Source organism: Leptinotarsa decemlineata, unplaced genomic scaffold, assembly GCF_025532065.1.
Source record: "Leptinotarsa decemlineata unplaced genomic scaffold, Ldec_3_MD MMD2_tig00000251_RagTag_RagTag, whole genome shotgun sequence".
Taxonomy (NCBI): domain Eukaryota; kingdom Metazoa; phylum Arthropoda; class Insecta; order Coleoptera; family Chrysomelidae; genus Leptinotarsa; species Leptinotarsa decemlineata.
The window spans coordinates 8497661-8612788 of NW_027412547.1; the positions used below are offsets into that span (position 1 = coordinate 8497661).

Below are 115128 nucleotides of genomic sequence, written 5' to 3' on the forward strand. Positions count from 1 at the left end.
AATCCTCATTTTATTGGACTATATGGGAAACTTGACAAAATTAGTCATTTCCGACAGAAAAATTTCCAACCTCCATCCTCCGGGTATAGAAAAATTTCAGAGTTCTCATAAGACTGAATGCTCCATTCTACAACCTCAAAGGTCACATGTGTCGTGGCAACAATCGTCAGGACGACTCCTATAGTGGGGTATAGCCTATCCGATATTTCACGTCGAACATTTTCGAACACGGTAACCGTCAATATCTCTACAAATATTTATTCTTCTCTGCCTTATATCCAATATTGAAGCAGGTTCAGTTTCGTACACCTTTTGCTTCAAATAGCTCCATAAAAAAGTCCAAAGGTGTTGTCAAATCTGGCGAGCGGGCTGGCCATTCTGTAGGACCTCGACGGCCAATCCAACGACCGGGAAAAGTAGTATCCAAATAGTTTCTTACTTTTCTGGAGTAATGTGGTGGTGCTCCATCTTGTTGGAATACAATGTCCATATCGAATTCATTAGGATTCACTTCGACGATTTCAGTGATGAGAGGGTCGACAGTAGTTTCCAGCATATTCAAATAGAGTTCCCCTGTTAAATTTTGATCAATAAATAGAGTTCCTTTATTTTTTCTGGATATTGGGTGTGTTTCCCGGAAAACGTGAGGGTTGGTGTCACTCCAATAACGGCAAACAAAAAATAACTTGAATTTTCTGTTCTGTTTTAGTGTGATGCTTGAGAATTTTTCATGGATTTTATGAGCCACGCTCATTATTTCATTGTCATTGCAAGCTCGTGGCTCTGGGCTGTTGTTCGTCATCCCCTCGAGTCTACTTAATATCCTGGAGTTTATATACGAATGAATAAAAATAATACTTGCCAAGAAAGTCTACGCAAAAGACATTCGAGACATTTTTCCTATTGATAAGGTAGATAATCAAAATTATAGAGCTTCAATTTTGGACAACCAACGAAAAAAGTAGCTTCTTTTTGAGGAAACAAGATATTAAAATTGCATATAGAACAAGTGATACGTTGGGAAAGTTAGTTAAAAATAATAAAGATAAAACATCCAAATTCGAGAAATCAGGAGTATATAAATTGAAGTGTGTAACGTACTCTAAGGTATATATTGGTCAAACTGGCAAAACATTTAGGAATCAAATCCAGGAACATCATACAAGCTATTTAATAAGAAAACAAATTCAACATATTCAAATCATCTTCTAGAAGAAAATCATATCTTCAACGAAGAATTCGAAATTTTGCACATAGAATATAAAGGTTTGAAACCAAATCATTTGGAAGCAATGGAAATTGATAAACTTGAAAATTCAAACATTCTAATGAATGACCAACTGGATTCGAATAGATCAGCATTATTGAACTTGTTCTCTTAAAAACTGAGAACGAATTATTATTGATGTAGATGTGAGGTAATATGCTTCAGGCGATCATAATTGAACAGGTACCTTAGGTAGAGGTTTAGGTAATTTTTTGGAGGTAGTAAATCAGGGTTACCTGTAGTATACAAATATTAGTGTGAGAAACAACTACAACACAAATAAAATTTGTGGAGATCAAATCCTGAGGTATAGTTTTTGAAAAAAAAGTTTATACCTATTAACTGTTGCAACAACTTTTTTGGAATCAATCGATTGATCCAGCAGCAGCATGGTCATGCTGCTGGATGAACAAGAAACATCTGCAATATTAACCTCTGTGAGGTATTTTGCATAAATGTCTGGCGGATATAATTCAATTCAGCGTGGTATTAGTCGAGAAAGTAGTTGTTTTCCGGCAGGTATTTACCAGAAACTACAGTATAGGTACTTGGTAGAGATTAATATTTCGATACCTTATTTCGAAATATGTAATTTCTTATTAAACGTCATTTTTCCAATCGATGATTGAGCTAGAACTGGGTGTCTTGGTGCAACAAAATAATAAGACACATAAACATGGTTTGCAGATTTCACAAATAATATTCTTTACTTTCAAATATGGAAAAGGACTGACTCTGTGAATCTTTCATAGTTTCTAATGCAGTCGTTGTTTATATGGTCCTGACGATGTAACTGTAGTCGACTATCTAGATGGGTTATAAAGGTATAAATTGAATCAACGTTTGTTTTGGGGATTACATAAATTGAAACAAGTATAATCATACAATTCTTAATGTTTATTTTGTCATTTACAGTCATATGTACATATTCCAGATTTACTTCTTTATTACATTAAAATAAAAAGATATTAAAACATTATATTTGAAAAAACAATATTCTGAAAATGAATACTTTCATTATTATGAAACAGCTATTTTGAGAAATTTAATTATATTTTGAAACTTATGGTCAAAAAGTAGCCAGGTTAATCAATATCTTTTCCTAGAAACAAAAAGATTGGTTAACTACAGTAATATTTATTAAAATAATTCAGTCTTCATGGATTATATATATGTTGCTGACAAAAGATTGTGGAAAGAATCATGACTCAGAATAAGTCATAGTTTAAATTCATTGGACATAATACAAGGTGAACTGGAATTATTTCATAAAGTCAATATTACGTCAAAATTAACTTAGACTTTAGTTACTTCAAAGATTGTTAAATGGAGTACTCAAGTACTAACAAAACCTGTTTTGAATGTTTAATACCACACATTGCAATCCTTATTTTTTGCATATACAGTAAAGATACTCAAGTTGCAATTTCCAAATATCCGCGATTGTTAGACAAACATCGGTAATTTCACATTTATACATTTTTAGCCCTTATTTTCTATATTAATTATATGAGTACATCATAAAAATTAGGATTGATGCCATATAATTTCTTGAACTGGAACCAAATTCTATTAATTTGAAATAACGCAGAACATAATAAAAAGCTAGCTCCAGAATCAATAGAACATTTAATAGTTGATGTTCTCAGCTGGAGAGGATGTATATTTCCAGCTCTTCTTCAAAACGGACTGGAAATAATTTTACCTATTCTCATAAAATTGTATAGAGCTAGTCTGGCGTGAAACTATATACCATCCAGTTGGTTGGCGGCAAGGGTGGTATATATACCTAAATTGGGTCGGAAAGATCCACACCCTTAATCGGTACGACCAATCAGCCTTACATCCTTCCTGTTGAAAGGACTTGAGAGTATACTGGACGGACACATCAGGAGGATGGCATTATATGCATCCCCCCTGAATAACCACCAGTATGGTTATTAAACCGGCAAATCAACAGATTTAGCATTAAACAACCTTGTAAAGAAAATCTCCCAATCCCTTGACAACAAGGAGATTGCGGTCGCTGTATTTCTCGATATTGAAGGAGCATTTGACAATGCACTACCTAATCTATAGGATCATCTCTGGCTAGGAAAGGTATAGCATCGACCATAACTGACTGGATCTATGCCATGCTGGTAAATAGAACTGCAACTACGACTCTTCAAGGCGAGGCCATTAGTTTCAAGGTCACCAGAGGCTGCCCTCAAGGTGGGGTACTATCTCCCCTTCTGTGGTCGCTCCTGGTGGATAGTCTGCTTGATGCCCTCGGCAGAAGAAAAGTTGATCTGCAAGCTTATGCAGATAACCTTGTCATCCTGGCAAGGTACACGTCGGGAAGGGTAGCTTGTAATATTCTCCAAAGCATGATGGACGTTGATCACAGTTAGTGCCTGAGGGAGCAGATGGCCGTCAACCCCAGCAAAACTGTGATAATCCCCTTCACCAGGAGGAGGAAATTGGACGATCTAACGCCACTTTCCCTCAATGGAGAGGTCATTTCATTTGGAATGGAGGTGAAATACCTTGGCATTGTCCTTGCCACATGGAAAAAGTTTTACACAAAGCCAGACTGTTACTATGGACATGTCAAAAGATTTGTGGTAAATCTTGGGGTTTGAGTCCCAAACAAATCCATTGGATTCATGTGATGATTGTCAGACCAATGATCACTTATGGAGCAATTGCCGAAGGCTTTACAGAAAACGGCCCAGGCGAAGCTCTCTGGCAATGAGGCTGCTGACTCCCTTGCAAAGAAGGGTGCTGCAAGCAGCTTCATCGGACCAGAACCTGTCATTGGCATCGCTTTAGGCTTTGCCAAACAAACATTGAACACTTGGATGGCAAGAAGATTTATGGACTTCTGGTAGAATCTTTCTCTTGGCTCACTCCAAGGCGTTTATTCACCCTTCGGAGCTTAATACCAAACAGTTGTTGGACTACAGTAGGGATGAACTACGATGTCTAACAAGCCAGACTGTTGTAAGACAATATGTGTCACCTCTGTTTGGAACCTGATGAAACAGCAAAGCATATACTTTGTGCCTGCTCCGCTGGGGACCTAATCAGGTTTTTAGAGTTCGGCAGAGCCGTACAAACATACCATACAAACTAATCGGCTTCGTTAAGAAGCTGGGTTTATTTGGTCGTGTGTGAATTGGTGTGAGCCACAATAAACCCGTGCGGGTTGCGGTGAAGGGTCGAATAGACCCACTCACTTTGGACCTAACCTAAACTAACCTTCTCAGCTAAACTGTTGTTTCACCTAAGAAGACATAACGTGCTATTTACAATAAATTCGCTCTGCAAGCTGGAGTAGTTATGGAATGTGAACCAAGACATGGTTCTATATTGGCACAATCCCTTTATAACAGAGGCAGGTAGTTTATAACCACACAAATACGTGAGTAGAGTAACGTAAGTATGAAAACCGAGAGCTTTGAAAAACAAAAATACCTGAAGCATCTGGTTTTTCCAATTTTCCAAAACTTCTCCTTTTATCTAAAAATGTCATCACCATTATATCAATAACCGTCATACTCCAGGCAAAACACATTGTTACAGGCAGATCAAGAACTGAAATATCAAAAAACTAATTATAACCCTTTATCATATGAATGTAGGGTGAGGGGAACTGAAACATCCCAAAAGCATTTGCAAAACATGCCACCGTGGACTAGCCTACCCAAGCTAAAGTGTAAGGAATAGTGCCGACAGCTGAATGGCCACAGGGTGTTATGCGGTTCCAAACGATCCCCTTGGGGAACTAGGCGAAACCTCATTGTAATCAGCCTACCTCTGGTAATGCGGGGCTCTGCCAGAGGTGACCAACTCTTCCCTTGCTACTCGTGGGAGCACACATGAAAGAAAAAACACAAAAACAGAAACAACAAAAACCAATCCCGAGCCTGGACAGAAGTGCTCACCTCAATCTAAGGCGGTGGCTGGGGATGAACAGAAATGTCCATCCCAATCTATCGCTTGGAATGAGGCTGGACATAGCAGATCACCTTATGATGTAATACAAAGGCCAAGGCGTAAGCGCATTTGCGGCGTCGAGGCCAAAAGATGAAAGAGAGCGAAACAGTCAGGAGTGGCAGCAACTATAAATGCACCCTCCTCCACTTCCAACAGCAAGGGTACTTCTTGCGGCGGGCGCCAAGAGCTCCGCCTTGAATAAAGGCAAGGAACCGGCTGCCCCTGCAGGAAAGCTCCTCACTTGTGCACCTCCACAGAGGGAAACCCAAGAATGTTGAAGAAGCCGCGCAACTACAGTAATATCGCTGCACCTTCGCGGAGGCCACCGTGAGACACCTCAAAGTTGTGTGTGTTCGGCCTACACCTGCCAATATAAAAAAGATGTCTCCTAGTGACCTGTTCACCTTCCTGGAAAGGACAGGATGGACGATGACCTAGGAGGACAACTCCTCGGGAGGATGTACAATCATATGAATGTTGCGAATTATGCCTGATATCAATGGACTTGATTTCCCCAAGGGTGATGTGTGTAAGAAGTATGTAGCATACCACAGCTGTCCCTCTATTCAAGAATCAATCCAATTCACTTCGAACTACGTTTTTAAGTACTCTACCATTTGGAGGACAACGTCGTTGTGAAATGAACCGAGGACCTGCAGTGATTCAAATTCAACATGTAACGGCACTTTCGCTAACTCTCCACTCTCAGATTATCCAGAAGTACTTGTGCATCTCCATGAAGACACTGAACATATGTCTACAATTACCTATCGTGAACAAGTTTTGAGGTGTTTCCGTCACTTTTAAATTATGGACAAGTTCCTAGAGTAAAACAGTTGATTAGAGAAAACAGCGAGATCTTGTGAACCAATTGTAACACATTGAGAAGAGTAAGAGGAGTTGAAAACGAGTTGAGAAATTTCAACTAACAGATTGTAGAATAAGAGTTAACAAGAAATTGAACTAACAGGCTGTCAAACAGAAATGCCAATTCAAACATACTCACATTGTGAAAACTGAATATGCCCAAAATACTTGAAACAAGTATACCAGAGTTAACCTAGAAGCAACTAATATATGGGTAAATGTGCTTCGTGATCGGAGAAAAGAAAAATAAATTCTGATAACTCAAGGATAAGATCACATATGAAATGAATCACAATAAAAATTATTATCTGGCGTCTGTTTGAAGCTGCTTAAAAAATGAGAGTTTTCAAGATGGTGTAGTTGTTAGGGATAGCTTTCAGTAAAATGTAACAGCTCAGGCGAGCAGATGATCTTAAGCATCAACGGGACTCTGCTATGGATTCAACTATAATTGTGACATTGAAGATTTATATAAACAGTGAACCTCCAAGAGAGATCCTACTACCAGGTGTAATATCTTTCAGGAACCCTCTCCAACCAGTGGACATTCTTGGATCCTTTGCAGATGCTGACAATGGCACAAATATCTGATGAAGATAATGAACTATTTTTCCAAATGGCAACAGCTTGTTGAAATTCTGAATCAAGAATCTGGCACACAGAGGCAGGCATTTCTCGACAATATATTTGCCAGACATGCATATTCTTGAAACTGATTTCTGACTATCAACGGAATTTGGATCAGGAATCATTAAGAATCAACACTAATGAATTGATTATGAGCCAATATTTGTCTATTTCTTCGTTTATGTACGAGAGCTGTCGATGAAGTAACTGATTTATTTACAGTTGGATGGAAGAGCAATCTCTGCGATGATTTATCATACGCAGATATTGAATCCTGCCATTTGATTGGTTGTAATTGTACGGAACCATCAATAAGAGCCATTTATTATTATCATCTTCTTTTGTAACTGACAAAATTAGACGGATGGGAAAAGCACGTCCAGTTCGTTGAGAAAATCGAGAGCAACAGAATGAAATGAATGAATTCACGAGAAGAAGGGGACAGAAACTTTACAAACACAGGGTATTTTCGAGTAGATGCTGTGTAGTTAAACCAACGCAACAGATAAAGGAAGTTTTGCTCCAAGATTCACAAAAGATGAAATCATGAAAATAAATGGCTTGATCTATTGCATCCAACTAAGATTAAAGACCATTGTAGAGTGAAAAAAGCAACCAAAAAAGTGAGTTATCAAGCTGAATAAATGTATTGTGTTTTCAAAATTATATTTGTTGAGTCTAAAGCATAAACATTCTTAAGCATAACGGAGAAAATATTGGCATTATTGGAGAGGCTTTGACGTGGCTAATTGATTACCTTGATAATAGAAGACAGAGACTGAGATTGAACAAAGTATCATCTGGCGAAATCAGAAATGATGAAGGTGTACCACAAGAAACTGTACTTCCTATTATATATTGATATAATGGTGAATGCAGAAAGAATTCTCGATTTCTTTAATAATAGATAAGAATTAAAAAGTTTCAGTGAAATGGAAAAAGTCAACGAATATGAGAGGCTGACTTTTTGGGGGAAGAGGGGGAGAATAAAGCATCCACAGAGGTTTTTCCAGATATAAATAAACAGAAAAATAATCTGAAACAAGCATTTTTCTCAGAAGACTATTAATAACACAAAATCGCATTTTTTTTACAAGTTTCTACACCAAACATTTTCCCATTTGTTGAACTCATACTGTGCTACAGGATAATTCTACGTTTCAGTAGATTCAATATGATTCAATTCCCTTTATGAATATTTGGAGTAAAAACGGCCAAAGAAATGAGGATTCAAATATATTTCAATATCTGTAGGATAAATAGGTGTTTTGAATGGACTTTTTTGTTCTAATGTAAATGTCCTACATAGTTTTCACTGATATACTTTCAACTTTACAATAGTTTTTTCCAAACTCAAATTTCTTCCAGAAAAGATGAAGTTTTTGACGTGATATGGATTAATTTAAATACATAATTCCAATTCATTCGTTCACAATGTATTATAAGTTCAACTTGGCCAAATTTCTTAATTGTGAATAACGTTATCATTTGTGACTGAAGCCGCTCTTTTTTTTCTTCAGAATTTTATTGTTTGTACTGAATGAAGAGAAACAAATTGACATAGTCGAATGCTTTTCACAATGAAATTCTTCTAAACGATACATAATTGATCAGTTACTCTTCTACCAAATCATGATATTAGTTATAGTAATGCTTTCATTTGCAAAAATTTTCATTTGTCAGGAACAATTTGTTACTGAGAGATGATATTCGGAGACAAGATCATATGAAGATTTCTATAAAACTGTTGCATTTCCTTGCATTGCATTGATAGTATATAATATCACAAAATTTCCCCAGCTCTAATATCATTTCAGAGTGAACCATTACATATAAATTTTCGCCAGTAACTTCAGCAATTTAACTTCATTCGACCATAATTATATGCAACATATTCCACAATCGTTCAGCAAATTTCATTTGGTATCTCAACAAAACAATTGTTCTCTACAATATGTTCTCTACATATTGGCTTCAAGTATGTAAGGAAGTGAACATTTTTAATCAATCAACTTACTCTCTGCTGCTCTCTCCTCTGCTCTGGCTTTCATCCTGATTATGAATGCAGCACCTTTGTTTTTTCTAAAGTTTTCATATGGATCGTTCAGGTTGCATCCCACCCCTTTAAACTGGTCTTGTCTATCGCGAACGTCTCCCCCCGAAATCGGAGCGTCTATGCCTTGTTCGTTTGCCCCGAGGCCACTACCGCCCCAACCCATTTTCTTCAGCATCTGATGGCCCTTGTTGGAAGCATCCAGTTCTTGGATAGCATTTTGCATTAAATTAACGTTACTAGAATGATAAAAATATGTTGGAATATAAGTGTGATGCAGAAGATATTATATAATAAATTCAATTTCGACTCTTGAATTTAAAAAAAAATCATTTTAGAAACCATAATAAGAGTGATATCATCGAAAATAATTGTTCGAGCATAAATGATAGTGAAAAATGTACAATCAATTGAAAATTTCACTTGCTTTTACACTAAATAATTTCAATACTATTCTTGATAATAATTGTACAATTTTCACAATAAAGATTTTATTTAAGACGTGTTTCGCTACACAGTAGCTTTATCAGTTGGACTGGCGATGATAGTAATAAGGTTCTATTTATCGCTGGAGACTTTAATATAGAATTGGAAGAGGAGAATAAGATAAAATCAGATTTGCTAACACTGACTCAGTGTTTTGATATTCACAAAACAATAAATGACTATACACATATAACTCCAACCACAAAGAGTTGTATAGACAACATACTTACAAATTATACAGGAACTTATGGGGCAAAAGTTATAGACATTCACATTTGTGATCACAAAGCTCAAATATTAACGTGGGAAATGGCAAATAAAATAAAAAGATACACCATCATGCTTTTAGAAGAATTATCTCTAAAGATAAGATGATCGAATTTAGTAACAAACTTAATACATCAACTTGGGATGATAGATCAGAGGTTGATCAAAAATGGAATACTTTTATGAAAAATTTCATGATATTATTAGGTATGTTACTACTAGGAATAAGAATATTAAATATTTCAACAATAATGAAATTGCTGAATCGAATATGTGAATAATAAATTAAGTCGGCGCCAATATAATGAGGTGAAAATAGAATATGATAATCGCTTGAGAAAATTTAAAGAAGATGAATATTTGAACAGAATAAAGGCTTCTGATAATAAAAATAAATGTATGTGGACAATATGCTCGGAATTGAAAGGAAGAGAAAAAAAAATCCGAATGTAAACTACAAGGGTATCCAGAAAAAATTGTGAATGACTATAACAAATGCTTGATTAAAATTGTTCCAGAATTAATATCAAACCTCCCAAATTTCCTTTCGAATGTTCAATAAAATATAATTTTGAGTCAACGTTAGCGAAGCCGATATCTCCTCAAGAGGTAATAGAACTATCACACAAAGTTAAAAATAAACTCTCTAGTGGGTACGATGAAATTCCCACTTCTTTGATGAAAATAAGCATAAGTGGAATTATATCATATATCATAAATAACTACATGAAATTTGGCGTCTTCCCTTCAAGACTGAAACTATCCCAAGTGAAACCTATTTATGAAAAGGGGGATTCTCTACTTATGGAAAACCATCGATCTATAAATATTCCACCAAGTTTTGCAAAATTATTTGAGCTAACTATGGGTAATAACATTACAAATTTCCTATATAAATGTAATATAATTAGCAATAACCAACATGGATACTTACGAGAGAGATTAACAAACAGTGCAATATTTCAATTTACTCAAAATATAACAAACTTAATGGAAAGAAAATATTTAGCACTTGGTATGTCCTTAGATCTGTCAAAGGCATTTGACTGCTTGAATCACGAGATACTTGTGTCAATTACAGTCTTTGCTGATGATACTAATTTATTAATAGGCCGTGAAACATACCCTGAAGTAGTACAAACAGGTATGGAAATGTTCAATGATACAAAAGAATGGTTCACTAGGAATAGGTTAGTTTTGAATGAATCTAAAACTAATCTTATACTTTTTAGAACTAATCAATTACAGATAGAACGACCTCAAAATTTGAATATTGAAAACATTACTATATAATATTCAGAAGACACAAATTTCTGGAACAAACAGATTGATTATACAGCTAACAAATTGAACAAAATTTCGTATGGACTAAGGGTGGTTCACAAATATCTCAACAAAGAATCGGTAAAAATTTTATATTTTTCCAATTTTGAGTCTGTAGCTAGATATGGAATCATATTTTGGGGAAGCAATAGTAATATAAATAAAATATTTATAATTCAGAAAAGAACAATCAGAATGATGAGTAATTTGAAGTATAATCAATTGTGTAGATATGTCTTCAAGAATAACTGGATAATGACGATATATGCTCTTTATATTTATGAATGCTTAATGTTTGTATTAAAAAATAGGCATCTGTTCCTTAACAATATTAATCAACATTCCTATGAAACAAGAAATTATTTCGTGCTCCTTATACATAGGTTAACCATAACAGAAAAAACTCCTCATTACATGTCAATGAAGCTGTGCAATAAATTGCCTGGTCGAATCAAAGATTTGAGGAGCATAAAGAAATTTAAGAAAGAAATAAAAATATTTGATAGATTTAGAACCATATAGTGTTAGTGACTGTTTAGACCAAACCGAATTATAGAAACGTATATATTTATGAGTATATGTAGTCTTTTTCTTCTTTTTTTTTTTCTTTTTTTGACATTATTTCATTCTATGTTGTCTGTGTACACGTTGTATTAGTCGGTATATTTTTTAAATAAAGATTATTATTATTATTACATCAAATTATTCTACAATGTTTTTATATAACAGTAGCTGATTACGAAATGTAGTTAGATAAATGATTGATTCTGATAAAACAGACAGATTTTAAAAAACAATTATGATACAATATAACTTCTAGGAAAACAGATAATTACAAAACTTAATTATGAATACACTGACCGGTTACTTGATGAAAATAATTGTGAAAATATTATTTAATGTAAAAATTCTATAATTATTAACATGAATGATAAACCTCAATTAGATACATCAATTCTGATAAAACAGGTAGATTTTGAAAAAACAATTACAATACAATATTAGTTCTATGAAAATATGTAATTTATTAAAGTTTTGTTACTACCCATTTTTATATAAAAGACATTGTAGAATACTTTGATGTACCAGCCTAACTGATAAAGCTACCATGTAGCAAAACGTGTCTTAAATAAAATGTAATAGTGTGAAAATTGTATAATCACCATCATGGATAGTGTTATTAATATTTATCAAGTAATAGGACATTGTATTCATACATTTCAGTAAAATTATGAAATTCTTAATTCTCTATCCACCAATATACAGTGTGTAAAAGCCAAATGGAATAAATTCATCACTTCGGTTACTGTACATATTCAAAAGAATCCCGAAATACGTCAAATGTTAATTATAATTTGACATTCTTCAACGTAAAAATACTACCCCTACCTTCAACCCCTAATTTTTTAAGGGGAAAGTATAGGTTCCTGATATATCGTTTGAATGGTCTCTTCGTTCTCTATTCAAAAATGTTATTGCTTTCAATTTTATTGCAACAATTAAGATAAAATAAATTAAAATCATGTGGTTACCAAAATTCAAAATACACTCAAAAACTAAAATGTAATGCAAAGCGCAATGAAATGTAGAATACGAAAAATAACTATGGATGTTAATGAAGTAGATGTTCAAAATGTTCAACGCGAACGTCTTGGCAACATACTAATCTCAAATAAAACTGTCTTCTTACATTATTTAACATATCAGGCGTGACCGACCTAATCGCAAGCGTTATTAGTTTTTTTTATTAATTCAAATCTGAAGGTTTAGTTTTGTACACATTGCTCTTTACACATCCCCATGAAAAGAATTCTAATGATGAAAGATCAAGTGATCGCGCTGGCCATTCAATCGATCCTCGCTTCCCTATCCACCGATTGGGAAATGTTATATCGAAGAATTTCCGGACATTAACTTGGTAATGTGGTGGTGCTCCATCCTGCAGAAACCATATCGTATTCACTGGAACTTGGGGGTTTCCTGGATCAGGATATAAATTTACTAAACTTGGAATGACATCATTTTGAAGTAGTGCCAAATAATTATCGCCATTCAAGTTGCGCTCAATGAAAAAGGGACTAATAATATGGTTTCCTACAATCCCTGCCCAAACATTAACTTTTCGAGGGTATTGCGATTGTTCTTCTTTCATCCAGTGAAGATTTTCCGTTGACCAGTAGAGGCAATTTTGCCGATTAGTATGACCGTTAAGAGACAAAATATACTCATCAGAAAACATAAAGTCTTCTAATTGGAATATATTGTTATCCAACTTGAGGTATGGGCAGAAAATTAGGAAATTTCTCATGAAATAGACAAGCTACCAATCATTTGTAAAACTGTTATTTTATGCATTTCCGTTAATTTAACCATTTGTCAGACTTGAACTTAACGAACTTTAAACTTAAATTAAAATACTAATGTTGTAACATACAAAACAAGTTGACAAGGCGTTATAAACTAACGTTGCCAAGGAAATTATTAACAGTTTTTTTAAAGGATACCATATAAAAAGAACATTGATATGGTTTTTGCTTACTTTCTTATTATCAATACCTCAACATAAAATAAGTTTTGAGTATTTATTTTATCAATAATTGCAATAATAATAATTGTTGCAATAAACTTGAAAGCGATAACAGTTTTGAATAGAGAATGAAGAGATATTTCAGCTGAAAAACAGATTTTAAACAGATTTTTTTTAATATATCAGAAGCCTATACTTTCTATTTGAAAAATTGGGGGTTGTACCTGTCATTCGACGGGGGTTGAAGGTAGGGGTAGCATTTTTCCGTTGAAGTATGGTAAATTATAATTTAAATTTGACGGTTTCGGGATTTTGTTAAAATATGTACTGTAACCGAAATAATAAATTTATTCCATTTGGCTTTTACACACTGTATATATTTTTTAAATATCTACATTCTTCATCAAGATAATTAATTCAATTCTGAAATTTAAAAATATTTGAAATAAACATAACCAAAGGAATCCTGAACTATACCAAATATCTGTCAATTTTCTAATTGATTTTGTGTCTCTAACTATTCAATTTAAATTTATCAATGCAAAATACCCATAAAAAAGGGTTTCTTTTGTCATGTCCCTGCAAGTCATATATTGCAATTTCTTTATTTGCTACGTCTATGAAAATGTATTCTACTATTTATTACTGATTGTCAGGTAAATCATTATTCAACGAAATGAAGTTCTGATATTATTAGAAGATGGTGATCAAACAAGAACACAGAAGCAGGTATGAGTTACTTATGGTCTGCTCTGAATAATTACACAATTTCTGTATGAAATAGTTCTACTTAAAAAAAAACAAGTATGCACTCACCTAAAGCTAGTGTGCGGTGGTGAGATAGATCTCCTGACTGGTGACCTAGTCCTAGAAGTGGACCTACTTCTTCGTCTTCTGCTTTCTCGTCCATCCCTTCTCGAATCTCGATCCCTCTCATTTCTATGTCTCCTTCTAGGGCTCCTAGATCTAGATCTCGATCTACTCCTAGACCTTGACCTGCTTCTGGATCTTTTAGTGCTTCGATGGGAAGTGACAGGAGGAGGTGTAGGAGATTTACTTCGATACCTCCTTTTAGGTGGAGGAAGTTCTTTCTCACAAGGCAGCTCTATTGGGCTAGGGCTCCTTGATTTTTGTCTAAGGCCCGCCTCTATCATGTCTTCTTTTTCTTTTTTGGCTATGTTTTTAGCCTTGTAGTATTCATACAAACCTAGTTTTTCCCAACCTTCGCTGTATTTTTCAAACATGATACAACAATTTATAAGAAATTTCACATTGCAAATCAATCCAGTAATAAAATGTATGTACATAAAAAAGAAAATCAGGACTCTCAATTGGAATTTAGGTCAATAAAAGCTGATAATATTGAATGTATGTGTGCTCATCTTCAGTTTCATCCAATAATACTGTATATTGCCTAATTCAATTCAAGCATATTACCTAATTAAAGCAGTCAGATAGCAAAATATTACCTTGTCCATGTATTTCAAGGATAGTACATTTATTATTTATGGTAAAGCAAAGGGATGTGTGATGATGAATGAAAATCATAATTGTGAAGAGACTTTTCTGAGTACACGTTTAATCAACCATTTTGGCATTATAAAGAAGTGATCCAAGCTAATTTCTAGAAATGACAATATGGTTGACGAAATATAGGATAGTTGAAATGCTTTCACAGTTCTGGTGTGCGTTAAAAGTATTTTCATTAGTTTTGTTATATGACACGATGTTGCAAATCTACCTATTGATATTTAGAATTCCTCGTAGTGCTCCATCGTTAACTCTATGAACACCACTCTCTTCACTAGCATTTTAGGATTCCAAAATTACTATAAACAACAATATTTTACAAGTAAAAATTTCTCTGAAGATCATCTGATCCTCACGGTTAAAATGTTATGCTTGATTATATCTGTCACAAATAAAATACTGAAGATAGTATGAAACCTGGACTATTTGATTAATTAAATGAATATTTAATTTTTCTGGCAGAAGCACACAGTTCATCTTTGAAAATAGTTATATTTCAAAAACTATTACATATTCGACCACATTTTAGGACAAAATTTGGGAAAATTATGAAAAGTAATCTTGATGATTATTTACACTAATTTGGCAGTTATTTACAGTTTATAGTGGCAGTCTTCTATAGTTTTCCTATTTTTACACGAAATAATACCACAATTTTAATACATCATGGCACTTGGAATACTACTAACTTTTTATATTATCCATAAATAAACTTATTGATAATAACATTCATAAATAACAGTTTGAAAACTAAAAAAACACACTTTGATAGCAACACAAACTAAAAAATTAAAATAATTCGAAACTAATTTATGATTGCGTTCAACATCGATAATAAGTTATATGGCTTGATAATATAATAATAATAATAATAATGATTTAACTTTATTTGCTAAATATGCAAAATTCACAATAAATAATAATATAATAACTTAAGTGGCAAATAAAAAGAGAGAATCCCATTGAAGGAAGAACCTTGTACATGGGTTCTAGAGTTGAATAAAAAGAAAAATTTATAAATAACTTCTAGTGTATTCAACCAATAAATATTTGAAACCCATAAAAACTTCTACAGTTGCGCACGGGTAACAATTATGACATTATGACATTTGGTAATAAATTGAAGTTTTACAATGCAATTATAATCATTGAAGTAGATTACTATTAAAAATCACATTTTTCATGATATGTAGAGATTATATTCAAGAAAATGTGCGGTCTCTCTTTGCATATTGTACCTAAATGAAATTTTTAAAATATTTTTTAAATAGTTGTTCAGAGTTAAATATTCTTATATGTTTTATAATTATCAGGAAGATAATCAAATAATTTTGCACTCAAATAAATATGACTTTTCTGACCAAGAGATCTGAAGCAAAAAGTTGTTACAATTTTTTTTGTGTTGGATACTTCCTGTATTATATAGGTTTGTGATAGGTTGTAGCTTACTTGTTTTTATATAAATATTGGAGTATAATAAGTCTGAAATCAGAAGAAATATATTTATAAAAAAATTATTTTGTTGTAAAAAAGCATGGGATGCTTTAAATTATATTTTTATTATGGCTCCAATCTGACAAACAGCTTCTAACCAAGTATTTTTTTACAACAAAATTGATTTTTTTGTAAATAAATTCTGATTTCAGACTTATTAAAAGTCATTAGTTACATCAAGCCATAGGACTTATTATCGATGTTGAACACAAACTTAAATTAGTTTTGAATCATTTTTCATTTTGTATTGCTGTTAAAGCGTATTTTTTTTTAGTTTTTTTGAACTGTTATTTATTTTCCACTTTTTAGTTTGGCTTGCTATTTCAAGCCCATTTGTTTGAATATAAAATACACATGCATGTGCAGACAGTGTGGTTGTCTCAAGTTTAATAATATACATCTATCTGTTTAAAGTTAGTCAAAATCGAGTCCAAAGGAGTCGGTTACAAACAAACATACAATTGAAGCTAATGAAAGCGTGTTAAAAAATAACAGTGATAATTAAATGACATAAAACACACATTCAATAATAATTTCTTCACAATTTTAATGCAATGATTTCTTTTCAAAAATTGTTTCCCAAAATTCACCTCAAATGCCATAAATTATCCACTGAGAAAAACTAAATGGAACATTTGAGAGTCCTGCAAAGCCTATTTTTTACCTGTCTCTGGGCCGTTCGTGGCTTGGTAGAGAGTAGAAAGCCTCAACAGCTGCCAGCAGTCGTTCACTTGGAGGGGCTGGTGGGGGCAACCTAATATCTTTAGGATCTAACGGTTTATATGATGTTTCTTCCAACTAGAATAAGTGTGTCAAAATACCATTACGAATTCCAGAGTAAGAAATCATTCTACATTATAAGTTGCATCATAAAAGACATTGTATGAATTTTTTGTTCAGAATAGATGTGACTTCAATAAAAAAAAACACAACTTTCCATCCAGAATTATGGACGGAATGCTGACATCACACGTTTCTCAACAACTGTTTGTGGAACTTGATCCTGAATTTGTAACCGGGATCCTGAATTCAAAACTTTTTGGCTTTCAACTTCTCCATCTTTATCCAAAAAAGTGTGGGAATCTTCCAAAGAAAGGAAAAAAGCAATGAATTTCAACATATATTTACAAAGATGTATACTCAAGATGTAGTAATGGTGTAGTAATGAATATTACTGGGGTTTTATCCCAACATCAAAAGATTATTTTTAACACCTCGACACGTGTTTCGATAACCAAGTGATCATCTTCAAAAGGAATATTAAACTAAATATACATACAATGTTGCGTCTTACTTGTCTTAAATTAATTTTACAATGTTGCCTTATCTACTAGTCTTAAATCAACTTCACAATGTGGCCAGGTAAATCTGATGAATAAAATATTATTTCAAGAAGCTATATTAGGTATTGGTCCACCATCGTTATTCATAATATTATTATGTTTACTTATTTCTACACTCTCGTAGGCATCTAGATTATTCTAGATGCCTGTTGTTGTTAACTTATCTAACTAATTTTAATGAACTAAAGTCTATAGAATGGTTTTGTTGCAAAACATGATGGGCGACTGCTGATTTTTCTGGTCTTCCACATTGTAGGTATGCTAAGTGTTCCTTATATCTTATTTTGATAGATCTTTTAGTCTGTCCAAAATATTTTGCATCACAGTCCTTACCTATATTCAATTTCGTAAATTCCAGACTTTTCCGAATTCTCGACTTTGTCCTTTGGATTCCCTAAAAGGCTCTGTACTGTAAGACTTGTTTTAAATACTACCTTCATACCTAGTTCCTTGAAAATGTTTTACAAAGTTCTTCGTGTATTGGTGGTATGGAACTGAGATATATTTATTTTAGTTTTCGTCGTTTCCAAAAGCTGAGATTTCGTTCATTCTTAACCTGAACTTTTTCTTCCTCTTCCTACTATATAGCTTGTTGAAATAATATTTTAATAAAACAACGATAAAAATAAAAACAACAATAAAAATTTATTGGCGCTCCGGGGCGACTTCATTGATTCCAGTGGCGCATTTGCTTTTTCAGCTGCAGAAAAACCCGGAAAAACCTGCAGCACCACATCATCTGAAGATCTTGATCTGCCAATGTTCTCTCTCTCATAAAACAAAATGTAGGGTGTCTCCAGAGGCTCCAATACATCGCCAGAACACTTCGTGACACGACTATCGTGTAACTTAAACCAGTTTGTTTCGTCTTTGACCAAGGCGTAATAATGACAATGACTGCATGAATATTATAACAGTGGTCTGTTAGATTGAAATGTTCATCTATTTCGAACCTTCGAAAGAGTTTCTTGCTTCCGTCAGAGGTTGAATCTTGTTTGAAGATCATCAGTGTTATTATTAGATTGACTGGTGCCTCAGCTATACTTGTTTTCTTATAACAGTCAGGTAGTTTGGCGCATGTTTGGCAATACAGTCGATCATCACCTGTTAAAAATTCCATTTTCAGATGATTCAACAATAACCTTTGCACGTACTGGTTATTAGTCATATTAGGAAACGTTAGATGAAGTTCCTGAAATTCACATAAGTTTTCGCTACCTCTTGAACATTTACTACAAAGTAAACAAGTGAGGATTTTTCCAGCAAAAGATTTACAAAAACAAGACGAGATGGACTGAACGGAATCATTCAATCCAGAGCGGTCAGGAGTATTGATTTTGCTATTGTTTTGCTCACGAAGAGTATTCAACAAGAACCGCTAGAATTCGGAACAATCATTTTGTTGTCCTAAGGAGTATTTAGTGGACTTCAAAGACTCCAGAAAATCGGTTGGAGGGAAAGATGATACATTCCTACGAAACTGCAGCTGCATGAACAGGTGTTTGAATTTGATGAATAAGTAGGAAACATTCCCGTTCTCGTTCATCATTAAAACCTCGTTCTAGAAATTCTTCGTCATGAACAACACTTGTAAAATGTAAAATTATAAGATTTACCTGGCTACATGGTGAAATTAATTCAAGACTAGTAGATAAAACAACAATGTAAATTTAATTCAAGACAATCAAGACGCAGGAACCTAGCAGAGGTATCTATGGTATGAATAAGGATAACATTGTATGTATATTTATTTTAATCTTCCTCTTGAAGATGATCTCTTGATGATCGAAACACGTGTCGAGGTGTAAAAATTACGGTTTGATGTTGGGATAAAGATGTGTAGATCATGATATCTGATTCAATTTCATTACGGATGTTTGGAGTACAAACTAAATAGGAAAAATGTTTTTTGTGTAATTCAATATTTATATGAAAGTAGCTGTTCCAGCAGGGCTTTTCCTTCCAGTTTGTGTCTGAAAGTTACTTCTTTTCATGATCTATTACATATCTTTGTAAAGGGCTTATTTTAAAATGAATTGCTTTCTTCGTTTCTCAGATAGATTCTCGCACTTTTTTTGTATAAAGATTGAGAAGTAGAATGCCAAAACCTTTCTTACCCATACCATACAGAGAATGTTTAAAACTCGGAATTAACATGTTATTTTCATAACCTAATGTAACCTGATCGTTTAATTTCGACCTTCAACTCAGAATTCTGAGTTTGAAGTTGGAATTCCGAGTTTGAAGTCGGAATTCCGAGTTTGAAGCCGGAATTCCGAGTTTGAAGCCGGAATTCCGAGTTTGAAGCCGGAATTCCGAGTTTGATGCCGGAATTCCGAGTTTGAAGTCGGAATTCCGAGTTTGAAGCCGGAATTCCGGGTTTGAAGCCGGAATTCCGAGTTTGAAGCCGGAATTCCTAGGTTGAAGCCGGAATTTCGAGTTTGAAGCCGGAATTACGAGTTTGAAGCCGGAATTCCGAGTTTGAAGCCGGAATTCCGAGTTTGAAGCCGGAATTCCAAGTTTGAAGTCGGAATTCCAAGTTTGAAGTCGGAATTCCGAGTTTGAAGTTGGAATCCCAAGTTTCAAAGTTTGAATTCCGAGTTGAAAGTCAAAATTATAAAAAAATAAAGTTAGAGTGACCTGACCTTTCTAGGCTTTTGTAATTTTGGATGTACTATAATAATGTTTAGAAAATATCGACGTAACGTCGTCACATGATAACATGTTATAAGCTTTTTGAACAAGAGATAACAGCTTGAAGGATAATCAAGACAAAATAGTTCAGAATTCGACAGAACCGACAAGGTTAGAAACGATAGTAACACGATAAATAATTGTAAAGTGCAATTAAAGTATAAAGTGTTCTATTGTAATTTTGAATAATTGAATACCGAGAAAAGTATCAAATCAAGAAGAGTATTTTCATGCATAAATGCAATACTTTTTCGTATAATCAATGTATAAAAGGTTCAAGAGGAAGGAAAAATCAAGACTGCATATAATCCTGGTTTCAAATTTCAAAATCAATTCAAAACTTTTTACGTCTGATTGTAGTTACTCGATTAATGAAAAATTGGCATATCCAAAAGTACCAGCTTGTCAGGACGACTATTATAGTATTTGTTGTGGCGCTGAAGATAACCTCACTAAATTCCTTTTCAGCTGCAGAACATGGAATAATCAAGAAAAAAAATCAACATTATGAAGAAATCACAAAATGTTCACTCAATATAACTTTAATTCTGCTTACTGAAGATCATTTTTGTGCAGACTTTTCAGATCTCGAAAACATGAATAAAATAAACTCATTTGTTACAGTGGTAATGAGTTAAGTTGAACCTCTGTAGCATAGAATACCTAACAACTGTTAGAAGTTTTGAGATCTATCAATACAAATGGCTTCACATGAACTTCTCTACATTTCATCATACGATTGAAAATATTAACTATCCAAGATGGGAACTTGTAAACAATAACGTTGCTTGTCCACTAAATTTTCGTTTGACGAAACTGTAAAAAATGTTGATCAACAAAAATAGAAAGAACGGGAAACCATATATGTCTCAGCTGCAAAGTTTTTGAGCTTTTGAAATATTTTTCAAGGAATAAATGTTTCACTCCACCTTTTTTTCTTGATTATTAAATATAATAATCCACGTAAATGTTAAAACATGTTGTAAAAACAAAGCAATACTGTAAATCCATGAAATGTGTATGCATTTTCTCTCTCTACTTTGGATTTATTCAGTTATAGAATCAAGAAACCATGATGATCAGGAATAGCAGACCATGTTTGCACCCATCAACACAACATCGAGTGGTCCCAAGCTGAGATCTTGCACAGAGAGGAACATTGGTTTAGGAGAAAATTCAAGGAAGCCGCATACATGTTGTCCAACAACATATTCAGCCAAGCCAGCGTAGAAATACACAGCATATGGAAACCCATCATCAAGCGAAAAATGGCCATTTCCCGAAAAAACGGTCATCTCCCACGGAACCAGTGAAGCGGAAAATGGAAAGCGGGGATAAGTGAAAGTACTCGAACGACCTATAAATATTCATCTCTCGGAGGAATCAGTCCAGTCATCACCCGAAGACGATTGTAGATACTAACAATCGAAACGTCGTGAACTAACGTGACTTGGAATCTCTTCACTTTTTTATTTTTATTTTCTTTCTTTTTTCATTTCTTTGTTTTTATTTATTCAATTGTTCTATTTTTACTTGTATTTGATTTCACTATTATTTCATTTCAGGTTTATTTTGGTTAATATAATTATTATTTTCAGCTACTCATTTTTAATTCTTCTTTTTTTAGTTGTTTCAGGGATTTCAAATCATTTTATATAGTAGACAATGGAAGTCCGAACTAGTGAAATTCATCATGAAACATTGTCAATCACCTTCAAACAACCATGATGATTTCAATTATAATTCATATTCAAGTTTTTTAACAAGTCAACTTTTATAAACAAGAAAACAATTTTAATGTATTCTTTATACCTAAAATTTCCAAAGAAGAATAATCAACAACTATGTGGCAGAGATATGGGTCGCCCTGTGTTATTAATCCTCAGTACAAATAAATTTGACATTTTGGAAATCACTTTATGGAAACTTACCAGAATAGTCCAAAAATATTGTTGAGACGTAAAGATGATAATTCTGCTGTAGGAAGTTGATGGCCAAAGCGGTTTAACTTATTTTTCAATCCCTATCATCAAAATGACAAAATCCAAATTGGAATTACAAAAAAGGGGACACTAATTGTGTTTATCTTAAGAGAGATAAGTAGATATCCTACTGAAGAAGGATGAAACAAATATAGAAGCCATGGCACAATAAAAACTATAATTTATACACTTTCTCAGAATTCAGATTGCTTCCGTTAACTGACCTACATATAAATTATACTTTCCTTGGATAATAAGTGCAGTGTACATGAAATCCTCAGCTCCAAAATATTGAAATAACTTTTTGAGACTATCGGTCACGTTATATTGCACCTTATCAACACCTCTCTTGAATCTGGCCAAATACCTCAAAGACTGAAAAGTAGTACTATTGTTGCGATACCCAAAAGTCCTCATACTATTAAAGCTAAAGAATTCAGACCAATCAACACTTTACCTCCGATTGAGAAGGTACTAGAAACAGCAATTTATAATCAGTTGATTGAATATGTTGAAAAAAATGGCATTTTAAGCAACAATCAATCGGGATTTCGCCAAATGCACTCGTGTGAGTAATCAGTGCAACTATCTTTAAGTAAATTCAAAACTGAACTGGATAATAATAAGTTTGTTGTGGCCGTGTTTCTTGACCTCGAAAGAGCATTTGAGCCCATTGATAGGTCTATACTACTAGCTAAATTGAATATATATGGAATAGAGGGCATAGTGTACAATTGGTTATCTAATTATTTGACCAACAGAAAAGAACGGGTAAGAGTGAAAGACATATTCTCTTGTGATATTGACAATGATGTTGGAGTTCCCCAGGTTAGTGTTTTGGATCGCCTTCTTTTCATACTATATTTGAATAACATTGTTTGTTGATTGGCATGTAGCATAGTGAACCTCGAAATGGCTATACAAAAAATTAATAATACTCTAGAAAGTGTCAACAATTAGTTGAAAATGAATAAACTAAAGCTGAATGTATTGAAAACAAAAGCAATGATAATCACCACCAAATTTAAATACAGCCAAATAGACACAAAAATTATTAACCTTAGCATTGATGATGAAAGAATTAAAGTAGTGAATTCAACTAAATATTTGGGATTCCTGATGGATAACACTCCATCATTTAATGAACATTTTGAGTATATTCATAAAAAAATACAAAAAATTATTCTTTTTTTCTAGAATTGACAGTAATCTTTCAACCAAGTCAAGTATCACAGTTTACAAGTCAATTGTTCAGCCACACTATGACTACTGTTCGTCTATCCTATAACGATTCAATCAGAATAAATTGTCTTAACTCCAAAAACTTCAGAATCGTGGTATGAGGATAATTTTGAAGTGCCGTAGAGATAGCCCTATGACTATTATGCTTAATGTTTCAAATTGGCAATCCATTTCCCAAAGACTATTATATTTCACAAAGATTTGTGTATACAAAATATTGAACAATTTAGGACCATCTTATTTCAAACAGTAAATTGTCTTTCATCATGATATTAACCACCACTTCACTCCAAATAATAATAATTTATATATAAACAAAACAAAAAACAAAAACACCAATAATTCTTTTTTTTCAAGGGTTTTTATCGATGCAACAAATTACCAAATGTAATTAAAAATAGCCCATTTCTGGGGGTGAAAACGAGTGTATCACATTTAAAAAATAGTGTACCGAAAAAATTGATATTTTACAAAAAAGTTAATTTATAACAAAATTTAAGTAGTTTGGGACTCTACATCACAATAATTGCTAAGAGGTTTTGTGGAGTAATAGATAAACTCTGGGCTTGCAAATCAATGGTTGTGAGTTCAGATCACATCAACTGCACCTTTTTATTTTTTCAACCATTCAAATTTCAAACTATTTGAAATTGAATAAAACACGAAATATTTTTTAATGCTTTCTTAGGTCGCCTCTTGTTATAAAATTTAATGATATTAATATCATTCAGGATATCCTTCACGAATGAATCTTATTTCGAAATATTCCTCATATAATCCATAGAAAAACTTTAATAAGCATTACTCGCTCATTGAATGATATACTATTATTAAAATTATAAAGACTCTCACTTATTTTTTGTGTTTTCTTCAGCATTGCACAGTAATTTGTGAAACTGTACAGGAGAATGTTAGTAATGACACCTGTTAGGTTACGTTAGGTTAGGTTCATGATTTCCAGTACTTATTATTTGCCAACAATCACTAACAGGAGAATATGACTATTAGCGTTTGGTGTACAATGTTCAATTATTTCATAAAACTAGTTGAAATTGTTTAAACTTCGAGACATACTGTTCAAGGGATCTGTTTTAAAAAAAATCAGCTGAAATAAAATTTTCTTTGAAATGCTTGAAGTGCTTGATCAAAGATTGCTCTATAATTAAATTTACAAAAGTACTATCTGTTTTAGTAGTCACTAATTCCCTTGGATAAGTCAGAGTCTTTAGCTTTGTTGGAGTGTAGCTGTCGGAGAGATGTGTAGTTACAATAATTGCCTTCCTCCAATTTCCCACGAAGGGTTCAACACCCTCGGAATTGATACTCAACACTTGTATTTTAACAACATCAACTCTATTCTATATTAGAAAACTGAAATTATGTAATGTAAATTTAGAAATATCCATCCATGACTAATTTATGACAATATATACAGAGATAATCCACATTTTCAACCTTTTTGCATCAATTTGCTCTCATTCAACAAACATTCCTTGTAAAACATTTGCAACAACAAACAAAACCATTTTTTTTGGTTATGAGTATTGTCCGATTGTTGACGAAAATCCACAACTCGATGAAGCTATTATATAGCGAAACAAGTGTTTCAGTTTTGTAAACTGTCTAGTGAAAATCTCACAATAAAGTAATACTTGAATTCTTTTTTGTTTCAACTAGTTGGCTTGTAGCTGAAGCTGCAGAGACAGAGGACGAATCTTGTTCAGCTGCCAATATCAAGGCTTGACTTTGAAATGAGCTGCCTTCAACAGCCTTGTTTATCTTTAATACTCATGGTTTGAGTCTTTTGTCGACCCTACAAATGGCGTCATCATGAGGGGAGATGCCATGCTTACTTACACCCAAGCTTGTCCTTTAAGAACATTTGAGCCTAACAATGCATTCGCGATTCAGCCTAGCACCACCGACTTGAAGTAGGTCAACAAAGCGCTGTCTGGTATTAGATTATGAATGCTTCAGATTCAACTAGTTGCTGTGTAGTGAAAGCTAAAAAACGACCACTGCAAGGAGCCTCTTTTATCTTTGTCTTCTGTATTGTCTTCTGTGGATCCCACAAATAGAGTGTCTTCACACGGGAAGATGTCCCTACTCCAGCTTGTCCTTTAAAGTCAGTTAAGCTCAACAACGCATTTGTGGTTCAGTCTAGCAGAGACAGACAGATGACAAATCTTGTTAGGCAGTCAATGTTGAAGCTTGGTTCTGCAAGCCATATTTACCATTGAAATTCGTGGATTCACTATTCCGTTGACTCCTTAGCGTCAAGGGAAAATATACATGCTCGCTTAACCTATTCATAGGTTACTTGTAGACTGATATCTGACATAACTCATATTTAGCTCGGTAATAAATTTATCATATGAATGAATGACATTTAAAGAAGGAAATAAACGTTTGACAAATCTGGAAGCTCTGTTTCATATGCCTCTTGATTCACTAACTTCAATATGGTAGATTTTTTTCAATTTCAAGGTACCTAATATACCTTCTTGAAATATGACATCAGCTCTTAGGCTATAAAGACATTGTTAGAACATATTCTCAGAGAAATGGTCTGGCTTATGTCAGAAATTATAACTGATGAACTGAATGTGGAATATAGTGTAAACATACTTTTCCACTAAATGAAATATAAATTATTTTTTGAACAAAATCTTTTCAAAAAAAAAGATTGTTATCCTTCGAGTTTTGATGAATTTTCATCTCCAGCAAAAAAAATGTTTCCAGAAGGAAGTATTTTTTTTAAAATATCTATTCAAAATTGAGTAAAGGTTTTGTGGTTACAGTCAATGTTATTTGTCATTTACCGCGATTGTTATCCTTCTTGTTTTGATGAATTTTCGTCTCCAGAAAAAAAATACTTCCAGAAGGAAGTAGTCATGGATTCCAGAAGGACGTATTTTTTTTCCAGAAGGAAATATTTTTTTAAAATACTTCCAGAAGGAAGTATTTTTTAAATAATATCCAGTCAAAATTGAGTGAAGGTTTTGTGGTTACTGTCAATGTTATTGTCATTTACCGCGATTGTTATCCTTCGAGTTTTGATGAATTTTCATCTCCAACAAAAATACTTCCGGAAGGAAGTTTTTTTCTTAAATAATATCCAGTCAGAATTGTGTAAAGCTTTTGTGGTTACAGTCAATGTTATTGTCATTTAAGTACCGCGATTGTTATCCTTTGAATTTTGATACATTTTTATCTACAGTAAAAAAAATACTTCCAGCAGAAAGTAATATCCAGTCAGAATTGAGTAAAGGTTTTGTGGTTACAGTCAATGTTATTGTCATTTAAGTACCGCGATTGTTATCCTTTGAAATTTGATACATTTTTATCTACAGTAAAAAAAATACTTCCAGCAGAAAGTAATATCCAGTCAGAATTGAGTAAAGGTTTTGTGGTTACAGTCAATGTTATTGTCATTTACCGCGATTGTTATTCTTCGAGTTTTGATGAATTTTCGTCTCCAGCAAAAAAATACTTCCAGAAGGAAGTATTTTTTAAATAAAATCCAGTCAGAATTGAGTAAAGTTTTTGTGGTTACAGTCAATGTTATTTGTCATTTACCGTGATTTTTATCCTTCTTGTTTTGATGAATTTTCGTCTCCAGCAAAAAATACTTTCAGAAGGAAGTATTTTATAAATAATGTCCTGTCAAAATTGAGTAAAGCTTTTGTGGTTACAGTCAATGTTATTGTCATTTACACCTCGATTGTTATCCTTCGAGTTTTGAAGAATTTTCATCTCCAGCAAAATAAGTTTATATGCATGTGATGGAGAGTAATGAATTGCCTCAAGACTGGTTAACGCATAAGCTTGGACACAAATCTTTTAATGATGTGATTTCCTTATTGACTTAGGAAGCCCTAGCCTAAAAATCACTATCGAGAAGGGATAGGAGAATTTAAGAACTTGAACATAAACATAGAAAAAGTATTTGAATAGAATAGGTAAACCACACCACAAAGGGATAAACGGTGGAATGAGGACATACCATGAAAATAATATATGAAAGATTCTTTAAGGATTTTTACCGTTGATTGCAAGTACTCATAAGATTGTTTATCTATTTCATTTAACACAAGATATGAGAGACCCATTTCAAAAACCCTTTTTGAACTTTTGGGAAAGAAATGTTTTGACTTTCTACTTCTCCTTTTATATACAGAAAAATCTAGGAATAAAGATGAAGAAGTAGAAAGCCAAAACCTTTCTTTCCCAAAAATCAATCTCTTCTGAAAATATACCCCTTTCTTTTTTAACTGTTCTCAATTCAATAAGACAACTCAAGAAGTCTGAAACCACTGAAGTCACAGTGTATATTGTATAGTCCACACTTTTGAAAGTATGTATACTGAAACCATCAAAAGATAAATAAACAAAAAGGGAAAAATTATAATGCAGAGGAGTCGGCAGCGACTGAACACATTCTCTAAGATGTACGAAAAATTTGGGGGTCTCTAAAAATCATTAAAACCCATAGGCATAAAACAATTTCGATGAATTTCAGTAGGGCAATAGAGGGAAATTAAAAATTTTTTACGAAAAGACACCCACGGAAATATATAATATATAGTAACAGAGAGAAAAGTCAATAAAATCATACTCAATGTTGGAATAACATTTGATAAATACTTACTCAAAATTTTCAACTTCACAGTACTTTTCATTTTGTGAACAGAATCATCTCACGTATTCAACTTTTTTTACTAACATAAGAAAGTAAAGAAGTTTCTATACGTAAAATTTGGATGATTTAGATATAATAATGTATCAATGAAGGACCATACAATTGTCATATGAACAAAATGTATTGTTTCAATCTGTTTTTAAAATCATCTTTCTAAAATATGAAACTCAACTCTCACAATAACTCCTTAAAATAATCCTTTTTCCAGTCACCAATGTGTTTAGATGACAACTTTCAATATGAGCACTGAAGGTTATACATGTATCTAAATCAAATCATCTGCAACAGTTGAAGGGTTTGAAATAAATTAAATGGTCCTGTACCAATTTCTCACTTTTTTTATGTAATACGACAGTTTTAACAAATCTATGGTTAGAGTCCCTCGTTTTTAAGAGCAGCACAGACATAAATAGTTCTTTACCTACAAATAAATCAATATATACACAATAAAATGTCAGACATACCTTGACAAGAGGAACCATTAGTCCAGCAGGTAAGTCGTAATATGGAGCAGTTGGCATAAGGTCTTCTAGATAGGTATCCGGTTTTGAAATGAAGCCAGGAGGAGGCTTGGAGAAATCCGGAAACATCCCAGGAGGTGAAAAGTAACCCGGAGGTGGTTGTGTGAAGGGAATGTTAATGTTCTCTATCCCATTTGGAGGTTGGCCTATCGGCGGTGGTTGTTGACTCAGATCCGGTGTCACAGGAAAAACAGGAATGGTACTCATGTCAGAATAGTTGTTTTGAGGTTGATTCAAATTGTTCACGTTATTTGTGAGCATTTGGTTCATTTCTGGAGGTTGCTGATTCATGTTCGACTGATTCAAAGTTGGTGGAGGGACAGAAGGGTTCATCTGTAGATAAGTATCGTTAGGATTTGGAGGGTTCATGGTTGGAATAGAAAAGGTTTGTGAATTTGGAGTAGATGTTGTATTTATACTCTGGGAAAGACTTTGTATGGTCTGTTGTAGGCTAGCTTGAATTGTTTCGAGGGGAATGATTGAAGATGAATTAGTAGGGGGCAACTGAATTTGTTGATTTGGAACTGATGTGTGCTGTTCCAAATTTTGTTTTTGTTGTTGTAAGTCCATTATCTGTTGCATAGCATGACAAACAAATGCTTGGTGCTGGGCTTGGTAACCATCAAATGTTACTTTAGTTTGTGCTGCTAGAGCAGCAACTTCTGCAGAATACTTTGCTACCTGTTCAGCCTGATACTGCTGATAACTTTGCAGTGGGTTTCTCATTTTTTCTAAGGTATCAGCTTTCAAATAATTCGTTTTAGACTCCCACAATTTTAACAATTTCTCTAATTTTTGCCTTTGGTCATTATTAGCGGCTATACTGGCATTGCAAAACATAGGAACCACAACTCTTTCCAAAGCATCCTTTAAATCATTGGCATTTTTCCTGGCACTGTAAAAACACAAATTGATCAAAATATTTATTATTATTTGGGTTCACACAGAGTTTCAAAATTTTGATCTTGTATCTTATATAATTTTTGATCGCTGATAACAAATATGTGGTTGATGGGATCTACTTTCTGAGTAGTTAGTATTCATTAAGTATATCAAAATGGAAATTTTGAACAGTTTTGTATATATATATATATATATATATATATATATATATATATATATATATATATATATATATATATATATATATATGTATATATATATATATATATATATATATATATATATATATATATATATATATATATATCTATATATACACATACGTGCAAGCCCAATTCAGATATAATACAAGGCAATAATGCAATACAGTGGATTAAAAGTAAAATATAAGAATAATACAATTCCGAAGTAAGATAACAAGTAGATTATTTAAGAAAAAATTAAAATGTATAACAATATCAAGTAATATAATTCTTACAGACAAGTAACACTAGACACAATACAACAACACAAGCAGAGAGTATTAGATGGCTAAGTGAAGAATATGGTTTTTAAAGCGGGAAACTGATATATTAAAGATTTGAAAAATATTTAAAGAGTTAGCCAGTCGAAGTGTTCTGGGAGTAAAGCTGTTATATGAATAATTAAATCTGTGAAAAGAAACGTAAAATGTTTGCACCTGTCTAGTTGAACGACTGAGGACATGTGCAATTCAAAAAAATCAAGTGTTTTTTGTATATGACTTAAGCTTTATTCGTCGGACAGAGCAGAACAAGCACTGCTCCCAAACATCAGCATTGCAACACTCTTCTCGGTGCAGGCTTCACCAACCAAGTTGGAGTCTTCAGGAGATGAAGTAGACTACTGGTGAAGTCTCCCTATACAAAAGAATATTGAAAATTTGAAGGATTTTCTGAGGGTCTATGGTTTCTGTGGATAGGTTATCGAAGACTACATACAACTAACAAAGTTCTCCATGGAACAGAATTGCTCCCAGTTCAACAATTGTTTCTACAGACAGCACGAAGACGCGATGATGGAAAGCCCACTGTCTCCCTTTATAGCTAGCTCATGAACAGATTTGAATTAGAAGCAAAATAGGAGGAAGTTTACTTTTCACGGACTTGGATCCGGAAATATAGCTGATGTATTTGCGATTTTTCATACAAAGACTTTGACTCTGTTTTCCGTTAACCATCTGTCGGCCCTCTACGAACGACAACCCTCAGAATTCGAAACTTGTGCGAGCTAAGGATTAACGAGATTTCACCTTTTAACATGCGATTCCTAACACTTCGATGCCATTCTCAACAACAGATCCCTGAATATTGAGTTTACATATAAAATGTCTCAATGATTAGAGGTAACCAGGGTCTAGAATTTGATGTCTACAGGAAAAATAACTACTTCTAGATATATTCCTGATAGCTCACACCATTGTCCATAACACAAAATGGCAAGTCTGAACTTTCTGGTTCATAGGCTGGCTATGTTCCCATTGCTAAGGAAGGATATGATACTGAGAAAAATGTTATGAGGGGCATAGCCGAAAGCAACGGGTATATTCAAATATAGTAAATGAAATAATTAGAAAATGTAGATTTGGGAAGAATCTCGACTTTCCAAAAATACATCGTTTCGAAGTTCATTGTTTTTCTGTATGAACGAATTAGATCGCATTTTTTTGAAGTTGAATGTGAAAGTAGCCTTCCAAAATTTTTGCTCACTTCAACAAATTTAGGGTAACCCTAAAGATAAGATGTTTGAAAATGAAAAGTCGGGGATATATGAAATAAGCTTTAAGGACTGTGACAAAAAATACATCAATAAGATCAAGTGACCTATAAAAAGACGCCGCGCATATATCCGATTTCAGAGACCAGAAAAATGTAGCGTTGCTCAACATGCCATTAAGAACGGCCACAGAATAAACGAAAACTCTCTGACATTAACAGTGACAAAGGTTCTATTCCAAACAGCCGTTTGGTTACCTTTGTATGGATCGCTCTGTTTAAATTAGGGAGAACATTAACAAGGAAATTTTCCGCGAGTTTCTACCTGAAATCATTAATGTGTGTCTGAATATGTACCCTTTCCTGTTAGAAATAAATGGAGACCAGTATTAGAGTTAAAATTACTAGTATGTAAGTTGTATTACATTTTTATCGATATCATAAGTGGATCTTTGCAAGTTTAAGTTGGTTGCGCATTATATGTGTAAAGTTTGTCCTCATTTCTAATGATACATTTCAAAAATTTCAAACTGTGTTTATTTTTCGTATATCAGACTCAAGAGTATGTAGATAAATAATGATAGTTATGTTGCCGTCCTTCAAAAATATAGGATATAAGGATATATTATAATTCAGTATGTTCAAAATGGTATATGCTTGTAAGTATACGTTTTTTTATTTTATATAAATTCAATTCCCAGCACAAAACATATATAAAAATGTTTGTTTGAAGGTGATTGACAATGTTTCATGATAAATTTCATTAGTTCGGGGTTCCATTGTCTAATAATATATAAAATGATTTGAAATTCCTGAAAGAACCAATAAAAAAGAAAAATTAAAAATAGAGTAGCTGAAAAAAGCAAAAAAAAACCCTGAAATTAAATAACAGTGGAATAAAATATAAGTAAAAATAGAACAATTGAACAAAAAATTAAAAATCAAGAGATTCCAAGCCAAGTTACTTCACGACGTTTCGATTGTTAGTATCTACAATCGTCTTCGGGTGATGACTGTCATCACCCGAAGACAATTGTGGATACTAACAATCGAAACGTCGTGAAGTAACTTGGCTTGGAGTCTCTCAATTTTTTTTTGTTTAATATAATTGTAATTTTCAGCTATTCTTTTTATAATTTTTTTCAATAGTTCTTTCAGGGATTTCAGATCATTTTATATAATATTAGACAATGGAAGTCCGAAATGATGAAATTCATTTATAAAAATATAATTGCTACACCATTAGTATATTTTCAGAGAAGTGAACATTATTTTGGCTAGTTTTCAACTTGTAAAGTTGTATACTGAAAGCTTTATTAGCGAAATGCTCTAGTTCTAGGCGCAAAAAGTGTTTTCATTAGAATAATTTGATTCTAAATTCATTTATTATTGTTACTTAACAATTATACCAAGTTGAAATAAAATTATGGAAATTCAGTATAAATTACAGACCTCTCATTGAAAATTTATAATAAAACTATACGGGGTGTCAATTTGAAAACTTCCCACCCTTAATATCTTCCTTCCAGTAAAAAATACGAGGAATCGAAAAAACAGGTCGATTTTATTGTCAAGAAGAACACTTTCAAGGACTATTTGTAGCCCTCGTGGTTCAACCCACTAAGGGGGTAGATGTTATCCTTAGAATTTTAAATGGAGAGGGGTATTAAGTGGCACATCATTTTGATAAGAAGCAGAATTGAAAGCCAATCAAAATGATGTGCCACTTGACCCCCCTTCCCATTTGAAATTCTAACCTCTCAAGAGGTTGATGATAGTCCTTGAAAGTGTTCCCCTTGACAATAAAATTGACCTGTTTTTTCTATTCCTCATATTGTTTTCTGGAAGGAAGATATTAAGGGTGGAAAGTTTTCAAATTGACACCCTGTAAATTGATGTTGGACAAATAAAAAAAACTATTAGTTTGAAAATGGTTAACAATATTTCTTGGTGAGTATAACAAATTTGGACTTCCATTGTCTGAAATGGTGTTGACAGATTGAAAATCTATAAAAGAATTGAGCTAAATATTAAATTTGATGAAAATCCTAAGAGTAATTGTTGAGATAGCTCGGCCGAATATTTTGAACTGATTATTTTTTGGTATTTTTTATCAATTTCATTTCATGTATTCTTCCATAGATTTCGAAACTCTTAACACCATTTCAGACAATGGAAGACCAAATTAAAAACATTCACATTTCATTTGTTGAATCATATTGGGGTTTAAATGAATATACAATTTTCATTGCTCATTGCTTTGTTGAAAAAATATTTCTGGCATAAGAACTTAGGTGCAATATACAAAAATATAATAATAATAATTGCCTTTATTTCTTAGAATAATTCTACAATTCATATTTGTGACCATGAACAAATAAACAAGTTCGTTTCATTTGAAGATGAGACCTCCACTGAAATGTTCTTCCACTCAACATAAGTATTGAATAATTTTAAACTTTAGAAATTTACATCAAAAATTCAACACTCTTCTCGGCGAAAGTTTCACCAATAAAGTTAGCACCTTCAGGAGATGAAGTAGACTAATCCTAACATCAACACTGGTCTCTATTTATATCTAACAGAGTACCCTTTCACTTTCAAACACACATCAATGATTTGGGGTGGAAATTCTGGTAAAATTTCATTATGAAAGTTCCCTGGTACCAATTTTGCAAAAATATTATAACAAACATTTTCATATACTTCATTAAAATCACACATTTATGGAAATTTCAAGTCTTTTTGAGATATCCAATTAGAATTTTGTTATTTCTCAAATTCTACTTTATTATAGATACGTAATAAGTTTAAGGATCTCATTTGTTAAAATCTGTGATTTAAAAATTGTTATTCAACATCTGCTTGCCGATATTTTCAGAATTTTTCATTGAAAAAATCAACTGAAGTTTTTTTGTATAACTCAGTGATGAAGATATCCCAATACCGTGTTAGGAATGACACGTTGAAAGGTAAGACCTCGTTAGTCCTTGGCTCACCCAAGTTTCTCAACTTCTGAGAGTTGTCGTTCGTATGGGGGCGACAGCTGATTAATGAAAAAACAGATTTTTAAACTTGTTATGAAGTTTTCCCATTTTCTGAACTGTTAAAAATTTCCAAGTTGATAACTATTTATTCACAAAAGATATTTCATCCCAAAAAATTATACGTCAAACTGAATTGCCAAGAATTACCATGCAAGCCATTCAAATAGTATATAATGATTACCTATGGTGTAATAGGTCATTGACCAAATAGATCACATGTAATTTTTGGGAAAATACTCCAGACTGCAGCACCCTAAAACATAGATATAAGTAATTCATGCATAAAAAGGAGGAATTCCTACTAACTTATACAACAGGCACTCTACAATACAACAAGCTTTTTGTTTATTTGTTGCATGTTGAAGAAACCAGGACTTGCCATTACTTATACTGTCTTTTGTACAACTATCAATTATGGGTTGTAAAATACTATGAATTTCAGTGAGGGACACTTCACAGTCATCTGCTTCTTTTTGCAAGTCTACAGCTTCACACTTTTTCACTGTCTGTTCCACTTGTGCTTGCTGCTGTTGAAGAAGAACTGTGTGTTGTGCAGATAAATTTTGTTCACTTTGCTTTATTTGTTCACGTAAAGTGTCTTGTTGTTTTGATAATTGATCAATTTCTGCTGCGTTCTGCATTGGAGCAGGGGGCGGTGTATTCCAGTTACTGTTTTGGTCGTTCACTATATTGCCTTGCTGCTGCTGTTTGAATACTGAAATCTTTGTTAATTATTTTTTTCAAAAAATGAATGAGTTAACTTACTGCTTTCTTCTGTGCTAACCTTATACTGGTAATAATTGAAATATTCACCACCATACAAAAACTGGAACTTTGGATTTCCTTTTTGTTTGTTTTTGGTCATCTGTTCAAATTCTGGTCCATTTCTAGCAACAAATTGAGCTAATTTGTCGATTATATTTCTCAGTTCAATATCTTAAAAAACATAACCTTCTTTAGTCTGTCTTTTATGAAAAGGAAAGTTCATCGATACTAACCTTCTGGAGGCTGAGGTACGTCCATATTTATGTGGTTTTCATAACACACCAAACCATTGAAGAAAATGAAAAAAAATTCAAAAATGCTTCGAATCTCGAATGTCGCTCACTCGACACATTCACTCAATAACCAGCAAACCAGTTAGGAAAATGACAAATGACAGTATGACAGACTTCAGAATGACAACAGGACAAAGTAGTTGTGACAAAAAGCCTCACAGTAATAATAAGACATAGAGTTGACATGCCTATACCAATACATTACATGTATCTTGAAACGGGTATCAGACTATCCTTTTCTGTACAATTTAAGGGGGGTGGCGGGTAATGAGAGGTTATGGAGAATTTGTTTCCATATGAAGTAAGTTGGACCATAAAACAGTGGCGGTTGATTTACTTGATAATCGGAGGAATATTATATATTTGTAAAATAAATCATTTAAAGTGAAAATGTATTGTTCAAATAGTTCCTACAGGATATCTGATGTATTATTAATGATTATGGAAATGGAGCCAGTTTTTCTACCACCTACTAGATTTTTATTTATGCATGACTTTATAAAGCGCGTGGTTAACTGGGTTAAAATTAAATTATTTCGAATGAACTAATTCATAACAATGATAAATGTTAATTTCAAAAGTAATGAACTTTGCTTCATAAAATCAGATGAAGAAATTTGTGACTTATTCTCAGATTTGATAAACGAGCGGTACGGTTTGTGAGGTCCGATATAAAGAATTTTCGATTAGAAATCATAAATATCTATAATTACGATTGAGGTTTGATATTATTATTATGTGATTTCATTCCAAATTGATATCCAGGGGTCTTTGTAGACCAACATTATGTTTTTCTTTTCAATAATTCATGCTGATGAATTTTATAATTACGAAAAATCATTAATGTAAATAAAAAAAACTGTATTCAAACATGAAAAATATGTTTTTCATATGTATGCTATAGGTCATATTCATTCTGTGATCAACAGACTAAAAAGGTTTCTGCTCGATGTTCAGTTTGTATACTAAATAATTATTCTTGTGCAACCGTTGTTAACACTTAACAACTAACTTACGTCACACAAAGAATATGATTTCCGTTTTGGTTTGTCTTTCTTTGCACGAGGCTCTAGAGTTGCATATAGACAATATTCAATAAGAAATGACGGTTGTAATTTTTCTAACCTTTTTTTAGTTGGGATATGTCAAATAATGAAATAATATGAACCTAGTTTCAAAAACTTTATTTATGAGAATGAGATCCAAAAAATGATCATTAAAAACCTCTAAAATATCCCCTTTCATAATGTCGGTCCACAAAGACCCCTAGATACCAATTTTGAATGAAATCGCATAATAATAATATCAAACCTCAATCGTAATTATAGATATTCATGATTTCTAATCGAAAATTCTTTATATCGGACCTCACAAACCGTACCGCTCGTTTATCAAATCTGAGAATAAGTCACAAATTTCTTCATCTGATTTTATGAAGCAAAGTTCATTACTTTTGAAATTACCATTTATCATTGTTATGAATTAGTTCATTCGAAATAATTAAATTTTAACCCAGTAAATCACGCGCTTTATTATAAAGCCATACATAAATAAAAATCTAATAGGTTGGTAGAAAAATTGGCCCCATTTTCATAATCATTAATAATACATCAGATTTCCTATAGGAACTTTTTGAACAGAATACATTTCCACCCGAAATGATTTATCCCTCCGATTATCAACTAAACCAACCGCCACTGCAAAAAGCACTTGGGGACAGCGCCACACTGTAATGCTGAAACGAGCAACGAGCAGTAGTTACTCTTATCTGTGCTCTTTTTGGAACCTTTGATGTTTGTGTCTCAGTTTTATTTTTAGAACTACTGAGCATCCATAATTATTTTCCACGAGTGGATTTGTCAGCGTTCGACATTTAATTTTAATAAATATAAACTGCTCGATAGTAAAATAAATTTCATGAAAAATTAAATGGGTACCTATTTTGTAGTAATGTAGAGTTAGAGTTTCACTCGCTCCTTGTCTGTTTGGTTCAAATTTGGCAATCGATTTGAAAATAATTTACCGAGGAGCTGAAGGGACTTGAAACTTCAAACATAGCTCAAAACTGGATAAAATGCATTATTTTTGCATACTTTATAAATAATATAAAACGTATAAAATCGAACATAGATCGGAAAGCGTGTCGAAGAGTTTCGAACGAGTGAAGGAAGTAAATATACGAGTATAAATTGCTTTTTTAGGTGTGTATCACTTCGAAATTATTTTTTTAATGGCTGCAAAAATTCTATATGCTTTTTTTACTATCTAACTTGTTCATTTTTCCTAAGTTTCGGAAAGACACTGCTTATATTGCGTGTTACTCCCATCTTCTTCATGACATCCATTACAACAATCTTGTGCCCTTTACTAGTTTGTACAGGTTGTGTTCTCTGTTCTCAGAAAAAAATTCTGGTAATTTTTACTCAAGTTTATTGTTTTAAGGAAGTTCAATCTTCCTCTTGAAGATGATCACTTGGTGATCAGAAAATAACGGTTTAGTGTTGGAATTAGACTCCAGTAATATTAATTACTACACCAAAGGTTCGAAACAGTGCATCACAAGTCATAAAAATATGGTTACATAATAGAATTTAGAAAAGAAAACGATGTTCTCAACATGGAAAATATCTATTTCCATTTCAGAGCATATCCAAATTCTAACCAGGATGTATTTGGAAAATTACAGTGTTCCCATAAATGTTATTTTGTTGAGTTTATTGATTGGTTAGAGAATCATTCCAATCATCTCTTCCCATAACTTTCGTTGATGCAAAATGTTGGAAAAATTATAAGAGAGCAATATTCAACAATCACATTTCTTCATGCTTGTAAGGAATTTCCAATATGTAATCGTTGTTTGTGAGAGTTTGGATAGTTTATGGAAACAAAAGGTTTCGACTTTCTACTTCTCCATCCATATACTGAAAAACATGGGAAACTTCCGAATGAACGAAGGAAGCAATTAATTTCAAAATGTTCACTTTACAAAGATGTTATCTATGATATTAATTGATAGTAATTTTCACAAATATTTTCATTTCTAGAAATGTATAAATGAAAATGTTAATTTTCATCAAGTAATTGGTCAGTCCGTTCATAATTACATAGAAGTTACTTTCAGACACAGATTGGAAGAAAATGCCCTCTCCAAACAATTACTTTTATATAAACATATTAGACGAAAGAAAGAGTACTTTCGAAACAACTACTCTTATATAAACATTGAATTATACAAAACACACCTTTTCTTTCTCAGTTTGTATTCCAAACATTCGTTATGGCACAAGAGCATTGGTTTGAAGATGAGTTATTTCATAAAATGAGTTTAGGTTCCCAAGAGATAAAATGATGAGAAAAAAATGGGTGAAAGTATTGAAAAGAAAGGACTACAATCCTTCTACTCTTCCAAGACTTTATAGAAATCATTTAAAAAGTGACTATAAATGAAAGTATTCTCCACAGAAAGTATTATCTGGAGGTAATACTGTTGCTGAAAGTATAATACATTTTACTTCATCAAATTTTATCATATGATTGATGGTATTACCTCAGAAGCTTTTGTTGGATCAGTTCGAGTACAAACAATTCTGTCTATACATGACCTCATTCAACCTTCCTCTCAAGTTTTGGAAGATTCAACAGATTACCCATGCGAGCCTATAATGCTTGAATTTAGTAGCAATATTAGAAAGAGTTATGTTTGCAGGATTTTTTTATAATAAATTGCAGTTGTACAGATTGAGGATTGTAAAATAAATTGAATATTTGAAATGATTCTTTAATCCAGTTTGCTATATTTTTTATTTTCCTAACTAAATAATGCATAAAATCATAGTTTAGGTAAATATTTTGTTATCTTCCAACTTTGTGTACTGATTTTAGATATAGAACTTATTTCCAAACATGATTTTTCGTGTATATTCTATTCCATGTGGAAAATTTTTCATTAATTGTAACGTTAACGGGTTCATATACACTTCCGTAATTGAATTGATAAATATAGGCTTCGTAAATTTTACGATTTGGCAATGTTGATTAGTTATATTGTTCCTATTGGTCAATCGAACAAAAAGCGGCAATAGGGCCGTGACGTCAACGCCCTACCACATTCGATTTATAATAGTTAATTACGGGAAAATTACGGTACTTAGAAAGCTGAAACAAAGTGCACTGTTTTTCAATTTGAAATTTCTATCAAGTGAACTATAAACCAAAAATCATGAAACAAGCCCATTGAATCAGATATCATTCACAGGATTGCTACACAATACAGTATATGAAAAATAAAATTCCTCTTATATGGAACACTGTCATCTTCAATTGCGGACATTGATGTTTCGAAATAAGACACTTGCCTTATTGTCTCTTCAGCACCATTCTGGATAAGATTACAAGATGAAGCACTCAATTAATTTATAAAATTACGACTATGTCACGAATGAGTTACATCTACTCATGTCACTTCAGTTATGATTTTGTTTGGGTTGAAACTGAAACGGATTCAAATTCTGAACGAAATTTGTACAAAGTCGAAGAAATTCAATATCAATATCAAACTCTATTATATGCCAGTGAGAACTACAAAAATATGCGTTGTGTGATAAAGCTCCAGAAAAATTACAAATCACATGGATATGAGCAGGTGCTATATAGTATTTCAAAAGAAAAATGATAATAACGGTTATCCATAAGTATTTCAAAGTGCAATAGGTGATTGTTTTCAATTGAGAAAAGTCACCATATCCTGTTGACTAAAGAAGCCCGCTTGGCATGTTGCATCGATCACCAGCATTTGGTATCATCTGCGGTTACAAAGCAATTTCCAGGCAAAGATTGGCGATTGGCGAAAATACAACCACTTTACAAACAGCTGTAGGTTTTTTGTAATCGCTGATGATACCAAACGTCACTCATCGAGAACATCTATGAATCAGCAATGTAGTTCCTCACTTCAGACAATTCTTGTCATAATCTGAAAAATAGGTCATAAATGAAAATCTAATTTTAGTATGTTTTTTTCAAGATTTCATTTAAAATACAATGATATAATATCGATTACTAAAGATTAATAGGTTTTCATTGAATAGAGAAGTTCATTGTCCAGATACGACGACTAACGGAAATATGATAACTAAGACAAAATAGAACAAAAAACCTATTCTGTTTTTAATTCACAAATCTTTGTAGTTTCTCATTCTTGTCGTGAATGAAAATAATTTATTAATTTGTCTCCTGTCTATAATAATTGCACCAGAGAACATCATTATCACAAATTCACTGTTAAATAACTCAAAACATAACAAACTCCCAAAAAAAGTAAATAATGAAGTTTTACAACATTTCTGTAGGAATTCTCCTCTATATTACATTTTTGTGGAAAAATGTAATCAAATATATTTTGATTCTGGTAACATTGCCATTTTAGTGCCAAGCAAACGGCTGACAATTGACAATAAATTTGACATTTGAAATCCAATATATAGGATTTTGTGGATATATATGAAAGATACTTTTTCGGAATTTTTATGTGAGAAAGAGAATTAACGAAATTATTTTAATAGATCAGTTAAATCATATAGTTATCGGAAATGCCGCCTAAAGCTAAACCGGCTGCTCCAAGTAAAAAAACTGAACAAAAAAAGAAGGAAAAGGTTATTGAGGTATGTTCATGCAATATGTAATTTTTATATTAAAACTTCCTAGGGGGACGGTTATATTGAATCGTATCTGAAGCCAAGCAACAATGGTTCTGATCGGATTCTTAAGAAGTTTGTAGATACCTTAATTTATTGATGAGCTTGCATGGGTCCCATGTTGAAAAATTGAAATGGAACACTTGAATATTAGAAAAAAATTCAATTGATTGTTCCAAAGGACTTATCTTTCTTCTAGTGATAATTTAGATATTCAATATGTTTCTTGGTGATCATTAAACCTAATTTTTTTTAAGGACAAAACATTTGGACTAAAAAATAAGAAAGGTGCCAAACAACAAAAATTTATTCAACAAGTGGAAAAGCAAGTGAAGACTGGTGGTTTACATCCTCAAAAAGAAGATACAAAGAAATTAGAGAAAGAAAAGAAGTTGAAGGAACAAAAAGAATTGGCAGCACTCTTCAGGCCTGTTCAAACTCAAAAAATTGAGAAAGGTACATTTTTCTATCTTACCTATGAATTTGGAAACACTGAAACACCTAACCCTTTCCATCAACACTGCTGAGCATATTATTTATGTATAAACACGAGAGTGTAAGTTAGGCCAGTGAAATTATCCGCTGGGACTTTTATCACACTTTTGATTGATAAAATGGTTCATTCTTATTAACAAAATCATTTATAGGGTTGCAATTTATTTCTATATGTCTATATTGAAGATAACATTTCTTCTTGCATTTTGAAAAATTTTCCTATTGAAAATATAGAAAAGTAATACTATTTTTTCGAAAACAAATTGCCCGAAATAATAATAATGATGAAAAAAAACAATTGACATGACATAATAATGAGCATAAATTTCCAGTTGATATTTGTGTTTCTAGTATCATTATTGCATTTTTGAAAAAAAGATTAAAGAGTGATGAATAACATTTTTTCTAAATACTTCTATTTTGTAGGTCATAAACTGCTCGTTGGTATTTTTAAAACCATTTAAGAAAACTTCATGATAGAAAGTTGATTACTCTTCCTCTTGTTATTATTAAAAGTAGTCCTATATTTGTGAGTCAAAGATTGTCTGCTGAAATAATGGTAATCATGACCATAAACATTACGTTCATTATTTTCATGCTTTTTCTACCATTATTGCTCTTGATTCAAATTTCTCAGAGCACAGTGAATAACATCTCCAGTTTTTTTCTTCTACCGGTTCCCTCTACCGGTTTTCTCATATTATGTAGATCTTAAATCTTGAAATAATAATGATAAAAAATCAAAAATTCAATTATCATTTTATTTGCGTTTTTTGTACTCTCTACTCCGTTTCTGAAAACTTTTATGTTGAAAATGGTGAATATCAATCATCTTTTATTCGAAGAGTTGATGACAACTTTCTCACAAGGATGTCATCAAATGTATCGACTGAAAACCCTCTTCTTCTGACGTGATGGAATAGGCCGATATTTCCTGTACATAGTACCTATATCGAGAAAAAACATTGAATTTGATTTCAGAACACAGAAACGCAAAAATAATGACCTTTAGATTTATGATTAATATTATCATTATTTCAGCAAACAATTTGAGCTACAAAATATGGGACAAACTGTACTAAAAAAAAGAGGATCATAAAGTTTTTGAATGAACAACATGAAATACCACAAATGCAAGTGTAACTATAGTTAGATTTTTGTCTTAATTATTTTGACAAGTAGTTCAACAAGTTTTTTCGTTTACCAGGTGACACCCCCTCACGAACGACAACTGTCAGAAGTCGAAACTAGTGCGAGCTAAGGTTTAACGGGGTCTTATCTTTCAAAGCGCGATTCCTGGCACGGAAAATACTAGACAATTAGTATGAATATGAATTAAAAATGATTTCAAAAACACAAAAATTGAACCAGAAACACAAAAAATTATGAACGTAAGCTTAATGGTCATTATTATTATTACATTAGACAACTTGTGGGCTACAAAATATGAGGTAACCTGTAATCGATAAAAGATGATCAGTATCCACAATTTCCATTATGAAATTTTCAGAAAAGGAGTAAAAAATATCCGAAACGCAAATAAAATAATTATTAGTTTTTTTATATCTATTTTTGTTATTTTATCAAGTAGTTTACGACCTACAAAATATAGTACAATCGGTATTCAAGAGAAGGAGATTGTTATTTCATCATATAGATCAGGAACTTTTTCAAAAACTGAATAATAGTATAAGAAACACAAAAATAGTGATCGTTATATTTATGCTTACCTATTTGGGCAAACAATTTTTGACTTACCAAATATGGAACAACCTGTAATCGAAAAAGAGGATCATTCGCCATTTCCGTCGTAAGAGATTTCAGAAACGTAGCAAAAAATACCAAAAACTCAAATATAACGATCCTTAGATTTTTGAGCTTTATTATTAACATTTTTGGGAAAGAAAGTTTTTGGCTTTCTACTACTCCATCTGATACCCAAAAAAAGGGATGAGAGAATCTTCCAAAGAAAGGAAGGAAATAATCAATTTGAAAATAAGTAACTCTATACATGGATGTGTAGATCATGCAAAGAAGTAACTTTCAGACACAAACTGAAAGAAAGTCCTTTCTTTGGAAGATTCTCTCATCCCTTTTTTTGTATCAGATGGAGTAGTAGAAAGCCAAAAACTTTCTTTCCCAAAAATTAATCACTCCTAAAAATATAACCCCTTCTATTCAAATTATTAACATTATTTTAACAAATAGTTTATGACCTGCAAAATATAGTGCAACAAGTCTTTGAAAAAAAGAAATGTTATTCATCATTTTCATGAGAAACTAATTTAAAAAGCAGTAATGGTACTAGAATCACAAAACTAATAAATGTACGTTCGTCTGGATGTTATGCTGTGAAAATAACTTCTAACGAACTGGGACTAACTGCAGCTAAGACTGTCTATTAGTAGAAACTCGACTTGGTCCGATTTTTATTCTGCAGAAAAGGGCATTACAATTTCTCTGTAAAGCCCGGCCGCGAGATTCTTGTAGGCCTCTGTTTGGCACAAATAAAATGTTATCACAGTATGCTCTATTTATTTTAAAAACAGTTTGTTTAGTGCATAAACATAGAACAGATTTTCCCTCAATTGTCTCTTATTGTACCACACGTCAGACCCTAAATTTAAGTCTTCCCATACTCTACTTTAATTAAAAATTCTGTATTGTATAATGATCTCAAGATATATAATCATCTTCCTAACTACCTGAAATGTATAGAAAACTGTACTGACTTTCAAAAATCAACTAAAGGTTTTCTTATTGAGAGGCCCTATTACAGTATGCAAGAATTTTATGACTTTGACTATTGCAATACATTACACTATTTTGTGAGCAATGAAAATCTAAACAGACTACAGAAGGTTCAAAACAGATCCATAAGGGCAATATTAAGTTGTAATGAACGCATATCTGTGGAATACGTGTTGGAAACATTGTCTCTTGTCTGCTAAACAAAGGATAACACTGAATATGCTAATATTTATATTTAAAATTAAACAAAAAATGTTGCCATATTATCTGAGTGATCAGTTAACCTACACAAGTATTTTTCATACACACTCCACTAGAAATAGAATAGGAAATGTTTATATCAACAGAGAACATATAGGTTGTGACTTGTTGTATAGTTCTGGTCTGATTGCATTTAATAATTTGCCAAGTCATATAAAAAACTGTGATTCATTAAATTCATTCAAAAGAAAATGTAGTGAATATATTTCAAGTAATAGTCATCAATAATTCGTCTTGTTTTCTAGTTTCTTGTTTTTACAATGTGACTTGTCTTTATTTTTATATATTTTTTGTTTTGTATTTCATAAGTGACTGACTGTACTATGAAGAGCATTATTTGCTAATAAAGAGTAATAATAATAATAATACTTTTTCTATTTGAACATTACAGCATATTTATTATTCTTATTAAGATTTTTGGTCATAATTATCATCATTTCGGCAGGCAATTTATGACCTTCAAAATATGAGACACCCTGAAGTCGATAGAAAATAATTATTATTCAAATTGGCATACAAAAAATTTTCAGTAGAGCAATAAAAAATATCAAACGTGCACAAAATATTTTGATTTTTTTTTATCACTATTCCGGAATGAAATGCATGACCTACAAAATGTGGGTTATCTTATTTTGGAAAAAATAATATTACTTTCCTTCATTCTCGGTGGAAGAGTTTTCCAAAATGCAAGAAATGCTAGAAACATAAAAATATCATCTTCAATATAGATGTATAGAAATAAATTGCAACCCTATAATCTGATTTGTTTATAAGAATTACACATTCTGTGTGTTTGATTAGTTAAAAGTGTGAATAAAATCATCGACGGGACCGTTTCCATCCGTAACGGTGTTTCTGTTTTCACATCGTTCATAAAATATAACTTCCCTGAAAAAAATATATCAAAAACTATTGGCATTCAACTGAACTAATGGAAAGGAAATATTGTGAATATTCATTAGAATTCAGGAAGTAAAGAAAGAAAATTTGACATGTTTGGTATTAGATTCTTAGAATCATTATAGCACTTTCGATTTCTCATTCTGTAATGTTGTTCATACATGGTTATATACTATCAAAATTATAGTTTATTCAAAATATATTTTAAATGCATTATAAAAGAATCTTACTGGATAAATTAAAAAATCATATTGAACAATCATATAGCAAGCAAAGTAAGAAGCATATTCTTGAAAATAAATAAAAAAATTCAAATAACTTTGGACCACAGAGAGATATATCAGATAAACGTCAAAATCTTATTTTTCATTATTCTTTATAGAACATACATCATTTCAGGAGCTGACCCAAAATCAGTTGTTTGTGCTTTCTTTAAGCAGGGACAATGTGGCAAAGGTGATAAGTGTAAATTTTCCCATGACTTGGCAGTTGAAAGAAAAGCTGAAAAGAGGTCCATGTATGTTGACATGCGAGATGATGGAGATGGAGATACTATGGAAAATTGGGATGAAGCTAAACTTAAAGAGGTTATCGAAAAGAAACAAGGGAAATCGGCAGTGATGCCTACAACAGACATAGTGAGTAGTTATTGACAATTGGATGAAAATATTTTTCACAGTTTCAATAATTTTTTGTAACTTATTTTTAATAGTCCTACTTTCTACACAGGGAATTATGAACTTCAACTTTTTACAATAATATGGTTTGTAAAGGCGATAGAGAGTTCTCGGACTTCTTGTGACCTTCAAAAAAAAAGGGAATTTCCTAACACTATCAGTCAAAAATTTTACCCTTCCGGTCACTGTGCACAGAGATACTTCAATAAGTGTAGTACTGAAACTGAAGAACACTATCAAAATTACTTATTTCTACTATAATATTTGCAAAAAATGTCTCGTTTACATAGATCGAGCCGGTGTATTTCATTACTCGATACAGTACTGCGCCAACATGGTCACCGCTTCATTAGTGTGAAGTTAGCCACACTGTTCCATCCACAGTTTTAGACATGCTGGTTGTCAAAGTTGTAAAGGAGAATAAATCTTAAGAAGTGTTACCACATTTTCCATAAATCTATGGCTAATGATGAACAGGACAACTTCATACAAAACTCTATTAACATGAAGTGAGATTTTTTTAATAAAATATATAGCAGTAAATATTGAGAAACACATCAAAAAATTATTTCTAGGCATTCATTCACAGATGATCTGATAGGGCCAACAATGCTTTTCAAATTCGCAGAATTTGATTATTGAAATAATTTGTGAAACGCATGTAGTTTGATACAAATTTTTCCACTAGGGAAAATAAAAATTTGTGTTTTGCAATTTTTGACGAGTACATATGCAAAATTTTGTGAACGTCTTCCTGATGAGCTGTAGTTACAGGGTGAATCATCAAATTTTCGTGACCTACCATACTGACTTTGATACTAGTAATTTGGAATAATAAAAAACTCGTATTTTCCAAATTACGATGAGTACCCCCGAAATTTTTTGGAAGAATTCACAATAGGCTATATGGCAGGGTCGAATATCAAATTTTCGTGACATGCCATACTAACTTTGAAACGAATTTTTACACTTGGAAAATTGAAAATTCGTCAAATTAAGAGAGAACATATTTTCCAGGTAAAAGGCTAGATCTCCATGTAAGTGAAAATTTATTTCAATAATCTTTTCGTTTATCACATTGTGTTGTTTTCCTGTGAATGATATCTATTTCAATTCCATAAAGAATTCCATGTTCATGTGGAAGTTGTTGTTTCGAGAGGGATGTTTTTAACACACTTTTATTACCTTCATTTGTATGTATGTATGTATGTTTGTAACTCTCAACCTCGGAATCTGCATTTGACAGAATTATCGACATTATTGCTTGATCTAATCGCGGGCAGATGGCGCTTTACGTAACTTCCTTGATATATAGACATTATTGCTTGATCAATTCGCGGGCAGATGGCACTGTACGTAACTTCCTTGATATATTGACATTATTGCTTGATCTATTCGCGGGCAGATGGCGCTGTACGTAACCTCCTTGATATATCGACATTATTGCTTGATCTATTCGCGGGCAGATGGCGCTGTACGTAACCTCCTTGATATAATTCAAACTCACTTTATATGTATCCAAAAGATACATGTAAAGAATGAAAGTTTGTATCTAAAAGAAACTGTTGGGCACAATCTACACATCTTTGTTGAACTTGAGTGCTTTATTCCTAAATTTGAAAGTTTGTAGACAATGTTTCTTGGAGCATTTCATTAGTTGGGACTTACATTGTCTAATGTAGATTATAGATGAACCATGGTTTTTATTTGATAAGTCACCCTATAACACTATAGTCTTTAAAAAGACTCACAAAATTTCACGGGAGTACTTATAGTTATTTGGAAAATATTAATTTTATTATTTTCCCAAGTGTGAAGATTCGTATCAAAGTCGATAAAGTAGTTGTCAGGCTAATTTCATATAACCCTGGAAATACAGGCTATCAAGAAGACTATCACAAAAAAAGTACTTGTCATAATTTGGAAAATATTAATTGTTTTCAATTTCTGGTGTACAAAAATGTTAGAGATGCGCCAAATACTATTTGATTTAACTGTTACCAAACTGTTTATCCGGCAGAATTATTCGGTTTAAATTTTGATTTGAGGTTCAAAAATAAATAAATTTGTGGTGTACAAAAATGTTAGAGATGCGCCAAATACTATTTGATTTAACTGTTACCAAACTGTTTATCCGGCAGAATTATTCGGTTTAAATATTGATTTGAGGTTCAAAAATAAATGTTGATATCAGTTTTAAAAAGAAATTTGGTTTAATCAAAGTTTAAAAATAAATTTTGATTTGAAGTTTAATTGCTTTATTTTATCAGCTTTTTTCAACACATTCTTCATAGGATTTGTTTGACTTATAATATAAAAAATCTTAAATAAAACAAATATTCGGCGCATCAGTAAAAAATATGTATGTAACTCGGTACGAAATGTCACGTTTATTTGATGAATCACCCTGCAACTTCTACAAAATTTCTCAGGAATATTCCTCATCGTTTTGCAAACATGAATTTTTTATTTTCTGAAGTATGAAAATTCATTCTGAACTTGCTACGTCATGTTATTCAAATTTGAAGATTCACCCTATAACTACAGCTTATCAAGAGGATTTCAATCAAACTTCACGAGACATCATAGTTTGGAAAATACGAATTTCTCATTTTCTCGAGTATAAAAAGTCGTATTCGACGCCACCTTGATTCACCCTGTTAGCAAAATCATCCTGAATCCCCCCACAAAATCAAACTGGATTACTCTTCATAATTCAATATAGGTTCAAAATTTTTCAGTAAACACATTCCGTATTCCGTCATTATTTCATTTGTGAGTAAATGCCTAGATTTTGTTGATATGTTTATCGCAATTTGTGCTGCTATATATTTTACGAAAAAGTGTTCCTGTCAATTGATTTTGTTGTGAATTGTTTTCTAATCATCATTTTGGTCAAAACAAATAACCAGTTGCCTACATACGGTCACTCATTTGAAGTTGTGTTTGTTGTTTATGATGGTCATTCGTGAATTATTATGTTACATATTAAAATACAAATACTTTTTATCCCTTCATCTCGATCAGTCTGTATCGATAAATACATGGCAGAATGAGCGGTTTGAGGATGCAATAAACTCTTTTGGACGATGCGGTGCCCTGGTCACAAGAAAGTTCTCGTTCAAATTGACTTTGCCCGTCTGAACAGAATCTCCTTCTCAATGAAATAGACCGTAACAGCAACCAATGTGTTATTAATCCATTCTAATTATCAAATAGACAGACGTAAATATTAGTGAAAAAGATAGTTTTAAAAATATCAATCTTGGTTTCTTAAGGTATTCCTGTTAAGTTCGAATCAAGCAGTTAACAAAATCGTTTTTTTTGCTTCTAGATCTGCAAGCACTTCTTAGAAGCTGTTGAAAAATCTAAATATGGATGGTTTTGGCAATGTCCTGCTGGCGAAAACTGCATATATCGCCACGCCTTACCACCAGGTTTTGTTCTCAAAAAAGATAAAAAAAAACTTGAAGACAAGGAAAATGAAATCACCTTGGATGATCTAATTGAGAAAGAAAGAGCAGCTCTAGGTCCTAAGCAAACTAAAGTTACCCTAGAAACGTTTTTGGCATGGAAAAAGAGAAAGATTCAGGAGAAAAAAGATCAGGCCAAAAAAGATGAAGATAAGAAACGTACAGATTACAAAGCTGGAAGACAAGTTGGATTGTCCGGAAGGGAAATGTTTAGTTTTAACCCAGAACTGGCGAATGATAATGATATGGAGGAAGGAGATGAGCTCTTTGACTCAACAACATATGCCCCAGAAGAAGATTCTAATGTTTACAAAGAGATCAATTTGGACATATTAGAGCAGGATATACAAGAGGTTAGTGCTGGACATTATTGTTGAGATATAATTCAGTTGGCCAACATTTATTATTTTATAGTGAAGAATAATCTCTGGATTGTTTCAGCAAAACCATTTGGAGTTTTTATTTTGATTCAAAGTCAAAGTTTCAGAGAAAAAAGTTCTCAATATCTCAGGAAGATTCAAAAATATACCAAAAAGCGTAATCACCTTTTTCGTTTATCATAATGTTATTTACAAAATATGAGTTTTGAATTAAAAAAAAAATTGAATCATAAAATTCATGTGTTACATGAAAAGTGAAATATTTCAGTAATTATTGTAGCTATCATAAGAAAGTTATTAGCATTATTGTTCAAAAAAGTTCTGAAGCTTCACTTGTATGAAGTTCTCCATTAATTTTTTTTATATTTCTCAAGTTGTGGAAGGTGAAAAAAACTCAAGAAAAAGATTGATAAAATACTGCTTTTTCTCCTCAGAAAAAGACTTTCGTTTTATAAAAAGAAAACTATTAAATATGCTATAGAATGGCATGAATTTTTTTGTCTTTTGTGAAAGTCTCTGTTTTCGAAAAATTTGGCCAACATTGCCTAAATATTTTATAATGTAATTTTTTCGACCTCACCATTGATGTAAAACACTAGAGCTGTTTTTTGTATGGTTTCTCCAGGAACTGTTTTCATAATTTTTTGTTTAAAAAATTTTATTGACCTGCTCTTCTCAATATAACAGGGTGGCTCATTGCCATATAGTCTCCAAATTTGCATTGATGATAATTGTTCATTTTTCATTGCCCAATAATATATTGAAATAAAATTAACTATGACAGTTGCTCTCAAGCAATCCTCTAATCCAGAAGAATAGATGAAAACCTGTTGTAACGTTAAAATACAATGTATCTACTATAAATTGAGAACCAGATTTCTTTGAAAACGGTGCCTTCAGCAAAAATAGAGCCAATCTTTTTTGAAGAAAATTTCATGATTGACAAAAGAAATTTATACCATTTCATCATATATTTGACACATTTCAGGTAATATATAATCCATGCTCATTATCCATATTATTAATATAAATGTGATCAATTTGAAAATGGCGACTTCTAAAAATAACATTAAAACTTTTTTGTAGAGAATTTCATAATAAATTATTAAGGTAGACATTTCAATTTCAATATAAGGTATATTCCATATAATTTGAATGTCCAATAGTCCAAAAGGTCTGGATTAGAAACCTAAAGAAGTTTGAATTGTATATTTACAGTATCCATGAGTTGTAGAAAACTGAAAAGTTTTTCCTATATCGGAACTCCATTCACAAGTAGGAATTTAATGAAACTGTGGCATAGTTTGAAAAATTGTATAGGTTATTCATGAGGATACCAAACCAAAATATCATTTTGCCAATGATGTGGTAAATATCTCCTAATTTTTCAGGTTGACGGAACTGGTACAGTTGCAACAGAAGATCGGTTTAAAACTAGTGAGGCCGAGTCACAAGAGGCAACTTCAAGTGGATCTGCCTCGGCAACAGCAGTCCCCATTAACGAGAACCTTTTCCTTGAAGATGACTTAGATGGTCTAGACGATGAACTAAATGATTTGGAGCTAGAGGAATAACATCAGGGTTAGCTAAAAATTAGCCCGATCGGATTTTTTAGAACTCAATAATAGGCTTTACAACTATTGAAAAAGTGAAAAGTGTAAATAGACCTTCCAACTTTGGTCATTTGTTTTTTTATTATAAATAAAATATTTAAGTCCAACTTATTTTAATAACCATATTTTCCTAATAGAAAAAATATAATATTCAATTAATTTATTCTTTGAATGAACTCCACAATTCTTCAAACTCTTCACTATATCTCTGAATTATATTCAAATTGTTTGTTAATATAACTACATCAAAATTAGAAACTAATCCTTGGCTGGTTAAATTAAGGCTACCAAAAAACATTTTGGCAAGTTCCTCTTCTTCCTTATCAATTAAACAAAATTTATGATGCATCATACCGTTTATGGAGGGCTGCACTTTGTAGCAAATGCCTGAAAAAATAAAATGAGTTCAGTATTTCAAATGACTTGATACATACCATTTTCTTTGAGTTTCTCAAAATTGTCTCGAACAGGTTTTACCTGAAGCATTACTTGGTCAGTTATTACTCTGACATTAATACCTCTTTTATGAGCTTGAATCAATTCATAATTTAGATGTTTAAGGGTCAACATATAAGCGCAAAGGCAAATGCTAACTTTGGCACTGGATAAGAAGTTTTGCAAAGTTTTCTGGTATGTGAAGGAGCAATTTTCTCCACATTCTTTTTTATCTATTAAATGTTGTTTACAACCGAAATTTTTCGAATCTATGAAGATCATTTGATGGTAGAAATTATCTTCATTTTTTGATTTCAAAGAAACATCAAATTTTTTCCTGAGAATATAGGTCAGAAAAAACGGTAACGAAGAAAACGTGAAGAATAAAACTGACTGTAGAAATTTATTCATTGATATTTCCAAGAGAATTCATTAACACCATATATCCTAACCAAAAATAAATCTAACCTAAACACTACTGACTAGTAGTGATGTGCTAGTTCAAATAAAAAATAATCGATAATTCGATTATCATAATAATTCGAAATATCGAATCGATTATCATTCTTTTTTTAATTATATGGTCGTTGCGTCATTCAGATGCATTTGACCATAGTTTGAGTTAATTTTGACATCATTTTATTTGCATCGAAGAATTCAAGCATAAACATAGAGCTGTTCTCTATTGCTTGTACCAGAATCACAATTGTTCATACTGTCATTTTGAAGTCAACCACTAATAGTAAATGTTTTTGTTGTCACTGATTGAGCAGGACAGCGAATAACTTTTGGCAGGAATGACCCAATCTGAGGTATTTTCTGGCTTCTGGCGCGCATGTATTCAAAACATATTCGTCTGTGATTCAAATACATTCATTCTGGCGTTGAAACTATGACGTCACATCAACTATGATCTGTAACATATTCATCATGATTCAAAACTAGCGTGAAGTTGGTTTTGAAACGGAATGTGACATTACATTACGTCAGTTTCTGCTTCATTTTGATCGTTATAGTTCATAAAGTGCTTTACATTTTTCATTAAATACATTGTAAGGATGTATAAAATTAAGCTGGAAAATTCTGGAAAATTATTACTTACATAAATCCGACTATAATTGAGTTGGAGAAAATTGAAAAGTTTTTTCGAATTTGACATCTGACACAAATTGAATCATTCCATTCTGGCGAAACTTATTATTAATGACGTAACTACGAATCCTTTTTTGAATACACTTCCATCGTAAATGTCATTAATATGATTTGTCGTTAGGAATCACACGTTAAAAGGTAAGACCTCGTTAGTCCTTAGCTCGCACAAGTTTCGACTTCTGAGGGTTGTTGTTCGTAGAGGTGCGATAGCTGGTTAACGAAGGAAACATATTTTAAACATGCAATTAAAATGCCATTCCAAAATTCAAACAAACCTAATGAACTATAAATTCAAAATGAATTCTGAATATATAGAAATGAAATAAAACATTGTTCTAAGTTTACAGTAAAAATCACGGTTAAATCTAATGAGGTATATTCAAATACTGTACAACTACCTACTGTATTATCGATGTCTATTGAGTGATTCTACTGCGCATTGCGAGTGATTTATAATTCGAATGATAATTCGATTATGCAAACAATTCGATCACTAATAACACTGTCACTAAACAATAGTGACAGTGATAATTAAAAAAGTACTGGAGGATAGAGAAACTAAAAAAGTTATAGATTTAATATAAAAGAGTACTCAATCGATCAATAACACATACGAAAGCATAAAAGGGTCACAAAAAACAAAATATTATTTTTCTTCAATTCAGGATTGTAACTGTGAATTCACAGTAATAACTATGAATTTTCAGTTATAGGTGTGAATTCTCAGTTACAACTGTGAATTATAATTTTCCAAGTTTCAGTTGCACTAGTTGAATTTAACTTCAGCTAGGTTTGATTGCAGGTTAGTTTTTGTTTCGTTAACAATCATATTTTAAATAAATTTGCAAAAAATGTAACAGACCGACTTATTAGACACATAGGATAGATATCAACTATTTGCCAAGATGCAGTTAGTTTTCATTCAGTTTTGAATCCCACTTTGACATTGATAACAAATAAATATTTAGTTATTTAGAACAGATTCACTTGTTAACTTTTGAATCAACTGAAATACGAGATCGTCTATTTCCATTGTTCGCAAATCTGGTGGTACCGCACGAATTGCTAACTTGCTTTGGATACCAATAATTTTTTTAATCATTTCGCTTTTATGGGTTGATTATATTAATAAAAAGTTTTTTTTAACGTTGGCAATGAAATGACAATTTTATTACAGGTTTTTAAATTCATATCAATCAGACTGTATTTTGTATTTCATTCTTGTTTGAAATTTTAAAATAATAATTCAGTTCATAAGTAGAACATAACATAAGCCTCTTTTCTAGGCTTGGCACGACATACGTATTTTTTCTATGTTGGCTCCCCTGTATACTTGACATTATAGTGTTGATGTTGATAGTTTGTTCTTATTAAAAATGTTTAGCAAATACTGTTCGAGTACAAAATCCCTATAGATATTTCAGGGCTTATTTCCATATTTATTTATGAGCGCCAAGTTTTCGTGTTGGAATCTCCAACTGGTTGACTAGTGGGAGCGGTATGTGTTAAAAAAGGTTACCGGGCGCAGCCAAGCTTGTCTGAACTTCGCAAAATGAGACACAAGTTGATAACCGGAACGTTCAGTGTTGAAAAGTACCTGAGTCAATAAAAAAAAATAGAAAATGGTAATGACATAATATGAATATTTTTACTCGTCGATGTTTTTGCCCAACTAGGTAAATCTTCGAACTCCACAGACTCTATCCAGGCCACTCTGTCAAGAGCATGATAGGAACTGCAAAAACTGCAATTACAATAACTATTTGGTTAAGGAGGTTTTTTGGGTCATTGACCAATTGTTACTCTTACCACAACAAAATCATCGTAGTATTTTGAAGTTTACCAGGTTTTAGAAAAGCGTGCTCTATATCTAACCGGTTTTTGAGTCGAACCACAATAGCGATGATTTTGGAAACACCAAAGCCCATTACAATAAGTTTGAAAAAAAAATGACAGCTGTCAACGACACACTATTTGCATTGAAATTGAAGTACTCTGAGGTGTTTTCTGGCGTTTAATCGTATTTGAGCGTGTATTCAAAAACGATTCGTAGTTACGTCAATAATAAGATTCGCCAGAATGGAATGATTCAATTTGTGTTAGATGTTAAATTCAATAAAAAAAACAAACTTTAAAATTTTATCCAACTCAATTATAATCGTATTTGTGCAAGTAATAATTTTCCAGCTTTTTTTTTATACATTCTTGCAACGTATTTCATGAAAAGTGTTCAGCACTTTATAAAATATAACGAGCAAAATGAAGCAGAACTGACGAAACGTAATGTCAAATTCCGTTTCAAAACTAACCCCACGCTAGTTTAGAATCATAACCGAGAATACCTACCACAGAGAAGCGACAAAGACGGCCATTTTGAGTCCCTTTTTCGTAGACGCATGCGTCGACTTGGTTGTCTCCACGTCATTCTCGGGCTTAGTTGTCTTCATTAGTCTGTGAGCACTGAGCAAACATAATGAGGTAGGTGGTTGGTTACAAAAGGTACCTACCTAACTCGGTATACATTAAAATTAAGCAAGAGTTTTTAGGAGATAATTAGTTTTGAAGAATACATCGTGAGAGAAACAATAGAAAATTCAGCAATATTTAAGGCACTTGAAATTAAAATTAAAACAATGCTCGAATAGGACAAGCGATGTGTGATATCTATAGATGAGATGGCTTTAAAATCCATTTTTTTTGATACAGGATGTGATGAAATTATTGATTTCGAAGATATTGGAGAGGCAAATAAGAGGAACTCCATATGTAGAAATGTTCTCGTTATTATGGCTAGAGGACTTTATTCTCCCTGGAAACAACCGATTGCTTTTTTTTCATTGAATCACAGCTACCAGCAAAAAATCTACGTGATATTTTGGATAAGTGCATTTCTAAATTATCCAATATAGGTCTGCATGTTGATGGCATTGTGAGTGACATGGGCTCTAACTTTTATGAATTGTCAAAGTTATTAGGGGTCACTTCAGAAGAATCTGAATTTGAGCTCGGTGGTAAAAAAACTTGTTTATATTTTTGTTCCAAGTCATTTGATAAAAGCCACTAGAAACAATTTTTTAAAACATTCATTTTATTTTGAAGGCAAAAGTACATCTTGGTCTTTTGTGCGCTCTTTTTATGAGCAAGACATAGGGCAATTTTATAGATTCACCAAATCTTACCAAATCGCATATTAATCCAAACAATTTTGAAAAAATGAAAGTGAGTCTAGCAACACAAGTTCTAAGCCGTACAGTTACCAGTGGAATGAATGCATTCGTGGCAATGAACTTATTCCTGCTTCTTCTTTTGGTACAATTTAAGTAATAGATATATTCAATAACCTTTTTGATTTGTTGAATTCGTGTTCTTTACGACATCCCTATAAATACAAAAACGTTTTTGAAGCTTCGAAATTCCAGTTACATTTTTTTGAAGAGGCTCTATCGTTTTTGAAAAATCTTGAAATTTTCAATTCAGAGGACAAAAATGTCACAAATCGAGTCAAATTTAGAAAATGCTGGATTATTTCCATGAATAGTGTAATTAAAATATGAGATAAGCTTTCCAAATTAAATTATAAATATTTAAAAACGAGACGACTCAATTCAGATTGTCTTGAACATTTTTTTGGTGCTGTAAGACAACAATGCGGAAATAATGTTAATGCGACCCCCATACAATTTCAAAGGGCATTCCGGAAGTTGTTTTGCCAAAATTATTTTCATTCCAATCATATGAATTGTAAAAATGATTTAGATGATTTATTAATCAGTATACAATCCACAAACGTGAATGATATATTTATATCAGATGAGAATCACTTTTCTCCAGCCCTTGCCCTTCCGGATTATGATTATAAAAATGAAGATGTATGTACTCAGAATTAATTCATTTAAGTTTGTGGATACATTTTAAAAAAAGCTCTTCAAGTTCATACATGTTATGGATGTAAATCGTCTGTTAAGCTATTTTAAAGCTTATACTAGGGAAAAAAAAACATGTTTGAAAATTTGCGCTCACCACCAGATGAATTCATTAATTTTATATAGCAGTTAGAATGTTTATTTAACAATCGATTTACAGAAATTTCTACTGGGGGAGCAGTTTCGAATATATTATTCAACCTAATGAAGGATGTATATTTTCTTCATCCCCGTAAAAATTTTCCAAAAATGTACATAATTAAGCTATTCATAAGAATGAAATTTTTTTATAGTATCAAATATACTAATAGAGATGTCAATAATACCAACGGTAAAACTGTAAAAAGGAAACTCAAGATTCTGTCACATTTTTAAATTAAGAGGTTTTGATAAAATATCTTATTTCATTATTTTTTCATTCGGAACCTCACCTAATTAGAACCCTCAGATTGTATTGATGTTGTTAATGAAAGTTTAAGTTAGGATTACATAAAATAACAAAAGTCACTTCTATTCATCTTTAGTGGACTTATTTATTTCAGAGGATATAAAATGATTATATAATATAAGCATTATTCTATTATCATAACTTTATTTTAATTTTCTATCTAATGAATTGGATTCACAAAAAAGAGTAATTTAATTTATTTCTTAAAAGCTAATTCATCATAAATAATAATAAGTTGGCAACATAATTGAATATTCCCTATTATTACTGCGAAAGTTGATCAATTAGCAATATAAAAATTGAATGGAGTAAGATTCCCTTCACACTATAATTTTATATTTCACAATGAGCCCACGTACTATACTAGAACGTAATAGTATGTATTTTTATTAGTGTATATCGCTGAGAGGTCATTTTTCTCAGTGAATCATATTGTTTATCACTCAAAATCTTCAGTTTGGAGTTAGGACACCGAACATCAAAGGATCCGACGTTAATGTCGCTTCTCTGTGGTAGGTATTCTCGGATCATAATGAATACGTTTCAAATCATAGTTGATATGACGTCATGGTTTCAACGCCAGAATGAATGTATTTGAATCACAGACGAATACGTTTTGAATACATGAGCGCCAGATAACACCTCTAGTAAACTAGTATGAACTCTCGATGTGATGGTTATTTTGTTGTTTGTGATTTGCAACAAAAATGTAAATATTTGGATAAGCATGAATGAGCCTGAATGCAGCCTATAGTATCATTCACTGTGTGCTCCGGGTGTTCCGGGCGAAAACTCGAAAGTTGCTAATGGATAATGACAAATGAAAAGTGACAAAATATTACGGAATGACACTGAAAACAAACAAAAACAGTAATGGATGTCGACCATCGTTTCTGTCAAATAAATACAATAAGAAATCATTAAAAAAGTCGATTGTTAATTTTTTCACAACCATGTATTGCCCAAATCACACGAAATAATGGTTACAAAGTGACAATACTCTATTAGAATTAGAAACGATGATTGTTCAAGAACCTGTTCAGGTAAATTATTATTTTACCATCAAATTTCCCAATGAAGATATAATTTTTTCTTTTAGGCTGCCATTTGGCACTGTTTGAATCATTACGATTATGCGGATGCTATATTTTTATCAGAACGTCTGTATAATGAAGGTAAAGTGATAATTCGTATAAATTGTTCAGGAGTTATTTGTTTACATTTTTTTGTAGTTAAAACGGATGAAAGTCTTTTTCTGCTGGCTACAGCTTACTTCAGGAATGGTCAGATAGCTCATGCTTATCACACTCTCAAAGATAGGTCAGGTAGCTCGTCCCAATGTAGATATTTATTTGGAATTTGTGCATATGAACTGGAAAAGTAGGTATAAAGTTATATTTAATTATCTGTGCTCTTGTGAACTTCCAAATTTATTTATTCTGACACACCAATCGAAACTTCTTAGATTTACTTTTGCAGGTAAGGCCCTTCAGCGGTTCTGGTTATTAAAACTTGTAAATGGAACCTGCTTTATCTTCATATTCATTTCTTGCATTTTTAGCCTATCCGCTTAGCCAATATTCTGCTTCCTGACACATATACAAACATGCTTAATACACTAGAGTAACAGATCCATGTGAAGTAGGTGTGGACACCCAACACAACCATGAGAACAGAATTGTTTGGTGACATTCTTAAAAGAATGGAATGGGCCAATCTGGTAGTTTTCCATAAAATCTGAAAGTCGTCTTACGGCCCAGGTATCCAGTGTTGATTTAGCAAAAGATAAAGTGATGTCATTGATAACTTTCTGGTTCTGTGAAACCACTTGCGCACCCCCTTTCAAGGATCGAGAGAGTCAGCAGCGTCATTATCTTCCAGATAAGTGAAGCTAGGAGTCAGATCATAGACAACTATGTCGAGTCTTCTCATTGAGGAGAGTTTTATTTGGCTGTTTGATACCAACTTGGATGTTGAGGAAATTTTCAATGATTTATGTGTGATGTTGGTTTCTGGTGGTCTGCCCAAACATACATCTATGGCTTAGATCTCTGCCTGAAATCAGTCCTAAGGGACCCTAGGCAAGTTGATATCTCTGTCCTGGGTCAATGCCAAAACTTAAAGGTGTTTTCGATCCTTCAGGAAACCAGCAACTTTCTGCTCTTAGTATTTCCTCATTCTAGAAAATCCAATCTTTCCACTCAGGATTAGGACTTTATAAGGTAGGTCATAGTTGTGTGCACATTTCTGTGTGATGTCCATCTAGTAGCTCCACAAATATATGAAGAGAAGTCAGGTATACAGACATCTGCTTCCTCTGTTGTGAAAATTGTCCAACCTTCTTTAGAGAGTTTTACATGCTACACTTTCTGAAGTGCTTCTGCATTAGCTTAGAGGTGTGTCAACAATGTCAACAGACACCATATGTAGGCGGATAGTATCCCGCCCTGGTGGGACCAACTCTTGGTGACCTTGAACCCAATGGCATCGTGTTGAATGGTTGTAGTAGCTGTTCTGTTAATGAGAGTGATATATTTATATTTGGTCAGTACTGGTTGATTTAATGCCTGTTTCATCCAGAGCACATTCAATAGATCCTGATAGTGTATTGTCAATGCTCCTTTGATATTTAGGGATATGGCTTCTATAATCTGCATTGTTGAGGGATTGGGTGAATTTCTCTACAAGGTTATGTATTTCTTAACTTTGTGAATTTGTCAGTTGGATAAACATACGAGGGATATGTTCATAAAATGACCTTCCTGATAAGTCCATCCAATATCCATCCAAACTCCCTTCAGGTGTTGAGATAATTGGTCATACAGGGTGTGGATCTTCATGTATATTTATCGCCAGTATATTTACCTTCAGTCGTGCTGTAAATAACAATTTGATGAAGAGAGTTAATAAATGCCTGAATGTTAAGGGAAATGTCTTCGAACATATTTTGGAATAGATTTTGTATTATGTGTGAAAAGACAATGCAATATTTTTGAATTACCGCTCTTTTATGAAATATTTATAAATAGGTTTCAAAAAACTGTTTTTCCAATAATCTGGACAGATCGACGATTTGAAGTAAATATTGAATATCATGGGAATTGGTTCGACCAGGGTAAAAATATATTTTTTGATTAGGAATAGCGGAATTCCATCAGGACCTGTAGACAATTTTCCAGGTAATGACGTGACTAGATCGATTATTTCTTTAATATCAACGCTATAACTACATATATCAACCGTCTTACTAAATTTATATTCTGGAATTTGCTTAACTGTTTCATCACTGTAGACTGATGAGAAATATTCTGCAAAAAGATTCACAATATCATCACTATTTTCACTGACAAAGTCATCATAATACATTTTAGATGGTAAGGAGTGTGATTTTTTTTATTATTAATTTAATTCCAGAAGCTTCTAGGATTATTGTTGATGTTATTCTCTATTTTATTTATGTATGCTTGATGGCAAGTGTTTCTCAAAGTTTTGCACTTATCTCTCAAATAACAAAATTCTTCATATTTATAAAAATTTCAATTTTTGTATTCTCTGTGAACCGATTTCTTCTTGAAAACTAATTTTTTTCAGCTCAGAATTGGGAAAGTAGAAGCTTTATATTTTTTTAGTGGAACAAAGTACTCCGGAGCTGTATAGAGAATATTGTAAAAATTTGTAACTACAATATTTAAATCCTCATCCTTCAGTATTTTGGTACATTTTCATACTGCTTACCAGTTTTTTGGGTATATAGCCTTCTGAAAAATAAAAAAAACTAAATCAATAGAGAATCAATTCAGCAGATTCTCCATTGATTAAGCTTTGTTTATTTTTCAGATTTTGGAAAGTTATATACCCAAAAATACAGTGTGAAGTATTGAGTCCTCAACAAAAAAATGTCTTTCAATATATATAAACATTTTTCAATTCATTATTTAAATCTGAAATCCTGCCTTCAGTAAAAACCATGATGGCAAATTAATAGCTCTAAGAAACTTTGTGTAACTGTTCAAAATGAAGGTTTTGTAGCTCGTAGTGTTATGGTGGACATGCGCATGTTTGAAAGGAAACATAATTTTATGGGGGAATCACTCGAGAGCAGAATAGTTAGTGTATTTCAGTAAAACCGAGAAACGGTATAACTAGAAGTGTTGGAAAAATGACATGATTTTCATTTGACAAAGCACTTGAAAAAAACTTGTATTTGCCAATTTTCAGGATATAAATCCTATTATTTCTCAAAATACAGCTAACCGACGGTCATCATGCTGTACCCTGTATATACATAAATGTACTTTATTGCTGAAAGTCAACCTTTCTAATAATCGTTTCCTCATACTCAATTGAAATTTCATGAGAGCCTGATAACAAAAAAATATCTTCAATTGTTATATTTCACTTTCAAGAATTATCTCTGTTAACACTTTCCAGGTATGCAGAAGCTGAGGCTTCTATACTAGAAAACTCTATATCAGGAAATACTTTGGAAGATGAAGATCTTATAAAAGAGTTTGGAGAACAAGCTAGCTTTGCCTTGATGCTTCTTGGAAAAATAGCTGCCAAAACTGAACGCAAGACTAGAGCAATAGAGGCATGGAAAAAAGCATTGAAGATAAATCCTTTTTTATGGTCATGCTTTGAGTGCTTGTGTAAAATTGGTGATAAACCTAATCCCCAAAATATCTTCCAAATATATAACATGGAAAACATCTCAATGTGCCAAGGCAGCAGCATTAGTAATATAGAAAGTGTTATTATAACAAATAATACCTCAGTTCCAGACAGTCAGGAGACATTTGTAAATACTCCATCTCCCCTATTCAGTAATTTTAATCCAAATATTAATATTGCCAATCCAAAGCAACTGTATACCCCTGAAGAAAGTCCGTTAGCACAGCCATTGAGTATGTCTGGATTTTGGCCCCTGTCGTCAGTTCCAACTACCAGATATAAATCTTTAAAATCTAGAGTGGACTCATGTACCAGCGTGAGTATACCTTTTTTTATTTTCCGATTCATATAATGTAAAATTCATAATTTCCATTTCTGAATGAATTGATTAGAATAAAACAACATCTGCCTTTCTCTACTAATCTTTTTTGCTTTCTACTTCTTCATTCTCAAACAAAAAAATGTGGTTATTTTATTTCCTCCTTTGTTTGGAAGTTTCTTACACATTGATTTACAACTTTGAAGCCACGTGTCCCATTAAAAACAAAAAAATAAAAAAAACCATTGGAAATGAATGGGGGGTAACAAATGAAATAAAAAAATCATCTAAAGATTTAAAACAATGACATTACCTAAGAAAACAATTTCCAACACTTGATCTTGAGTATAAATTTGACAAAAAACAACATAAAAACCTCTTGTTAAGTACGAAAAATCAATTTTACATCAATAAAATTCAAAATTCATCAAACAAAAGTAAGTCTACTTGGCAGATTATAAATGAGCTCAATGGAAAAAAAAAACAAAAACACGTCCCAATAAAATTACATAATGAAATTATTGAAGAACCATCAATTTTATAAAATATATTTAATGATTATTTTGTAAACATACCAAAGGAAACAATATACAATAATCGAATTGAATATCCACAAAATAATTTTCAAACAGAGAGTATGTTTGTTCAATATGTTTCTGAGATAGATGTTCTCAATGTTATAAAATATAAAATCAAAAATAAGCCCTCCTGTTGTTGTGATGGAATTTCAGCTGTAATATTAAAAAAAATTGCAGAATATATAGTTAAACCTCTAACTCACGTGATTAATAAGTCTCTTGAGGACGGGATATTCCCAACAAAATTGAAAACTTCATTAGTGTCTCCTATTTTAAAGAACGGTAATCCATCTGACATAGCTAATTATAGATCAATCACTATTCCATCAGTAATATCAAAAGTAATTGAATATGTGGTTCTAAATCAACTGGTATCATTTTTAGAGAGGAACAAAGTTATTATGGATAATCATCATGGTTTTCGTAGCCAATACTCTACTACAACAGCAATTATCTCCTTCTATGAGAAAGTATTAATAGCTACCGAGAAGGGTGAAAATCCAACAGGAATATTTTGTGATTTAAGTCGAGCTTTTGATTGTGTTCAACACGAAACTCTGCTTGATATGTTATATAAATTTGGTATAAGAGGTAAAATTCATGGCTGGTTTAGCTCGTATCTGAAAGGACGGAAACAAATTGTAAAAATCTCTCATTGTGGTAAAAAATCTCGGTCATCTCCTCAAAGGAATGACATTGGGGTACCTCAAGGCTCCATTCTGGGACCAATACTATTCGTCTTATATATTAATGAGCTACCGCTGATCTTAACTGATGCATTCACTACATTGTATGCAGATGACTCAATGCTACTTTTTACAGGAGAAAACTCTGAAATTCTGAAAACAAAAATTAACACCACAATGCACAACTTTTCAGTCTGGTCTTCTGATATGTCTCTTCTTTTTAATACAAGCAAAACAAATTGTGTAACTTTTCATACTCATCAAAACAAAAACGTACCGCCATTGAATATCAACATTAATAACACATGCATTAATAGTACTGAAAGTGTTAATGTTCTTGGAATTTTTTTGGACGAAGACTTATCATTTCAAACTCACTGCCTACAGCTTTCTAAGACACTGAACTCAAAATGTTACCAAATCAGAAATCTTAGATATACATTGAATTTGAATCATCTCCGTTCATTCTATTTTGCAGAAGTTCAATCAAGAATTAACTATGGTATTGCAGTCTGGGGTGGATCAGCATATGCACAAAATGTTTTTCTGGCTCAAAAGCGCATTATTAGATGTATTGCTAGAGTCTCATTTAACCATAGTTGTCGTGACCTTTTCAAAAACATGAGGATTTTAACAGTTAGTGGTATTTTCATTTTAGAACTTTTGAAGAATATACACAAAGCTCGTGACGACCATATGCGTGTAGATGAACTACACAATTATGATACTAGACAGAAAGGCAAATATTGCGTTCCCTTCAGACACTTAAATATTAGCTTAAATTCACCTACTGTACTTGGCTTAAGACTCTATAATCGACTTCCACAAAGAAATAGATCCTTTTCAAACCAGAAATTTCTTATTGAAGTGAAAAAGATACTAATTGATCTGTGTCCCTACTCCCTAGAAGATTATTATGAACAACCTGTAAACATGTATTATTTCACTATCCTATGTTAATTGTATTTTGTCTGCAATCTTTGTTATGCATGTACATAATTTGTTTTATTTTTTCATTTCACTCACTGTACTTTGTTGTATGTCTATATGTTTTTTGACTTGTCCTATAGCTGAATTTGCTCGAATGGATAAATGAAGAATTGAATTGAATTACATTTTTTTTCAATGATGGAGAGGTAAAAAGCCAAAAATTTTTTTCCCAAGAAGCTATTTGCATCATGAAAAAAATCTTTTTTCAATTGAAAGAATTTATCTTCGGTAGTGTCCTTGCAGGTTTCACTATGAAATAATAATACTCCTACAGATTTTTTTTTAATAAGTGGCATACTTCTCAAATTTAAACTTAATTCAATAAACCCCTGTTAACATCCAGTTCCTCACTTTTGTTAGATATTGGTTGTATATTCAATAACATCAATGAGACTCTGATCTTCGACCTTTTTTATATGATTCTTGAGAATCATATATTCTTGTAAGGGAAAATATATTATCAGTCCCATGCATATACAGGATGTTTCATATTCAATCTTCACCATTGGGATCTCGGAAACTATGAGAGATACAAAGGCGGTTAAATTGGAGCAAAGTTGCGTTTGTTCTTATGGGCGCTACATTGTATTCTTTCTGCTTTGAATAGAACCAGATTTTACTTTTTCAATGATGTATCATAAGTTATCATTCTTTTTCGAAAAATTGGAGATATTGAAAAAAATTAATTCTTTATATCTTGAAAGACGACAACCACATCGAACTAAGTTCAAGTTATTGAATTAAAATCTCACCGAGTTTGTTTCGTTTGAAAAGCCAATGAAAAAATACGGAGACAGAATCAACAATCAAAATTTGATAAATGAGGTGTGTATGAGGTAAATTAGACATTGTGTCCTTTTCAATGAAAATAAAACTTTAAACGAATAACAATAATTAACTAAAATGTAAAGACAAAAGTAAATCACAGCAAATGATCAAAATGCTGGCCTTGTTCATGATAACACAACTGTGCCCTTCTTGGAATATTATTTACTGCACGATTAATTTCCCTTCTCCTCAATCTTCTGAACTCTCTAACAGTGCTGTGTTGAAGGTCCTCAATATTTCGATATTCCCTCTGACCATAAAGTCTTTTCAGCGTACTCCATAAAAATGTATCCATAACACTTAAGTCTGGAGACCTTGCTGGCCACCTCATCGGCCCATTATTCCCCATCCATTCATCACCAAACCTTTCAGTCAGGTAATTTGATACTCATTTGGTAGTTGGAGCACCATCATGTTGAAACCAGATGTTGTTATAGTTAGCCAAAGGTAGATCATCCATATAGTCTTCGAAAATCGACGTTAAAATCTGGTGATAGGTTTCTCCATTCAGAATTCCGTCAAATAAATGAGGACCCAAAATTCTATCTTTGTAAATTTCTGCCCACACGTTAATACTAAATCGCACTCGAGGTCGAATTTCTCGGAACTGCCTGAGGTTTTTTATGCTCCAAATCAGGTCTTCTTATTAGCCAATTACAAAATTCTAATCGCCTTTCGGGATCACCTGAATGCAATTTTTGAGATATGTGTATTTTGTACACATACAAACTGCTTTTTTGGAGATGTTTCCAAGCACTCATATGACAAATATTCATTTCCGAGGAAATTTGACGTGTAAATTTACCCGGGTTCATGTTTACCTGCAAACTATTAATTTTTATTGAAAAGGACGCAATGTCTAACTTACCTCATACATACCTCATTTATCAAATTTTCTTTAGTTTCCTGTTTCAGTTTCAAATGAACAAAACTCGGTGAGATTTTGATCCAATAACTTGAACATAGTTCGATGTGGTTGTCGTCTTTCAGGATACAAGTTTTAATACATTTCCGATGTCCTAACACTATTTCTATCGTATTTGTAATAAATTTGCATCATATTTCTTTTTTCTTCATTCTTGAAAACAATTTTTTGCCAAAAATTCAATGACTTTTACAATAACAAAATGCCATTAAGTGTAACAAATTGGAAGTCAAATTTAGAAATATCAAAGTCAAAGCCTATTATACGAAATAATTTTTTTCAATATCTCCAATTTTTCGAAAAAGAATGATAACTTTTGATACGTCATTGAAAAGATAAAATACGGTTCTATTCAAAACAGAAAGAATCCAATGTGTCGCCCATAAGAAAAAATAAAGTTGATTATGGTGGCCGGAAGACGAAACATCGGATAGAAAATCTGAAAACACCATTATGTAGCAGCCATGTTGGCTGACAGTGTAGAAGGTACTTCAGATTCCATTGGACCAAGGCCTACCAGCCCGGATTTCATTCTCTTCAACCAGTACTCTTTATGTTTATTATTAATCTATTTCCTAATCTCATCTCCTACCAAAGATGTGGTACCCCACAGCTGTTCAGTGTCAAGCATAGTCATTTGTATAAAAACATAGCCTTTCATGACCGAAGAAATGATTAAAGAAAACAAAATCCGGGCTACTAGGCTATGGTATAATATAACCGCTAACTCACCTTCTTACTTGGGGCTAAAATTTTAATACAAACTGCCCGACTCATTGAAAACTACCGATAGAATTCAGGTTTTCGAAACCATCCTTAAAAGGTTTTTATTAGAACATCATTTTTATACTATAGATGAATTTCTCAATCTTTCGTAATTTTATTTATCTATCACATTAATTTAATGAAGCTGGAGTTGAATGAAGTTGATATGTTTTGTATGCATATGACAATCTTTCCAGTATGTTTTTGTTAAGTTTACTCTAAGTATTATTTTATGTATATGTACAAATGCTATTTGACCTATCCTATAACTTTGTAAGTTCTACAGAATGAATAGTGATTTGATTTGATTTGGTCGAATGGAACCTAAAATCCCAAACGTTTCGTCTGCTACTGTGGTCTACATCATCAGTGGTATGACAATAATAATAATCGCCTTTATTTCTCACATAAATTGTGCACTTCATATTTATGACAAAGAGCTGATAAACAGAAGAAAAGGACGGAGTCAATTTAGAGGGCGCAGTCAATTTATAGTATGAATTGGTACACTCTTGCTTTTCTCAATATTGCAAGGTGTTAAAAAAGGGGAAGATTCTAGAGTGCCACCAAAGTCATTGTTGAGGTGGATTTGCACCTTGCCTTATGTAGCATATAAAAGTCCAATCCACAATGGATATACTTAATTCAAACTGTATTTGATTTTCTTTCAGAGTCCTCAACCAAGTTTTGGCCAACTTTTTGACATTGAAAGTGAATACACAGGAACACCAGGAATGATGTCTCCTCCAACACTAACAGAATCTAATAATCATCACCAGTCTCTTGCCAAGAGAGTGAGAGCACAAGTTGACCAATTCATAGGTCGCAAGGAGTCTATATTTCAGAATTGTAAGCCGGTCTTCAGCCAGTCAACCAATGTCACAGTGATGAAAACACCCACCATACCTCTTGCTGGACAGCCTGGACAAAATGTTAGACGAAGTTCAAGGTTTGTTTATTGAATTTGTTCAATGTGTTTTTATTCCTATCCATTATTTTCAAAATATGCATTGAAATGGTTACAGTTTAGTAAAAAGAAATGGCCCTGAAAATAGTGATATGAATGTGGAAAAGCCATAGCAGTAAACTGTAGTATATTCTATTTTTGTTGATATACTAATTATTTCAAATTAGACTACCAGCATATTGGTGTGAACAATAAGAAGGAAAATATGGTGAATTGGTTTATTTTTCATTGGTATATTTCTAAAATTCAATATCTAATATCAATATGGGAAATGACAACAAATTTCTTATTGAAACCAATGAACCTTTTTCCTGAAGTACGAAAAATCACTCACTGGCAGCGTTAGTAGTTCGGTAGGGACAAACACTGCCTAATTCTCATATAAATATATGGTAAAGTACAATTAAAAAAGAATTTTTTTAACAGAAGAAAATGTTCCTGAAGCAAATTTAAAATTTGCAACTGTAAAGGATAACAATGATGTAACATTAAAACGTTGGCTTGCATGCCGCAATTTAAAAGTAACTAAATAAAAAAAGGTAATTAATAGACAGGTTAGTATACAGACTCTAGTAAAAGAGTAGCGGTAGATTCGAACTGTAGTAAAAGAAATTTAAAATAAATATGAAATATGTATGTTGACCCTCATTCGACCCAGCAACTGATGCTCCTACTGTTAAATATCCAGTCAATCCACAACAAGGTCGATGATTTATTTATTTTCTTAGAAAGCCAGAATTTTCCTGAATTAGTCCTTTCGACTGAACACTGGCTCAAAACAGGTGAGCCCTTTCACATCCCAGGATACTTATTGATTTCAAAATTTTGTCGAACAGATCTCTCACATGGTGGAACCTTAATTTTATTCAAAACCTCTCAGGATGGACCATCCTTCATTAATATTGACATATATAATGCACTGCTTTTGGAAAAAACATTTGAGTTTTGCATTACATATTGCTCAGTTTTTAAACTATACGTAATTTCCGTCTATGGGGCTCCGTCATCAGACATACATCTGTTCTTAAAACACTTGGAATCTGTACTTTGCCAGCTATCAAATAAATCATTGATTATTCTTGCAGGGGATTTCAATATCAACTTTGATGACTCACGCTCCAGGAACTCCTTATTGTTATCTAGCCTCCCTACCTCGTTCAACTTAATTATGCATGTCAACTGTCATACTCGTACCTCTCATTACTCTTCCTCAATAATTGACTATATTTGCAGTAATTTGGATCTCACAAACACTGATTGCTTTGTTATTCCTTCTGGGCTATCAGATCATGACGCTGTAGCATTCGCTTCGATATTCCCTTTCAAAACTGTCAATAAAAGTGAAAAAGTGGGTCGTCTATTCAGTAAGCATAACTATAATAGATTTTATCAACGCTGTGAGCAAACTTATTTAATACTCACCCTTTTGAGGCGTTCTATAACTGATCATTAGTAAATTTCAACAAATCTTTCCCTGTTCAAAAATTGAAAGTAAGAAATAAAAAACCCTGGTTGACAAAAGCAATTAAAATTTCCGCCAAGAACTTGAGATCCTTACATCATATAAGAACATTTATAGATCCTACCCAAACCTCATTTATGGATTACTATAATAAGTACAGGTCAGTGTACAGAAAAACTATGAAGCTTGCTAAGCAGATCTATTACAAAGAAAGACTGGATAAGGCAGGAAATAAATCAAAAGAAAGCTGGTCCATTATTAATGATTTCAGAAGAATGGCAAATACACGTTCAGTTGAGGTTTGCTAAGACCCCAACTCGCTTGATAATTTTTATTGCTCTGTAGCGGACAAACTCACTAAAAATATATCGTCATCTTTGAATCCTTTACAGTTTCTTTATAATGTCAACATATCTGATAGTTTCTTCTTTTATGAAACCAACCCCGACGAATTAATAGTGGTTCTCAAGGACATCAAAAACAAGAATTGCAGGAGTGTAGATGACATTTCTATTAAAATATTGAAAAATCTACCATTTTCAACTTTGGATGTCTTATCACATCTTATCAATCTGTCTTTTCAATCTGGAGAGTTCCCATCGTTCCTAAAGACTTCTCTCATAATCCCCCTCCATAAGGGTGGACCTACTGATGATCCTTCCAATTTCAGGCCTATAGCACTTATTCCTGCTCTTGCAAAAATCATAGAAAAACTGGTCAAAATAAAAATGTTATCGTTTTGTAATGCCAATAACATTCTTACTCCTCACCAATTCGGTTTCCAAGAAAATAAGGGTACTAATGATGCAATGTTCTCCCTTCTAGAAACAGTTGATTCCCATTGTAATGCCAATGAATCGCTGGCTGCAATTTTCTGCGACCTATCGAAAGCATTCGACTGTGTCAACCACGAGATACTTCTGAATAAATTGCAGAAGTATGGTTTCTGAGGCATCACCCTTCAGTGGTTCCACTCATACTTATTGGGACGCAAACAAATAGTCGAAACATCTAAATACTCTGCTGAACATTCCATTAAATGTGGAGTGCCGCAAGGCTCGATCCTTGGCCCAATTCTATTTCTCATCTATATAAATGACTTAGCTTTCATAGATATATCAGCCACCATCACCCTCTTTGCTGACGACACCACCTTATTATGGCACAACACAGATAACACCATTCTGCATGAGATCATCTCGGAAGACATAAAAAAAATTGAAGAATGGTGTGACTGTGATAAATTATCTTTCAACATCAAAAAAATCAGCATCCTTAATATTCGCTGCACTTTACCTGAGATCTGCCTTGGTAACGAAATCTTAGAAAGTATACATACTTATAAATTTCTTGGGCTGAATATAGATGATAAATTGAAGTTCCAAGACTATACAATAAACCTAAGCAAAAAGCTTGCCTCAGGCTGCTACGCGCTTAGAGTCATCTCGACTGAATTAGGCTATTCCCATTCAAGAACAGCCTATTCTGCTCTTATAGATTCACATATTAGATCCGGAATCGCCTTCTGGGGAGTCTGTTCCAGAGACTTATTTCATATGATCTTTGTCCTTCAAAAAAAAACTGTCCGTTACATGTGCAAGGCTGCTTCCCGGGTTACTTGCAAACCTATTTTCAAAGCTCACATTATTTTAACTGTACTCTCCGTATACATTTTGGAAACAATCTGTTCAATAAAGAAACACCATTTGTCTAGGGTGAATCACACTCCTCCTCACAACACCCGAAGTCACATTAGGAATCAAACTGTTTAATCATCTGCCAGCTAAAATAAAAGAAATCAATACTTACATTAAATTCAGAAAAGAGGTCAAAAGGCTTCTGTTTGATGGGGTCTATTACTCAGTTCAGGAATATTTTGATGATATTTTTGTCTCCTGATTCACTCGATAACCAATATTTTCTCGTTTAGCATATTATTTTATTATTTTTTATATATTCTACTTTATTTATATATTTCTTCTTGTATTGTTGTTTGTATTTTCAGACTTTGTCTATAAGATGTATTTTCTTCAGACAATAATAATAATAATAATATTTATTTTGAGTCGCTAAGAAAATTTACATTTTATGGACCAGTCAGTTAATAAAATACAAACTACATACAATAATACAAACTACAATTAAATATAACAATTTCAAGTTACAAGAAAATACATTTCTCAGTTGCTATTTTAGTAAAATCGTCAATACTATAAAGACAATGCTCAGTCAGTATGTTTTTCAATTTGTACTTAAATATTTTAAACGATAAGTTGCGAAAATGGATGGGTAGGGCATTGAAAAGGTAAGTTTCCACTTTTTGCGTCTTTTGCAACCTCAATTGTGGTTTTATCAGATTGTTCTTTGACCTGGTGTCATGGGCGTGAACATCAGAATGAGCTGAATACTCATTAATATATTTCCTGACATATAGTAATTTTTCATATACAATGACGGCATATAAAGTCATGATTTTCAGAGCTGTATATTTGATTGATTGATGTATGAGTGAAATATGTATCAAATAAGATGGTAATGAAATAAATTTAATTGAATATAATAAATGAATATAATTCAATAAACGATTGAGGTTATATATTATTCTAATCAATGGTAATTAACTCTGAAAAATTTACTATTCATTTCATGTTTTTAGAGCATACATATGAATATTCATTTATTTTTTGCACTGTTAAATCCACTCTCCTCGAAGCATGTATCCATTTCTTACATCTAATCTCATTTATATGAGGTTTTATAAATGGTATAAGAAAACACATTTTCTTCCGGATATCGATTACCTGACGTTCAATTCGCAAAACAGCAATGCTTTGTTGGCATTATACTAGCACAAAATAATTTTCTATATCAGATTTATATTTTTAAATAATAAATTAATATTACGTAAATAACACTGTTTTACATGTGAGTAGTTTATGTTTGTCCCTGCTACTAGTGCTGCTTCTCGTAACACATTCGCTGTACTATTCTCAGGAGAAAGGCTCATTAAATAACTTCAAAACAAAATTATGACGTGTATATTCAAGTTAAACTACAAGGAGCCTACAATCAACTTATATAAACCAAAAAACTATTAGATTTGTCATCCTCACATAAATTCAAATTATGTACCTTCATTCATTTGGTCAAAAATAAGCTCAACATCCAAATCTAACTTTCAAAATCAATGGTGACCAACACAATCATTCGACAAGATAACTATACAATCGAAAATTAATGGAAATGAAAACAAATATTGGGCAAAATTCGATATATTATAAAGGTACGAGATAACAAATGCATTAAAAAAAATGATATACAAAAATTCCTAATTGATTTGAAAAAAAAATGTATTGCTTCAAAACTGTATATATGTATACTGCTGCCAGAGTGAGTCGTGGTCGGTGGAAGCCCATCCCTTAAGATGTGCAGTAGATGTGTAGAAATTTGTTATCAGTCTGTGAGATTATTCGAGTCGTAAACATCCAAATTTAGGACCGTATTCAGTTAGTGACCGACCCAAAATTTACGCAGATACGATTTCTCCCATCAGCCATGACTCAGTCCGATAGCTGTACATGTGTGTGTATGTACATATGTGTTATATATGTGTATGCATAGATATATTCTCTGATGTGTGCATTTAAGTGTATGTTGATGATCATCTTCAATCATCTATTTTTTTCTAAGTTTCAGTTCTGATTCATCTTTATTTTTGTGGTCTGTTTGTACTTTTTATGTTATAATTTTGAATTATTGTGTTTTCCCGAACAAAGCAACTCAGGACATATGTTCATAGGATTTTTTTTCTTAAACGACCTAACGAATCGCCCTCAGAAGTTTTATACCACACAGTATTTTATCATCATTTTATCATCATGAACATTGTATGTTTCTTGGGAAAAATAAATCGTTACTATGAGGTGTTCTCTAACAAACTAGATGAATTTCAAGCTGGTACTGTTTTCCTGAAAGGATTTGTCTATTTTTCATAATTCAAGTTAGATTTCACCATCTCATTCCTTTTGCAAACGGATAAAACTGATAGGGAATGTTGGTACTCTATAAATATTTCATAAAAAAACATGTAACTACTATTTATTTCAATACAAAGTTAAACGTTCCTTCGTGCTTAAGATTTTGTACAGTATGAGAAAGGTAAAGCATATATTTTTGTTCTCATTTTGAAAATTATGGTAAAAAAATTGAAACATTAATATGTTTTCATTTATATGAGATAAGTGCATAATAATAGTAATGAAATATAAATTACCAAACATTTTTTTAAAACAGACCTTGAAATACCCACTTGGAATTTTGAAACTTTGTCAATGAAATTCTGTTACTTATAGTAATGCACAATTTTGCCCTATTTTAACTACCTCTATATTTCCTTTATTTTCCGAGATCCTAAAAGTTCAACAACAATTTTTAGCATATTTCATCAACCAAGTTAGCGTCATCAGCAGATTAACTATTCTATAGTACAATTAATAGTAGGCACTAAATTGTCAGAAATATTATTGCATTAAAACGAAAACAATGGTGTCAAGGGTGTGATTCCATATTCAGGGTGTTTCCTGTTTATTAGAAGAAGTGTGGCTACTTGTAAGAGACAACATGTGGTTCATGCACAACAGGGCTCCAGCTCGTCAGCATCTCGACATCATCTACCCTAATCGCTGGATTGGATGTGCAGGATCCCAAAATTGGCCAGCTCGTAGTACTGATATAAATCCTCTGGAGTTATCTGAAAGCTCATTTACTTTAAGGTCGAAATTGTTCATTATTAACTTTTGATTTTCATTTTATGTTGTCCATGGATAGTTTTTAGAAGTGATTTTTTTTCTCGGAAATGAAGCTTGATATGAAGAAAACACAAACGACGAAAAAGTTTTTATTTTCAGTTGCTTAATCTGAATATATGAAAAGCTACAAAAAAATCGGTGATGTTTTTTTCTTCTCAATATTGTTGGCTGTGGTGCCCACTGAGAAGCCACCGGACCTAATAATTTCAATCTAGTTTGGGCTAAATAAGCGCCTTATTACTTCAGATATTCTTGATGGTTTTGCAGATTTCTTCAGTGGTTCTTATATAGTGTCAACATTAAGTGACCATGCGAACAACAGTAGTGATATTCCCAGCTTAGCAATCAAAAACTTTAGTATTGAAGATGTTTATCATACGCTAAAAAAATTAAAGCCTAAATTTACTGCAAGACCTGATCATATTCCAGCATTCATTATTAAAGATTGTGCCTCAGCTCTGGCTGAACCAGTAACGACTCTAATATATGCCTGAAAACATCAACAAAATGTCAAAAGACTGTCCAATTTTCAAAAAAGGAAATAAAAGTAAGATACAAAATTACAGACCAATCTCATCATATGCAACTTTTGTAAAGTGATTGAGATGGTTCTTGAGAAGACAATCTATTGTCATGTCAGCAACATTATTAGCCCCAATCAACATGGTTTCATGAAAGGACGTTCAACCACCACGAATCTTGTAACAATCACTCAATGTATTGCAGAGTGTATTGATTGTCAGTCTCATACTGATGTCATCTACACTGATTTTTCTAAAGTCTTCGACAGACTTGACCATAATATCCTGCTCAACAAGCTTTCGACTTTTGGGTTATCCAATGACTTAATCACCCTCTTCAAATCGTATTTTTATAACCGTAAGCAGTACGTCCAACTCAATGGCCTCAAGTCTATCGAATATATAGCCACATCTGGTGTACCACAAGGATTAAATCTAGGACCCCTACTATTCAATATGTTCATTAATGTTCGGAGCTGAGATTGATGTCAATTTCCTTTTATACGCAGATGACTTGAAACTCTATTACAATATAACATGTTCTAATGATTGCAAACGTCTCGCCCTGAATTTAAATCGCGTTGCTACATGGTGTCGAAAGAATAATCTATCTCTCAACATATCCAAATGTAATTTAATGTCTTACTCACAGAAAACCAACCTGAATTTACACAACTACGTCATAAACAATCAAGTTCTGAGGCGTCCTGACACACTCACTGATCTAGGTGTTACTTTTGATTCATCCCTCTCTTTCAATAAACATATTGACACTACTCTAACAGCAGCTTATCGCATGTATGGATTCTCAGTTAGAAATACAAAAGACTTCGAAAAAGCTTCAACATTGAAATTACTTTATTTCATTTTTGTTCGATCTAGGCTGGAATATGCATCTGTCGTGTGGAGTCCATACTATCAGGTTCATATAAATCAATTAGAAGCCCTACAGAGGCGATTCCTAAACTATATGTCCCTTAAACTTGAAGGCACGTATCCTACTGTAGGAATACCCTATTATGATTTGCTTGTAACTCACAATTTTTGTAGTCTCGGGGGAAGGCGTAAATATTATTCATTTCTTTTTTTATTCAAGGTCATAAGCAATATCATCACCTACTCTCAACTGTTACATATGTTTGATTTTTGGGTTCCTAGACGGTCAACTAGGAATAGTGTCACTACGCGTAAAAATATAATGAAAAAATCTCCAATTTATACAATGTGCGATACCTCTAATTCTGTTAGTCATGTCTTAGATATATTCAACTGCCAGATTATACAAATCAAAAGACATTTCTTAGCTAAGTGACAGTTCTGTTTTTATTTATTTTTTATAAAGATTCACAAATTATATTATGTAAGTACATATTTGTAAATGCAACTGTTACTCCCTATTCTGTAATTGGGTTCATCCTGTAGAATAGTGTATGAAATAAATAAATAAATAACTGTAACAAATTTCAACCAAATCGGTGTCAGAATATTTATATTTTATAAATACCCTTTTTTTTAACTCTTACACCCTCAGAAACGAAGCAACTCCGGACATATGTTCATAGGATTTTTTTTCTTAAACGACTTAACGAATCGCCCTCAGAAGTTTCGTACCACACTGTATTTTATCATCATTTTTCCTCATCTGTAACCCACAGCAAGAGACAGATTAAGTCAGAAACGCCAGTCATTTCTGAGAATTCAGTGCCTACTATTTTGGAATTATACTATAGTTTTGTGAGCAATGTTTGTATTGAATTGATTCTACACTAGAAGCTTCAGTTCAACCATTCAACAATGTTCAACTTGAAAAATATGTTATCAAATACAAATTCGGTCTTTTTCAGATTGTTCAGCAATAACTCTGTCAAAGAAAACAACAAATCACCCAACCGAAACAAATTTGCAACACCAAAGTCTCCGTCACGTAAAACCAAACAAAGAATGGCCAAGTGCAATCTCAATAAAAACTACACTGAATTGAGTTTACGAAATAAATCTGAAAAAGAGAAAAGCGAAACTGTTACTTTGGAGGAAGCCAAAGTAGAAAAATGTGCAATGTCCAATACCAATGCTGAGAACTGTTTGCAGCAAATGATGAACTTGCAGAAACAAAGCGCTGAAGGTTTGATGTCTTTATTGAGAGATATAGGGCAAGCATATTTGGATCTAGCACAGTTTGACTGTTCTTCAGCCATTGAACGTCTCAACTCTCTTCCTCCAAATCAGTTCAATACCTCCTGGGTATACTGTTTGTTAGGTAAGTTCAGTAAAATATTGAAATAATTTCATTAAAGGAATCGGTAATATTTCAAACAGGTTTCTTGATTTCTTGGTTTTTTAACTTTCCACCATCTTAAAAATGAATAAATTTAGATCAAAAGAGAATCTACCTAAGAGTAATGATCCGGAAACTGAAAAGTTACTTTACGATATAAACCTTTGAATAAGTCAGTTTTTTTCGATTGAGAATTGACTTCATAATGACTTCGAATACATCAAGAAATAATGACTTCTCCACAAAATATTTTCTTTCATAGAATAATCAAATGGATATACTGAACATCTAATTTTATACTTTCTCGCCTAAATTGATAAGAAACACTTGAGTTCCAATTGTAAAGGTGATTTATCAAATTTACATTCTAGTTTATATGTATACAGGTAGGTGCTTTGAGCCCTGATCGCGATGACCTAGTGATTACTCTAACAATTCCCTGAGTAAGTTGGCCAATCAACTCAATGAACTTCATTTATTCCTATAATTACTCCTATGTGACTGTAAAATGTAACTTTTGTCTTCGTTACTACAATAGATCATGTTACTGACTCAATAATTTCAATTTACCAGTTCTCCTTAATTCTAAGATCTCCAATTGTCAAAAATAATTGAGGTAATTGTCAAGTATAGATTAATTATCTTTTTGGAAAATAACTTTATGACCTTTAATATATATTTTGCGATCACTTAAAAGTTAAATCACTGTAGTTGTCACAAAATCCACTTGAACAAATACATGTATAGCAATAAAATGTTACTTGTCATAGGTCTCCGACAACACAAATTTAGCGTGGTGTACCTCATGCTTCAGCGTTGGGTTTATTGCTATTCAAAATGCATCTGAATAATCCGCATATTCCAGATGTTTTCAAGTAAGCGGATGATTTGATGTACCTTAACTTCTTCAGGTAGATACTGCCAAGGAGTCGGACTTACTTTCATAGACGTATCTTATGCTTGAAGAAAAAAATGATCAAACAAATAGCATTCAAAAAAATTTATGGAGGATAAGCAATTAATGGTTATATGCATCTGATATTAACTAGAAGAAACATTAAGATTGGCAAAAAAGTCCAAGTCAGCTTTTATTGACACCTAAGAAATCTTTGATCAATTGAATTGTCAAAACCTGCCTTTTATTGTACTTCTATTATTTTGTTGTATGTCTCTCTGTCAATTAATATGTGATATCATCTGTGGAGTATGAGTTAAGCATTATATCAATTATTCGTAAGGTAAAAAAAATGTGAAAACCATAACCAAGGCGGGTATGAGAAACCACGGTGACCTCGTTTATGAATTGAAATTTTAACCCTTTCATGATGTATATAGACGTTTTATATAGAAGCAGAACTAAGATTTTCATTGAAACTCAAATTCACAGCACTTGAGTCACTCAATTCACAACACATTGACTGTGTGTTTCGAGTTAACTTCTCAAAAAAACAAGGATCAAACAGAATATCTATCAATTAGCCAGTTGGATAAATCTCATAATCAAATCAAATCTAATCAAATAAATAAAAATACTTGCTGAATAAATCACTTTTCAATCCATTGTATGATGTTGAAAATACTTTTTTACACATTTGAGTACAATCAGTGCATTTTATTCTCACTTGATTTTATTTCTGTTTGAGCCATTTTCTTCTAAGAGTTATTTGGCATCTCTGCGTGACATATTTTGATTGAGCAGAGAGAGCAAATAGTTTTTGACAGGAATGACAGATATGGTAGTTTTTAGGGAGACACTGTAGTTTTTTATAACTTACATAAAAATCAAAAAACTACCGGCAGTAGTGGTATTGTTTTATTTATAAATCCTTTTCTTTCTCTTCCTGGCTTGCATAATCAATCACTTTTGGGAACCACTGTTTCATGAACATTCTTTGTAAATTTTATAATCAACAGAAATAATGTATACTTACCTTGTCATGATAAGTAGCGTTAGGTTTTTCTGGTTCATCATGTCGAATATATAGTCAGAGTCGGAGTCAGAAATGCTTTATTGTCATAAAAGTTTAGGTTTTGTTGACAAAGCAGGCTTAAGAACTAAAACAATCTGAAACATTAACATAGAAGTCATGAATTTAAAACAAGATATAATAATAATAATAGTTTATTGAAATAGGAAACCTACATACAAAAATTACATGTAAAAATATTAAGAAAAAAATTTACATTGACTTTCTGACAAGACCAATATTAAAAGATACAAATAAAAATAAGTATAGAGGTAGTTACATATAAATTTATCTAAAGACAAAACAATATAAAATATGAATTGAAGGGGTTATATTTTTTTAGGAGTTAATAATTTTTGGGAAAGAAAGTTTTTGGCTTTCTACTACTCCATCTTGATACAAAAAAAAGAAGGATGAGGGAGTTTGTGTCTTACTTCTTTGCATGATCTACACATCCATGTATAGAGTTACTTCCTTCCTTTCTTTGGAAGACTCCCTCATCCTTCTTTTTTTTGTATCAAGATGGAGTAGTAGAAAGCCGAAAACTTTCCCAATATAAAATATAAAATTGGTATCAAATTCAGTTCACAATTTGTAATAATAATAATAACAGTTTATTGAAAATAAGAAAACATAATTTACATACAAAATTACATGTAGTAGTATTAAAAAAAATATTATTAACTTTCTGACAAGACCAATATTAAAAAATACAAATAAAAATAAGTATACAGGTAGTTACATATAAATTTATCTAAAGACAAAACAATATAAAATAGGTATCAAATTCATTTCACAATTTGTATGAATCTGATAAGGTGTTTTTTGAATTCCTTAACAATCTGAGCTTTTTTAATATCATTCGGTAATTTATTGAAATCGTTCAAACCCCAATAGAACATGGACTTCATAGTACTTGACAGATTGCATCTAGGTAAATAAAAATTTGCATTATTTCTTGTAGAATATCTATGAATATCAGAGTTGAAAACAATGAAGTCATTAAAATAGGTGGGGAGATGATTGTTTAAAATTTTTAAAATGAAAATCATTATATTTAGATAATATCTATCTCTCACGGAGAGCCATTGAAGCTGATCCAGCATTAATGATATATTTGTATAACGGTTGCATTTTAATATTATACGCATACCTCTATTCTGCAGTTTCTGTAAAGCTGATATTTTATTTTGATCTAATGAATAGAGCAAACTTGCACAATAATCAAAGTGTGGCTTTATGATTGTATCATACACAGTAATGTTAGAGAAAGCTGAGAGACTAGCTGATATACGACTGAAAAAATATAATTTTTTACAAATCTTTTTATAAGTATATAAAAAATGTTTATTGAAAGTGAGATTGTTATTAAGCATAAAACCAAAATATTTGAATTCAGTAACGATTTCAATTTCTGTGTTCTCAATTTTAATGTGGTATTCAGATATGTCAAGGTTAGCATACTTGAAGGGAGTAGTTAGAATCATAGCCTTAGTTTAAGTAGAATTGAGTTTTAATTTATTTGTATTCAAGTAGGTTGTCATAGTTTCCAATGATGTATTTATTTTACAAATTGCTTCATTTAGATTATTATTGGTAACGCAGAGTAGTGTATCATCAGCAAATAAATTTATGAAATCACAGTTATGAGCAAAGCTTATATCATTAATATATATCAGAAACAAGAGAGGTCCTAAGACACTTCCTTGTGGCACACCAAATTCATTTAATATAGGAGTCGATAAATAGTTGTCAATCTTTGTGATCTGGCTTCTGTTTGACAAATAATCAATAAACCAGTCAAGTACATTACCATCAATGCCAATGCTTTTTAGCTTCATTATAAGAATTCTTCTATCAATTGTTTCGAATGCACGTTTGAGGTCCAAAAATACAGCCACTATATATTGCCCTTGGTCTATTGATTGTTTCCATTTAGTTACTGTTAACTGAAGCGCAGATTTACACGAATGATTTTGCCTAATGCCAGATGATTTGACATTAGTATATTATTGATTGTTTATATACGACAGATTCTAGTAGTTTCTCACTTCCCGGTAATGTATTAATTGGTCGAAATTCACATGATTTTATGGAATTTGGAATTTTTTGTATTGGTACAACTTTACTAGTTTTCAAGTCATTTGGAAACTTTCCATACGATAAAGAACTGTTAATAAAGTGAAGTAACACATGCCCAATGACTTCAAAAGTAGATTTAATGAACCTCATAGCTATTATTTCACTGCCTTGTTTGTTGTCTAGTTCATTGACCAATTTTGCTAACTCAGACAATCCAATTAATTTAAATTCAGAGAAGGTACATACAAAATGGTACGGATTACTCCGTTCTGGTCCAGTATCAACAGTATTTAAAATATTTTCAATGTAATAAAAATTGAAATTCTGCGCAATATCATTTTTATCATTAACTTTTGTTATGGCCCCATTGTATTCAAATTCAATACCTCTACTGAAGCAGTTAACATTTCTCCTTGAGTTGACAAGGCTTTTTAAAGTTTTTCACATCTTATTTGGATCTTTCTTATTTAAATCTATCTTATTGAAATAGTAATTTGCTTTTTTACTTTTTAATAAATTGTTATAACTGGCCCAGTTGTTCGTGCTATTCTGTAATTTGAATAGTTTGAATGCTGTATCTCTTTCTTTTGCCTTTACTCTCATTTTGTAATCATAATAAGGTAAGCTATCCTCTCTGCTCATAAATTATTTCATTGGCGCAATTTTATCCACAACGTGAATACAGTTGTCTAGTAAATTTTTATATATAATATTCACATCGACACAGTTCAGCATGAAATCACATGATATTAGTTCCAGATTAATTTTATACATATTAGTTACACTTAGATTACTATACATCGTACATAACCATTCAGTTCTACAAGGGTTTTTATTACAAATATTAGCGGAAATGATAGAATGGTCAGTAATTTTTGGTATATCATGTACATATGCATCAATTTCAAAATTTGTGAGCACGTAATCTACAAGAGTGGAACTCTCACTAGTACATCTTGTACAATCCTTAATTATTTGTTCATATAACTCAAGCACACTTCAAAAGTTTATGGTAAAAGTCTGTGATAAAAAATGTTATAAGTTGAAATTATAAGTTGCGAAGTCATCCGAAAGAAATCCCTCAATAGTATAATAAGCTTTATCTAGCAGAAGTTTTTTTACTCTTTTTCGAAACTGTTTGTAGCATGTTAACTTTCTGATTGAAAGAGGGAGATGATTGAAATATTTTTTGCTATTATACAGAATCGAATTTTTAATTTGTGCTGTTGACGAGATAGGAAGAGGAATATTGAATGTGAGACGAGTGGCATAACTCTGAGTTGAGTTCGAGATGTAATCTTTGTGCATTAGGCAGACTGTTTCTAAAATAAAGAGGCAGAAAACTGTTAAGATGTGATGTGCAAAAAAAGGGGCCTACAGGAATCTTGCACTCTAGCTCTGGTAATAAATCTCACTGCTCTTTTTTGTATTGTGAAAACTTGACTCATTAAGTTTTGACAGCTGCTCCCCCAGAAACAAATTCCGTACTGCAAGTGGGATTCGAAAAGAGCAATGTATGCTTTTCTAGCAGAGTGATAGTCCAAAGAGTTAGAGATAGAACTTATAACATAACAACTTGAGGATAATTTTTTGCATAGTATGTGTTTCAAATTTTAATTTGTTGTCTATGTTGAGGCCTAAAAATTTGTTCTCTAGTTTATAATCAATGATGTGTTCTTCAAGAATTATATGGTTCAGGTTACATTTAAAGAACATTATATTAGTCTTTGATATATTGAAATATAATACATTGGCATCACACCATTGTTTAACTTTGCCTATATTATGCTCTACCCTAATTTTTAGTGCATTAGTGTTTCTTCCATGCCAAAGTATCGACGTGTCGTCAGCAAAACTTGTGAATTTGCCTTCAATCGATATATATGCCAAATCATTTATATATAATAAAAACAGCAAATCGCGATCTGATATATATGACTCAAACCGTGAGTTTGCCCACAAGTATGCCTGTAGATGCTAATTATATGAATTTTGAGTAGGTTATTGATTTTGATAAGGTGATTAAGGTGGTTGTCCAATATTCAGTGAAAAACCTAGATATAAGCTGCGACAAAGGTTATAGATTAGAATTAGTTTTCTATAGATTAGATAATGCTAACTCTGTATGAAAATATTTATCAGAAAAATAACTGTAAAAATAATAATGTTGAAAAATGAGAATATGGAATATTGAGAGAATCAAAAGAAATAAAACAAAATGAAGGAATTAATGAAGCATTCAGTGCATTTTAACTGCTATGTTTACATACATTTTGAGATGAATAATTTTTATTAAATATAAGGAAGTTATATGAGAATTAAATCAGTCACATATTTTGAGAATTGATTTATCTCAGGACTAACATTTTCTTTACCATTAATTATTTAGTGATTGATGCCTTATGTGTCTCAATATTCCTTAAAATGAAATCATGTACTGTCACATTCATTTCTCTGCAAAATGTTTGATGTTAAATATCGCTATGACAGTAATTGACATCAACTAATTTATTATTCTTTTACACAGGTTTAGCGTATTTCGAACAATCCGATTATGAAACGAGTATCAGGTACTTTGGTGAAGTGCATGATAAGGAATCTTTTCGCCTTGAATACATGGACATTTATTCCACAGCCCTCTGGCACTTACAGAAAGAAGTAGCTCTTTCTGCTTTAGCTCAAGACTTGATTAATACTGACAAGAACTCACCTGTTACGTGGTGTGTTAGCGGAAACTGTTTCTCTCTACATAAGGAACATGACACAGCAATTAAATTTTTCCAGAGAGCAGTCCAAGTAGATCCTAATTTTCCTTATGCGTATACATTATTAGGTCACGAGTATATAACGACAGAGGAGCTGGATAAAGCCATGAGTTGTTTCAGGAATGCTTTAAGGCTGGATCCAAGGCATTACAATGCTTGGTTTGGTATTGGCACTATATATTCTAAACAGGTAAGTAACCTGACCTTTATTATGTTAAAATGTTTGTTTGAAGGTGATTGACAATGTTTCATGATGAATTTCATTACGACTTCCATTGTCTGATATTATATAAAATGATTTGAAATCCCTGAAAGAATTAATAAAAAAGGAATTGTTAAAAATGAATAGCTGAAAATAACAGTTATATTAAGCAAAAAAACCTGAAATGAAATAATAGTGGAATAAAATACAAGTAGAAAAATAAAAAGTTAAGAGATTCCTAGCCAAGTTACTTCACGACGTTTCGATTGTTAGTATCCACAATCGTCTTCTGGTGATGACTGGACGAATTCCTCCGAGAAATGACTATTTATGGGTCATTCGAGTACTTTCACTTATCTCCACTTTCGTTTTTCTGCTTCACCGGTTTAGTGGCAGATGACCGTTTGGCGGGAGTTGGTCATTTTTCGCTTGTTTATGGGTTTCCAATGTTGCGTATCTCTATGCTAGCTTGGCTGAATACATTGTCGGACAGCATGTATGCAGCTTCTTTGAATTTCCTCCTGAATCAATGTTCCTCCCTGTGTATGATGTCAGCTTGGGACCACTCAATGTTTGTTGATGGGTCCAAACATGCTCTACTATTCTTGATTTGTTGGTTTCCCATCACTGTGTGTTTCTTGTGCTCGGCAATGCGAACATTCAATGGCCTCTTAGTTTCACCGGACAGGATTTTCCGCACTCACAGGGTATCCGTTAAATGCAATTCTTGGAATCAAGTACGCGTTTGGTGGCCTGGTTTTCGTGAGGCTGCTACGGATAGTGTTTCCGTTTCTGAAGCAGGTTCTGATGTTGTGCTTGGATCCAATTCTTCTTAACCTTTCCGATAATCCTCTGATGTAGGGAGGTGCAAGCACTTGTGACGGCTTCTCTTCCTTGCGAGGCTCCTGCTGTCTTGTAGCCAAAGTCTGTTTCACCACCGCTTTGAAGTAGCCATTCTGTTGAAGATCATTTTTGATGATGTGTAGTTCTTTCTCGAGACCTTCCTTCGTATTACAGAGTCCGAAAGCACGGTTTAATAGAGTCTTGATGACTCCTCTTTTAGTCGATTTATGGTGATTGGATTCATGGTTCAGTTACTTTCCTGTATGAGTGGGTTTTCAGTATACAGATGTTTCCCACTTATTGTCGGTCCCATTTAGCAATACGTCTAAGAATGGCAATTTGTTGTGGTGACTAGTTCAGTATTCCTATGGTTCCATATTATGAAGGTGTCGTTAGCGTATCTCAACCACACACCAGAGTTTCAAACCACTCCATATATATGTTGGCTATGACGGATCCCATTGGCAGTCCCTCATCTTGTATAAAGAATTCGTCCTTCAGTTGGAAATAACAGTTTCGTACACAGCATCCTAGTAATTCCATAATTACTTCTATAGGTAAATTCGTTTTATTTTCCAGGTGTCCGTCTTCAGATAGCTTCCTCTGTATTTTTGTTGTAGATATGTTTCAGATAATCATAGAAAGTTTTCTTATTTGAAGTTCATTGTAGAAAACGCACAAGGAAATATGAAAAAAATATGATTAGGTACCTAAAAATGAAAAAAAAAAACTCTCTAAAAACTCTACGGTACATAGGGAGACGTGAAAGTTGCTATTGTGTTTTTATTCAACTCAGTCAACCAATTTCCAGGGCCGTAATTTAAAAGGGAATAATTCACCCAATTATAATGAAATATTACCGAAACATTCCGAAATATAAAATAACGTAGATGTAGTTTTTGGATCGTAGACGTTCACATCTCCAAAAACTACAACAGAAAATACAGGTCCGTATTTAAAAATTCAAAGATGGGGTGGCTCAAGTCAGATGACACCCTATATAAAAAATTCATGGACATTCTGATAGCTCACATCAATTCCAATAGCAAAATGACAGATTTTCAATATGTCTGCGAATAAAGAAGATATAGGCAAAAAAATAATTTGGGATTTTTTGGTTTTTCCTGTATATCTCCAGAACCAAAAGAGCTATATTCGATTTTTTTACATCATTGAATAGGTCTCTAAAATAAGCAACTTTGCCATAATTTAACGGACACTCTATCTCTTATCATTTACAAGATCCTCATGTACAGAAACGAATTTGAATAGCCCTGTATAATGCCTCACAACAAATTTATGTAATAAATAATTTAAATAAATAAGATAATATTACAACAGCTCGTTTTTTTTTCAATCATGCATTCAGAGGATGTGATACTACATCAGCTTTTTACAGTGAAATTAAAAAAAATTTTATTAAACATTTTAATGAATATTGGATATTACATGCAGCAGCTGAATCTTTCACTGTTGAAGAACCACATGAAGAAATACTATCTAATGAAAAAATTAATTGTATTTCCACGGACAGTCCACCTTCAACATCCGAGGAGAGAGAACCTCTGAAAAATCGAGCCATGTGTGCTAACAAAACGTTAGGCTATTGTTGTAATAGACTATGGTTGCAAAAGCCTAATAACTTTCAATCAGAGAATACATTTACTGCTAGGAGGTCTATAAGCAATACCATACTAATTTTCAAGTAACCAATTTCATAACAAGCTAATACCCCAATATGGCATTTCACAAGAATACATGCACCACTTCAAATATAATTTGTCTACAAGGATTTAACGGTCTCACGGACATCGGATTAGTTATAATAAACGGTCGGAAATTGATATTGTTTTTAGTTTTTGTAGTTGGTTATAAGTAATTTAACACAAAATATTCTTTAATAACCTTAAATTTCGTTTTTATATGAGCGCACGCTAATGGTAAAAGAACGAAATTGACTCCACACTTCGTTTTGAGGTCACCGAGAACTTTGTGAATTTACGAATGAAAGTAGTGGGAATGGACATATTGGTTGATTTTTACTATGGTACTGATATACAAACTATATCAACATTATGACTACTTACTCACACTTACTACTGCTGCTCACTACTTAGTAGATTTCAGAGTTAACAAAGTACAAATTATTTAGCACACACGCATACCCATCCTGTACGAGAATTGTTTTTCTTATAGATAAATATTGTTATTGTTACAGGAACGTTCATTTAATTTTTGTCTGAACGGAAAAAATTATTGAATTTTGAACTATACTCTCCCTTCTTTGTTATTTTCAGGAACGTTATCAACTAGCCGAGATGAACTACTGCAAAGCGTTATCCATAAACTCCAAAAGCTGTGTCATCCTCTGCCATATTGGCGTTGTTCAGCACGCTCTCAAAGAGACTGAGAAAGCTTTGGCGACGTTCAACACTGCCATAGCTAACAACTCCAAAAGTCCTCTTTGCAAGTTCCACAGGGGCTCCATCTATTTTGCTTTGGGTAGGCACGCAGAAGCATTGAAGGAACTGGAGGAACTCAAAGAGATCGTACCAAAGGAATCTCTGGTTTATTATTTAATAGGAAAAGTTCACAAAAAATTAGGGAATACAGACCTTGCTCTTATGCACTTTAGTTGGGCAACGGATTTGGATCCAAAAGGAGCTAGTAGTCAAATAAAAGAAGCTTTCGATCCCTCTGTTGCAAGAAGTTCAACAGATAATGATGCACCTCTTTCACCTGCTCCAGATGAGTACCAGTCTGAAAGTAATTCCGGACAGAGGTTTGGACCGCTTAATTTTAATGGCTTGCCAGATGATAGTGAGGACAGTTATTAATTTTTTTTAAGTATAATTATGAAGAGAGCTGAATTATTTCCGAAGACATTTCTATGTTTTGTTAAAAATAAATTTTCATCAGGGATTTTTAAAAAATGCAATGGTTTTCTGAATTTTATTTTATTTCACGTTGATCAAACTGAATATAACTTCCTCAGATGGTTTGTGAGATATCTGGCTGATTTTATAAGACCCTGTTTCTGCATTTAGCTTTTTATAGTCAGCAAATTTCAGTATAAAATTATTTTAATTTATTTTTTTAGTATGTATTTCATTTTGGCTTATTTCGAATTAGGTGTAGGCCAGATATTTTAGAAACTTTTGTCATAATTCATGGATGGACTATAATTTTTTATTTGTTGTGACATTATTCATAGAGTTGAACTGAACTAAATTTTTTGGTGCCAGTTTTGTGTTTTTTTCACATTTCAATGTGAACTAAAATGATTAAACAGTTACGACTACCAATATAAAACGATTCCAAGAAATTTTTTAACTAGCAACATACTTTCGAAGAAAAAACATTATAAAATCCGCAGCTTTTCAATCTAAAAGATTACTTATTCATGATTCTTCAATCGATTTTGCATAATTACTGAAAAAAAATGAAAAAATTTCACTGATATTTGTTTTGTTTTATATAATAATTTCTTTCACAAATGAAAACAAATCTGGCTAAACCTATATTATATCAGACCGGTTCTGTAAATTGAAAATTTTATTACTATTAATGCATCTTTTGGTCTACCCTGTGAGTAGAATTAAATGTTTTATTTCATTGAATACTTGGAAAAGTGGGTCATGTGAGTCTTTGAAAAACAGAAAGAAATTTTATAGAGGATTGTAACTATTTGTTACGATAATCTTGCTTTTTGTTAAAAAAAAACTTGAGAAGTGTATTAAAATCACCAAAAATTGTAATTTAATTGATATATCTTTATATAAATATATAGCAAATTATATTATAAAAATGTGTTCTAAAGTTACTTTTAATTGATGTATCGCCCACAATTCTTTTTGTTGATAGTTGAGCAAATGTAATCTTAATGGATGGAAAACCAACTGTGTAAAAATTATACAAATGAAAAAAATTGGTTGAAGAATTCAATACTTGATGAGTAGCATTTGGAACCTCTGGCTTAAAATTAAACTGTCGACAACACATTTTTCTCACCAGAACAAAAATGCTGTCCCTCGACATGCATTTCGCTCATCAAGTTAGCATCATCAGGAGATGACTAAAACTACTTCTTACAGCTATGTTAATGTTTTATATGCATCTAGACGAATCATTACCTTGCATAATGAGGGTCATTAAATTAATTCCTAGTATTTTGTTATTGTTCCTAATGTTATTTACTATCTGTCTGATACCTAATCTTTGCCTGTTATTATGTAAGAGTGGGAACAATGGGCTGTTAGGAATGGCACTTTCATCACCGTTCATACATCTCATTCCACATTTTTCAATTTCTAAATTTCCGAAGGCATCTGAAAACTTGTTGTCTCAACAATTTCAAGTATTCCTCACTTAAAATAAATTGATGGGCGTAGCCGTTACTACTTGGTAGGATATCATAATGAAAAATGAGAAATAAAACTTTCTATGTTTTCTTTTCCACATAAAAAGTTGTATTTCTCATTTTTCATCTTCCTGGCTTATTCTGTGGCATGTTGAGCAACTGTGGACTTCTCTGGTCTGTGAAACCGAATATGTGAAACATGTTCCGTGTATTATAATTCAGTTTTTATTGTAATCCTAACATCTTATTTTGTGAATCCGTTTTTCGTTGTCTAATCTTTCGGGTTGCTCAAAACTTGTTGAATTGTACGAGCAGTTTTGAAAGCCACTTTCATATACAATTTCACAAAATTTTGAACCAATCCGTTGGTGTAATTTTGTTCGTATGGAAGAACTATGAATTTTGTATCTTCAGCTTCCTAAAAAGTAGAGGATTTACGAAGACACTCTCTAAATGTTCTCTTCCTAATTAAGTTATCCACTACGACTGAAGGATATTCGTTGCTTTCAGCTATCTCCCTGATAACTTTTTTTTCACTATATATTTCTTTGCTTAAAACCTTTCAACGCATTTTTTGATCTGTGCAATGGAGGGATCTTTCAGATAGATATCTGAAAGTGCTAGTGTTCTTGATATATTCATCAATTTCTGAACCCTTATCGGAGTTTCCAATGACTGGAACATCCAAGAATGGTTACTCTTTGTTTCAATTTCATATGTGAATTTTATATTTGGGGTTTTGTTGTTTTGACAAGTCACAAAAATTTGTATCAAAAATAGCAAACACATCATCCACATATCGATCCAAGTTTGTGGAAACTTGCTCTCTCTTGCTTTCATTACAAATCTGCTCATGAAGAGATAAGCCATGAAAAGAGACGTGGTGTTGTATACCAAGAACAAATTAATAATAATAATAATAAATATAATTAAATTGATACGTAGCTAAGGTATACTATACCTTTATTAATTGAAATAATATTTTTAATCTTGAGAGTTACAAGAAAATATAAAATTAATATACTATCTGATACAAAGCGTGTGTGCTTTTCGTCGCAAGCTCGACATTTTTGAAAAAGATATTGCAAGACAAGAATTTACTGATTTTCCGACAATTCTTGAATATAAAAAGAACTCTGAAGAAAACATTCGCCATTTGAAGTTGATGTAGTGGCAAAATGGACAGATGTGGTTGTCAAGTTATTTAATCTATCAAAGCCATCACTTCAAATGAGATAATTGATTTGCAAAAAGATGTGTCTTTGCAAATGTCTAAAACGGTATCCACTGAAGAATTTTGGACCAAACATGAAAATTGCAAGAAATACTATGTTTGGCTCGGCATTCGTATGTGAAACATCTTTCTCAAAGATGAATTTTTTTAAAAACAAATATTGTTCGAGATCAACGGATGCCCACCTAGAAGACATACTTTGAATTAGCCGTTCCTCTCGAGAACCAAACTATAAAAACTGGCTGGAAACTGTCGGTGTGGTTTGTCACATTAATATTGGGCCTTGTATTTTGTAATTCATATTTTGATTTGAAACCAAAATATTACATAGGTAGCACTTAATTATCATCAGGTGTTTTTTTCTGGACCTCGTTGAAATTTTCCAACAGTATCCGGACCCCACCTAAAACTATTTGCCGACCCCTGATCTAGATGCATATAAAAACATTAGCAGTAAGAAGTAGTCGTCTCCTGATGATGCTAACTTGGTTAGCAAAACGTGTATGTCGAGAGACAACATTTTTGTTCTAATGAAGAAAAAGTGTTCTCAATAGAAGAATTCAATATATTTAGTAACTTTGTAACGTATTTAACTGCAATTTTTCAGAATATGGATAAAACATTTACCAAAACTAATCGAGGGGTAGTTTTATTTTTATCATTACAATTTTCCTGAAATAATATTTTCAAATGAATCTTCCGAAAACATACTCAAAAATATTGAAGGAAAGTCATTTTTGTGGAGGTGGAAATACCCAAAGAAGTTTGATAAAAATGTATACTCCATTTTTGACTGATTCAAATATATTGATTCTGAATTTTTCTACTATAGATAATGTATCAAAATTGCTATTTTCTTGATCAATCATGGAATCTCGATTTAGTTTCAACTTCAAAAAAACGGTAATCAAATATTCTATAAAACCTTAAAAAAGTTCTCCAATAGTAACTATAAATGCAATTGCACTTTTAAAATAAACCTACATAGAGGATGTATAGAATTTGTGAATGAATTTCTAGAAGATAGGTTTCAACTTCTTTTTTCTATTTGTAACATATTCTTGAATGAGGTAATATTTCTTTGTTTAGTAATATGAATTAATCTGTCTCTTAAAAAAACTGCTTTTGATTAGGAATATTTATTGTGTGTTGATGTGTTTTTTCTTAGAGTAGTTTTGAATTATTTTTGGAATAATTCCATTATTTGACACCTCTTTTGGTCTCAACATCTCTTTTTCACAGGATGTTGGAAACATCAACATTAAATTGAAAAGAACAACAAACAACCCAGAGTATCACTTTCTATTGCATTCGCTTTCTGAAATCCTCAGAAAAAACCTGATATTTCGTGTTGTCAAGTAAATCTGCACTATTCAAGTTTCCTGTCCGTCGAAGAAAATATAGAAAATAATATGTGGAGATTAATTGGAACTGCAGTTCAGTAACTGTTGTGTTGGAGGTTTATTCATCTCAATGTAATCAGAACTATTGAATTTCAAAGTATAAAAACGGTCAGAATCCAAACTTCACTCAACGAAGCAAAATGCAATATTCTAAATTTGATAATGAATTGTGAAGGCATTCAGCATGTTCAAAATAGAGATCACGCCAAATTCCTTTCATGACACACAAATCTATAATTTTTCCCAGAGAAACGGGGGTTAAATCACTTCAAAGCTGTGAAGAAAAGTGAACTATATTTTATTCCAAAATATTTTGTCATAGAAAACCCTTGAATAATGCTTTTCACAAATTATATATAAAACGCTTGTTCAAAGGTAACTTATTAAAGCTTGGCAAGCCATTTCTGTTCACATCAATCACACTTTCTAGGATATCTATGAAGGTCCAGCTAGAAAAGTCAAAAGAAGCTTTACTCTGGCTCAAGTGAAAAAGTTCACTTCAGATAAATTTGTTTACTTGCTAATACATTTTATTTTGCTTTAGTTTTTTAGAGAACACAATATTTTCAGCCCAGCAACTTTTGTTATTGATAATTATTGACTGAACATTGGAACAAATTTTTATGGAAAGTTGTGGGACTCGTGAATTTTAAATTATTTGGTCAATGAGCAAGTAAAAATATACTTTGTCGCGTGGATTTCCTTTCATAATTGGTTTATTGTGTTAATCTCAGTAGCTATTACATGTGGCTATGTAGTTATATTTATTAGGGTATAGTATAGGGTTTATAAAGAAATTCTTAGTGTGCTGAATATATCAATTTTCAGGGATACTTATTAGGTTTGAGCAACTTGGCAAGTTTGGGCATGAGAAAAATCCAATGTGTCAAAAATTATAAATTGTTAATTTCAATTTTCATATTTCCTCTGATAAACACAAAGTTGGTAGCAAAGTATGAACCCCTTTTTGTTTGAAGCAGCAATTTTGTTAATTTTATTTTTAAGAACATTTTTTGCCCTTCTATACATTCGTAATAATTTGTATTTGTAATGAAAAAAATTAATCAGGAAAGCCATAATACATTACATTCCAATGTTAAAAAAATGATTACATCACCAATATAACTATCAATTGAGAAAAAATAAGCTTTGCCAGATTTCTCATTATCGTGTAATAGATTTTAGCTACTCTTAAAATTGGAAAAAAGTACTTCAGGAATTGAGTTGAACTGAACAGTTGCCTCAAAAATTAAACTCTCCTCCTATTCGAGATGGAAGTAAATTATTTTATGTAACATATACAATGTTGAGATTTACATATTATTTCAGGTATATTTTGAAGAATAAGTGAAGAGGAATACAGGAATACAGATTTTTAAAATAATATGCCGAGAAAGGTTACGAAAAATTCAATAAAACTATAATACATTCAATTGTCTCTCATACACTTTACATTAGATCAGGCGCAATCTACTTACTCAAAGAAATATAAATTTTGCTGACCTATGATTTATGAAAGTAATCTTGCTATTATCATTTGATTGCAAAAGGTGTAACCTGTATATTTGTCTGATATTTCTTCAGTGATTGAAAGGAAAGCAAGTAAATTCAGATATGAATATTACTGGAGTTTTTTCCCAACACCAAATCGCTATTTTTAACACTTCGACAGGTGTTTCGATCACCAAGTGATCATCTTCAAGAGGAAGGTTAAACTAGAAACTATCGCGAAGCTAACGCTTTTTATGCTATATAGATATACCCTACCGGTAAACCCTACAGGTGTACCACCCATACAGGTATATCACCCTAAATTAATTTTACAATTTTGCCTTATCTACCACCCATACAGGTATACAAACCTAAATTAATTTTACAATTTTGCCTTATCTATTATTTTACAATATATGTTTAAATGTTATAGCTGTATATAAAACAATTTTCAGTTATATAAAACTTAATTTCACAATATTGCCTATCTAAATTTTTGCAATGTGTCTCTATGTAGTAATCAGTAAACCCAACAATATTATTTTAACAAGCTATATAGTATGCTATTTGGTATAGGTCCGTCATCATTATTCATAATATTATTTTGTTTACTTATTTCCACACTCTCATAGGTATCTAGTTGCCTGTTGTTGTTAACTTGTCTAACTAATCTTAGTGAACTGAAGTCTATGGAATGGTTTTTTTGTAAAATATGATGGGCGACTGCTGACTTTTCAGGTCTTCCATATTTTAAGTGTGCTATGGGTTCCTTATATCTTACTTTAAAAGATCTTTTTGTCTGTCCATAATATTTTGCATCACAGTCCTTACATTCAATTTCGTAAATTCCAGACTTTTCCGAATTTTCGACTTTGTCTTTTGGACTTCCCAAAAGGCTCTGTAGTGTATGACTTGTTTCAAAAACCACCTTAATACCTAGTTCCTTGAAAATCTTTCCAAAGTTCTTCGTATATTGGTGGTATGGAACTGAGATGTATTTATCTTGGTTTTTGTCCGTTTTCGTTCATTCTTAACCTAAACTTTTTCTTTCTTATTATGTCATCTACAATACCCCTCGAGAAACCGTTAGTGGCGGCTATTTCTTGTATTGTACGTTTTTCTTTTGTGAACCTATCATGTGTAAGAGGGAAAGTCAAAAGACGATGCACTAAAAAATTTAACCCAGCACGTTTGTGCTGTCCACAATGATGTGAACTGTCAGGAATATACCTGTACGTGCGAATATACCTGTACGTGCTTGTTTCTTTTCTAAATAAATCGTATTCTAACCTTCCATATTGGCTCCTCATTACCAAAACGTCAAGAAATGGTAGTTGTCCCCTATTTTCTAACTCATACGTGAATTTTATTGATGGACATCTATTATTTAAAAAGGAAACAAAGTCCTCAATATTCGATTTTTTGGTATCGAATATCGCGAAAATAATCATCCACATACCTTAGACAAATCCTAGGAAAATACTTCGACTTTTCTTTGGTTTCCATTACGAATCTGCTCATGAACAGGTCTGCCAGGTAGGGGGGCAAGGGGTTTCCCATGGCCGTTCCTTCCTGTTGTTCTCTTACTAATTTTCTTCCCTCTAACACATGATAGTTTCACAAAAGAAAGACGTACAATACAGGAAATAGCAGCCACTAACGGTTTCTCGAGGGGTATTGCAGATGACATAATAAGAAAGAAAAAGTTTAGGTTAAGAATGAACGAAATCTCGACTTTCAGAAAGGACAAAAACCAAGATAAATACATCTCAGTTCCATACCACCAATATACGAAGAACTTTGGAAAGATTTTCAAGGAACTAGGTATGAAGGTGGTTGTTAAAACAAGTCATGCACTACAGAAACTTCTGGGAAGTCCAAAAGATAAAGTTGAGAATTCGGAAAAGTATGGAATTTACGAAACTGAATGTAAGGACTGTGATGCAAAATATTATGGACAGACAAAAATATCTATTGAAGTAAGATATAAGGAATACATAGCACACTTAAAATATGGAAGACCTGAAAAATCAGTAGTCGCCCATCATATGTTGCAACAAAACCATTCCATAGATTTCAGTTCATTAAGATTAGTTAAAAAAGTTAACAACAACAGGCAACTAGATGCCTATGAGAGTGTGGAAATAAGTAAAACACAATAATATTATAAATAACGATGACGGACCTATACCAAATAGCATACTATATAGCTTGTTAAAATAATATTTTTGGGTTTACTGATACTACATAAGGGCACATTGCAAAAATAAATTTAAATAGGCAATATTGTGAAATTAATTTTTATATAGCTGAAAATTGTTTTATATACAGCTATAACATTTAAACATATATTGTAAAATAATAGATAAGGCAAAATTGTAAAATTAATTTAGGGTTGTATACCTGTATGGGTGGTACACTTGTAGGGTATATCTATATAGCATAAATAGCGTTAGCTTCGCGATAGTTTCTAGTTTAATCTTCCTCTTGAAGATGATCACTTGGTGATCGAAACACGTGTCGATGTGTTAAAAAAAACTATTTGGTGTTGGGAAAAAACTCCAGTAATATTATTGCACCAAAAGTTCCAAACAGTGCATCATAAGTAAATTCAGATATGTCTATAATCAAATCAATTGTCGACCATTACTTACTACATCAGATTAATACAATCTTAATTTATATTGTGATTTTTCAAAATACATTGGCGATATTTTTCCAATGGTATATTTGAAACAGAATGTGATGAATTTGATAGCAAAGTACACATTTATTTTCCTGATATTTTTCTTCACTGAATCATTAACATAATGCATCCATTTTTTAAAAACATTTGCTTAGGTTTCAAGAGAAAATTGTTCACATGGTTTAATACTGAATAGAGTAGATTGTGTTTATTTGAGTGTATAATGTTCAAATTGTAATTAAATACTTTTTGTAATATTAGAAAATATTACCAAGTTTTTATAAGAAAGTTATAATCTCTTCAGTAATTATTGAACTATTAACAAAGTATCAAACAAATATACTGTTTGAAAAATAGACTGGTAGTCAGTTTTGTAAATTATTATGTTATTAGAATTTTTATTTAATGAATTTTATTCTTAGTTTTTTATTTGTTTTGAGTGACTGTAAATAAAATGTTTATGGAACCAGTGTGATCTCTACAGTCAGTTGAATTTCTGGATTAAAGAAGTGTGTAGTACAGTTTTCGTTTAATTCTTCAGAGGTTAATTACGTTACTCCAATTAATTCCATACCCTTGACCATCAGACACTAAGATACAACTGCCGGACTGAGTCATGGCCGGTGAGAAGCCCCTCCCTCAAGATGTGTAGAAATCTGTTATCAGTCTGCTATATTATTCGAGCCATAAACATCCAAATTCAAGACCGTATTCAGTTAGTGATGGAGTTTAAAAGTAAATTGCATAAACATATTTGAAATAGTCAAACTCGTGAAGATATGATACGATTTCTCTCACCGGCCGTGACCCAGTCTGGTAGCTGTAAGTGTGATTGGGGTCTATACCACAATTGTAGCCTAAAGTGGTTCATCGCAGATGAATTCAAGTGATTTACAGTTTACTGAATGATAATAATATGAATAATAATCGTCACTTTCTTTTAGACAAATACAAATTTATATAAATGGTCAAAAACGCCCAAAAATGTTATTTTGTAGGTACGAGAATGGAATATGTTTCAAAAACTCATATATTATTATTTATTTATTATTATGATTACTCTTTATTAGCAAATAATGCCTTTCATAGTACAGTCAATCACTTATAAAATACAAAAAAAAATATATAAAAATAAAGACAAGTCACATTTTAAAAACAAGAAACTGGAAAACAAAACGAATTATTGATGACTATTACTTGAAATATATTCACTACATTTTCTTTTGAATGAATTTAATGAATCACAGCTTTTTATATGACTTGGCAAATTATTAAATGCAATCAAACCAGAACTATACGAGTCACAACCTATATGTTCTCTGAATACTACTTGTGTAGGTTAACTGATCACTCAGATAATTTGGCAACATATTGTGTTTAATTTTAAATATATATATATATATATATATATATATATATATATATATATATATATATATATATATATATATATATATATATATATATATGAAATCTGAAGTTTTCACGGATAGGAATATGCTGAACTGGTTTTTCTGGGTATTTGATCTGTGTATGTGATATTATCTCTAATTTCACCGACGTTTCGACAAAATCTCATTTGTCATTATCAAGGTGTGCTGTTACGTGTTCAGAAGTTTGTTGACCTTGCTCAACTCACTTCTTACTATAATGGTAAAATGGTATTCGTTACGTGTTCAGAGATAGAGTAGTCCATAAACCCTCTACTACCTACTATTTAAATGTTGTTGAGTTTTACCTGAGTTCTTCTTCTTCTTAGTTGACCTCATCTCCCCGTTAAGGTATCGAATATGAAATGTGAAGTTTTCACGGATAGGAATATGCTGAACTGGTTTTTCCGGGTATTTGATCCGTGTATGTGACCTTAACGGGGAGATGAGGTCAACTAAGAAGAAGAAGAACTCAGGTAAAACTCAACAACATTTAAATAGTAGGTAGTAGAGGGTTTATGGACTACTCTATCTCTGAACACGTAACGAATACCATTTTACCATTATAGTAAGAAGTGAGTTGAGCAAGGTCAACAAACTTCTGAACACGTAACAGCACACCTTGATAATGACAAATGAGATTTATTCTACAGATGTAATAATAATAATAATCTTTATTGATCCCAAGAAACAAGAATGTTTATAACAGGGATACAATTTAAAATAATGATTAAATCAATTATTTCAATATTAAATATCAGTTACTTATGCAGCACATAAATACATAAATACAAACACAAATATATATTTACACACATACATATTTACATATACACACACATACATATATAAATATATACATTTTTGAATTAAAATGGTAATTAAAAACAAAAAAATGTAATATGGAGATCATAATTTCAATTAGAGGAAGAAAGCGTTTATTAAAACTTAATATTGCCCTCATGGATCTGTTTTGAAGCTTCTGTAGTCTGTTTAGATTTTCATTGCTCACAAAATAGAGTAATGTACTGCAATAGTCAAAGTGGGGTGCTATTATTGATTTGTAAATTGTTGATTTTGCATATTCACTTATTTTATTTTTCAATCTATATAAAAGATCACAATATTATATACAGCAAAAATAGCAGTGGACCCAACTCTGACCCTTGAGGGACTCCCGAAATTACATTTAAAGTACTAAATGTCCCTTGATTATATTTACCTAGCTGCTTCCGATATGTGAGGTAATTTGTGAACCATACTTTATAATCTAGTCCATACTTATTTAATTTCATTAAAAGTAACTCAATGTTGACCGTCTCGAATGCCCTTTTGAGATCCAACAATATAAAACACATGTTACAAAGGAAGTCTTTCAGACGTTTTCTGAATAAACCTATAGTATCACAGCTCTTTATATTGTTGGTTAAATATTCTTGGTGCCATATACTTAGGCGAATTATATCCTAGTTTATTTTTTCATTATATTTGAATTTGTTTCGACAAAGACCTTTTTTGACTTGTTCTTACCGGCGAAGGTTTTGCCGATGAGAAAGTTATTGAAGTACTTGAAAATATTGTAGTCGGTTGGCGTGGGGTCTGAGGAGTATGGTGGATGAGACAAAAATTCGATGATCCATTCGTTCAATTTTTGGACGGTGATTTGTGAAACTTGCGGACGGGCGTTGTCATAGAGCAGGATCGGAATTCTCCTGTTACCAGTGACGGCTGCAGTGACGCAATCTTCGGTACATTTCGTCGATTTGCCCACAATAAAACTCTGCTGTGATGGTTTGGCTCAGTTGCAGAAAGTTACAGTGAATCACACCAGCCGCTGACAACCATACAGTAATCATGGTCTTTTTTGGTGAGTTTTCGCCTATGGGTTACAAAATCCTCGTCCTGGATTACTGTAGGTCAACCACTTTGGGGCTCATCTCCTAAGGAATGATACTTTGCAAAACAACACAATCTTTGGCAAATGCCTGGTTAATTTTTCGGGCTGTTTCGGCAGCGCTTTGGTCCAATTTGAATTCAAAGAGAAAAATTGGCCGAAAATCGCTTACTGATATCATACAGTAATAGGCTGAAAAGAGGCAAAACTTCGATGCTATGGCTTGTTGGATCATTGCAGACGACATCACACTTGTCTCAACATTCCATTTGGATTCCAGGATATCCACTGCGGATGTACATATTCACTGGCAGCTGGAGGTTGCAATCTTAATGAGGATCTAGAAGTAATTTCGAATTGGGGTGAAAGTAACCAGGTTCAATTCAATGCCACAAAAACCCAGGCATCGGTTTTCTCAAAAAAAATAAATGTCTGAACCGGATATATCAATGTCAGGTCAGACAGTTCCGCTTTCTGCTTCGATAAATTTGTAAGGGTTAAATTCCACCGATATGTCGGCACAATCATGTAGCTGGAATTGCAAAAGCTGCTTCTCAGAAGCTTGAAACAATGTTCCAAACCAGAAAACTGTACACACTTCAGCAACTTTTGATGCTCAGATCACACCTTTTTTGTAGTATTCAGCGGCGGCTCGTCAGAGGAGGCAAGGAAGGCTTAGCCTCCCCATAAAATTTGAGAATATTCATCGCAATAAATTAAAAGATATTGACAAATAATTATGACTATTTTTTTCTAAAAATGCTTGGGTATCATTACTTTACCATTAATTTTTAATATAAATACATAATATTCCCGAAAAAACATTATCACTCTCTACGTAGTACGTACCATAGTGTATCCTGCATCAACAAACCTCAAACGCACCGCCCATGAACGAATAACGAATAAACCATCAACTCGAAATAATAAATGCCATACGTTGCAAGCGAGCCAAGCCTCCGACCGCTTCAAAAACCAAGCTCCGTGAGACCGATCCAACCAGAAACATACGTCCCGATTTGTAATTTTAGTTGCAGAAAGTATAGCGTTAGAGGAGGCTAGCCTCCAGTTGGTCTCCGTTAGTGTACGACTGCGTTTGTTTTTTATTTAATTATTCGGACGGGATGCCGTGACCGTCCAGGACTGGAAAATATTTCGGTAAATCGTTTTAGTGTTTCTTGATAATATTTGTGTATAAAACTGGCAATATTGTATTATAGCAGCGCTTTTTGGTAATATTTTTAGTGTGTGTTTAAAGTGTTTTCTTTCAATTTCAAGGTGTTTTCAGGTTTTCACTTTTCGGTAAGTTTTTTTTCCATGTATTATGGATAAGTTGGACGAAATTAAAAAATCTGACGATATAGTCAGTTGGTTGCTGACAAATAATTTTGAGTCTTTATCTTATGATAATGAAATTTACATTATTGAAAGAGCTGCACATATCGACGGACTGTGGCTGCTCATCGTTATGAGGTTCAACTCAGTACACCTCGAACTTCACTGTTTAAGAAATCTTTCATTTGGAGAACGGCGTTTATGTGGCGCGTTTATGTGGCGCATGAAATAAATGGCTTACAAACTGGATGGAGCTCACTCATCCCAAGGAATTGAAAATACCTAGAGTGTTGCTCTCTTAGAACAGAAGAAAATATTATGCATGTATCTTCATATATATAAATTGATTCATAATCTGGTTGACTGCCCAGATTTGTTATCTCAACTAGATTTTCACGTACCAAGACGAAGTAGTAGAAACGAATTTTTTTTCTATTTGCATTTGCCTAGGATCAACGTGTTAATAAAATATCCAGTTTATATCATCTGTTAAATTTATAATAGTTTTTATTCAGAATGTGATATTTTTGTTGTTCCATTTGGACGCTTCAAGTATATAATTCGTAACAAGTTATTTTCTAAGCAAGTCGAACTAGAATCTAATTTCAACCCATAAGTGAAATACTGTGTTTCAACTCTCTGCCCACAACCAATTCTATTAGAATTCTATAGTATATGTTTTTTTTTATTATTATATGAATGTATCACTGTTTGTATAAATAATATCTATACTACTCTATTACTCTACTGATTTTATATGCTATTCGTTATATTCCATTGTACTCATACTTAGTCATAGCTGTAAACTTAATTATATTTGTCTTGTAATTGGGATTACTCCTGTTAGACAATAAATCTTTTTTTAAATCCATGTTGCTCTGCAAATTTCATGAGACGTTCTAAAAAGGTATATTCAAATATTATTGAAAATGACGACACTGTAATCGCTCTATAATTTTCTACTGAATGTCTTATCTCTTTGTTCGAATATTGGAATGACTGTGCCTTCAACAAAAGAAATTTTTACCAGAAAAACCATGGCTGAATAATTATATGTAAGATTTTCTTCAGAATGAACATCGGTACTTCACCTGGGCTCGCAGATGTTTTGTTTTGTAATTTTCTTTTCAACAAGGCAAGTAATTCTGTTTCAACAACTGGAATATTCAGATCGACAGATATCGTAGATGGAATATGGATTTTTTTTTAAACAAAAAATTCACAAAAGATGATATCAACAATCAAATGAATAGTCAAAATAATGAAAAAAAAACAAAAGAAAGAATGAGATTACAGATTAACCAGAAGAAAAAAAATGTATTTATGGACAAACAATTCATGGCTTTTACAGCACGATAATGCATCTGTTCACACTTCATTGCTTGTTCGTGATATTTTGGCAGATAAAAACTACTGCCTTAGCCTCCATATTCGCCAGACATGGTTCCGTTTCCAAAAATGTAGAGAACCTTGAAGGACCGTTGTTACAAGCAAAGATGAACTCGAAAGTGTATCGCTGAAAGCGCTAAAGACTATCCTAAAGATCAAGTTTGAGAAGTGTTTCGAGGATTGGAAGAAGCGCTGGCACAAGTGCATAATATCTAATGGGTAGTATTTTAAACGTGATATCAATGTAGATGAACAAATAAATATTTTTTCAAAAAATAAATGTGATGTAACAAATAATGTAATTTAATTCAATACTTTTATTACCTAAAGGTGCAAATAATGATAGAGCAAAATTGAAAATCAGGTTTATTTATTCAAATAATTATGTAGTCCACATACTCATTCCACAATGACACATATTTTGCTTGATCAATCACTAGTTACTCAATTCAATGTGAATAAAATGACCAAATAAATAATCAGATAAGCACTGGAAATTATTCAGAAATTGATAAAACATCTATTTCTTAAAACTATCATTATGATAATAGAAAGTAGCTGACAAAAAATCAAAATTAATACAATAATATTAAACTCTCGATTATATTAAACTATTTTACATATTTTAAACAGACGTAGCAATGTTTTTGAACATATCTCCTAACATTAAACTATCCAATGCTTTCTGAACCGTTGGGTCTTTTAAAATTGGTGTGGGTTCAGTAGTAGGAGCTGGATCAGGATTGGTGATCGATGCAGGAATAGGGGCATCTGCACTTTTATTCAGAATATTCATGATGCGATTCTGCAGTTCAGCTTGTTTGGGATCCGATTCCTCTCCAGGAATGATGCCTTCAGCTACTTCATATTCAACTTGCAATTCTTTTCTTTCCTGCAGGTACTTTATCAACTTATCATACTGGGTGCTTGTTATCTGGCGGTTTTCAGATAGTAGATTGAGCAGTATCTGTAACAAGTCTTAAATAGACTCAAACATACTAATACACTAATCTTATCACACAAAAAAAATGAGGACTGAAACAGTTTACAGATCTAATCCAAACTTCTATAGAAAAATACCCCATGAAAATCTTCTCAGTCACATATAAGAATGTAATAATTTTCTCAATAAATCCTATTTTTAAAGTATGTATCATAAGTTCGTTTGGAATACAAACTGAGTAGAGAAAAGTAATATTTGTATAACTCAGTGTTCATATAAAAGTATATCTTTCGAAAGAATTTTTCTTTCCTGCAATTCAATGTTTATATGAAAGTAGCTCTTCCAGTTTGTGTCTGAAAGTTACTTCTTTCTTGCTTCCTTTCTTTGGAAGATTCCCACACTTTTTTGTATCAAGATGGAGTAGTAGAAAGCCAAAAACTTTCATTCCCAAAAATAAATCACTCCTAAAAATATAACCTTACATACAGTGTGTCAATTTGAAAACTTCCCACCCTCAATATCTCCCTTCCAGTACATAATATGAAAAAATGGTCAGACAGGTCAACTTTATTTGCAAGGGGGACACTCTGAATGAATATTTTCAACCCTCGGGGTTCAACCCCCTAGGAGGGGTGGATGTTACCCTCAGAATTTCAAATGGAAAGGGGGGTCAAGTGGCACATCATTTTGAAGGGCATTCAATTCGCTTGCCGACGGTGCCGTCATTTATTATTTTCCGATCAGCAGTATCCGAAAATGTAGTTCTAAACTAATAGAAGTAATTAGAATTGGCCTATACTAAAATGCCTGGTTATCAAGTTAGTATGCAAAGAAATACAATTTATTGACTCTCTTATAAGTAAAACTTGTGATGACGGGTCAGCTTTTCAACTTTCCATCAGGGGTAAAATTAGACAAGCCTCAAAAAATTTACATTAATTAGTTATCTGATTTCGGTGACTTTCATTTGGGTTTATTATCGGATTTAAAACTCTTATCCCTTTTTTGTTACTTCTGCTATAAAAAGTATCGTTTTTTGAGCAAAAAAGGTGTTCATCGCATTCAAGCCATTTGGTAGTACTATCATTTCAGTTTCATTTGTTGAGCTGATCAGCGATACCTTAGAAAGTGTATAAATTGTAAGAATGGTTTACACTATCCAAGACCGAATTGAAATAATTTTTATTTATGGAGAGGTGGGCAAGTGCGCACGAAGGGCGGCATCTCTTTTTAATGAAAGAAATCCAAATCTTAATATAAGTCACCGGTATGTGCTTGATTTGGTGACAAAGTTTTCCGAAACTGGTTCGGTGAAGAATAAAAAAAGGAATAACCCCAGAGTACTGAATGAGGATGCTCAAATTGAGGTGTTGGGAACATTTGCTGCAGAGCCGACTAGCTCCTTACGATCAGTAGCAGAACAGACGGGAATGTCACACGAGACTGTAAGGAAAGCACTGAAAATGCACAAATTTCATCCATATAAAATGCAGATTCTCCACGAGCTCCATGAGGATGATTATGACAGAAGAATAGAATTCTGTGAAATCATGACTCTTCGAATCAATGCTTTACCTAATCTTCTGTTCAATATCTGTTTCAGTGATGAATGTTCATTTTTCCTGAATGGCAATGTTAATAGGCAAAATTGTCGCTATTGGAGTGACGAAAACCCTCACAATTTTCGAGAAGGACATACACAACACCCACAAAAAGTTAATGTTTGGGCTGGTATTCTTGGAAATGCCATTATCGGACCTTTATTTTTTGAAGAAAACTTGAATGGTGATCTGTACCTAGATATGCTTCAAGCACCTATCGATCCACTTATAACTCACGAGCTCGAAACTCAAATTGATGCACACGGTAATTTACTGTTGCAGGAAGATTTGTTACATTTCCAACAGGACGGTGCGCCACCTCATTATTTTCGCCCCGTCCGACAATGGTTGAACGAGCGATTCCGGGAGAGATGGATTGGCAGAAGGGGATCAATTGAGTGGCCACCGAGATCACCGGATTTGACTCCATTAGATTTTTTTCTTTGGGGATATCTCAAATCTGTCGTTTATAAAACACAGCCCACTGATATGGATGACCTCAAAGGACGAATTACAGCAGCATGCCGGTCAATTAGTGGTGAAGTTTTCCAAAATGTTCGAGAGGAGTTCGAAAACAGACTGTATTACTGTTTAGAGCAGAATGGACAACATTTTGAACATATTATCAGATAAAGCGTAACAAGATGGTTGAAATTTGTTTTTTGCAATTTAGTATTTTTTGTTTGCACTCGATGCGTATTTCGTTAACTAAGTAGTTCTACATTCCTCTCACATCCACGAATTCGAATATTACTCAAGGGTTGGAACGATGCTACCTAGTACGATGCTCACCTTTTCCAATAGTCCATTACAATCATTTGTTTTGAATACCAACCTGAATACCAAACATCTAGTGCGGGCGAGTTTTAATCATTTATTCTTATTCACTTCTAATCACCGTTCGTTTGGAACGTTATTTTTCAAAAACTGCTCATCAAAACCTAATGAAAAAGGTATCATTGGCAAGAGAATTGAATGCCCTTCAAAATGATGTGCCACTTGACCCCCCTTTCCATTTGAAATTCTGAGGGTAACATCCACCCCTCCTAGGGGGTTGAACCCCGAGGGTTGAAAATATTCATTCAGAGTGTCCCCCTTGCAAATAAAGTTGACCTGTCTGACCATTTTTTCATATTATGTACTGGAAGGGAGATATTGAGGGTGGGAAGTTTTCAAATTGACACACTGTATATAAATTTAATTAATAGTTTTGCTTATAGAAGAAAAAGAGCAATTTACTGAGTAACTTATCAGGGTGATAAGTTTTCCGTTTCAACGCCTGTATAGAGATGTCCATTACAATTATAATTTTTTCAGATTCTCAGAGAGAGTTTCCTAGCAGAAAGATCCGTAGGAAAACTCTGATTTCGTCCACAAAAAATGCCTTTTTTTCAATATTCTGCTTATAAGTTCACTAACAAAACACTGGTAGAAGCAAGGTGGACCAATTCATCTGCTGGGATATGTTACCTTATCCAAATTTTGTAGAATTCATTTTATTGATTTCAAAATTTCGATATTTCGAAATCCGTACATAATATGTATTTGTTGTCGACTAAATCCAAATGAAAATATTTTTATAGAACGATTGGAAGAACTTTCAACTCAGTTCTTGTCTAATTCAAATATTGTATTGGCAAATGATTTTAATATTGATGTTTATAAATACAAACTATACTCAGGTTTTAACGTGAACCGTCTACAGCAAGATTTGATCTCTTTCTACACACAATTAGACAGTGTTGTGCTGATATATCTAAACTCTTTTTATTTTCAAGAAATTGCACCAAGAATTCGTTTCGAAAGAAAAATTGAGTGTACAGAGAGAAGTCAAGAGTGCTGAAATTCAATTAATTTGATTATGATATTGCCTGATTTTCATTTGCTAGACTATGTAACTGATGTGCTTGTTCATTAAAAATTATACTTACGAGCATTTATTTCTTTCCAAAATTTTGAAAACATTAAATTTAGAGGTTTTCAATTATCAAAAAGGACTATTTCACAGTCTTGTTTTGAAATCACAATTATACAATAAATTCAAATAAGCATACTCCATAAAGAAAAAAATAAAAAGAAAACTATTTTCCAAAATGTAGTTGCAATGCTGAGTATAATTTGAATTCACAGGTAATTAGAAGTCCACAAACCTGCATGTTATTAGGATGCCTATCTAGCAATTTCATCTGTCCTGACTGTTCCGATGGTGCTAGATCACCTTTCATGTATGATTCATAGTTCCTTGATATTAATATCATAGCATCATCTATGGGCATGTTTCTATGTTCTGAAAATAAGTTTTATTTCAGAATGACCAACATAACATCTATAATAAATGGACAGGTTGAAAAATAAAAACTTTAAATTGAAAACAACTATCTTAAACAAATAATAATTGGAGGGCTGGACAAAAATAACATTTTGAATATTAATGAGTCTTGTACTTGACGAAATTCGAATATTGTAAGAAAAACTCAATGTAGAATATCAGAACCTCTACAGAAAGTAGAGTGGACCTAAAAAATATACAAAGGTGATAAAACAAAAACTCAAATAAACAAAAGAAAAAACACACTTTTCCTTTCTAATAATGGGAATTTCTCGCAAAATATCAATAAAAAAGTTTTTTCAACTCCTGTACTTCAGCAAATACCACAAACAAATAAGACTGAAATTGAAGGACACATACAATGTGCAACCAAAAAACAAGTCTGGTTTCCAAACAGTGATACACAAAAGAAGAAATAATGAATCAGTAAAAATTTTTGACAGCAATTAGAACAGTGACAACTTTGCAGCTGCACGCAAAGTATGGCTATACCTAAATTATTACAGGATCCCGCCGCAAAATCACTACGTTCGTAGTGTAGTTAATCAAATTTTTACATACATTTATGAATAGGGAAATACATTTATGACAGGTTGCCAGTCAAAAAGTGGCTACCAATATTTTCAATTGAAAAAATCAAGCTACTAAAATACTTCATGGAGTAAGAGCCGGATCAATCCGGAAAATAGTCATGAAATAATTCAAATTCATTCAAGCAAATACATGAATTGAAAGATGTTTCAACCCCAACTTCAATATTCTAAAACAAAAAAAAAAATCAGTATTCAAAATTCCATCTTTTAATATTCCAAGTTCATAGACATCAAAATTAATACGATTACAGGATATGGAAATACAATCTCCAAATATGCAAAGTTGCACGGATGCGTATTAAGCATTTTGCCTTAGTAAGGGTAACCAGAGGAAAGTTGCAGCCTCAGCATATGAATCTTCATAAATATTGAGGGAGGTCAAGATCAACAGAAAGTATTAAGAAATTCATTCAGTATTCATTGATCACTTTTCAGAAACGGTTCCAGAGCATTTTACGAATGCAGCACTTCTACTTTTCATCGTTCCTGCTGGGTATCAGTATAATGTAAGTTTTTTGGTGATTCTTTGTATCTTTCTCAACTATTTCATTAACTACCCTTAGCGTCATTTTTTCGTTTTCATCATAATAAATATTTCAATTCATCTAAAAGAACAATTCGTTCAGGCCAGTCTCAACTCCCTACAGAGTAGGTCAATGGACTGACACCTATCAGAAAACAACTACTCCCCTAGCTAATACCACGAAGGGCGTTGGATTATATCCGACAGGTGTGAGTACAGGATTCTTCACAGAAGTTATTCCTGCATATGCTGTTGGCGATATAACTCCAATCTGAAATGTTACTAATATCCTTTTGCTAATATATGCAGTCTCAGACTGTTTGGACTGATTTTAAGAGTTTAAAATCATCAGCAAAAAGAAGACAATCTATATATTTCAGAGCTGACGGTAAATTATTGATGGAAATTATGAACAGAAGTGGACCTAGATTCGATCCTTGTGGTACACCTACCTTTTGACCTTTTCAGTTATGTTTGACAATGAAAACCCGATTTTGAAGATAATTCTCCCTTAGTTCAATTTTTTTTTAATTTCATATTGACTCAATTATTATGAAATTTGTTTTCAGATTTCTTATACTTTATTTGGTTTCCTCGATATAGCCATTGTAAGTGCATATATACATACATATATATGGAGCCGAAGAGGTTTTACTTCAGTCGTGTGGTTCGAACCACACTCGCTTTCTTTAATTAAAAATATTTGCGGCCACATTTTGACTGGCACCCTGTCGTAAATATATTCTCCTAATCACAAATGTATGTAAAGATCTGAGTTTGGTTAACTACGCTATGGACCTAGTGATTCTGCAGCGGGATCCTAGAATATATAGAATCAAATGACATATTACAGCTGAGGATATACAGGGTAGCCATCGAAAACTTGACATGGAGGTTTTGGGTACTAATCTTGCAAATCCTAAAAAATGCTCAGACAGGTAGATTTTTATTGGGAGGGGGACAGTTTTTTCCCCCATTTACAGCGTCGTCACTTCAACCTCGGAGCAGAGGACTGAACAACCCTTGGAATTTTAATAGGGAACTGAGGTCTGGTGATCGTGGTGGCCATTCGATAGTGCCCCGCCTCCCAATTCAGTGATCCGGAAAAGTCTGATCTAAATACTGCCGAACAGGCAGAGCATAGTGTGGAGGAGCCCCATCTTGTTGAAATATTAACAGATCCTCCCGATAATTGTGGTCATTTTCAATAATATCAGTGTGAAGGGGATTAATAGTATCTTCCAGAAGCTCCAGATACATTTGTCCGGTTAAATTGCCTTCTAAAAACAATGGGCCAACAATACGGTTACCAAAAATTCCAGCCCATACATTTGATTTTTGTGGACGTTGAGTAGGTACTTCATGAAAAATGTGAGGATTTGAATCAGCCCAATAGCGACAATTATGGCGATTAAATGTGCCATTTAGAAAAAAAGAACATTTATCACTGAAGCAAATATTGAAAACAAAATGTGGATTTTCCAAGGCTCGTTCACTAATCAACTTGCAAAATTACAAGTGTCAATCGAAATCATCTTCATTCAGTTCTTGCGTTAATTTAACCTTATAATGATGCATTTTGTGGGTTTTTAAAATACGCCAAATGCTAGTTCGTGACACCTCAGAAACAAACGCTAACTTTACAGCACTCACTACTAGTAATAATGTAGACATCACTTTCAACATAAACATGAGAAATAGAAACAGCATTTTTAACATTTCTCAATTGTAATAGTCCCCTTATCAGAGAAGAACTAAAAAATCAACAAAAAAGTAGCGTAAGAAACAAATGAAAGAGTTCCAAATACATTCCAACTGAGCAGTGGCGTACAACAATTTGTTGCTATTAACAATATTGAAAAAGTTAATTATCGGAAAGAACTCTTTTAAATACGTCCAAATTAAAAAAAAATGTACACCATTGTTTAGAGAATTCCAAGATCTATCAAACGCCCCCTATTTCCTATTAAAATTCTAAGGGTTGTTCACCCCTCTGCTCCGTGGTTGAAGTGACGATGCTGTAAATGGGGAAAAAACTGTCTTTCTCCCAATAAAAATCGACCTGTCTGAGCGTTTTTTCGGATTTGCAAGATTAGTACCCAAAACCTCCATGTCAACTTTTCGATGGTCCACCCTGTATATAACTGCGAAAAACAAAATAACTTCAAGGAAGCTGAAATTGTTGTAAGGAAACCACCAACTGAAGGACACCAAAATAAATGTTTCATATTGAGTGTAAATGAATGTTATAAGACTGAGGTTTACCAACAACCGATGTGGCCTACAAATATAATAGCACAAAACTGTTCAAACAGGTAGAAGACTGAAAACTGGACTAACCTTGTGTAATTCCATGTAGTATGTTCAAAGTCAAACTCCTATGCTCTTCGTTTATAGGCATTACAAGAATGGCATAAAGACATCCACGACTGGAAATATTGGCTAAAACTTTACCAATTGGAACATCTTCATTGGGAAAAAGTAGATCAACTTCCAGACCCAGATTCTTCAACTTCTGTTCTATAAATTCAGCATATTCACTGAAAAATACATAGGTGTTAATATTTCCTATTGGAGTTGCATTTTTTCTGAAAACATATCGCCAAAGGGTGAAATGAAAAAAACATTTTGAATGAGTGTACTAAAATAATTTCCTGGTAGAAAGCGGACATTGAAAGGTAAGAACTCATTAGTCCTTTACTCCCACAATTTCGACTTTTGAGGGTTGTCATTCTTATACCTTCAATAGCTTGTTATTTAAAACACTGGTATGGTCAATTCCTAACCCTACAGAATCAGAAAATATAACAGAAAAAAAGTTGCATCTTAAAGTTATCTTGTACTTGTGATAAGGGATGTATAAATGATTTTTATCGACTTTCTTATTTCACAATGTGAAAAATATAAAAATTGTAATGAATAAAACCCCCTTCTCAGCTCTTTTTTTGATAGGCAAAATTATTAAATATGATAACTTACTGAAACATTTTAAAAGTTTGCCCTTTCTATAGTTTCCTGCGGAAAAAATGACTTTCATTCAATATAAAGATGATATCTCAAGACCTCTAGAAATTTGACAAACACATCACACAAATTACCACAATAAACATGTGGAGGTTCAAAATTGTCAAACTACATCTTTATTTCTCCCATCAGGTGACTCCTGCATTTCATTTGACTTTATGGAAATTCGAGACGGTCAAGAGAGTAAAATATACGTATTTTGAATAGTGTTACATACATTATCAGTACATATAAATCACACGTTAAAAGGTAAGACCTCGATAGTCCCAAGCTCCCACAAATTTCAACTTTGGAGAGTTGTCGTTTGCAGGGTGACAGCTGGTTAACGGAAAAACGGATTTTAAGAAACCAGCCGGCCCAACGAGATAATGATTAAATTTGGGACAGCTGCAAAACTAGTTATATTTGACAAAACTGTTGTGAATTTTTCCCAACAATAATGGTAACTATAAAAATCTTATTTTTGGGATATTCGAGATATGTGTTTCCGTTGTTAAGGGTGTATAGATAGAGTGTATACATTTGGTTTCTGAAATATTAACTTTTCTTTTTACATAGACAAATTGTTAGAATAATTGTTTTTTTTGGAAAAATTCAGATAAAGACAAGTTACCTTAAACTTTGTATTATTTGCCTTGTATATTTGCCCTGATTCAATAAATGGAGATTGAGACCAAACCCGGAAAAATCGAAAATTCATCATTTTCCATCACAACCCTTCAGAGACGCTACCAGCAGTAGACATCAACAAAGAAATGGTAAGAAGCAGACAACCAACAAAATACTTGGGAGTTAACATTGACCACAAAATCAACTTGAACAGCCATACAAAAATGATTAAAAAGAAATGCATCAATAGAGAAAAACACTTTCGGAGTCTGACATTTAAAAAAGAGGAAGTTGTCGTCATCATGAATTAAAAAATCTCCAAACAGCTGAAACATCTACACTAAGTAGTATTACCAAAATACATCACCCTCAGAACATACTACACAATCCCTCAAATGCACAGCTCTATAGAACTACAAAAGTGAAACCTATAAAGGAGAGACTATCAGACCTAGGAAACCTCTTTGCCAAAAATGAAACTAACTTGGAAATCCTACAGACATTATGTGGGCAAAAAGCTGAAGGACAACCATCCAAATTCAAATATTTGAAAAAACTATTTGGGAAAACATCATATCACTCTCATAATTTATAATTTTTTTTGTCAGAAATATAATGTACCTCAAATCTATTATGTAAGCATATGTAAAAATCACTGCAAATATTTAAAAATTGTACACTGGGTGAAGGACTTCGGTTGATGGCCCTTTTGGTATTCACCAATAAATGACATTTATCATTATTATTATTTATGATATGCGTTAGGGTTTACTGTTGTAGAAGAACTCAAAAAGTATTGTGAACTGTCCTTGTTCCCAAAAATATAAATTCGAATAAAATTTGAAAGATGAAGTGAGGTGCATTTTGTTGGTATCTCCAGGCAGGCAACTGTCCATGAACGGGTTAAATAGCCCAAAAAAATCCTAAAATATTAATGAAAACAATGGAGGCACAGCAAAAAAAATATTGACACTAAAATATACTTGCTATATATTGGTAAACTCATTTTAACAACTTACGTGAGAGCTTTAGCAACAACAATGATTTCACAATCATTTTTATCTACTACTGGAGGAGGAGGTTCAATTACGGGGGCTGCATAAGGTTCTCTGTGAGGTGGAGGAAAATCACGATTGTCCCTTCCATAGAACGGTTCCCGATCTCTAAACATTTCCATCTTAGGTGGAGGTTCAAACCTTAGCCTGTCACGTTCATTGGACCTTCCTCTAACTCCACCTCTCCTAGCACCTTTTCGACCTCTGTCATCATTATGCTGAGGTGGTCCAGGTGGGCGAATATTAGGCCTATCATCTTCTATAATATCATCTTGAAATTCATGCTCATTGTCTGGTTTGAATTTAGAATCTGGTGAAATCTTAGAACCAGGAGGTTGTTGGAGTGGAGTCGATAACAAAGGCATAATATTTGGTTTTGATGGGACATCTTGTAAAGGCCCTGAAGGAGGACCTTGCCTATGCTGTGGTCCAGAAGGACCCAATCTTGGAGGTGGACCTCTTTGCGGGCCTAGATTTGCTTGCTTTACTATTATTTTCTTTCCACATATCATAGAATTGTTCTCTTTTTGAATGGCAGCTTGTGCTTCATGATCATGCTCATACTGTATGAAAGCAAACCCTGTATTCAAAGACAAACCTATTATATTTCCATGTTGTTTAAATTTTTCCTCCAAGTCATTGGCGATCACCGTTTTACCAAGAGCGCCTACATATATTCTTGCTCCAGCAGTTGCTGGATTTTTCATGAATTGCTTATCGGTTCTGTACATTTTTATTTTAGGAAGGTCACAGTTATATATCAACGTTACTCTAAGTAAAGTCACAAAACTACAAATTGTCGTCAGAAAAACAAAAATATTTCAATAACTTCTTCATATGAATATTTTCTGTTTCCAGCGTCTATTAATGTTCGATATGTTTCAGTGTTGCCAACCAGACCACGACCACAACAGTATCACAGCATAGAATACGGTGGCATAGGTAACAATCTTAACCTATGCTGTGACAGTATTCCGTATAGTAACGGCACCGTATAGAATTGTTTGCTTCTATACGGTGGTTACGGTGGTTTATTTTTTTTTTGTTTTTTTTGCGGCATCAACTGCTAGGTTATTAGCAGTACTGTGGTTTATTTCTATACGGTTTTGCGAATGTTGAATTTTTAATGAGACTTTATAGAATGAATAATTTGCCATAGGAACAAAAAATTGAATAGAACGAAAAATTTTCCGATATTGAATTAACCTAATTTTCAGATTTCTTTCAACTTTTTCCTATAAGATGATCGGGATCACTCTAATTCGAATTCTGACATGATATATGGTCGGTCGGTAGCTGGGCGGTTAGATGTGGGTGCTTTGTTCACTTAGTCAATCGGCCGATGTGTGAGTCGATGGTTCAAGCCCCAGGCTAAGACCTCGTTAGTCCTTAGCTCGCACAAGTTTCAACTTCAGAGGGTTGTCGTTCGTAGGGGTGCGATAGTTGGTTAACAGAAAAAACATATTTTTGAAAATATTTTTTAATAGGCATTTTCGATTAGACATTGGCATCATCGGCGGCTGACAAAAAACTAACAGCTATTAATCAATATAAAGTAAAAAGTGTGCATTCCACTAAGCGTTCACAACGATCACGCTCACGACCGCAGTTTTTCCAGTTCCATTTGCTTGCGAGCGTATCTGTCTTAAACTCACGTGGAATTGGATTATGGAGTATTGAGCGTTCATGCAAACATTACAAATGTTGGGGTTGAAAAATAAAGTAGA

The 115128-nt window shown here is 32.6% G+C and overlaps 5 protein-coding genes across 7 annotated transcripts; 2 read left to right on the forward strand and 3 right to left on the reverse strand.

Moving 5' to 3' along the window:
• Positions 1 to 2145: 2145 nt before the first annotated feature.
• scaf6 (SR-related CTD associated factor 6) lies at positions 2146 to 35748 on the reverse strand. Of its 2 annotated transcripts, none has more exons than XM_074173651.1 (9): positions 35588 to 35748; positions 35355 to 35525; positions 34896 to 35304; positions 34771 to 34842; positions 28850 to 29801; positions 17087 to 17220; positions 14215 to 14625; positions 8760 to 9034; positions 2146 to 2369 (listed from the first exon to the last, which is right to left on the reverse strand). In XM_074173651.1, the coding sequence occupies exons 1-9, from the start codon at positions 35610 to 35612 to the stop codon at positions 2353 to 2355; spliced, it is 2466 nt and encodes an 821-aa protein (XP_074029752.1). In that variant the 5' UTR covers positions 35613 to 35748; the 3' UTR covers positions 2146 to 2352. The 2 variants fall into 2 exon arrangements, with proteins under 2 accessions (XP_074029752.1, XP_074029753.1); XM_074173652.1 differs by having other exon boundaries at positions 35355 to 35476; positions 35588 to 35747.
• A 5352-nt stretch (positions 35749 to 41100) lies between these two features.
• LOC111515977 (zinc finger CCCH domain-containing protein 15 homolog) lies at positions 41101 to 51997 on the forward strand. The gene is made up of 5 exons (XM_023172169.2): positions 41101 to 41307; positions 41598 to 41796; positions 46147 to 46385; positions 49759 to 50250; positions 51669 to 51997. The coding sequence occupies exons 1-5, from the start codon at positions 41236 to 41238 to the stop codon at positions 51849 to 51851; spliced, it is 1185 nt and encodes a 394-aa protein (XP_023027937.2). The 5' UTR covers positions 41101 to 41235; the 3' UTR covers positions 51852 to 51997.
• Positions 51998 to 52035: 38 nt separating this feature from the next.
• Positions 52036 to 52960, reverse strand: LOC111515978 (mitochondrial cardiolipin hydrolase). Its single transcript, XM_023172170.2, has 2 exons — positions 52325 to 52960; positions 52036 to 52277 (listed from the first exon to the last, which is right to left on the reverse strand). The coding sequence occupies exons 1-2, from the start codon at positions 52734 to 52736 to the stop codon at positions 52051 to 52053; spliced, it is 639 nt and encodes a 212-aa protein (XP_023027938.2). The 5' UTR covers positions 52737 to 52960; the 3' UTR covers positions 52036 to 52050.
• A 5729-nt stretch (positions 52961 to 58689) lies between these two features.
• Positions 58690 to 97197, forward strand: Cdc27 (cell division cycle protein 27). Of its 2 annotated transcripts, XR_012465098.1 has the most exons (9): positions 58690 to 58891; positions 58948 to 59023; positions 59081 to 59228; positions 62280 to 62835; positions 68282 to 68559; positions 77213 to 77625; positions 84220 to 84647; positions 87800 to 89600; positions 89827 to 97197. XR_012465098.1 is itself a non-coding variant. In XM_074173653.1 (8 exons), exons 1-8 carry the CDS (start codon positions 58868 to 58870, stop codon positions 88337 to 88339), a joined length of 2463 nt encoding a protein of 820 aa, XP_074029754.1. In that variant the 5' UTR covers positions 58690 to 58867; the 3' UTR covers positions 88340 to 97197. The 2 variants fall into 2 exon arrangements, 1 of the variants encoding a protein (XP_074029754.1); XM_074173653.1 differs by having other exon boundaries at positions 87800 to 97197.
• Positions 97198 to 103077: 5880 nt separating this feature from the next.
• Positions 103078 to 114313, reverse strand: Neos (nuclear receptor coactivator protein neosin). Its single transcript, XM_023169562.2, has 4 exons — positions 113366 to 114313; positions 111054 to 111253; positions 107419 to 107555; positions 103078 to 103691 (listed from the first exon to the last, which is right to left on the reverse strand). The coding sequence occupies exons 1-4, from the start codon at positions 114130 to 114132 to the stop codon at positions 103350 to 103352; spliced, it is 1446 nt and encodes a 481-aa protein (XP_023025330.2). The 5' UTR covers positions 114133 to 114313; the 3' UTR covers positions 103078 to 103349.
• Positions 114314 to 115128: the final 815 nt, after the last annotated feature.

What these genes read in the sequence shown, in the direction of transcription:
- scaf6 (XM_074173651.1), bottom strand. Translation starts at nt 35,612, where the DNA reads ATGGACGTACCTCAGCCTCCAGAAG. An exon ending in CGTACCTCAGCCTCCAGAAG is followed by an intron (nt 35,526 to 35,587) that starts GTTAGTATCGAT and finishes ATGTTTTTTAAG; the next exon opens with ATATTGAACTGAGAAATATA. An exon ending in GTAGAGTGCCTGTTGTATAA is followed by an intron (nt 34,843 to 34,895) that starts GTTAGTAGGAAT and finishes TCTATGTTTTAG; the next exon opens with GGTGCTGCAGTCTGGAGTAT.
- LOC111515977 (XM_023172169.2), top strand. Translation starts at nt 41,236, where the DNA reads ATGCCGCCTAAAGCTAAACCGGCTGCTCCAAGTAAAAAAACTGAACAA. An exon ending in AGAAGGAAAAGGTTATTGAG is followed by an intron (nt 41,308 to 41,597) that starts GTATGTTCATGC and finishes ATTTTTTTTAAG; the next exon opens with GACAAAACATTTGGACTAAA. An exon ending in TAGAGCAGGATATACAAGAG is followed by an intron (nt 50,251 to 51,668) that starts GTTAGTGCTGGA and finishes CTAATTTTTCAG; the next exon opens with GTTGACGGAACTGGTACAGT.
- LOC111515978 (XM_023172170.2), bottom strand. Translation starts at nt 52,736, where the DNA reads ATGAATAAATTTCTACAGTCAGTTTTATTCTTCACGTTTTCTTCGTTA. An exon ending in TGAGAAACTCAAAGAAAATG is followed by an intron (nt 52,278 to 52,324) that starts GTATGTATCAAG and finishes TTATTTTTTCAG; the next exon opens with GCATTTGCTACAAAGTGCAG.
- Cdc27 (XM_074173653.1), top strand. Translation starts at nt 58,868, where the DNA reads ATGATTGTTCAAGAACCTGTTCAG. An exon ending in GAGTGGACTCATGTACCAGC is followed by an intron (nt 62,836 to 68,281) that starts GTGAGTATACCT and finishes ATTTTCTTTCAG; the next exon opens with AGTCCTCAACCAAGTTTTGG. An exon ending in GCACTATATATTCTAAACAG is followed by an intron (nt 84,648 to 87,799) that starts GTAAGTAACCTG and finishes TGTTATTTTCAG; the next exon opens with GAACGTTATCAACTAGCCGA.
- Neos (XM_023169562.2), bottom strand. Translation starts at nt 114,132, where the DNA reads ATGTACAGAACCGATAAGCAATTCATGAAAAATCCAGCAACTGCTGGA. An exon ending in GTTGTTGCTAAAGCTCTCAC is followed by an intron (nt 111,254 to 113,365) that starts GTAAGTTGTTAA and finishes TGTATTTTTCAG; the next exon opens with TGAATATGCTGAATTTATAG. An exon ending in GGCATCCTAATAACATGCAG is followed by an intron (nt 103,692 to 107,418) that starts GTTTGTGGACTT and finishes GACTTGTTACAG; the next exon opens with ATACTGCTCAATCTACTATC.